Source organism: Perissodus microlepis, chromosome 10, assembly GCF_051167445.1.
Source record: "Perissodus microlepis isolate ML-2025 ecotype Zambia chromosome 10, ASM5116744v1, whole genome shotgun sequence".
In the NCBI taxonomy this organism is placed as follows: Eukaryota; Metazoa; Chordata; class Actinopteri; order Cichliformes; family Cichlidae; genus Perissodus; species Perissodus microlepis.
The window spans coordinates 18182906-18326599 of record NC_140470.1 but is presented as its reverse complement, the minus strand read 5'-3'; the positions used below and the strand labels follow the sequence as shown (position 1 = coordinate 18326599).

Sequence of the window (143694 nt, the reverse complement as noted above, 5' to 3'; positions counted from 1 at the left end):
CTATTATTTATCACGCTTCAAGTGTAGGAAGAGTTTGGAGAAGAGAGAGAAGAAAAAAAGCAATCAACAGACATAACAGATGCCGTTAAAGTCAATCAGAGGAATGGAAGGAGGAAATTAAAGAAGAGAAGGATGCATGGGGGGAAAAGAGAAAACGTTCAGAGACAGATGTATGCAAGCTTCATGATCAAACAGTAGAACAGCTCATCCACTAGTTCAGTCCCTAAGCTGAGGATCTAAAATAGCCGCATGTGAATATTTATATATATTCCATCGGCAAAGAGGCCAGGCAAAATTGATTTCTCTGTGTGAATCCCCGAAGAGTTGAGACTCAGCAAAAGAAAAGCAGCAAAGAGCAAGGGAGAGTAAAGCGAAAGAAATAAAGCTATTCTAGAAAGAATAGAGGCGGATTTTTGTGAAATGAGTCGAAAACGAAGAAATGAGAGACACCTTCGGCTAAACGCAAGTGTACAACTGCACCACACTGATGCAAATGTTCGTCTCGCATACAATCTATACCAGTAAGACTGAATATAATTCACACTATCTTACTTGATTTTCATTCCCATCACCATCCAAGTGCATTGCATCTCTCGCGCACCAGCTCACATGCCTTACAGTTGCTGGCTGTAAGCACCATTTAACACCAGCCATGGTCATAACCATCAGGCTACATTACTCTCATTATCGGCAAATATATGGTTCTAATTAGAGAGAAGGTCAAAGTATTGAACTGTGACTGAGCTAGAGGAAACTGTGAGCCTGTACATTTCTAGATGTGAAACTTTTTCAAGTTTCAAGTTTGAAGTTAACACTTGCATGGCACTTACTTGCTGATGGCCAGTGTAATCCTCCTGTACTGGGTTGCTTCTTTATGAAGTGCGTCTACATATTATTGCCACTTGACAAGCCTTAATGTCATAAAAAGGCAATAAAAGTTCATGTGCATATGAAAAATCAGCAAGACTCACACACAGTTTGAGGCGTTTTCAGCCTTTTAGCAGCAGAGACTTACACAAGGAAATGTGAGAAATGACATTTGAAAATGCAGCTGAAGTTTTCATTACCTCTTGTAAATGTGTTATAAATCAAACATATGTCAGAGTGATTTCCTAAATTTTAGAGTCTTGCTGCAGTTTTATTAAATGTTTCATCATCCTGGATTTATGTTATAAATAAGTAAAATCTGTATCTGTGCCATAACGTGGCAGCATATGCACTCGCAGAAACAATATTAGTGTTATCTACATTTTTAATGCACTGTTCTTTTTTTTTACTAAGCAATCTGGAAACTGAGGTCAAAATTAATTGAAACACATCGGAAAGGAAGAGACAGTAGGCAGGCGTTTTTGTCACCATGCTAGTTCCCATCTGAGAAATTAATTTCCCTGACAAAGCATGGCTGCACAAGAGTATAGCTTAGAAACTATTTGTGGGCATGAATAATAAATGCTGTGGAGAGCAAAACAATCCAAGAGTTGGGCAAAATGTGTTTTGGATACCTTAACTAGAGCCTGTAGCTACAGTCCGGTGAGACCCACTTCAGCACATTGTATGTATGTAGGTATCCTAATATGCTGTCACTTAAAGTTCGCCACAATTGGTATCTCAGTGTGCAACAGTGTGAAAGAATATCTGAGAACTTGTATTATGTAACATAATACAAGTTCTCAGATATTCTTACAGTTTTGAGCGCTTTTTAAGCGAAGCTTATGCATGTTTGTTTAGGAGGGTCTATATTCACTCATCTGCCTGCATTCCTGGGTGTTTAGCCTGCTGGTCAAACTTAAATCTGTCATCATCACTCTGGCCCAATCAGCTTTCTTGCCCGCCTTCAGCCTCTGTCTCACCTGCTTTAAATTGCACTGCTCTTCTGTCATTTTGCCTTTCATTCATGTGAAACACCTCCACTTCCTTCTGTGCCACCACTATTTTTCCTACATTATAGGCTCCAATCAGAGTCTAATCGTAAAAATAGTTTAATGTTTAGTTATTTTCAATGATCTCTGATTATTAAAAGGTTATTTTTGTTAAGGAGAGGCTGTGTTGTGTTGGCAGACAAAGAATAAACTTAAAAGCAGCTTTATAGTTGAACACTCACTGAATACAAAACAAAACAAGACCTAATATTTCACAACAAGAATCTTCCAGGAAAAAAAATACACACTATGAGGAAGGCAGAACGAAGACAGAGACCAAAGGGAGACCGACAATAAATACAAACCCATGATAATAAGCAGATTTGAAACAGGTGGGAATGCAGCCATGAAACACAAGAGACTAAAGACTACCAAAGTAAAACAGGAAGTGAGATAAGACAGACTAACAGCATACAAATTTTCACATAAGTAAAAACCAGAAGAAAAGGCCGAGCGAACAGAACAGGAACACAAGAGGAGATCAACCTAAGGATGTCAGAGGCAAAGAAAAAATAATGAACAAGAAATAGGAGAGAGTTAAAACTAACCAATACACACAACAGAAGTATAAAACAAAAATAACCAAAGATTCAAAATCAGAAAATCTCCAAAGATCCCAAAACTCAAAACGACCACTAATTATTTAAATATTTCAGTGTGGACCAAAGCAGTTGGCTGAGTGACAAAGTGACAGACTGACATTGCCATCCTCCAGCAATGCCACTACTCTAAGTAAACATATGGCTGAATGTCAGTCTTTTTCAATGTTCAAATGTCAAAGTCCTGTGTTGTTTGGATCATTAAATGCTAGTTTGTCAGGTGCTTTCTATTTGATTCTGTTTGCTAATAGTGTACACTTTTTCATCCTCATCTGTGTTCTTTAACATTTTGAACCTTTTGCTATTAGTTACAGTTTTGTTTGTATTAAAGCTAAAATGTTCCCTCAGGGTCTCCTGTGTTAAGTTTATTCCTGTGTCTGTGCTTCCGCGTTTAGTTATTAACTGTCGTTTCCTGTTTTGTTTTGGTAGTTATTTGTCTCCTGTGTTTTGCGTTTAATTTTACTTCCCCTCCCAGCTCATTGTCTTTGATTACATTACCTGTGTCTCCTTACTCTCCTCTGTCCAATTCCCTGATTACCCTTTGGTGTATAAATAGTGCTGTCTTCCCCTCAGTCTTAATTTCTGTCTGTTACCCTTACTTATGTGTTCCCTGCCTGGATACGGTTTTGTGCTGTCATTTGGGTTTTTGTGTTGGCTTTTCCACTGGTTGAATTAAAGGTGTATTTTCAGTTCGTCCAGTTTGCCTCAAGAGCCTGCATTTGGATCCCTTAGCTGGCAATTTATGGCACTTATATTGTTTGGGTAAATATTTGTGTTCAACATATGTAAACAGGGTCAGCCAGAGCATAAGGACTGGATGGGAGCCAACTTGAATGCAATGGAGAGGTGGGTGTCCACGAAACAGAAATTATTACACAGTGGGAAACCGGGCAATTTAGATGTAAAATGTAGAGACACTCATAATTAACAGATTTATGCAGTTGGCATATTTACAGGCTACACAACAAATTCCTGGATGAACAAAATGTACATTAAACCTTGTTAAGAACCAGTGTGTATAATTGTGCACATACTGCATACTGAGAAATGTGGACACATTTACAAAAGTGTACGTAATACATCGCTAAGACAACATAGTAAGCAATGCAGGAGAAATGTTTTTATCAAGGTGCACAAGCTGTGTAGTGCACCCACAATGCATTAGGACAGCTAGAGTTGGCCACTGTGACTGCATAATCTTCTCAAAGTTTTTGTTTTGCAATTTTCAGATCACATCGTTCTTAAAAGACAGCTGCGTAGGTTTAATGGCCTGTTTTTAGTTCCACAGAGATGTGATTGGTACTTCTGTCCATCCTCTCCAGAATCACTGGGTTCTTCACTTCTTAACCTCTATTGCTCCAGATGTTGTGTGGCTATTAAAGACGTTTAGTTATTGCAAATGTGGGAAGTTGACTCTTTATTACTGTTTCATTTTTGCACTGATCATCACCTGCACACATGTATATATTAATCTGCTTAGCACTTTTAATTCTTATTTTTATGTTTATTTAAGTTTTGTCTTACAGTATGTTTTGCACTAAGTACTGCAGCAATTTCCTAATGTTGTAAACCTGCTCAACATTTGGCAATAAAACCCTTTCTGATTCTCGTTCTGATTCTAATTTATATGGCTCGATTTTACTTATAGTTGTAAATGTATGTCAGGGCCCATAGCCCTAACATGCGCTCATCTCCTACCCATGCAAAGTCCTTTTCAATGTGAAGCCATGTCACTTTCTTAGTTTTTCCTGGAAGTTAGGGAAAATTCTTCGACTCTACTTTTTTCCAACAAAAAAAAAGTTAGGAACATCACCAAGACCTCCATTACTAATGTGGTCCTATGTATTATTTCTGAGGGCTCTGCTGTACTGGGTGGTTTGAAACCACTTCTGGTGGAGACAGATGTCACTTTTAGTCCTCTACCTGTCATCTAGATGCTGTCCCAAATTAATTCCTATGCCACAAGTCCTTCTAAATGATTAATTATTTGCCTTTTTTTGGCAGTGAGCCATTCTCTTTTTAGTCCCAGACACTCGGGATTACCCCCTACATCGATAAAAGCTTGTCTTGGGTTTTGATCTCATCCCAGTGTCCTGGCTTCTGAACTCACATCCCTTTCAAACCACCACACTTGGCTTTTGCAGTTTGGGGACATTTTACCATCGAGAGTATTTCTTATATTCTCTCGGTAAGCCTGAAGGTAAAAGGCTCAACTATCTCAACTGCTTGAAGTTACCAGAATTCTTTTAAGAGTTGTTACTTATCAATTTATGAACCTGTAAATCTATCCATTCGTGTGAACTATGCGACTCATTCTGGGTGAGTCTGAACTAAGAATTTGAGTTTTTACAATCATTTTGTTTTTCAAGGTCACCCATGTATCGAGCTAAATGCTTGCAGTTAGTTTACTTACTTCGAAAGATTCTATTTTAGACATACTTTCTTACTTTTGATCACTAAAAGACCTTTTCTTTTTAAGCTGTGGCATTTCAAATGTACAATACACATGAAGATCTACAGAGCTGAGACTTTGCAAGACTTTATCTTTTTCAGTAACCTCACAGTCTCAGCAGTGATGATAAACTTCCTCCAAAATTAGATACAGAGCCCAACACAAGCTATATACATGTGTCTATCCACCAACACGGAAACTCCAAGCAGTGCAGGGAACTGATGTTTAGTGAACTGATACAGATAAGGCATAACCCAGCAAGTCACCTGAAATAAAGCATCAGTCTAAGCCACCTTTGATGCACATAAATGTATCCTTCACTTCAGATGAGAACACTATCACTGTCACTCTGATAATTTGATCAGACAGGGATAACAACCAGATGCTCGGATATACTGTAATGTTAGGCACAGAATCATACATAATGCTCACAATGAGCATTAAGATCTAATTATGACACAGTAAACAGCAAAGACAGAGAAACACATTTTGTTCAAATCATTTACATGAATAGAAAAAACCCATAGTATTCCCTTATAGTTTGGGAGCATCTGTGTCATCTCCAACACCAGTTCCAGTTTCTAGCCTTTAAAGTTTATCAATCATTTTTCATTTCAGCAAATGGGTGAGTGACCTCTCTGTAACTCAATAGTCACTTTGTGCAACCTCAGTTTTGAGAGACTGCAGAGAGAGACAATCTGCAGATTTGCACCATGTGCACGCCACCGTTACTGACACGCCTGCAAGAACGGCACCTCCGCTTGTATTTCGGGTTAAAAGGTGTTGCTTTGACTTTGTGTAATAAACGGAAAAAGCGTTTATTTCAATTCCTATCAAACAAGCTAATTCACTGACAGTGAACTTCTCAAAACTCGAAGCTCAGACTTTACTGTGGCACCACAGATCAATACAGGGGCACATGGCACAGTTACAGGGGTCAGCAACACCAATAAATGAGGCGGATAAAGACAAATAAAAAAGAAAGTTCTGCTTTATATGTCTAAATAGGGGGATTTATTTTGACAGGCATGAACCAATAATCACCTAAACTGGCCGCAGACACTGTCTCTGACCTTGAGAGATACAGATTTTGATTTTAAAGCTGTTCACACATTCACCTAACAAATCTCTTTGGCGAGGCAATCCTTCTCAATGCATAGAAATCTACCAAATCAGACTACCCGCTAGTAGTTTGATTTGATAGGGGTTGCCACAGCTACCTAGTGTGGCAACCCCTTGTGAATGAGGGAGCAGCCAAATGTAGCTTATTTTTGGATTAGTGAAGACTTCCTAGACTCCAGACTTAAAAGCAGAGGTGGTAGAGCCTTTTCAGTGGTGGCTCCTAATCTCTGGAATAACCTACATTTTCACAAAAGAGATGCAGATTCTCTAAATCATTTTAAAACACTGTTAAACACCTATTCATTTTCACTTGCTTTTAGTTTTAGTTGAGAAGGGTACCCTGCCCTTTGTTATTCAAACATAGTGTTATTCATTTTTCTTTCATTAGATGATTTATAATGTATGTTTATTGTTGATTTAGTGATTGCTATGTATAGTCTATCTTTTGTATAACATATCACTTTGGTCATCTTAGGTTGTTTAAGATTTGCTATAGAAATACATTTTGACTTGACTTACACTGGCAAATGTAATTCTGGAGGTGATTCTGAACGACCTCAAACACAATTTGTGGCTTTTCTGTAACAGTAGTTTTTGTAACTTAAAGGCCAGCATGCAGTTTTGTTAAATAAACTGACAAATATCCTGTGTGCCCTGCTTCCAGCCAAAGCACTTTACAAGTGACCCTTCACTCACCTCTACTCACACAAAACACCCCTTGGAGGTAAGCTACCACACAATACACTAACTAGTCATCAAGAGCTATTAGGTTTCAGGTTGTTGGTCATGAATATCTGGGGCAAGGAATCCATCTGCCAAACCTTCGATTAGTCCATGATGAATGTATAGAGCTGTACAATGCAATTTTGGGCCATGAAACACAGTTTCATAGGCAGAGGATTCTTGTCACTGTACAGTGAATGAATTATTACATGCCTAGTGCCTGATAACAGCAGTGCAGAACAGTGGACCCGCAGACTGAGAAAAGTTAACATGACCAAGATGAGGTATAGCACTTACAACAACATGATTGCATTGCTAGTGGGATAGCTCCCATGCTATATAGAGCAGAGTTTGGCACCAACAACAGAGAAAGACTAAATAGTAGACAGTGTCCATTTTCTGGTCTCTGTTTTCTCATTTCAAAATCCACCTGCTGCAAAAAAAATACTCCAATACCACTAGAACAGAAACAACCATAGTGACAGTTTCTGTGTAAAAAGAAAAAAAAAAAAAGAAATCCTGGCAAAAAGTTATCTGGTTAAATATTTTTTTCACATCCCAAAAATCGAACTCTCGAAATTATGCAGAGCAGCAGAGCTGTCACTGCATTTATTTATTAATGAAATCATGCATGGACCTCAGTTTATCATCACTGTCATTAGGTTGACAAATACAATATGTTGTATTATATGCTTTCAATAAAATGCCATAAAATGAATAATGTGATTAACATTAAAAACACATGGTCTTAGTCATTGAGCATGAGTAAAAATCTTTTACAGGCACGGGTTTGTTAATGTTTTTCGAGTTTTCTGTTTCTCTCCTCACTTTGCAGCAGTAGAACCACTGACATTATTATATTTTCAAGTTGACACAGTAAACCTGATCACAAGCAGTTTCTTGGCTATTTACTTAGACAAATGTTTTGGAAAGTATTATCATTGATTTGGAGTTGTGTTTTTGACCATCTGGTGGGCGTAACCTAAACCCTGTACTCACTCTCCTTTACTTCTGTTTTTGGTCTCTACATCTGCCAAGTGCTCCATGTGTTCAGTGGTTAGTTACTCTGCTGTGTGTTGTTCATCAGGTAAAAGTGGGTTTTTAAGCTAAAATATTTGATGGCTATAAAAATAGTTCAGTAAGAGCCAAGAGAGTGACTCAAAACAATAAAAGGACAGATAGACAGCTAAACAATGAAATGAGACTAGTTATAAAGCCCCATAAATCATTCCTTTAACACTATCACATTTGACACTTTTATTTGTTATAGTATTATTACGAATGTACTATAGCTGGCTTAAGTGAAAGCGGGAGCACCATTAAGTAAAAAAATGGACATTAGGAAATATGTAACATTTTACCCACGTAAAAGTGCACAAGAGCGATTAGTATTAAAAGTGTCAGTACATTAAAATGCATTCAAACATTACTGCATATTGCTCTGTAATGCAGGGAAATATAATTCACCTATTGCCAATCCATCCAAATGTTCATCAACACATAAAAAACAATGACATTTTATAGTTGGTGGTGATGGAGCAGGTTTTAACAGCTGTACATGTTGCCGGTGATTATAGTTTTTCTTTTCAGTTTTTAAAATAATAATAATAAACTACAGTTGAGACATAAAGATAGTGGAGCAAAAAGAACAGTATAGGCTATCGCTCTGAACTAGGTTTTTTTTAACAACAACAACAAAAAAAAGTCTTCATTTTGTGCTCTGAAACCTAAACGCGTGAAAAAGCCTTATGTTCAATGATGAGTCCAGAATCTGCCTGTAGCAGCTGGATCGTGTGTTGAAAACGTGGAGCACACTGATTGCTGCATCAGTAGGGTAACAGCTTTTGGTGGAGGCAGTATGATGAAGTGGCCCGGCATCTCCCTTACTTGAAAAACAAGGCTTGTCATCACTGAAAGCAATCTCAATGGAGAAAGACATCAAGATGAGATTCTGCAATCCCTGTCTGCAGACCTGACCTGAATCCCATTGAACACTTGTGGGATGAGCTTGGGCGTGCTGTTTATGCCAGTGTGACCGACACAACCACATTGATTGACTTGTAACATATCCTGGTTAATGAATGGGATGCCATCTCACAGTAGTGTGTGACCAAATTGGAGACCAGCATGATGAAGAGGTGCAAGGGTATTGTAGTTATATATGGTTCTTCCACATGCTACCAAGGCCCCTGTTTGTTAAATTATTAAACTGTTAAATTGCCAATATGTCTTGTTTCCTCAGACTCCAATCACCCAATCCAATAAACAACACCAAACAAGTGTCAATAGCAGAATAAGCTGTTTGGGACTGACAGAGAAGATTTGAAGTTTTCCATGGGTATAACCTATACGCTCAAGTCTGTTGCTCGACCCACGATTGATTTTCCTTTAAAATGTGATATAGAATTATTGCCAAGGAGCACAGCTGAAACAGAGAAATAATCAACCAAGCAGAATTTTTCTTAGAAGCATGAGTGTAGGTAGAAACAGCAGCTATGATCCTACAGGTGTCTGTTCGTGACTGTTTTGTTACCTGTTTATGATCAAGCTCTGACTGCCTGGCTGGAGTCGGCATAGTGATGGCATGCCAACAAAAGTGATCATCTGCCAAAAAGTGATTTCTACTATTTGCCCCGAAAAATATTTAAACTGTTCGAATCCCTTGCTGACCTATAACCTCGCAAATACATCTCTCATGTATGCTATAAAGCCATTTTGTACCCAAAAATGTCAGCACACACTGGGCTCTTCATTAGCTTTGTGTTAGCATGCTATCTGTGCAGATGGTTGCAAAGAGTTGACATTGTGTTAGGGCATGTGTTGTCCCCTGACCCCCAACCGGTCGTGGCAGATGGCTGCCGCCCCTGGCGTCTTCCTGTTAAAAGGGAGTTTGTCCTTTCCACTGTCGCCAAGTGCTCAAAAGGGGGTTGTTTTGATTGTTGGGGTTTTCTTTCTATTATTGTACAGTAGGATCTTTACTGTAAAATATAAAGTGCCTTGAGGTGACTGTTGTTGTGAGTTGGTGCTATAGAAATGACTGAATTAAACTGCACTGTTAACAGTATAATGCAGTTGTTACTTTCCTAGATAAGATTTGCACTTTATCATCACACATCTTTCATTTAAAAAAAAATTATACATAATGTTCTTTTCAGGATGAAAACTATATGTTTAATTTTAAATTCTTTCTTTCTACCCATTAGCAACTGAAGAACGTTTGTAACCCAAAAAATTGACTTTAGTACTGTGACAATCCATCTTGTGTCATATTATAAAGCAAAGCAAAATGTAATAGCATAACAAATTACTTTCTGCAGGGACCGATTTAATAACACAATGCATCTTTAAGTTACGAGTAATGTGTAACACACTGACAAATCCAATAATATTAATTTCTGCACGTCCAGTACAAGTTCTACTAAGTTACAGATAAAGCCATGTAAGCCATCGGCTACTTGTTTTGAGGAAGTATTGCAGATTCATCAAAGTGCTTATCAGGTAAAAGGGAAAATAAAAACTTCTTAAAACCAAGTTCACCTAAATCAGACTTCATTCACACAGCAGCTTCACAGCAAGGAGAACAGCAGAGAGTGGAGTAACTGTAGAAGCCCAGTTGTCGTACACTAAGTGGCCAACGTGACCACATCCTCCTCCAAAAAATAAGATTATGAACATTAGTCAGCAGACCCCAGGCAGACACCAGTTATCTCCTTAATCACGATGGCAAGTGTCGAACTGCTTCCATAACAATATTACAGAGAAAATGACTACATTATAGTGGAACAAACACAATGACAACAAAGATTTTTAGTCCAGCTAATGCAGGATCTGATCTTTGGCACATCTGTTACTCAGAGCACACAATACTGAGACTGTCCTTCTTAAGGTCAAAAATGACTTTTGTCTGGCCGTGGACAGCAGATGATGCTCAGCTGTAATCCTCTTAGCCTGGAGTGCAGGTTTTAACTCTGTGCTGCTTCATTTTGATCAGTTGCCTCAGAAACTGCCTCTGACAATGCTTACACAGCTTCTCTCAGCAACTTATTGTGTCATGGAAATCAATGATTGAGGCATTTTATTTTCATCGTGACATAAATTTTGTAGTTTGTAATGTATGGCTGACCACTGGCAAGACTTTTATATAATTATCTTTTGATGAGTAAAGTCAGAGCAGTTTAGAGAGAGGTAATCTGCTTCTACAACTACAGCCCTCTCTAACATGAGTGACATTTTTAATATCAGTGCCTGCGCAGATTCAGGATCTGAGTGAGTATTCATGATGAAAGAATTCACTAGCACGGGCGTGAGGCTTTGGTTGGGCATTATGCTGTTGAGAGGGAGAAATTGGGGCAGTCCTCCGGAGTAGTAGTTGGTATTCTCAGGAATGCTTTCAATTAAAGGCTTCTCTGTTTTCCTTATTAATTAAAGCCTAAGTATTTGGAAAATTAAAACCGCACAGAGAGAGAGAGCAAGGAAGAAAGAACAATGACTTAAGTGTAGGTGGCTTGTGCCTTGAGCTGTGTGTGTGTGTCTGTCGGTGTGTATGCACGCATTTTTGTTCACATTATGGCTGGCAAAACTGTCAGGATGAGGAAGAAAACAGGCCACATGGGGGAAAAAATTAAAGGGGAAACACAAGAGCTTCTTGCTATTCTTGTCCTTATCTTCTTCTCCTTTTCATAACCTCACTGTGTTTATCTGACTTCTGCTGCTGATTCCCTGATCCATCATGGTTTAATGTGTTTTTATGAGTCTGCCTAAGCTTTGCTTGTGTGCGTGTGTGTGTGTGTCGGTCTGTCTGTCTGTGCATAGCAGGTGGCTGGTTACAACAAAGAATGCTGTGTATTTGGGTGTCATCGATTCCGAGTCACAAGAATATTCACTATATCCTTAGAGAGCGGGGCTGATGCAGCGCTAATGTAAATCTTTGAGGCAGGAATTCAACTGACAACATGTTGCCATGGTATTTATTGACAAATCTTTCGCAGGGAGGGTCTCCGCAGTATTTATTATCATTACAGATACGGATTTTGTCCAGTGGGCAGCTTGTAGGCCAGAAGAAAAAGCTTCAGAGACTACTGGATGTAAGAAATCAGAGAGATCATGACTGGCTCCAGCATTTACTCTATATGGATTAGATCTGTAAAGAAAAACAACTTTTCATGTGTTGCAGAGCAAAGCTGATTGGGCACACAACACAGATAGGTCCACAGGTTTTTGGAAAGTGAGCTTTTGTATATATTTAATCTCTCCACCACAATTTTAAATTCAGCTGTGACTGAAATGCAGATTTTTAGCTTTATCTTGAGAGGATTAAAAAGTGTTATTACATAAAGTATTTATGATTTACAGCCATTTGTTTTAAATTTTCACAAATCTAAATATGAAGAATGTTTTTAACACTTTAATGAAAATATTTTGCATTTAATAACTACCTGAAGTGTGAAACACATGGACGACTCTTCCAGGCCTTTGCTGCAGCCACTTTCAGTGGTTGCTTGTTTGTCGGTCTTCCTACTTACAATTTGTCTTCATTAAGTCAAGAGCATGCTTTGTTGGGTTGAGATCAGATAACTAATTTGGCTGATATTGAAAAATATCCAATTTCTTTGCTTTGAGAACTGTTGCAGTTTGCTTTGGGTCATTATCCCTTTGCACTGTGAAGCGCTGTCTGATCAGTTTTGCAGCATTTGGCTGTATCTTAACAGACAGTGTAGCCCTGCATGCTACACAGTTCATCCCGCTACTGCACAACCTGCTTTTCTAAGTAGGTTCTTTCTATCTAACATTCACACTCTGATGGATGCTACTTGGGGTTATTATCTTGCCCAAGGATATTTGGCATGCAGAATAGGAGCAGGCAGGGATCGAACCACCGATTAGAAGATGACCTGCTCTACCTCCCGAGCTACAGGCAACCCCATTTCCATTCATTATAATGTCTCTTGACTCGAGACCTTTACAGTGATACTTCTGCTGCTTACAGAGTGTTTTGACTTGGTTAGATAAAACCCACATTTTAAACACAAATTCAGTGCTTAATGCCAGATTGGCTTAAATTGGCCACAAAACTGTTCATCTGTTAATTGTCCAAAAACTTTTAATACTCTGAAAATGTTCATTGTAGTGACTAACACAGGCAAAAAAGTATGGGTCATTGTCCAAAAGCTGCAGTTCACACAAAACTTTATGGTTATATAATTTTTCAGGCAATTAAATTGAGACTCAGTCGCTTTTGGTGGAGACATTTAGAGAAGAAAGTAATTCTTAAAAAGTGATCGACTCTAAGAATATTAGGGTCTTGTGTACTTTTCCAGGTCAAGGGAACAGTGTATTTATCCACTTTAATCTAACTATACACATAGTTCACACCTCATAAAGCAGAGCATTTATTTTTTAATATAACAAATATTATAGATTATAGTAATAATCAAGGAGAAAACTAATCAGTGAGTGAAAACAAAGTAAAAAACAAATAAAGAAACTATTAGCTCACACAATATTACATTAATTTTAACCAGTGTTTACAATCAGTTTCCCACCAGTAATTAATGTTGTGCATTTTTAAACTATGCAGAGTATTTAATTTAGGTTAACACAAATAGTTTCTATTATTTAACACAATCCTTTTACTCCATAACTGTTTTTTTGTTTGTTTGTTTGTTTGTTTGTTTTGTTTGTTGGTGTGTAGGTGTGAAACGTTATGCAACACTCACAAGATTCACACTTGGCTCATCAACTGTTTCTCCCAGCCATTAGTGTTTGTTCATAAATGACAAAAAGAGTAAAATATAAATTGCACAAGAACAACAATAAGAAGAATTGCAATAATATTATAGAAACAATATTTAAATAGACTGAAATGTAATTCTATTCATAGAAATCATATAAATACGTATAAAATATTTATAGAAAATAACTTATATGCATGCGTTGTCCTTTTGAGTGAATATCTTTTTTTAATTAAAATTAATTTATTTAAACAGGACAATGCGGTTTAACATATTTCCAATACAGAGCATGGAAATATGCTGCACACTGAGATTATAGCTGTTACTAATTTCCATCCCTTTCGCTTTCTTTGCTTTTACATTCACACTGGACAAACAAACTTTACAACATTCGATCACATAAAATCATAATACACTATAAATACAAAACTACAACATGTACACTTGGTGTAAAATATATTGTAAGGATGACAGAGAAAGACTCAGATAGAGAAATTAAAACCAAATTAAAATTCTTTCTGTCTCTGATGTAAGACTGTGAGTGAGGCTGCTGCTTCCTGCATTGAAGACCAAGCTTTCAAGGAGCTGAGGAGGAAATAAAAGCATAACAAGTTTGAACTTTGCCTTTAGTGGAGCATAAACCAAATATAGCACATAAAGCCCCAGAAGTGATGAACAGTGACTGAATCTTAAGCATACAGAGTTCAGTCTTGACCTTGGTATCGGCACGTGACTAATCTCAACCTTTGGTCTTATTTTGTGTTTTCATTATTTCCCCAGCTAGTAAGTGCATTGTGAGTCGGGATTATTTTGTCACACAGCCAACTGATTAGTTGTTGTGAGAGTGATTTATGACGGCTTGGAAGACAGCTAAAAGGGAGATGACATCTGGAAATGCTCCAACGAAGCATTTTCAGAACAGTGACAAATTATCCATTTTGTCAGTTGACATCTGCACACTGAAAAGCACAGGGTCAAAACCAACTGGGTGGTTGGTTCGATAGAGCAATTCAGACACAAAAATGGGTTAACTTGTTTCCAGCCTTGACAGCTCATCATCTGAGTCTGCGTGTGTGTGTTTGTCACGGCAAAATTTGGTCTACTGGCGTGTGAAGTACCACAAAGGTGGTTTATAGGAGTCTGGCAGGTGTTTAAATGACTGTGAACAGATTTTGTCAGCTGCTGGTGGCACAACTGTGCAAGATGCTGTGACAGAAATTCAGGTGTGCAGCTAACATCCAAATGAAAGCTGAGCTCAAATCTGGGAGCAGTCCAACAACTCACTGGCATCTCAGGTGCTGTGATCTCGTCACAAGGCGGTCTAGTTTGACCTTTTGGTAAAACAGGATTATTCTGTCTTGTTTTCTGCAAATGATAAACATTACATCAGCAGGAACCATGGAAAATTACACTGCATCATACAGTCCATTGCAATGGTTTGTTTCTCTCTTGGTAAATATGCCCTGTAATATTAAGACAAATATTATGCATGACAAAACTAGTACTTAAAATCTGTATGAACTCATATTAGTTAATGGTCATTATGTTAACAAAACATTAAGTTCTAAATGAAGCTGAACTTGAGTTCAACCTTCATTCAAACAGTTATGCTCCCAGCAACAGCACATTCAAGGGGAACCTCATAGTTTAAGCTCCCCCGTGCTCCTTCTGTATGAATTTAAATATGAGTCATGCACAATTACATTCTTCCTGTACTGTGAGCAAAAGACTGACTTAATCACAGAGAAAGAATTTTTCCAAAAATAGCAGGAATTGCTCCATAACTTTCTTGTATATCATCAGAAACAAATGGAAGCTGTAAAGTGCTCTTAAAAACTCCCCCCTCCAAAAAAAGGCATCCAGTGTTGATTGTCACTGTTTCTTTCTAAAAACTGCTTCCAGCCCTTGAATATCTGAGGAGGGGAATAGAAATGAATTTTTTCCCTTTTTTTCCTCCACTGGACAGAGAAGCTGTCAGGAAATTATGTGGGAGGACAGCGAGTTGACAAGATTTGTCAGTTTTCACTCTTTTTCTCCCTCCCCCTCCTCTTGCTCGCTTTCTGTCTCTCACACACACACAAACACATACGCACGCTCGCTCCCACACAAGCAGGGGAAGCCTACTTCACTTAGAAGCGCTAACCGAATGCATAAAAAAGCCATGAAGGAAGACATAAGGATAAACATACTTATTTGCATGTATTACACTCTATTTACTTCTCGGTCCTTCCCCATCATCCCCACTCAATTGTGGCTTTTTGCTCTCTCCATCAAAGTGTCTCTGCTCCTCAGTTTCTCCATCATTCTGTCTACTTTTGTCTTACTCATCCTCTCTCCAACTCTGTCACATCTCCTTATGTCTCACGTCTCAGTCTCCACCTCCCTCTCCTTTTCTGCCAGATGCCTATGATTCACATTCGAAGTGTTTATACCTCCTGCTGCTCCTCTTTTTCCTCCCACCTTCACACTTGCACCTCATTCTCATGGTTTTTCCTTCTCTTTCAGTCATTTATGTCTTCTTCTTCTTCTTCTTCTCCCACTGTTTTTCTGCCTCCCCCTGTGCCTCTTAGATAACTGTCTTCGCTGTTGACACTTTCATCACTCTGAGACCAATAGAAATGGAGGAGGGTGCAACACCCATCCATGTCACCCTGCCAGTCCTTCTTCATCCCTCCTTGTGGATTCCCCCCATATTTTCTTCCACAGAGCAGCTTTCTGAGATCCATCACTTCCCCCATCCTTGTCAAGTTAATCACCTCCTCCCCTCCCTGTTACTTTGTGAGACTTTTTCTTTGTTCTGCTGGGACAAAGTCACTATAAAATAGTCTCAAGTTGCTAGGTACCAATGTGATTATAAATAGCATGCTACTTCAGGCACATGCCATGTCTAAACATTTTAAATCTTTGTGTGTCATTTTATGGAGTTAAAAGTCTTGAAACACCCCTCATTTTTTATATTTTGCTTCAGAGGAGCCAAACTTGTACATTTTTGAAGTCCTTTTGAGCAAACATTTTTCAGGTGTTCTGAGGCTCTTTCAAAGTTTTTCTTTGGACATTGGCTGCTTTTTCTCTCATTTCAGTTCAGCGCATGTACCTGACCATTTTCAGTAGAATAAAATTCACTGTCATGAATTATTCAAGCTTTTTCATGTGTTTGCAGGTAAAAGTTAACTTGGCAAAGAACCCATTTTAAATTGTTTCTTCAGGCACTTTTTGCTAGTTTGCTGTGGCAAAAGCATATAATTTAGTATTTAATATAGTTTAAAAAAAATTCTACGACAAATAACAAAACTAATGGTAATAGTATTTTAGCACTTGACTTGAAAAGGTGGTATAGCTTGGCATGGTGCCCTGCAAAAAAGAAGTGGCAGGACTAAAAAACTGCCTACAGCAGATGAACAGTATCTGAAAGTCATATCCTTAAGAAAGAGGAAATAACCACGCAAAGATCTGACAGAGGCCTGCAGCTGGCCCTAAAGTTGATCCATTTAGCGTTCACTGAAGCCTCACCAGAAAGGGTCTCAGTGGAAGGATGGCTAAGAGGACATCAGCAGAGAGGTACAACAGTGAGTGTCTGCAGCCAACTGTGAAACACAGTGGAGGCTCTGTCATGATTTGGGACTGCATTTCAGTCAGTGGTTTTGGAAATATTGTTAAAGCTGAGTTTATCTAGACAAACCTTTCCACAAACATGATCACACATACACTATCAATTAACATCAATATTTTTTAAAACTAAAACTCACAATTTTTTATATTTTCATATTCATCATCATCCCCTTGCAGATTCAATGTTACATTCTCCATTTGGGTATGTTTCACATGTCACGTCATATATAACAGACACCAAAATTTGTATGTAGAATGGATAATTTAAAAACATGCCCTATGGTCAGATTTTGCTGGTATAAAGAAATGAAGAGTGGCTCAAGACTTTTGCACACACATTGTATTCGATATGAAATGATTCGATTTGAAAGGTTAGGCAGCCAACTCTTCAACTTTTATTTTGCAAAATGTCTTCATTTTGAATTATCAACCCACAGTTGGCGCTTCTCTTCTTTTGCACTTCTGTTCAAGATTTGACAAAAAGAAATCAAGAAACCTTTTCCTAAAAGAAAAAAAAAAACTTTCATGTTTGAGGTTTTATTCAAGTACAATTTCCAGCTGCTAATAGTATGACTTTCCCATGGATGTTTTAGATTAAAATTGAGGCTCATATAATCAGTCTACCAGTATTGTGAAGTAAGGGAACACAATGAGCTTTTAGGAAACATGGGTCCATAATGACTACAAGAGAAAGCCACTTTCTGTGATTTGTGCTCTACTTTTTCTCCCATCCTCTGAAACCTCCCCTGATTTATTACCTTCATGGTTATGAACAGATGCTGAGTACGACGCTGAGGTCTGTGTATTTGTCACTGATTTAAATTTTTTTAAAAGAAGGTATCTTTAATTTTATGATTTTTTGATACCAGTTGTTGCCTTGCATCATGTCGTGGACTAATGGTAATTTATTTTGTATTGTTTACATTGAGTACTAAGGGTTATCAGCCATTTTTTCCCCACCCTAAAACTCAAACCAACCAAATACCGTCTTTTAACACAATCTCTTCTCTTTCGAATGATTCTTTTCAGAGTAAAAATAGTTGTTCTCGCTAACAGTCTTTGTTTTTAAGCTCTTCAGTCTGATGTAATGTTTGGCCTCACAGCAGGCAACGTATTACAGCATCCAACAGCCGCATTCAGAGTCTCCACAATCGCTTCATTCTATGCGACTGTGGTGTGGCTTTAGCTCACATTTTACAGAGAGCTTGCTTTTCATACAATTTCCTGCAATTCACAGTGAGTTCAGGCTTAAGTCACACAAACGAGCACACACAAGCACACATACACACACTTGGGTGACTCAGACAATGTGCTCTGGTGATACCAGATTGGAGGGTTTACAGCAGACAAATACAGCTGGCCATGCTTGCACACTCCACTAAACCATTTGTTCTGCAAGCACACACGTCAGTGCTGCAGACACAAAAACAAAGGCACACATCCACACATGCCCACATGCACGTGAAGATGCTCACATAGGACCAAGTTTTCTCAAAAACAAAAAAATACAGCCGGGTCACAATCAGTTGCATAACATCTTTCAAGGGTATTAGAATGTTTTGGGGCTTTTTTTTTAACTTCATATTAGATAAGAGCTAAAATAGAGTCAAGGTCAGACAGGTATTTGAATCGACAGCCCTTTGTTATTCTTTTTTTTTTTTTTTTTTTTTTTTAAACTTTTTTTTCTGTCAAGAGTGATAAACCTGCCAAAATGACCAGGTGCAAAGCTGTCCCTTTGTGCTGGCTGCTAAACCATCCCTTTGCAAAGATATTCTGTTGTTCCAGATCAGCATTTTTAGCACTAATGAAAGTCCTCTATTTTGGGCATAAGGGACAACTGAGGAAAAACTGACCCAAAGCCCTCAGTTTTTTTCTTTCACATTACAAAAAGCTGTCTATTAGAAAGTCGACCAGAATCATGCTGTGTGAAGTGAAGCTCCATCTGGCTCCATCTTCAGTCCTCATTATTTTTGCCTGCCCACTGGCCCAGTACCACACAGGCAGCTATTTACTGATGACAACTAACTTACTGCACATGCTTGCAAACTGGCTTGTGTTTTCTCTTCTGGGTAGCAGGGCCACACACATACATCCACATATATGCCTCAGAAGGACTACTCTTTAGGTTATGCACACACACAAATAGAAATACACACAAATGCAGACATTGTCTCTGGTGAGTTGTTCGAGACAGATAGTCCTGCTGCCTCATAAATGCTAACCTACATTATTTGTGCATCCTACTTCTTCATGATAGTCTGTATAACTCCCTGCTACCACCACCCACCTAAATAACACACAGAAAATAATACTGTACTTCTAACTTTTGGATATAAAACATGTAACATTGCAAATCCCTGGTGCCAGTAACCTATTTTTTACTTTCAATTTTATTTATAAATCACAAAGACAAAGTATTTGTGCACTCAGTTTAAATTCATTACAGATAAAACATCACAGCTAAGTTAAACTGGACCTATCATGCTTTTTCTCATTTTCTGTCATATATATGCTGTTATAGAGGGTGCTGCTCTTATTAACCATGGCCAAAGATTCAAATAAGGAAGTCAGCATATCTGCAGATAGTCTTAGTGCATTTTCACACCTATAGTGCATTTACTCTGATCCAAATCAGTCGATAAGTTTGATAACTTGTAGCTTTTCCCTGTGTTTTGGTTTGTTTTCACCAAAGAAAACAAGTGAGGTCTAATCGAATCAATCACTACAAACTACATATGACTAGTCAGTGTGCAGACTGACCAAATGTGTCTGGGGTGCAAGTAACAAAAGTAAATACAGGTAGAGGGTGCTGTTATCTGGTCTTTTTGAGAAAGCATTTATGCTCATTTCACATCTAGGTGCTAGCTCTTACAGACCTTTGCACATCTATAATACCTTACTTCACTCTAGAATACAAAGCATACATTGCTACAGGACGTTTTTTTTTTTTAGCTCAAACTAACAAGCATACCTGGTGTTTGGGTGGGATTGAGGTTGGTTCACATTCACACCACAGACGAGCCGCTCTGGAGTTTTGTTCCGCACCCGGGTGGGTTTGCTGTGTTCTCATCTGCATAAACAAACCGCACCAAACAGGAAATCAAACTAGAGTTCGATTTAAATGCACTAAAGTCAGCAGGTGTGAAAACACCCTTAGTCACGTGAAAAAGAAAGTTTCAAGCATACAGTTTGTGAAAAAGTACACTCGTGCTGGTTCCATAGGAATCAAGAAAAGAAGTAGGTGCCAAGTGCTGCTAATCAAATGCATTTGATTAAATGATCATCAGTCTGCGATCTATTAAAGACGTTTTGAGCATTCTGGTGTGTGTTAACACAATGCAGCAAGTATCAGTGAGAAACAATTATTATTGCTCATTAATCTGTAAAAGTTGTAAGGACATTTCCAAACTATTTGAAGTCCATCATTCTGCAGTGAGAAAGCTTATTCACAAATGGAAAACAGTCAAGGCAATCTTCCCAGAATGGTCTTCCTGCAAATCCACTGAAAGGTCAGACTGTGCAATGCTCAGAGAAACTGTGAAATACCCAAAAGATATGTCTCAGAGTCTACAGGCATCAGTTAGCATGTTAAATGTTAAAGTTCATGACAGTACGTTTAGAAAAAAGACGGAACAAGTACGCCTTTGTTGGAAGAGTTGTCAAAAGAAATCCTTGTTTCTCTAAAAACACAGACAGACAGCATAGCTTAAGTTTGGAAAGTTCCAACTGGACAAACTACAAGACTTCTGGAACAAATTTCTTTGCACAGATGAGACCAGAGTGGAGATATTTGGCCATAATTCACAGTGCTGAATTTGGAGAAACCCAGACAAACCCCCCCATAGCGAATGTCAACATGGAATAGTTCTTATATGGCACTTTAATCCTCTACTCAAGCATTCACACGACTTTTTTACCATATTCACCCGAGCACTCTTCTAGCTAACACACTATTTAATTCATACGCCAGTGAATGCATTGGAGAGGGTTCAGTTGCCCGAGGATATTTGGCACACAGACTGGAGCAGCCAGTGATCGGACCACCATCCTTCCGATTAGTTGACTTTACCCCTACTTTACCCCCTGAGCTACAGCCACTCCATAAATAGTGATTTAGGCATGTTTTGCAGCCATAGCACCTGGGCACTTTGTAGTCATTGGTAAATGATAAATGGACTGGTTCTTCTATAGTGCTTTTAAAATCTACTTAAGCACTCAAAATACTTTATACAACATGCCTCATTCACCCATTCATACAAGCACTTTTTTCTCCTAACAGACACACACTCTATCAGAAAGCAACTTGGGATTTAGTATCTTGCCCAAAGATACTCTGGTGTGCAAACTGGGGCAGGGATTGAACCACCGGTCTTTAACTCATCAACTCAAGTTGACTATGAACTGACTATTTTAGCCCTCGTGTGGCATTTGGGTTTTAAGTGTTTACCAAAAGGAAAACTTCTGGGATTTATTATTATTTCAACTGAAGCCTTCTTGCCTATATGGCCCGTTTTCTTTGAAGAACATAAGAAACACACATTTACACATTTGTTGTTTGTGTCTTGTGTGTCATAAAACTGTGAACGTGCTATGTCCCTCACCTCCATCCTCCTCCAATGTAGCCTGCTGTCAGTGTGTTTCTGTGTTCCTGTATATATGTGTCAGTCGGAGTGTATTTTGTCTTTTTGCGCCTGTTTTTTCCCACACAAGGTTCAGACATCATTACACTTCAAGCACCTACACCTGGCTGTTCCCTCATTCCTTCACATTATAACCACTGACTTTCAGGAACTACTCTGTATTTTCTCATACTTTAGCCTAGCTGAAAATCAGGGGTGGAACACAACAAATAAATAGCTTTGCCTTTCTCGCTCCTTCTCGATCAATATGGTGAAATTCTCTGCTCAGAGAACCTTAGTGCTTTTTGAAGAGAGACAAGACATGGGAGATGATGAATAGGAATAGTTTCAGAAAATTAGGGCTTTCCCCTTCATTGGATAGGAGGGCAGGGGAAGAGTGAGGAGGAATGACACACAGCAAACTGTCTGGGTCACACTCAGACCCTCGCAGCGTGCACTCTGGCCTTCAACACATGGGTCACCTGCTCAGCCAGGTGAGCTATAGCACCATCATCAATTCAGACTCTGACAGTGAGTTTGAAGATCAGGCAGCTCCAAAACAAGCTCATCAGCAGCCAGCAAGAGCCAAAATATGGATGTGAAAAAATTATGAAATTCTTGCCCAAAGAACAAGTCACCCCACATGGCTGTCAGCGTGGCACTTCTTCATATCAGGAGAAGTTCCCTGATCTAGTAGCAACAAAAAGAAGAGCTGGAATGTGTGTGGATCCAAGACGGCCAAGAAGACACAAAATACATCCCTAGGTTGTAGTTCTTGTAACAGGTGCAAGAAATTCATATGCAACACAGCAAAAATGCCCCTAGTATATTGAATAGACAGGCATGAATAGGCTTTTTGGTCAGTGGGACTGCTGTGTAGCATATGTTCAACTTCTAATTAAATTCAAAGAAGTAAATATTAGCAGTGATCAAAAACTTTGCTTTATTTATATTCTGTGATAGATTTATCTGTTTTGTAACAAAAAAAAAGCAATATGGACTTTTATTTATATGTAAATAGCTTCTAACAGAGGTAAAATATTATCCAAATATTAACCATACATGTGCTCCGTATTACTTTGAATTGTTATGTACTTAGCAGCTGGTAAGTATTTTTTACATAACTTGTGGGTGTATTGATTTAATGAGCACATAATGCAGTGGGTTCTCCAGACCCACCAGCATTGGCAGAGTAACAAAAATATGAACACCACACAAAGGCTAAATGTGTGTATCTGACACTGACCATAATAGATCCCCTTTAATTCACAGATAAAAGGTAGACTACAATAAATTCTGTGTTGGACTCCACATGAAGCAAAACACATCAAGATTGATATTTATTTCATATTTATGGAGAATATAACTGTGAACATAATTCCCATCAATCCATCAGGTCACCAGGTTTGTGTTCTCTTCCCAGAAGCGAACCTGAACATTTCTGGAGCCAATAGTACAGAAAAGAGGATATAGGCTTTACTTTGTTACCACATTTATTAAAGTCAGTGTGGGAATATTATTAATACATTATTAATGTCTTGGGTGTCTTGCTACAGCACTTCAATTTCATTTATTCTTCTGTTTAATCTGTCTCAATCAAATTTGCTGGGTTTTTTTGTTCTGCTTTTTTAATAAACCCAATTGATTTGTGATTGTTTTATTTTTAAAAATAATAAGAAGAAAAATAATACATTTCTTTGAAGAAAATGGATAGATGGCATAAAAACCCCAATCAATTTGTTTTTTAAAGGAAGACGGAAAAATGAATGAAATCATGTTTGACTTCTGTGTGGTAGATATAAACATGTTGATCTCAAAGCAGGACTTGAACTTCACATTCATACATGTTTAATGAGTGTCTTGCAGAAATAAGGCATATAGTTTTAAACCCCGCATTTTATGGAGTATTTATTTTTCATTGTAAATGTACAGTAAGAAGGAGCTACTTTCAGCTGCACCCTTATTCACAGAAGGTAGCTAAAGATGTGATGTCCTTCCTGGTGCAAACCCAAAGATTCATGTCTCTTCCCAGGATCAAATTGGGGAGGTTGATGTACAGTATTATTTTCTGTCTTAAGAGTGGGCTCAAACGCTGGTGACACTGCAGAGCAGATTTACATGCTGACAACCTTTAGTCAATCAAAACATTGCCTCAGATTTTTTAACGAAGCGCTCGCACTTATTCAAACAGCCCACTCAACGTTAAGATCAATTGTAAACCAGAAACTGCATATCTCTACTGTTTTGTGCGTAACCTGGCACTCAGTGAACTCTTCATAATCACTCGATGTTAAGTAGTATCAGCGTCTGACTCTCCACAAATTTCCAAATGTGTTGCATACTCCACAAATGATTCACATTTAGCTGATGGCTCCTATTGAGATGACGAATTGATTCACTTAAGACTGAAGCTACCACTCCAATGCTGTGCAAGACATTTAAAAAAAAAAAGGGGGGCATACTTTAGCAAAATAGATGATCAGTAAACGCTGCATGTTGACCTTATTTTTGAGTTTCTTGTTTATAAATAAAGAATTAGGGTAGTGGAGTACATCTTCCTCTGTCTGCTACATTGAATAAACATCTGGTTCTTATTCTTCACCTTTCTGTATTTTACAAACCCACATTTAGGAAAGGGATTTTGTGCCCCAGTAAAGCATATTCGCAACATGTTGCCCCCGGAGTCAATGTATTTGGAAACCCAACAGAGTCATAAAGTAGCCCATCATTTGACCTCCTGAATGCAGTACATAAAATGCATTATGTATGGTATGACCTCCACCTGCGCTCTCTGGGTCTCTTTTCCTCAGGAATGTGGTTGAAGGGATGGAGGGAAGAAACGATATCATTTGTGAACAATGTCCACCCGTAGTCTTAAGACAACACAATAAGTCGCTATTCCCTTGAACATCCTCACTGCAAGACTTTCTGTAATGAAATATGTTATTCTACTGTGTAACAGCTCTTTCAGCTTGCTATCCACAGCATGATAACCTTCCATCCAATTATGTCCAGAAACATGCTGGGAACAGAGAGTTCTTTGTGTTGAGGTAATACACTACGACTCTTGAACAGGCACAGAGACAGCTGTACTTTTTTTTTAAGAGAAAGAGGGAGATGCAGAGTGAGAATTTTTTTAAAAATGAAAACTCCTTGTGAATGATCTCAACATTTCATTAGTTTCTAAGTGAAATGGAATGCCTGATTACTTCGAACTCATTAGCAGAAGGTGCAGGATAAATGGGAAGGCATAGAACTGAGGAGAGAGTGATTCTAATTAGACTGAAGACAAAACAACCAGAGAGAATTTCTGTTATGTTATTACAAAGAAGGCTAAATTTAAAAAGGAGAAAAAAGAAAAAAGATGCTCACTTGTGGAAAATTAAGAACGCCGGTAGAGTTAGTGGGTAAATCCTCTCATTGAAGCAAATCCAAAGCTACTTTTACCTTTTAGAATAAGTGTTGACATCTAATTTTGTGGGAGACATTTTATGGCAAAAATAATGTTGCCACTTTTTAGCACAAGTTTTGATTAAATTGGTTTTGTGAGGTTTTTAAAGCAAAAAATGTCTCGGATAACAAAAAAAGTTGTTTTGTTTTGTTTTTTTCAATTTTTATAGCATTAAATCACAACTGTTGCCTCAAAGTGCTTTGTAAAGTAAAGACTCTAAAATATTAGAAAGAAGCACCAACAATCAAGCAACTCCCTATGAGAAAGAACTTGGTGACTGTGGGAAGGAAAAACCTCCTTTTAACAGGAAGAAACCTTCAGCACCAAGGTCAGCCATATAGGGGCCACTAAAAATATTGGGGTGGCACCCCAAAAGCAGAATTTCCAGTTTTATTATGCTGTTGTAAAATGTGGATTACTTGAAAGAGAGTGCTAAGAAGAGAGAAAGAAAAGAAAAGAATTATATGCCTAGTTAATTTGCAGCTATTAAAGTTTATATCACTGTAATTTAATTACATATGAAAACCAAATAAGATTTTGAAATCCATAATAATCTGTTTTAAATTCACAAGTTCACGTTTCAGCTCACTGAAGGGTGTCTTCCTCTCTCTTGTGCTCATATTTATTAAAATTATTACCAACACAGGACAAATTTTTATTTATTTATCTTTTTTTATTTAGTTATCCCTTGGTGGTGCCCCTGTCAGGCAGAACCCATTGACAGTCAATGGCAGAACCAGACTCAGGGAGGGGCACCTACTTTAATAGGAAACAAGTGTACTGTAGCCAATGTTCTCTCTAAGCTGCGCGCATGCGCAATTGCGCACTGCTGGCACGGTCTCTGCGCACAGAAAATCTGTGTTGCACACAAAAAAAAAATCTAACCTGAATTGAAATAAAAATAAATACGTTAACGATTCATTCTGTTTTGCAGTGTGAGTCAGTAAGTGACCGGTGACTGGCTGCTCCAGTCAATGATGCGATTCACATTCGTATGTACGCAACTAATCAACGGCAGGCGTTGACAGGCCATGACAGCGTCCTTATGTGCCGACACCGGTGTTTTAGCTAGCAAAGCGGCGTGGCTGATATGGAGTGAAGCCACGTTAATGACAACGTGTACAACCATTGGAGATGTGAGCAGGACAGACAGAACAATTGACGAAAAAAGTGTTGACTTTATACCAGTTTTTATACCATTGTGTTGATAGACCACGTAAAACCAGAGTTATGATAAAAAATATATATGCAATGTTTGTTTGTTTTCCTGAATACTATCGTTGTTTATATTTACTGCGGGAAGAAAGGGCGTTTTATAAGGAAAACGCTTGAAAGCACTCTCCGCCTATGAGCAAAAACAAAACCAAAAACAACCCCACTCTTTCCTATAGGTGGAAAAATGTACCATGTCGACCAATCAAAAAATGATATGGCAACATGGCATTTAGTTGTTTAGGAAGGGGGATGTTTTTGGAGTGACGGCGGTGTTTTGAGATGCGAGAGATTTGCAACGTTTAGCACAAATCTTGTGTAGTTAGTGTGTAGTGTAGTCAATAGTTTTGTTGTGTGTGTCAGAACAATGAGGCGACTGCTGAATGTTACAGGTGTTACAGCAGTGATACATCTCCTGCTGTCAGGCCTGCAGGTATCAGGCAAATTTGATGCAGAACAGCTGATTGTTCTGTAAATAGTTTGAAATGTTTATTTTAAAAAAAACGCCTTGGCTGCATTTTTAGGTAAACAGCTGCAAAAAACTTTGTTGTTTGCAAAACTCAGTAACTTTTTTTGAAGAAGTAACTATAATTAATTGCCCAACATTGGTCACTACATACTGTATTTTGCAGATCACCTACTGAGAGAGACAGATTTAGGATGCAGAGCATATGACATAAGGATGTTGGGAACATGTGCTTATAAAATGACTTAAGCGCTGGTCTGAACCACAGTAGGGCTCCATTGATAATGCTGCATGTAACACTTGACTTGCAATAAAAAAAAAAGTATTTTTTCCATAATGAAGGGTGCAGATAAACAGCACAGGAAGGAAAATGCATTTTTCTTAGAGGGGATATCACAGTCCTACAGCTTGTGTATACACAACAGATTGTTCAGCCAAATTTTCATGCATATCATTATGTGTGTGCCATAAATAGCACTATATATGAATTTTTGGATTTTAAAAACTGCAAGTTGTGTTAAATAGACTCATTTCAAAGCAACAGATGTGGTTCTTTCTAAAATCCTTGAGCCATTCCTTACAACCATTATGCACAACATCTTTCTAATTTGTGCCTTCTTCAGAAGGATCACGCCTTGTTGCATTTAATTACAAGAAATACAAACAGAAAAGATTCAAGTCTTCAGCAGTACAAGGTTGCAAAACTAGAGTTGATATATAAAATACTTTTTCATCGCTGTATTCTTTATTAATACTGCCAGGATATCATGAAAAAAAAACAGTTATATAGGTCCATATTATATAGGTCTGGTTCATATATAACACCAAGATAATAGCACTACCTGTGGGAAGAGGGAAAGAGCAGAAAGACAGTCACAGTCTAATGGAGCTGAAGCTGTTAAGCCGAGGAAATTACTGTTAATATGCAGCTTCATACAGAAAAGTGAGATTCCAGACCTCGTCAGTACAAACACCCGTGCGCCAGCCTACGAGTTTGGAAGAGGAGGAGGTGACAAGAAGATAGATGAACATCCATTTGTCATTTACAGGGCTTAATCATATAATTTAGTCAACATGCCATCATAACACATTACATAATAATAATACAGGTTTACTTTATTTGGAGTTCAGCAATAAAGCTAAGCTAAAGCTTTATTTATACAGCTTGAGGTATGGCATCTGGAGGCACCTACAGGATAGATAGCTAGCTAGCTAGCTAGCTAGCTAGCTAGGTAGATAGATAGATAGATAGATAGATAGATAGATAGATAGATAGATAGATAGATAGATAGATAGATAGATAGACTGTATGTAAATGGTTTCTTCTAAATGGGTTTGTGTCAACAGGTTTTCATATTCTCAGGAATCTTTGCACAATCCTTGTGCTGTGCCCAGTTTTTGTTTGCTGTTTGAAGTGAAACCAATACCACCATTGATGAGAAATGATAAGGTTTATAAAACACGTTTCTCTCCTTTATGTCACACTTGTCACACATGTGACATACACTTGTTGTCTGTGTGAGTGTTTGCAAGTATTTCCCTCTTCACACCACAGAGTTTGTCCTCTGTGCCAACTGTGGATCAGCTGTGGATCATGCCACCACATGACATATGGACGCATTCAGTATGCTCATACGGCCTCTTGTATGTGCGCGCATGTGTGTGTGTGTGTGTTGTGTGAATAACTGTTCCTTAACTATTCAAGACTGATGGTGGTGATTTATGGCCTCACAGTGCCTTAGTTTTAACCTTTAAAGTAGCTGCAGCTGTCAAAATACTGTACTTGAGGAAGAAAACTTTAAGAAAGGAGACTCGATGTGTCCTTCAGTAAAGGTGACACTTTTTTTCCCCTCTTCTTACAATATTGGGACGGTCAGCAGGATGGAGGGGCAGACTTAAGGATGTAGGGGACAAAGAAAAGAGAGTAGTACTGTGACATGACATACCCATCTGTCTTTTTCCTTCTCTCTCTGTTGCATTGGTTTGAGCAACACGTTGCTGTAACCTATTTTCGCATGAGCTCTGTAATTGTTTTTCTATGACACAGACCAAATTTCCCCACAGAGACAATTGCATTTGCTCTCCTCGCCTCTTTAACGTGAGCTGAAAGGTTCGGCTCGAGCACTCTCAAACACAAAGAAGCGATTTTACACTTTACGTGCGGTGATGACGGCATTTTAATCTGAGCTAACAGGTTTAATTCTAATTCGATCACTCACTGTTGTTCCAGTTTCTATTTCTGTTGTCACTTATGTTTGTGTTTTTTGTGAAATTCATAAATGCCTCAGCACACACAAGACTTATAAATAATAATAATAGTTGAGCTGTTGAATAACAGATGGCTACATGTGTGAGCAAATACATTTGTTGGCAAAATTCATATCGATATAACAGAAGACAAGCATAAGATCATTTTTACATATTAACTCCACTCTGACAGCCTTTGCTCTCCAACCCCCTATTTAATAACAGCTTTCTGCTTTTTTTCCCCTCTTTAAAATCTAATTTAATAGAAGGTTGCAAAATCTTTCAGCTATCACCACCTCCTGAGGATGTGTGTTTAGGAACTGGGTCTGCAGCACTGTTTCTGGCTACCTCCTGCACTGATAATCGGGCTAAATAACTGAGCTTCAGACATGTGGTGCATCTGTGATTAGCTATTTCCCTCTGGGAGGGAGATTTATGAGCTTCAAGCTGCATTGTTTTATTCTAAGTCAGATACGAAGAATTAGAAGCTCACTAGAAAGGCAGCTGTGTTGTGTTATTTTGGCCTTTCAAAAGCCTCTTTTCTTTTTTTAATAATCCTGTTTTAAAGGGTATTTGACTGCTTAATTAAATATTAAACTGGGCAGAAAGCTTTAAGAGGATCCTCCCAACAACAATCCACTGATGTACCTGTGACGAATCCACAGATACGCACACACACTCACACACATGCATAGAGTACAGAGCTTCCACCCCACTTCCTTGAGTTCAGTGTGCACCACATACTCAACGTGTAACTTCTCATAGGGGTATAATTATGTTTGTGGTGTAAACTGGGTAATTAGCGGCATCACCACTTAGAGCAAGAAAAGCAGCAGACAGAAACATCACATCTGCTGACTCTGATTCTGCAGCAAGTTAATGCAGTTCCTAAACAAATCATTCACAACCACATGCCAGTGCAATGAAAATTATTCATATGTTTTCATGTTTTGAAACATCCTCTGAGAAACCCAGTGTTGTCTACTGAACAGTGACTGTATAAAACAGGGGTGTTAAATTCACTTTACATAGCGGGCCACATATACAGTGGGGCAAAAAAGTATTTAGTCAGCCACCGATTGTGCAAGTTCCCCCACTTAAAATGATGACAGAGGTCAGTAATTTGCACCAGAGGTACACTCCAACTGTGAGAGACAGAATGTGAAAAAAAAATCCATGAATCCACATGGTAGGATTTGTAAAGAATCCTACCAACCTCTGTCATCATTTTAGGTGGGGGAACTTGCACAATCGGTGGCTGACTAAATACTTTTTTGCCCCACTGTAGTACAGCCCAGTTTAGTCTTCAGTTTGCCAGGCCAGTGAAACTTTTTCTTTCAATGTCAAGACATTTAAGTATACTTATGCGTCATAAGAGTCTAAAGAGGAAGAAGTGCAGTTTCAGAAATACTCTACATGTTTTTCTCCGTTATAAAGAAATGCTGTAAGTTGTAGAAAATCGAAGAACATTGCCAGCATTGCTCTCTGGGCTTACTTTTATGCAGTTTTCTTTACGTTAAATAGGGAAAAAACATCCAACAAACTGATGCATTCTCATATAAACGCGTAATTCATGTATTAAATACATAGGAGGGAGTTTGCGGTTTATGGAAGCCGCAATGTTCTTTAAGCATATTTGAACATCTCAATACATCTCATTACTGCAGAGGCAGTAATGGTGTACTACTACGTATGTAGCAAGAGACTCCATATGTACTATGTCAGAGATGTCGAAGAGAACTGACGGGTGTTTGCCTGATGTGGAGATCATCACTATTTTTATGAAGCGCCTTGAGGCGACTTTTGTTGTGATTTGGCGCTATATAAATAAAATTGAATTGAATTGAATTGAATTTTTTATCATCAGAGAAGGGGTCCCATTCACCAAAGAAATTAAAACATGAAGGGAAAGAGACAGCACCACTGGCATCTTAATAAAATATCTTCTTCCTCCTTGAGCCTCATCTCCTGAGTAAAGTCGGGGTTCTAACACATGAAAGCGTGCATAAAGGTGCTCATTTATTCACGATGGTGTCGCAATTATTATTGCAATCAGATTGGGCATGTGACCCTCCTGTCTCTGGAGAGCCAGCTAAACAACAGCAATGACTGCTTAGAACCTAGCATTATGCCAGCTCCTCTGATAAACAGTTTTATTACATTGTCAAATCATATGTGAGTTTATTAAGTTTGAGGCACACAACAAAACTAACAAAGTTAAATCAACTTCAAAGATAGTTTCACTAATCCCTGCAAATAGCAGCTAACAGAGGTTAACAGTAGCTAACAGCTAACTCAACTCAGTACCTGGAGTAGCTGTCATTCGTCAGAAGTGTGCTTCTCTGACTCATTGACCTGTATCGAAGACCTTTCACAAAGTTTTACAGCCTCTTCCAGAGTAAATAAAAGTGGATGTTTCTCACCCGGCATTGACAGCTGCGGTAAACTGGGGACTGACAGCCGCACAGATAGAGAAAAACTCGGGATCTGGATCTGTTCCAGTGAGTAGTAGAAAAACACAATGTGGCTGCAGCCATTATGGGGTAGAGTCTAAATGTCATGGTTTTAACCTCTCTCCTGATGAATACATATTTGTCACATAGCAGACACTATAGCTAGGATTATGCACTTGCATTAGGAGGGGCAAGAAAATAAACCTCAGTTGACTGCAGTCCAGGGGCGATTCTAGGATCAGAGCTTTGGGGGTGCTGAGCACCCAGAGAGCTGCCCAGCCAGCCAACATACACTTTACTCGTCACAATGAGACTTCTTCCCTGTCTCTGTCAGTCCCTGCATCCTCCCTGTCCTCGTCGTGTGTTGTCTTCGTCTCCGTTATCAGGCATCATAATTTTACCATCTCTGTGCAAGTCTGCAAATTTCTTTATTAAATCATAAGATTCTTAAATTCATCAAGTCTCTCTGTGCCTGGGTCCTCGTCACAAAACATGACATCACTGTTTTGTGCATTTTAACGCAATTTAACCCCCACATTTGTGAAAGAAAAGCAAAACACTTTTTTGAAAAGTCTGTAACAAAACCATCAAATCTGATAAAGGTTATTTAAATGCTGCAAAAGAAGAATGGATTGGAATAAAAAAAATACATATAGTTCCTTAATTACTGGGGGAAAATTATGAATGATGCTCATAGTGAGTGAAAGGCAAACTGAGTGCATTTTTTGGACAGAGATTCACTTTTAATGTGTATGTATAATATAATACAGATGCATAAAAAACACTCCCAAAACAGAATAAATGATTACAAATAAATTATTACAAAATATTTTAAAAAATATATAAAAATGGAGGCAACTTTGCCTGTGGTAGAATGTATACCATGCATGAAAAAATCTTTACTGCAGATGTTAATTTTACTAATTTAATAATACTAATTTTGTGTTGTAAGAGTTATGAGTTTCATGCTTTCATAGTGGTACTTAGGAGAGCTTAACATTTTTTATCAGGTGGTACACACTGTAAAAGGTTTGAGAAACACTGATAAGGTAAGTGTATGTGTGCTTTTGGAAAACATTTAAAGCTGCTGTACAGAATCTTTGAAACAAGCTAACTTAAAACATTTTTAGAATATAAACAGAGCACTCTGCTTCTCTTTACAGCTCCTCACTCCACCAGGGCACCGTTTGGCACTTTCTGATAGTGTGCAAATGTGATGTATGTACTGCGGCAGTCATACAGACAACTGAATGGTCCAAAAGTTAGCCTACCTATTACTGGCTGAGGTTTTAGTAGAGTTGTGGCTAAACTACATAAAAATATATAATTAATTTTAATCTCCCCAATCAATTATAATGTTATGTTGGAATGTTGTTAAAGAGGGTCAAAAATGTTTCAACCCAGTTTGTTTAGCAGATTCTGTATAGCAGCTTTAATATAGGGAGGACACAACTTCCTGATTGTGTGAGTAAAATCAGGTTTTTCTCTTTGTCAGTTTAACAGTTTCTGTTTTGCCTGTCACTGTTCCCTGTCTGTTTTCTTACCTGGTTCTTCCTGGCCTTGTACTTTCTCCTCACGTTCCCCTCTTTCCTCTCTCCCTCTTTGGACTGACAATCATACACAAATAGATTGTATTCAATTAGATGAAAAATTACATTAATATGAAAAAAATACTATCAAGATCACTAACAAAAAGTCCTCTCTCAGTGTACTTTCAACCAAAAGGCAAATAACCAAACCACATGAACATCTAATAAAAGATAAATATTGAAACACTCATCCAACATTATTCTTGATTGACGGATCATTTGATTTTACACTTTTACCTGAATGTGGCTCCTTTTTTTGAAAAAAACTTCCTTATATCCATTATGAACCTGGCTGTCTCTCTGTACACAAACACACACACACACACAACAGGAGTTATAAGGTTAATGGGCATCCAGTCAGTTAGTTAGTATCCATTTAAAACACAAAGACAGTGGTAAAAACAGTAGGCTACGGACAATTTTAAGTTTTAGATTTTAAATAGGCTGTATACATTTCAATGGGAGCAACAGGACGGTCAAATGTTGCTGATTTTACTACAGAGCAGGACGGATTGTAGGGTAGCAAATATTGACGGAAAACACGTTTTCAACACTGCAGGTTACCTGGGTGTAATGTTTTCATGGTCTGACTCCTACCTAACTATATAAAGAGTAACTGGAGGTTAAATGTAGCTAGTATGTCCTGTTTTAAGCCAGGCACTTACACCTCCGCTCGGCTGAGCCACCATCGCTCTAGCAGCAACGGCGCTAGAGCCAGAGTAGGGGAGAGGCGAGCTGGAACAAACCATTATGGGGGGGGTATCTATACTTTTGTTGTTAAAATGTTACGTCTCAACCAAGTACTGTATGCTTTTTATATTTTTAGTAGTGTTTCACACAAACAGCAAATATTGTCAAAAAAGTATTGTCACCCCCAAAAATGGGCTAAAATCGCCCCTGCTGCAGTCTGCAATGTACTCATATCTAGTGGTGACAAAAATTACACACTGTAACTTTAAGAAATAAATATGTTTCACTGCAGAAAATTCAGCTCTTTCTGTGGACTTTTATAACATTACATTGTTTTGTTAATTCACATAGCATGTCTTATTTATTTATTTTACTGGGAAACAACAGAAATTCATATAATAAATAGTGAGAAACAGAAATGTTTCCATTATAATGCCATTTTTTTAATCACTTATTTACTTCGATGATGTCTTTCTATGTAATAAGGCTATAAAATTGAGAGAAATACAATTAAAAGTCTAAATTTGTAAACTCTAAATTTCACATTTTCTAAAGCCATCCTGTGGACCTTATTGGACCCTTTGGAGGACCTGTCTAACAAATCTAGTCTAAACTATTTACATATGAGGCAAGTACCTTGTATTTCACTTCTGTATCTTGTAATATTGTTAACATTCAGGACGATTTTGAGTGTTAACTGATATAAACAGTTAACACTATGCACCAGTAGGCAGACAACATTTGAAAAGCATTTTCAGCAGCGGTAGTGCTCATGGGCTGTTTAGAATGGTAACAGCAGAGGGCACAAGGGATTCAAGGAGTTGTAGTTATGGTTATGCACTCATCTTATAGGTCCTGGAGGTGCAGCTGGTTGTTTCCAAAGGTCTTGCTGACATTCTTGATCACATAGGTCAGCTTATTTTTGTGCTTACATACCAGAAAACAGTGTTAAGAAAACTGAAAACACATCCTGAACATCATTTTTGGTTGTGTTGAAGCTTCTACTTTTCCTAAGGAGAAAGAAAAGATGGCCAGGTTTTCTTTTAAATTCAGTGCAGTCTGCATTGATCTTAAAGGTGTGTTTATTGTCAAGGATTTTTCCCAAATACTTAAATTGAGTGATCGGGCTGACTTGCTGCTCTTTTAGGATAACTGGTTTGCAGACAGCTCCTTTGCTGCTTGCTCCTATCCTCCCTCCCAGCCTCAGCTCGTTGCTACCTGCTGACACTAAGTTCAAGGAAGCTGCTGTCAAACCAGGTGACAAGGTGGATGATGTGCTAGGAGTAGGAAGGGCGGGTGACACTCACAGACTGGCAGCTAGGGCCATTTCCTCCACATACTTTATGAGAAGGTAGTCTTGGTGTTACATTTTATCTCATCTTTATATATATGGAGTACAAATGGGGAGATGAAACACAGCCCTGTGGATCACCGGTGTTCAGGCCAAGGCAGCTGGAAGTATTATTGATACACGCCTGTGTGATTGTCTCTCTTAGCAAATTTGTGGTCTACTAATGACATTCATGTCACAGGCACCTTGGAAAAAGATGGGGCTCGAAGAAAATTAAAAGCAGGGAAGAACATAATAAAAAAAAGTTCAAAGTCATATATATTGGCCTTGTCCAAATATGCATAATCCCCAAGGAGCAATTAATGTTCTCCATATGTGTGGTAGGCAAACTGCATGAAATCATTAGTTTAACTTTGAACTTTTTATGCATTTTTTGAGAAGACTTGTGTGAGTGATGGGTCTATAATCATTATTTTTAAATTTTATGATTTTTGATTTTCTAGCCCTGGAGGACAATACTGGTGTTGGAAACCATCTGGAACAGCTGGGGAAAGGTATACACTTTCCAGACGCATCCTTGAGAACATGTCAGCAGGGAGCTCTGTGGAGCTGACTTGCTGCAAGAACAAAACAACTTCCTTTTCCTTTAAGGACAGGTGCCACTCCTGCAGAGACTTGCATATGTCACAGAAATCAATCGTATCTAGAGCTAAATCTTGAGTAAAGAAAAGGTTGTTGCATTTGGGCGCTGTTGTATTATTTTCCCCAGTGGGTTTAGCATTGTTAGCTGTTTGACAAGCATGCAGTATTCTCATGACTCTTGCTTCACATATGTTTTACTATCAGATGAAGGCTATTTGAGCCGTGGAAAACATGCTGCTCATTTATGAATTTATTATAAGATAAATGACAGCCATTTGTTGAGATATCGCAGAAAAGGCTCTCTCTTTTCTTCTTCTCTCCACCTAGTAATGGAAAACTAGAGCTTCCCAAGTAGGTGGATTTAATCCTGTAGATAAGCAAAACAAACAACTGGGAGTTATCCATATCGTATCTCAGTGATCAGATTTGAGGGTATGAAGATAGAGGCTTAAGACAGTTATCTACTGGCTCATCCAGCAGCACTACAGGCACACATGGATGGCAGCCCCACCTGATGGGTGACTCAGCAGAGAAGAATAGAGAATAAATGTAAATTTGAAAAACATATTAAATGAAAATCTTCATCTTGTACCATTGTCTCCTACATTGTTGAACAGAGTGGGGTATTAAAATTTTTGGTGTGGTTTGTTTTCCTAGCAGTAATCACAGAATAAAGAACAATCCAATGGAAACCTGACACCAGGAACCTTCATATAGAATACAAATCAGATGGTAGGTTGTAGTGGATGAGCAAACATGGACAAGTCAGGGTGGACAATGAAAAATACCTGCAACTGATATATAATATAATATAATATATATATATATATATATATATATATATATATATATATATATATATATATATATACATATATATATATAATATTATATATACATACAACCAGTTATATATAAATAATAGAGAGGGAGAGACAGAGAGAGATAGAGAGCTATAGAGCCTATACATATATACAGAGAGAGTGAGAGATACACATAGTAAAATGAAGTGCAAAAGGTGAGACATGCTGCAGGTCACATGCACTGAGGCTCTTTAAACAGGGCTGCAGAGTCAGAACCACAAAGGAAGAGCCTGGTGGACAGGTGAGGAATCACATGTGAGAATAGTACAGCAAAGGCTTATCCAGATTATTAAAATAAATGAAATATATCCTCATATAGTACCTACCTAGATTATTTGTATAAACCTACAGGCTATGGTTCCACACACCAACATAAAACCATATCCTCATGAGGACATACATAGGATCTATCATTTAGGTTACACATATAAACACAAAGCCGACAACACAATGTTTAAAACAAACCTAAACAGACGTAAGCAATCACCAGAGTGATTCTACTGTAGAAACATAAGCAGGTAGAAACCTACAGTGGCCCCTAGAGACAAAGCATGTACAAACTCCAAAACACTTACAAATTCCAAATAGCACGCACAAACTCCAAAACACGTACAAAATCCAAAACACATGCAAACTCCAAAACACATACAAAATCCAAAACACATGCAAAATCCAAAACACTTACAAAATCCAAAACACTTACAAAATCCAAAACACGTACAAAATCCAAAACATGTACAAAATCCAAAACACATGCAAACTCCAAAACACGTACAAAATCCCAAACACATGCAAACTCCAAAACACATGCAAAATCCAAAACACGTACAAAATCCAAAACACATGCAAACTCCAAAACACGTACAAAATCCAAAACACATGCAAACTCCAAAACACATGCAAAATCCAAAACACGTACAAAATCCAAAACACATGCAAACTCCAAAACACGTACAAACCCCAAAACACATGCAAACTCCAAATCACAACGGAAGTGCTCCAGGACGCTAGGGGCAGTGTTGAGCTCGATTTGCAAAATAAACGGCAAGTTTGTTGCAAACACATGGGCTGTATGGGACAGTCTAGTCTCCGAAGCGCTGCCCAGGTTGCCTAGCAACCATGATACTAACCGCTGGAAACGTGTCATACAACTTTGTTTGACAGAAATGAAGGAGAACATATTTTGTTCATTTGTTTGTTTGTTTCTACAAGAGCTTTGTGTGATTTGATAAGTATCTGAGGCTGAGACCACAGGACAGTAAAACATGATTTTTGGGCTTCATTTCTGTACTGAACGGTCATTTTAAGATTAGCTAGTAAATAACAATTAGCTAATGTTGTTCATGAGACTAAAGTCATATCACTTTGGTAATGTAAATATAATATGGCCAATATTATAGTTATTATATCAATCATTATTAGCTATTACAGCACTGAACATGAACTCTGTGTCAAATACTGAGCCTCAGTACAGATTCAAGTTGCAGTTATTTATATGTCTTATCACCTTAAATCTTCACTCAAAGACAAGTATCTTTGACAGTGCATATATAGGTGTATCATATATAAGAGACAAATGTTGTTCCTTCAGTATGTTGGCATTACTAAATTTGGCTCATTGCTTACATATATTTATAAAAAGAAAATGTACAAGCTGTGAAAACTGTGTCTGATAGAATAAAGAGTAGACTGATATATTAAATATTCCTTTATTGGGTGAGAAAATCATACCACGTCATAACTGCTTTAAGTCATACAGAATAGATATCAGAGCCTTAAACAGGCTGACTTCTGCTAAATGGGTCAAACTGGGCAGAAAGTATACAAACACATAACATCCTTATAGAATATGATGTAACACTATAGATCAACTTACCTCAGAATATATAAAGCATTAGTGATGTGCGGATCGATCCTGAAATATCGATTCCTCCGATACCAATCATTTATGTTCTAGAATCGATTCTCACATTAAAATATCGATATTTTAGTAATTTAGGGTAAATTTGTAGTTTATCATTAACAGGAACACAGTGGAAAGAAACTATAACATTCGGATTGTCTACATTCAAAGGAACTACTTCCTCTTCCGCCTTTCATAGTCATGTGCAAAATACGGCTGTAAAATAACTCGCAGCCCCTTGGCGTGCGCACTCACAACAATGGCTGAGCGTAACTGTGCGGACGTATTTTATCTCCACAAACAGCTGAGACGTGGTTTGCGATACATGTGGCAAAAAAGTGAGGTGTTGTGGCCATACTTGCCAACCTTGACACCTCAGAATTAGGGAGACATTCAAAACGGCTGTTGGTAAATGGTAAATGGCCTGCATTTGTATAGCGCTTTTCTAGTCCTTAAGGACCCCAAAGCGCTTTACACTACATTCAGTCATTCACCCATTCACACACACATTCACACACTGGCGATAGCAAGCTACATTGTAGCCACAGCTGCCCTGGGGCGCACTGACAGAGGCGAGGCTGCCGAACACAGGCGCCACCGGGCCCTCTGACCACCACCAGTAGGCAAACATGGGGTTAGTATCTTGCCCAAGGATATTTGGCATGCAGCCAGGAGGCAGCCTGGGATCGAACCACCGACCTTCTGATTGGGGGGGGGGGGTGATAAATACATTTTACAGTGTTTATTTATCGGATAAAATACGTTAAATGTCACCGTTATTATTGGCCGGCCCGGAAACAGCGGGGGTGTCCAAATTCAGAGGCTGCTTCCACCTGAAGGACCCGGCCTTTGCGGTCTAAAGAAAGCCGTGTAGTATGTTACGAGCTCCCTCGGTGGAGTGAAACTCTGCCGTCTGCTCCTTGCTATCTAAAATATAACCGGGCGCTGGCGTAAACTCTCGACCGTCTCACACTTTGTTTAATTAGTTTTCTGTTTAACGTTTATTCAACTGTGTGAAAACTCCGGAGGAACCCTCCCGAGGGATTAATAAAGTTTAATTTAATTTAATCTAATCTAATCTAATAACTTTATTCTCAGCCAAACCGATTTACTCACGAACAAATAAAACACTGAAAAAGCCAAACAATAACATTTTTAAGTAATCAAAGTGACTTATATATCATGTTTAACCCGAGTAGTGAAAGACCGCGGGGGTTTGAAGACGATGTGTCGGTCAGCTCATATATTTGAAGTTTACACAGCTACATTCTCACCTGAAAATATGTTAAAAGTTTTTTTTGCAACCCAGAAAGAGAAATAAGAGTAATATTAAAACTAAGTGGCTGCCGCCATTGTTGGAAACTGGAATTGGCTGGGCTGCGCTATGAATTCTGCGATATGGTTTTTCAATTTTGTTGCCTGGGTGGAAAATCGGGAGAAATTCGGGAGAATGGTGGCTCCGGGAGATTTTCAGGAGGGGCACTGAAATTCAGGATTCTCCCGGAAAAATCAGGAGGGTTGGCATGTATGGTTGTGGCAACATCACTAACCTTGTCAAACACCTCAGAGTAAATCATATCACAGAATATGACGAGCGTATGTTGAGGTGAACTGAAGAGGAGGAGAGGGACAGGTGCTGCTAGGGCGAGACAGACGTCTCTCACGGAGTCCTTTAGTGCTGCAGGCAGGCAACGTGTTCAAATAGCGCACAACTTAAGTTTTTTTATTTCTACATGATAATTCTGCATTATTAAGTGATAAGAATAAGTAATCTGATATCCTGTAATCATTATGATGCTATAATTTGAGATACAATAAATAAAATAAGTTTTTGTACAAAGTATCGGTATCGGATCAGTATCGTCGATACCACCCTGAATATTAATTGGTATCGGATCGGAAAGGAAATCAGTGGTATCACACATCACTATAAAGCATATAAACAATTACAGCAATATGATGCAACAAACACAGCAGTACTACTAATCCAAAATACTCAAAGCTTCATAGAAGTGAAACAAACATTTATTTTAGGTCCATTCTGCTGCTGATACATACTTTAGGTTTCTGAATATTAAACTTGTTGCTGCCTTTCATAGTGTTTAACTTGAAGGCCCTGAGTACTTTCTCCCACACTGAAAACACTGGAATGATAAGATTATTTGAACATTACCTAATAAGACTGATTCAGGACAGACAATTAGTTATGTTAAACTTTTCTAGCAGTCCTTCACAAACAGGGAACAGTCTGTCTATTCTCTCCATCTGTCAGCTGCTGCTGGCTCTTCCTCCTCCTCTTCCTCACACACTGCTGAGTTTGTCGTGGTGGATCATCGGGGGTGCAAAGCCTCACAGATGATGTGCAGCAGTGGGTCCCTCAGTCTGTCCTCACTCTGGACACTTGCAGTTGTCACACATGGAAATCAAATGTGTAATAAGCTGCAGGATTCAAACACAAGTGTAACTTATAAATACATGTTCATACTTTTATTACACAATCAGAGAGAAAGAAAAAGAGAGAGAGTGCAGGACAGACAGACAGGTGACAGTCTCAGGTGTATACACTGCTACAAAACAGCACAAGAGAAGGAGGATTTAGTGTTTGTGTTATTACGAGTGCTAAACAAGAAGAGTTCCCAGATGGTACAGTGGACACATGTGTGACTCCTGTGATTAAAGCATCTTTCTTTCAGCTTAACGAGTGAACCGTCAGCTCGTTCAAACACACGTTAAAGTCCGTTTGGCTCGACACCACCGAACAGAGGCAGCAATATATAGCTAACATTAACAGTGCAGTGAATCCTGCTTGTGCCGTGATATTCAGGACTGCAAACCGAGCAGCATTCACTGACTTTCAGCTTGTTGTGTTTGTGGATATATGACTGACTTTAATTATCCATAAAATCATCACATTCTCTGTAAGATTAAAGTCAACTATTGAACGGCGTATATTTTGAAGTAAAGGCTTTAAAACCAAGTTAGTACAAACATCGCTAATGTCACATAACTTTCCCGACATGTGGCCAACAGTAATGTTTTAATGTTCTTCATTATTAAACATTGCGCATAAATAAGGAACATAATATTCAGTACTTACTTTTGAAAGTTTACTCTTCGGCTGCTCCGCTTCCGCCGTTTTTTTTTGGCAAAATTATCCACACCCACCGCCGCGCTATGAAGTCTGGGATATGTTGGGCCATGAAGGCTACACCGACCCATCCTTAAAATTCAGGGAAATGAAGGACGCATTTGAGGGCCGCATTTCGAGCAGCCTTTGAATTGGGCCTTTAAGGCTGCAGACCCTGAATTGGGATACAGCCCAAATCCGGTCATTGGTACTTCCTGGCTTGTGTAGTTACTAGGTAACAAAAGCTCAACACTGCCCCTAGCGTCCTGGAGCACTTCCGTTGTGTTTTGGAATTTGCATGTGTTTTGGGGTTTGTACGTTTTTTGGAGTTTGCATGTGTTTTGGAGTTTGTAAGTGTTTTGGAGTTTGTAAGTGTTTTGGATTTTTTAAGTGTTTTGGAGTTTGCAAGTGTTTTGGATTTCGTAAGTGTTTTGGAGTTTGCATGTGTTTTGGATTTTGCATGTGTTTTGGAGTTTGCATATGTTTTGGATTATGTAAGTGTTTTGGATTTTGTACGTGTTTTGGATTTTGCACGTGTTTTGGATTTTGCATGTGTTTTGGAGTTTGCATATGTTTTGGATTATGTAAGTGTTTTGGATTTTGTACGTGTTTTGGAGTTTGTACGCGTTTTGGAGTTTGCATGTGTTTTGGAGTTTGTAAGTGTTTTGGAGTTTGTAAGTGTTTTGGAGTTTGTAAGTGTTTTGGATTTTTTAAGTGTTTTGGAGTTTGCAAGTGTTTTGGATTTCGTAAGTGTTTTGGATTTTGTACGTGTTTTGGATTTTGCACGTGTTTTGGATTTTGCATGTGTTTTGGAGTTTGCATATGTTTTGGATTATGTAAGTGTTTTGGATTTTGTACATGTTTTGGAGTTTGTACGCGTTTTGGAGTTTGCATGTGTTTTGGATTTTGTAAGTGTTTTGGATTTTTTAAGTGTTTTGGAGTTTGCATGTGTTTTGGAGGTTGTACGTGCTTTGTCTCTAGGGGCCACCGTAGAAACCAAGTCTATAATGCTGCAAGCCTGACTGGTCATCACTGCCTTTGTTACCGGTTGAAGTTCATGCTCTGGCTGTGGACACCCAGCTTTACCATCACTCTTGGTTCTTCAGTAGCTCTCTGTTAGCATGCTGTCTGTGCAAATGGTGGCAGAAAGTGTTAGCAGCATTATGGAATAAAAATAAAAGTAATGTCCATATTGCCTCTCCACAAACGCTGTAGACTGCCTGGCACACAAACTGATATCAGCTGATTGAGTGCGGGGGAAGAAGAAGGTATGTTTGTTTGAATTTTTTTTGTATCTTCCCAGCCTCCAGATAACCAAAGAATCGCTGTGATGCAAGTAAGGACGTATTATAATTATCATGTAATTACTGAATTTAGAACAATAACACGTTACATTACTGCATTTTTAAAAAGTGCAACGTGATTACAGTAACATGGAACACAGTAGCCACAGTGCTAGCCTAAAAGCATTTTTTTGTACCAGGCATTAAACATGTCTGTTTCTTCTGAAGAGTTGGACAAGTTGTTAGTATTGACTTGTTTTTAGAGTCAACCTGAAGTTTAGAAATAGAAATCACGGACATGCTTCAGTGGAACTTAGCACTCTTACAGGCCCCGAAGTGGAGGGAACATCTGCATTAGTGTTTCCAGGATGAAGGGCACAACCTGTCAAACATCTCCTGGAGGTATTCGTCTGAATTCAGGCATGGTGATAAAAGTCATAGGTCATAAAGGTCATAGGAGTCACCTAATTTTCATACCCCTGTATTATTATTTAGTAAGATAACACAGTGTTCACTCCTTGGTGCACTGGTATTCTGCACTGCTTAATGGTAGGTGTAAATCAGCAGAGCACATTTCTGATCAAATGCATTCTGTGTCAAAATGTAGTCAAAATTTAAACTGAAACTCTGAACTCTGAAACCTTTCAATTTAATTATTAGGACTATTTAAGCCTTAATCCAACAAAGAACAAACAAACAAACAAACCTTGTGTTTCTTAGTTTGTTTGTCAGTCAGAATGTTTAAGCTTAACTGACTGAATGATGCCTGTGCCCACATATCCATATTCACTCTCGAGGATTGTAACGGTCCAATGTCTAACTTAAACGTGTGAACAGCTCCAGACCATGTATACTAATGACTGATATTTCATGAAAAGAATTAGTGAAAAGAAATGTGCATTTTACGTTTTATATCATACACTTTTAAAAGCATTAGCTGTTGAATAAACATATGAACCAATGTGTTATTCAAAAGAAGAATATTTTACTGTGTCTTCAAAAAAAAAAAACCCTCGAGGGGATGTTTAATTTTTCAGGACTGAAAAGCAAAATGGCACACAAATTTTTCCAGAGAGATTGCTTATTTGTTTTGCATCTAAACTAAATGGCTCTTTAATAAATAACTAGCAGTTTGTTGGTACATTAACCCTATAAGGTAAAAACTGGCTTTTCTTTTATTATTTTTTCTTCTGTAACACTTTATAATAATTCATAATTTATAAAGCATTCCTCCTCCTTAGTATAAAATTTATATTTAATTCTTGATTAATAAGCTCATTTATAACATGTTCATGGTATAATTTATAAAGTTTAAGTAGGTAATTAAAACAGTATTTAGTTGCATATTTATTTATGTAATGAGCTTATTGATCGTGAGTGTGTTAATAGATATTTTATAATTACTTATTTCATAGCAAATTTTAATTCGATAATACTTACAGGTGCACACTGCTGTCGTTCTCTCAGGGCCTCTGCATAACTTATTTTTCCTTATTTGCACCACATCACTCCTATGTTGTTTTGCTATTTTCAGATTCCCTCATGATCATTCAAAGACCAGCATGTGCCTGTCCTTGCAGGAACCTGGCCAAATGTGGTAGGAGCACAGACAGGTCTCATGACAGTGTCAAAGTCCCCCTTGAACTCACCACTGTCCCATAAAAAATACACACAGACCTGTCATGTATAGCTTCACAGTTTCAAGATTCCTCAAAATCCCACTTTTTCTTGGTTTGATGGATCTAAAATCCATCAGTCAACAGATGTGGGTCTAATTTGACCCAGAACAACCTACTGTATAAAAAGTTGTAGCATCTGTACAATAGTGTAAAACTTTAAGATATTTGAGTTTTTGTGTTTTGGGTCACTTTACAAAAATAATCAAATTTCAGCCCAAAAGAATGCCATTTAGGGTATTTATACTGCCATCAAGTTTCACAACAGATCAAAAATGGACAAAAAACAGTATGAGAGGGTTTAATCATGCACCCCACTGAAGCTTGCTCTGTGGGCGCAGTGCACTCAACTCCACCACAGTAACTCAGGGAACTTATTTGTAATGGACATCCATCTGCCATAAGTGCTCTGTCCTGTGGTCCTAGCACATTGCTAAGTGAAAAGGTTATCTGCAAACAGTGCTGGCGTAACAATTAACCCACCTGACACTGCTCCCTGAATGGCTGCCCCACCTCTCCACCTGCACTGTGCACTGTTAAAAAACTGGGCTAGGGTAAAGGATCACTTATAATCAGAGTACAGCATCAAGTCAGTTAAATTTCTGGTATATTGATCTGGTCAGTTAAGTAGCAGAGATGGTTGTTAATCACTTTCAACTCTTTTGGTTATAATGAAATTAAAAACAGGTGCACTGGGGTAGGGTCAGTGTCACTACTGGCAGCACGAGGCGATACCTGGATCCCACAGAGCTTGCACAGACAGTCCAACTCCTTCTGAATGGTACATCATTACGTGCCATTGCTGGAAGGCATCCAGGCGCAATAATTCTTCCAGTTTTTGCCAGTCACATATGCAATGTTGACAACATCATGAGTTAACCATTGGAGCGTGTTTTTGATCTTCCAAAAATCTCAAATATCATGAGACATCTTCTTAAAAGAGATATTCAGGAATAGAACATTTTTATATTTTCTAAGCTAATTAAATTTAATGTGTCGCATATTCACTCACAGCAGTTCTGCACCTCCCACACAAGCACATCAGTCTCCTCTTGAGAGAAACTTTTGCTGTGAATCCACTCCTGACTGTTCTTTGTGCCACAGACTTGAGCTCCATGAAGCAGAGACCAGTCCTCTAGAAATGAAAGGCAAAAGGCAAATTTGATTGACTGAAGTGAGTCTCTATCACATCCTGATAATCACACCCTGTTTCCAACTGTACTTCAATGGTACCACATGCCTCCAGCAATAAAATATCAAAAAAGTCCACCACCACAGCATGAATGCAGCACTCTGCACCACTGACTCTTTCGAAAAGGGAGCCCAGAGACACCAATTTGTCCGTCAACAGCAGCCACGATAGACCAAACTACAATGCAGTGTTTTGAGTAATGTGTACCATTCACACATTTTTCTTATTCTGCTACACATAAATTTCTAATTCTTCTGCTCTCCCTCTCTTTCTCTCTCCCCTGCTGTCATTGCTCTTCTTCTACATAAAAAAGTGCAACAGCTTGTCAAGTCTGAAGGGTTCTAAAATGTATTCATTACACTGTTAACCAAAAAGGAAGCGGTCTACATTCAGTTATATAAACTATAACTCTATAACACTCTATAACAGTACTGCTGAGCAGGTTGTTGGCAATAATTTCAGTAAGAAAGATTGTATTTTGTCATGTTCTACTGTCACTGCGCTGCTATGTAAAATGTGTGAAAAAGCACAAAAAGTCCTTCAGACTAAATTTGATTGGCTCATTCAATCCACAACATGTAAGCATTTCTAATAAAAGAAATACGTATTGTTGCTTTAGTTAGCCCTCATCACAAAACAATTAATGCTAGTTTTGGGGATTCTTTTGCCTTATTTTTGCAGTAGTAAAAGTCTTGCCTTCTGTTAACAAAGTAAACTGAGGTTATTTTATTCAGCCCTAAGAATGTTAGAAACGTGGTGGCTAACCAGATATTAACATGGTATTAACTTGACCTCCAGTGATGTGAGAAAAATTTTGGAGTCATTTTGTCCTTCAGTGTGGATATTAAGTAAATATGTAGGACTTTTCTTGCATTTGCGCAATATCTTTTAAATTAGAAACATCCTGTTTTAGAGTGATGCTGATAAGATAGTTCATGCATTTATTACTTCTAGGCTGGACTGTGTAATTCATTATTATCAGGTTGTTCCTAAACCTCCTTGTAAAGTCTTTAGTTGACCCAGAATGCTGCAGCAACCATATTTCTCCAAAATTAGCTTCTCTTCATTGTTTCCACGTTAAATTTAAAACTAAATTTAAAATCCTGCTCACATAAAAGGTCTTGACATATCAGTAATGTTCTTGGTCTTATAACACAAATGGGAAAGTAAATTGCTCTCCCATTTGAACATATGTCCAGTATACATTATGTACTGCTCACAAAAAGTTAGGCAAGACTGGGATAACACATCAGATCTGGATGAATAAAATATTCAACTTCTTTAATGAATTAAATGTTGTAATTTATTGAAAATAAAGTCACATAACAATGAGAAATGTAAACTAAAATTATCAACCCTCTGAGGCCTGGATGGTAGTTTACACAGAGGCTACAATTCACAGATGATGATCATCATTAATATACTGTCATGATCCTGGGTCCTTTTGACCCAGCGTTTGGTGTTTTCTGTTCTTCCTCTGTTAGTGTTTACTCTGTTCTGCCCGTGTGTTCTTGTATCTAGTCCGCATTTCTTAGTTTGTGTCCTTTCATGCGTAGTTCCTGTTTTATTGTGAAGGTCTGCGTCTTATGTGAGTGTTTTCAGTTTGCCTCCCTAGTCTCGTCACGTTAATCACTCCCAGCTGTGTTCCCCACCTGTGTAAATTCCCTGTGTTCTCTGAGTGTATTTAAGTTGTGTTTTCTGTCTTAATAGTTGCTGGTTCGTCTGTGTGGTTTCCCCTCGGTCTCCCTGCATCTCTCCATGTGTATTTCCCCGGACCTCCCTGCATCTTCGTTTTTGTTTTGTTTTGTTAGTTTTACCCAGTTTAGGTTTCAGTTTCATGTTCCCAGTGCCTTTGTTGTTTGTTTTTCCCTTCGTTAATAAATACTCACCTGCACCAGAGCTGCCGCGTCCTGGTCCTAAATATTCCACACGGATTGCCCCGGCAAACCGTGACATATACATTGCCTGGTCTGATGAGTCTCGCTGTCTGCAGCAACATTCAGAGGCAGAATCTGGTGTAAAACATGGATCCAGCCTGCTTTGTGTCGACAGTTCAGGTTGGACCGTTTTGTTGGAACGGTTTGGACCCCTTAGTACCAACTGAACACTGTTTAGACACCACAGGCTACATCCCTTTATGACCACACTGTACCCATCTTCTGATGGTTGCTTCCAGCATGGTAAAGCACCATGTCACAAAGCTCAGATCATCTCAAACTGGTTTCTTGAACATAACAATGAGTTTACTGTTGCCTCCACAGTCACCAGATCTCAGTCCAACAGAGCACCTTTGGAATGTGGTGGAACAGGAGAGTCACATCATGGATATGAAGCTGACAAATCTGCATCAATTGTGTGATGCTGTCCTGTCAACATGGACCATCATCTCTGAGGAATGTTTCCAACATCTTGTTGAATCCATGCCACAAAAAATGAAGGCAGTTCTAGCAAGTTGTACTTAATACTGTGTCCAGTGGGTGTGTACACTGAGATGAATGTGCAATGAAACAAATTTATTTCCAAAACAGATCAGAAAGATGAGTCATATAAAGAAAAACATTCTCTAAATCAAAACCAGAATACACCTGATACAGTCATACACATATATTTGCCCTACTCAATTTTTGAAATGCTGTATAAATGCATTATAATTGGATAACAGGTCTCAATGTGACAAGTGCTTGATTTAAAGTTTGTGTCACACCTTATCTGATGTTATCTTATAAATTCCTCAACTGATCAGGTATGCACACCATATAAACATGTCAGTGTCGTTTCAGTTTTTTCTTACCTACTGGAATTAACCAACGATAGGCACCTAAAACTTTATATCATCACTGCACCCAGTGATTTAAGTTATGATCCATCAAATTCCTTGATTAATGTTGTTCACAGAGTCGTAAACATGCTCATGCTGGCAATTTAAAATCTTTCCATCTCTGAAGAGTTACCATGCATAAGTACGGACACACAGTGCTTGCTGGCCTTGGTGTTGATATGGCCTCTGGCTCCTCAAGAGGAGCAGAAAAAAAACATAGATGCCCTCAGGCCAAATCTGTTTATGATAGTGAGAGAGGGCAATAGGCAAGGTTTATTTAAGTGGTGGTGGGTAGGAGAGAAACAAAGACGGGAGAAGATGAGAGGCAGCGCAGAGTGAAAAAAAGAAATCGATGAGGAGCTCAGAGAGAAATGATGATGGTTCTGTAGAAATTGTATAAAAAACAACAGATACTGTAGGTGGACAGGAAGGCAGAAGAAAAGACTGATGAGGAGAATAATGGAATGAGTAGGGAGCTGAAGGGGGATTGAGTAATTTATGTAAAGAGTGGAAGGAGGCATGAAGGGAAGACTGAATAAAACAAAGAATGGCCTCCTACAATAGAAAAAAGCCGACACCGTTAATGAGAAATCTGGACCTACAGCTCCCTTAAACGAACATATAGCATGAATGGTGAGACAGTAGAGCAGAATACCTGTGCCGCTGCCTCTGGAGCTCCATTTGACTGGGATAACTGAGATCATGCATTCATGATTCAACACACACACACACACACACAGAGCAGAGCCTATAAATACCCTCGCGAGCATGAAGTGTCCTTGATAACACTGTGAAATCCTTGAACAGAAACAGGAAGTCAAACTGTCTATTAAAATGTTCTGTAAGCTCTGCAGAGAATTAGTTGGCAAACCAAAGGGAAACGTTCGCAGAGCTTCGGAGGGTGAAAAAAAATCTTCCTGCCAGCGGACGCATGTTGTGGATTAATCAAAGAAATTTTAAGTTATTCACATCAAAGCACAACATGTAGATAGTTGATGGGGTTCTGTGTGCAGGCTGCTTTTATATTCTTTTTTTTTTTTTTAAATCACATAATCAATCAAACATCCATAAACATTCTATGAACCAAGTATGTGAAATTAAAAGTTCATTCTTCTTTTGGCAGAGACAAAGAAATGCCTGGTTCACTCTTATTGTGTCACCACAGCTTTCAGGTACAGACTGTCCAGCTGATTTAAACATAAAGACTTTCATTCTAGAGATAAAAGTGTTCTGATTGTTGACTCGGACACATATTTTACCTGGCATGCTCTGACATTTTGGTTCTGTGTTTTGTAAATACTCTTCATAGAGTGTATATTTTTGTATTTGCAAATGGCAATAAGATATTCACTCAGTTTCAAAGAGACAATGGTACTGCCAGTTACGGGTTAGGAAAGTTATTATTAACCTAACTGGAGACTGGAGGAATCCAGCCATATGCAACTACCATACTAAGCCTCCTAGGTGTATTAGTAATCACTATGTGGTAGCAGCATATATGCCCACAGCAGCACACCATCATTGAAACCAGTGATGGACTGTAACTAAGGTTACTCAAATAAACTGCTGGTCAACCAGAAACACTTGCATACATGCTCTGAGTTTTTCAGTTTTATACCCTAGAGCAGGGGTCCCCAATCCCAGTCCGCGAGGGCCGGTGTCCCTGCAGGTTTTAGATGTGTCCTTGATCCATCACAGCTGATTTAAATGGATAAATTACCTCCTCAACATGTCTTGAAGTTCTCCAGAGGCCTGGTAATGAACTAATCATGTGATTCAGGTGTGTTGACCCAAGGTGAGATCTAAAACCTGCAGGGACACCGGCCCTCGCGGACTGGGATTGGGGTCCCCTGCCCTAGAGGAATATGCAGTTAGACCAATTACTTTAGATTGTTCATGCATAATTCACAAATGTCCAAATTTAATTGATCTGAAGTTTCTGATAAACAGGAAGACTGAGCTCTTGAGGTAGATGTAAAATCCATTGTCAGAGAACAGAAACCAGGGCTGTTATGGAGAGACTTGGTTTCTTTGAGTAGCAATGATACAAATATAGTCTATGTTCATCACACAGATGTTGTATGAGTATAAAATATAATACAACACTGAGGATTAAACTATCCAGTGCTTTAGTAGTTAAACATAGATCGATATATACAGCAGAAACTTCAATATGCATTTTTTGTTTGTTTTGTTTTTTCCTAATGTTGCCTCTGTACACCACTACAATGAATTTTAAACCAAACAGTCAAGATGTGATTGATGTGCAGCGTTTCCGCTTTCATTCAAGGAGATTAATAAAGTTGTTGCATTAACTGTTTGGCCAACGTCCCATTTTTAGGGGCAAAATATGGCTACAAAGACTCCTATAGAGAGATCTGACCCTTCAGGTGCTCCAGCTACTCTTCACTGAGGCCTCATAATAAATGACCTCAGTTTAAGGGTGACTTTGAACAAGAAATTCTTAAGGAAGGGTAACAATGAGGGCATCTGAGGTATACCAAATTACTCAAGAACTATAAAGAAGTCAGGAGAGAGGTACAACAGTGAGTGTCTACAGCCATCTACAAGATACAGTGTAGAAAAGACAGTGCTGGAGACACAGTGTCAAAACTGATGGAGTGATGAACACATAAAAGTACTAACAGGTTTTGAAACATCACGCAGTACCATCTGGAAAGCATCTGATTGGCAGCAGCTTCTTTTTTCATCATGACAATGATCCCAGACACACAAGCAATGCAATGCAAATGTACCTAGGTAGAAAAAGACACAGTCAAACACTGTGAGTCATGGATTGGCTTCCCCAGAGCCCAGACATCAACACTGAAGCATGCTTGGATCATCAGGACAGAGAACAAAACAAAAAACAGCCAATATCCAAAGAAGAGCTTTGAAACTTCATTCATGAAGCCTGGAGAATTATTCCTGAAGTCTATATTACAATGGAGCTCAGGCTGTGTTGAAGAATAAAGATGGTCATAAAAACCTTGACCCTTTTTCCTTTTTTCCTAGCAAAAATATTTTTAAAAATGAGAGGTGTCTCAGGACTTTTGATCAGTATTTACTTTACTTTAACATTTAAGAACAGTCCATTATTTACCTTAATAAGTTCTTAGGTTACTTTCCTGGAATGTTTTGCATCACCGTCTGTCTGCAATGCAACATTCGTCCTTGACTGAAGCAAAAAATATCTCTGTACACAACAGAATTCATCCCTGCTACTTTAGTCAGCTTTCACACTGTCAAAAAACACCAGTGACACATTCGACTGGTCCCAGTTAATTAGCTGATTTTAGAGGTTGTTCTTTTGTTTTAGTAATTATGCAAGTTTTTGATGTACTTCATTGTAAAGGGTTACTCGTACAATATTTGGTATTCAGCCCAGTAATAAAAAATAATTTGTTAAACACTTGTTCTGCAACGTAGACAAATAGGTAAACATGTCTCGCTACAGAAAAGGGAAACAAAGGAGGAGGAGGCTGGAGCAAACACAGTTAGAGGTGCATTATTGAATGATGGGTTGTAAGAAAATTAAAGCACAATATACTTGAACTGATCAGATTAGAGGGCTTCATTCCAGTTCCTGTTTTTATATTGCAAGATAGACTGCTGTAGAATGAATGACAATTGTGTTGCATGATCTAGCCGTGTCAAGGTTCAACTATTAAACCTTTACTACTGTGAATTTCATGAATCCAACGATATTTGAAAATCTTGTCACACAAGTCCCAAAGAGTTTTCCTTTAGGCATCAGATGAACCTGAAGAAGACAGGGGGAATTCTGAGTTTTCTTTAAGGATGTCGGACTAACAAACATGTTGTGTCACTTCACATTTACTGTATCAAATTGTGGCTAATTGACAGCAAATTCCAGGGCTGCTTTTGTTGTTGTTGTTGTTTTGTTTTTCCAAAATTGGAGTCCTGTCTATCTCTGCATGTGTCTATGTGTGTATACACGCACACTCAGATTCATAAGGAGAGAACTAAGCCAACACGCTTTCATTTACTGTGGCTGGTAATTGCTGCTGTCATTCTGTCTGTCTTATTAAAATGACAAGAAACTGTGCCTTGAGTTTAACACATACACTCGTACAGACTGCACACAGAGCTTTGGTTGACTTGTTTTTACAAGACATGATAACATAGCTGGTATTTTTTCACCTTGTGTGTCTGTGTGTATGTGTGTGTGTGTGTGTGTGTGTGTGTTTGTGTTTGTGTTTGTGTGTTTTGGAAAAATTGTCATCTAGGAGATGCCTACAGCATGCCAACACAAAGGAGGCTTTGAGTACTGTGGACAGATTTGTCTATATAATAGAGTCACAACAGCACAGATAGATACAGTCATGAACATCCAGAGGTGTGTAAGGTGAAATCAAAATGATAGGTGGGTGTGGTCCAAGTAATGAGAACTCCTGTAATTGTTTAATTGTCATTTAGTTATCTCTACATAGTAATCATGGGTTGGAAGCCACAGGTTTACAGGTATCAGTGATGTGATCTTGATGTGTTCGTCTTCGTGAAATTAGTTGTTCTTTTTTTTCTAGCTAGCTAGATGTTCCTCTCAGCAGGTATCTATATCTCAAGAGCTGTCCACTTCCAATTTCAGCCCCACGAGCCTGCTCAGTGTTTGTTGACGTGCTTAATCCCCATTATTTTTATTATCAGTAGTCCATGCTACAGTATTGTTTGGCCTGTTTATGCTGTTGGCAAACTGTTCTTAATCATACTGAGAAAAGTAAAAACAAATAAAAAATAAAAATAGGAGTGGTGGATGTTTATATGCTTAAAATAGGTCATTTCAGCCTGTTGCTAGGTAGTTGCTAGGCATGTGAAATTCAACTTTAATGGATATAAATGAGGTATTATTGTTGTGAAATTAAAATGGCAGGATGACTTCATGAGGTGGTAGAGGTGCATAAAGGCTAAAACCAAGTCATTTTATCCTGTTGCCAGGCAACGTGATAGCGTCATAATACATCATGTGTAATACTAATTTTGTGGATATAAATGAGATGCTGTTGGGATAGGATGTTTTTATAAGGTGTTACAAGTGCCTAAATGCTAAATATTGTCATTTTAGCCCATTGCTATTTGGTTGCAAGGCAACATGGTGACATCATATTATCTCATTTAGTGGAGGGTTTTCAAGGGTCTAAGTTGTACCAAAGCCATTGAATGGAAGAGTTGCGTCTTTTTCACGGCAATGGCCGCTCATGGAGCCTCACAATAGATCCCAAAGGAAGCGTCATAAACTAAGTGTGCCATAGAGATATAGCAGCACAGTCTGAGATTCATTTTAAAAATATAGGAAGTTAAAAAACAAGTCTGTATGTTCTCAGCACACATTTCAACTGCCCTTTAAGCAGTTGGAAGAACTATTTGAAGGCTACATGACCCACATTATGACCCCAAATTGGGAACCCCCACTGATAGGACTCCGACTTATTCAAGGACTCTGAATTGTACATGTGTGCTCAGCTCCTGGTGGTTTAGAAGGAGTTGGAGGACAAAGACACAAACAAACATGCAGATGGAGATAGTAAGATTACTGCTATTAAACCAATAAGTATATTTGTTATTATGGTCGTCATCATCAGTATGGCAACCAGTTTGACACCTTTTGAATTGAAAGCTGTTCCAGGTGTCTCCCAGATCCTAATATATTCTCTCTTTGCTATTCTTTTCCATCCAGCCATTCAAGGCAGACAGCTGCTTATCCTGGATCTGGTTGTCTTGGAGGTTTCCTTTCAGTACAAAGAGCTTTACTCCTCAAGGATGAACTGCCGGCTTTCTCTCTTGGTACTGTAAGGTGTTGACCTCTGTTTGTAAAGTGCATTGAGATGAAAAACTGCATGTCATGATTTGAAGAAAAACTAAAGTGAACAAGCTGCAGAAATAAGGAATTGTTTTTCAATGACATCTGTGGCTCATACCAAAGGTCTTCATGTTGTAACAACGAACACTAATAAAGAGAAAAGTTTAGCCCACAACAGCTGAATGAATAGCTTTTTTCAAATGCCACAAGTACAGTATTATAGACAAGCATGTGATGTAGAATATGTAGATGCACATGAAATATTCATGTGCAAATATTCCCCATTCTAACACCCCACCTTCCCTCCCCACTTCACACACATATCCGCACAGACAGGATGGCCTGCGGACAGATTGACTGTGATTAGGACTTTGACCTCCGTGATAACCGCAGCTCATTTCCATTTGCTGTCCTTGTTGCCTCACACACCTCGCGCAGATAGAGAGACGGACTGTGTATTCACCGGACTGAAACTCCCACATTCCCACAAAGAAGATATGCCAGCCTCACTGGCAATTCAGTTCACTACTTCTTCACACGTCACATTCAGATAAAGTTCTCAAAGGATAATAAAAATTCTCCTAATCTCTTCGCTGTGTCCTCCTCTGTCCCACAATGCCTTGGGGCTGGCTAAGACTGCAGATTGACATGTCTCCATCTTAAGTCTCAATCATCAGCAAGGCTTTAAGTTGGAAATGACTTTCTGATCTCATGGACTCCTTTTTAGATTTACTGAGCAGAACAGAGGGTTACACTTACTCTACCGACTTAATCTAGCAAATAATAAAATACTTTAAAAAAAAAAGAAAAAAGTCTTGATTTGATTTGACCTGGAAGAGTTTGGGAGTAAAGTGAACCTCGAAAGCTGGAGTCACTTCCGCTGTAAGTGGTTTGGCCAGCATGGGACTATTTATGTTTGTTAAAAAAGTAGTATGACTCAAAGTCAACCTTTAATCACTCACGTAATTCCCTTCACACTTTGGCTTTAAAATGCTTTCTGTGTTAGTAAATGTCACTACATTCAATGTACGCTGTCTAATTTTTATGTCTTTAGAAAGTGATTGTTAGAGAGTGACGCATCAGAGCACTGAACAAAAACAACAAAAAACTCATACAGAGATAATGGAATAAGTTGGGCAAGAGTTGACACATGGATAAAAAGATTACTGTGTGCATTATAATCTCCCAAATCTCCACACATGGCAGGCAGCAGGCAGGAGATGTTACTGCTGGTGCTTGGGAGAGGAGGGAGCAGGCAGCTTGCTGCCAACATAAATCAGTGTCATGGCCTTGAGCCACACCTTACTGGAGGAATGCCACTGAAGCACTTCCCTTGCTTTCTAGTGTCTTAATGCATACTCAGTGAGCAAAAAGGACTCTCTAATATTGATAGAGACATTTAATTTGAAAGTAATTTCGAACTGAAATGCCTGATTTATCAGTGAACCGAGTGTGACTTTTAATCACTACATTCACCCACCTGTCTCATGGCCACGCCAGTCACAGTATGAGAGTATTTTTCCTAGACTGTGAGGCAAACTATTGTATATACATATATAATATTTCCAGTGCCCTTTTTGTTTCTTGAGATAAAACACCACAGAAAAATGTCCGTCAGCCTTTAGCTCAGTTGACTGCTGACAAGCAAAAGAAAACTTTTATTTTCATGTATATTGGATCAGTTTTTACGTCTCCTTCCAAAAACTTTTAGCTTTCAATTTGATTATTTACAAAGCACGCCAGCTGCCTCAGGCCACCTTATCCTGTGAGGTGAAAACCTTACAATATTTCAGAAAGAAATCCAGGTGTTTAATATCTCTAAAAAATATAATATTTTCTGATCTCCCAGCAAATGCAATTTTCCGTTTTGTAAGCCTACCTGTTTAGACAACACAGATAAAGACAAAGACACTTTCTATTTTAATGTCCTTTTAATGCCTGTTTTTTTCTTGTCTGACATTTCTTGGAAGCACAAAAGGAAACCAAACACAAACGCGTGCACATGCACACACACCCAAGTTATCTTTTAAGAACAAGGCGCACGCTGTGAACGCAGCTTAAACACGTGCATCCCCCACGCATTTTTTCCAAGACTCTGTTTGAAGAAAAAAACCCCCCAAAAAACAAAGATTAAATAAATGTGACTCATCTACGTCTTACTCAACTAACACTGAGCATCACCAGTACAAAACCGAAGAAATAAGTCACGTTGATGAAGAAAAAAGAAAACACTACGATCATAGTATTTACATGATGCGTAAGACGTGAAAATGTAAGCAGGACACGGTAAAAATTCTTTAAACTGAAAACACAGTTAAATTGCCATTAAAATAAAGCTAGAAGTCACTTCCATCAGATCTTTTTTCCTTTTTTCCCTCCGCTCTGTGAAGGAAGTCATCTGCTAAATATCAGTCTTTTGTTTGGCTGCCATTTAGATGAATCACTGGCCGCCCCCTCTCCTGTCTCAGCCTGATATGCTGTTATCTTGCAGGTGGGAAAAAGTCGGACACTGGTTGCAGAATGGCGAAAGATGCGTTTAATGACCAGACAGACATTTGAATGGGTGGGACTAAGTTCATCTAGCCAATTTGTAGATGTTTTGCAGGAGTCTCCGGCTGTATTCTCTGTGGTCAACCGGCTGGACTTCCATTACAGTTACCTTCACTCGACTCTCATCCTGTGGAGGAAACAGAGAGTTTGAGTTCAGTGCACAGCATCGGGTAAAGAAACAACAACTTTAACCTCTGTGATCAGCACGATTCAAGACTGCACATAATCATTAATCTACTGAACCAATTAAGACCCAACCGGTCGAAAGTCTGCTTTAGGACTGAAACTTCCTGCTACTGACAGAGCTTTGCTGTCAGCTCAGACTTGTACCAACAACCTTCTTCTCAAAATCTATGCAAAAAGCCGCAAGGCCAATAGATTTTATTGTATGGTCTAATTTCAGATCCTTTGGCAAGCGTGAGCCATGATGTCGTTAGTCATCTCGAGCTGAGATGCATAATTTACATGGTATTTAATATGTTGATTTTAATTTGCATTGCCTGCTTCTTCTGTTTTGATACGTTGGAAAATCTCACAAATGTAAGAAAACGAGAGCGGCTTTTTCCCCCCATGATGTAAGCGAATCTTGTCATCAAAGCACTCTCTTTGGGAACCAGACACCTCTGATGATGAATTTAAGCATTTCACCTCAAACGGTGAAAATTCAGCAAGTCAGACTGAGTCCTGACTGTCGCAAGACTAAAAAAAATAAATAAATAAAAGGCTTCCAACATAAACAAGAACACAAACATTGGCTATTGCACGATCACAGACTTCAGCAATATTTAGCAAAAACTCGTGTGATTATAAAGTGACCCTATGTGGCCCCAAGGCAGGAAGCAGAGCAGGAAAGGTGACACTTTCCATGTCATTTACAAAAGTAAGCAAAAAGAAGGATGTTGCACCTGTTCCCTTCATATTAATAAAAATGATATCAATAAAAACATATTCTAATCTGCCATATTATACAGTGCTACAGTGTTTAGTGCCTCGTAGCTTGAGGCTTCCTGGATCCACAGGCCAGCTTCTGTGTGAAGTTTGCATGTTCTCGGTGTGCCTGCGTGGGTTTCCTCCTCCCACAGATCAAAGACATGCTGGTTAGGTTAACTGGAGATTCTAAATGACCCATCGGTGTGAATGCGTGTTTGTACTTTCACAAACACAACAACAATTGAGATCGATAATTGTGTACGCAGATGTAAGCTGTCTCAACTGTTTGCAGTAAGAGTCACCATCAGTAAGTCAGATTCTGTACCATCAAACAATGGCATGATTTCCAGTGAAAGCATAAATTCAAAAGCTCTTTTCTATCATAATCAGTGACAATTATTAAAGGGATTAATCCAGAGAGAATTAGCAATTCACTTAGGATAACCAGCATCAAGGATTGAACATTTGTTCACATGTTGATTCCACACTTCTACTCGTATTTTCAATTTGCATCTACCTCAGGCAAATTAAACAATACGTGGGGGGAGGGGGGGTTTGAATTGGAGGTTCCACTTGACAAAAGGTGACAACTTATTTAAAAATAATGGTTTTCCAAATGGTAGGGTACTGAGAGAAAGAAGGCTTGGTAATTTAATATGCGCAGACTAATACTGCAATCGCATCTGGAGAAAACAATTACTTTGTAGCCAAACATTCACCCCTGTTCTCTAACTCAATTTCAGGCAGTGCGCTGAAGTGGGGTTCTTCCCTGAAAGAATAAATACCAGCACTTCTGGATGTGTAGATAAAAAGAAAAAAACAGAACACACACACATGCAAAAGTACAGCACACAACTAGCCAATAAACATTTACACTTACTGATGCCACATCTTCAGAGAGAATAATTAACATGCTGTACTGTACTGAGCAAAAAAATAACCCAAAACTACCTGCAGAGAAATATTATTCATTAACAATCCAGCACTTAGGTCAAGACTGAAATATCTTAACACATTCACACAATAGGTTTTATGGAACTGAAATGAATAGGATAAATCCTACTACCATTTTTTTTCCATATATCCAGTAAAATGTATATGCAAGGCAACCTTGATGAAGGATTCTTAAAACTTGTCTGAAAGTGAATTAAGCCTCTGATAAGGTCACCAACCACCTTCTGTTAAATTCTACTGTAGGACTTTTGGGTCAAAAGGACTATTTTGGCCTATTTGTGAGAAAACACTGGAAAACTATTGCCCAGGAAAACAAGTATCTAGAAAAGCTGGCTTCTTGAAAACAATCTCTCTCTCTCTCTCTCTCTCTTTCAGAATTTTCTGAAACCTTTTTCCACACTCAAGGACAGGGAAAAGGTCTGAGTGTAATGTGGTGTGAATGCTGCGTTAAGAGTGTACTTGGCTCTGAATGGCCTGTCTGTTAAAACAGGGAAAGAAAAACAGATCCCCTATGACACTAATAGATTCAATGAGACACAATCAATGTATTCACTTCAGACTGATGCACTTGGACTCTGACACAAGCACAGATATATGTGCATTAATACAGCAACACATATTTAAGATGAATAATCAGCCAGCCTGGAACAGATTCAAAGACTAAGACTTGAACTTAATTATCATATCTGAGTACTGGTTTGAAATCAGATACACATTTCTTTGGATTGTCTTTTAAACAAATGCAAATTAAAAGATTATGTGTAAACAGCGCTCTTTAGTGCTCCGTAAATCCAATTCACCATGTTGTGAATTGTGTGTGTGTAGGAGAGGAAGATGAGCCTTTACTGCACTCAGTTCTGGAGCACTTAGTTTCTGATTCACTGCACATGCTCCTGCCTTTGTAAGGCACCACCTTAATGAAACTCGGCAGACAGTTAAGACAGAACTTTATTTAAATACAGCATTTACATTTTTATTTACGTCTGTTGCCAGCTGCGTTGGACTTTTTCATCGTGTGAAGGATTTGTAAATTTGTTTACCTGGTTGTGAATATAGACCAGATGTTGTGATGATAAATGCACATTTATCATCACAACATCTGTATAAGAGTCTCCCATTTTTATACCTGTCGGAAAGTATAAAAGCAGGCCAATTTTATCAGTTACTGCTTAGCTTCTTGTACTTTCTGCTTTCAGAGCTCACTTGAGCAAAGTAATCTATTCTTAATATAATATTTGTTAAATGCCAAATGTGAAAAACCTGGCAAACTCCAAAGCTTTCAGAGACTACACCCCCCAACAGAGGGGTAGTCAAGTTGCCTTAAGCAATTTCTGCAATTTTCAAAAAAAACAAAACAAAATGTCAATCACATCTTCCTCATGTAGAGATTAGCCAGGTGAGAAGGGGGACAGAGGGAGTCTGACCTTCATTCTTAAACTCTCAATTATCATTCTTCACACAGCTGTCACCTTTAAAGCAGGGCTAAAAGAGACTGATGCTCTTCAGCACCGTCATCACCATATTTAAACAATTATTGTGGCTTCTCTGTAATTCTCATTAATCACAAAAAAACTTACATATACATAAGTTAGCAATTGGAATGCTTATGTGTGAATAATATTTGTTTACTTACAAAAACATATACATTACGGTCCTGGGATTAAAGAGTCAGTTTGCTGGATTTGAAAATCAGAGCACTTTGGCCACATTGTGACGGCTGCCACAGCCCTAAAACTAACCTTACCCATCGTCACGCAACAAAAGAAGCCTTAAACAAACTGAAAGGAGGTCATCTGGTCTGATGAGTCCTGTTTTCCTTTAAATCCCTCGTGTGCTATTTACTTTGGGAAATAACGTCAGTGCTGGTGTTTGCTTTTGGTGAGTGCGCTGCTCTGGCGAATGCTCTGAGCATCCCACATGGGTCCATAACACTGCTATAGACCAGGTACAACTCAGTGATTTCCCCCATCAGGAAAAACGGGCTATGCCACACTGCCCGTTGTTCAAGAACTGATTGAAGAACACGATGGACTCAAGGTTCTTTGAAACGTTACCTTCAATTTCCTCAAATCTCTAGAAAAAGTAGACACAACTACACAAATTATAGGCCTTCAGAGGTTGATAATGTTAGGGTGACTTATATGCTTAAGAAATCTGATATTAAAACATATCAAACATTTTTTTCTTCCACACGAAATAAACAGATTTAGCTAAGATCTCTTATGTGTAGCTATTTATTTACATGCTTACATTCTTCAGGACTGCCCCCTGGTGGTCAAACTAAGTACAGCCAAGACTCATGAGATGGTTTTAATGGTCTCCTTTTTACTTCTAGATCTCATTTCTTGGCCAATATATATGCTTTTACTGGCCGGGCCCTTTTTTAAAATAGTATTTTCCTAAAATAGGTGATTATATAATATGAATTACCTTTGTGAGAGAAAGAAAAGAATTTATCATAACCTTGTCTAAACAGGATAATGGTCTAAATAGGAAGAGTGACTGATAGACAGATAGTACACTGGTAGAGTTGATGACTGAACAAAAAAAACATGTGCTTGTTAAGTCAAAAACCTGGTAGTTTGTCATCTCGCTTCTGTTCCTAAAAATAAGACAAACCTTAAAATATGATCCTAAGCCAGGTCGTTCTCTCTCTGTGTGTCTCTGTTATGACAAGTGACAAAGCACACACTTTACAACTTCATTAATCTTATTAGGTTCTGACATTTCATTGCGTTGTTCTATTTTTGTGAAAACAATGCGGTAGGACTTTTTGCCTTGTGTCACACAAGTGTGTAAGAATGAAGGCTTCGGTAGAAAGACAAAGTGAATAGCTCGTGTTTTGAATCGCAGGCTGTGCCAAATGCAGACGGAAAAAATGTCTGAATACAGTGATAAGCCTTATGTAGAACACGTTTCTATTCTGAGCTCATTATATCTACTTTGTTGAAAACTGAAACGATCAAAAAAGTGCTCCTATTTGTCTCGAACTCTTCCTGACACATCCTGCAATAGAAAAATAAATATTTACCTAAAAAGTAAAAAAAAAAAAAACTTGATTTGGATGCATTTGTGGTCTTGAAAAAACATGTTGTGAAAATGCTCTATGTCTCTCCACAGTATCACCTTTGATGCATAATTAACAGGTGATCAATGATTTTCTTTTTATTAAGTGCAAACTGCAATTCATTTATTTTTAATATTGTTGAATTAACTGAATAACCAGAGCACTGAATTACATGAATAAATCTGTATCAGTCTCTGCCTCAAACACAGACATGCATGGCAAAATAGTGCCTGTAATGACAAGCGCTTACTGTGCCTGCATTTGCGTTCAGGGTTCAGGCTCAGTTAGCTTTTCTGAAAGCTGCTTAGTTGTTCAGTAGATCATTTAAACTGTGTCTAAAACACATGTTTTCAATTTTTCATTTCCATTTGCTGCCAGCCAGGGCCCTTTGAACTGCAATGACTCCCCTTTTCTCTGTCTCACAATTTGAGCCCAGATTACCTTGAAATTTCCTTTGGACATTGATGGTTCTCAGTGGATAATTTACACAAAATGTTCATACTCCCAAGGTGAAGTAGTGTTTGTTTTGAAAAACTATGACTCCTTCTGTAATGCAGCCCTGAGGACGGCATTTTAAGCCCCACCGGTGGTAAGGCTGTAAGAAAAGCAAAATCATCAAAATGCCATTTGTTCTGTCCAAAGTGTCTGCATTGTTCAATATAATGGAAACTGCAGCCTCCAGCATTTGCTCCTCTAACTTCAGGCTGGCAAGTAGACGTGATATGCTGACATTTAGCGTAAACAGTTTCCTCCGCTTTCTACATAAAGATCACTCTTTGCTGAAATAAACATTATTGTTGGTGAAGTTAGACTTTCCTCACTTTATGGTTTATGAACTCTGCATAGTTTTCCTTGTAGATTTTCTCGAGGTCAGGACACAGACCATTCAGAGCTCATCCTACATCTCAATCATTCCACTCAGACTCTCGGTATGTGCCCCCAGCAGCAAATTAGACTCTGAATAATTACGCTAATTAGGCTTAGAAAGACAATAGCTAAATGCTAATTAGCGACTAATTAAGAGAAATGAATTCACAGCTGTATTTGTTTTCTGTTATCCAAAGTGCACTGGCTATAAAACAACTCCCCTGTCACTCTTATACTAATTGAAATGAGTTCGGATTCATGTTATGTGACTGACAGCATGTCGTGATTATACTGCTGTGGTGGGGCGTGGTCTGCGGTGCCGTGCAGGGAGGGCGGACGCACCTGCACGGCATCCTTAATCACGGCCGCCTAGTTAAAAACACGGGGACTCAGGGGTTGGTGGGTGTTGTGGTGTGACAAATATTGAATAAAATGGCTCAAACCTATGATCCCTGGACCTGCCGTGTCTCATTCACACCACAACTGCATATGTAGCCTTACATGCTTGGGTCTGCAGTGCAACCGACTGGAAGACAATATCTGATGATGAGTGCTTTAACAAACTCATGAATGGCATGCAGATCATTCATTAATGCACTGCAATAGGTTATTATTGACAAAAATAATGCATGTTCCCTTAATCTAAGAAGAAATATTTTTTCTGTTATATGTCTTTACATTAATGAGAATTTGAAAATTTGTTCATTTCTACGTGACTTCATAAAGAAAAGTGCCAATTATGCTTGGGTAAATGAAGCCTCTGTTAACACAGCTGGTTAAATTGTGGTTTATGTCAGCACTAACACTTCATATCCCCTCTTTTAATTTCATCCTTAAGGATCCTGCTGATCAGTAAATACCTTCCATTGCTAAAACTACAAGCTTTTCCTTATATCATTTTTTAACAATTAGGCTTTATACAAGTATCGAAGCACCAAAGACACTTCGACATGCAGACTGGAGGGGTTTGGATTCAAACAAAAGGCCTCCTGATTAGTATGAGACCTGTAAGGGAGCGCTGGGATCTAACAAAGAGACTTAGCTGTGGCTACAACTGTAGCTTGCCTCCACCAGTGTGTGAATGTGAGAGTGAATGAATAGTGGAATTGTACAGCGCTTTGAGGTTCTCGAAAAGCGCTATATAAATGCAATCCATTATTATTATTATTATCATCATATCACCGCCTTTACCCAGGGGATGCCATACCCTGCATCTACGGACTTCCTAAAATCCACAAGGAAGCTGTCCCACTCAGACCCATAGTCAGTAGCATAAACTCCACTTATAACATTGCTAAACACCTTGCTACCATCCTTGCTCCTCTTGTGGGGAACACCCCACACCACATCAAGAACTCCACCGACTTCACTGACAAGGTCCAGAAACTTACCCTGGATCCAGATGAAACCATGGTGTCCTTTGATGTAGTCTCTCTCTTCACTTGCATACCCACCACGGAGGCCGTAGAGACTGTCAGAAAACGACTACAAGAAGACAGCTCCTTGGAGGACAGGACCAACTTCACACCCGATCAGATTTGCACACTGTTAGACCTCTGCCTCACCACTACATATTTCAAATACAACGAAGGCTTTTACAGACAAAAACATGGCTGTGCCATGGGCTCCCCCGTGTCACCTATTGTAGCCAACCTTTACATGGAGGAAGTGGAAAGGAAGGCTCTTGGCTCTTTCAAAGGAAGAGTACCCAGCCACTGGTACAGATATGTGGACGACACCTGGGTCAAAATCAAGACACAAGAAGTGGATTCCTTCACTGCGCACATTAACGCTGTGGATAAAAACATCAAGTTCACCAGGGAAGACACAAAGGACAACTGTTTGCCTTTCCTGGACTGCGCTGTGCACATTGAAGAGAACGGCAAACTCAACATCGAAGTTTACCGGAAGCCCACACACACGGACCAGTACCTCCTCTTTGACTCCCATCACCCTTTGGAACACAAACTTGGAGTAATTAGGACCCTACACCACCGGGCAGAACATGTTCCCTCTAAGCCTGAAGGAAAAAAGAAGGAACACACACATGTAAAGGAAGCACTCAAAACGTGCGGCTATCCTAAATGGGCGTTCTTAAAGTCAGCAAAGAGGCACAGAAAAGAAGACCAGACACCAGCGAGGGAGGATAAGAAGGACAGACGCAACAACATTGTCATCCCCTATGTAGCCGGTGTATCAGAAAAACTTAGGAGAGTTTTCTCCAAGCATGACATCCCGGTGCATTTCAGACCCAGCAACACGCTCAGACACAAACTGGTTCACCCGAAAGACAAAACGCCAAAACACAGACTTAACAATGTGGTGTATGCTGTACAGTGCAGCGAGGAATGCCCAGACCTCTACATTGGAGAGACCAAACAGCCACTTCACAAGCGCATGGCACAACACAGAAGAGCCACCTCCACAGGACAAGACTCAGCAGTCCATCTGCATCTTAAGGATAAAGGACACTCTTTCGAGGATGCCAATGTTCACATTTTGGACAGAGAGGACAGATGGTTTGAAAGAGGAGTGAAAGAAGCCATCTATGTCCACTGTGAGCGACCATCTTTGAACAGAGGCGGGGGTTTACGACACCAACTCTCTGCCATCTATAATCCAGTTTTGAGATCCCTTCCCAGACGCCTTAACGCCCACTCACATCCTGGGCCATCTGACCTCAGGAATTCGCATGATAAGGTGGGGCCAGGTTTCACAATGAACACACCCGAAACTCTGGCTGATTGGGACCCACACCCAGTTTCACACCTTGGCTCAGGCGATTAGAGGATCATCAGGGGGTCCTTTTGTCCCTCTGTGGGGGGATACTCCCACTAGGTTTATATCTGGGACTCTCCACCATTTGACCTTAGAACTGAAGAAGCTTCTCAGATGAGAGGTGAAACGTCTTCAAGTAACTTAAAGAAGTCCAGACGCTTTTCTTTGCAAGCTCCTTTGACTACGATGACCTGGATGACTGAGAACCTTCACAGACAGCAAATGTTGTAATTTCCCAAAACAATTACATAATTGTAATTGGTTGATGTCATATAAAAGAAACAGCTCGCACAAACACATCTGTGTATTGTAGCTGCTTTTTATTGTGAAACTGACCCCGAATTAAACCATTTACTGACTTCTACAACAATGTGACTTGTGTGCAAACCTTTTGTGTATTTTGAAAGCCTATTATTGCTGTATTGGGGAAATAAGATGCTTGCTGGTGTATTTGTTGAATATAGCGATAATACGGCTGTTTGTGACACGAGCCAATCAGGGTTGAATATTCCTCCAGGATCACTGAAAGAATGCTTGTAGGACAATGATGAGCACTAGTGTGTACCAGTATATTCTGCTCTGCTGCTAAATTGTATTGCACTGTACCACCTTATATTGCACAGCAGTTTTTAGCCACTTACGTTGTAGGTCTCTAGCTTGACTTTGTTTTTAAAGATGTGAGTTGTGAAGTTGGCTTTCTGGAAGACTTCATCGAAGGCAGCTTCATCCTTAGAAACAAAAAACAAGGGACATACAACATCAAGATGCACAGGAAGTAGTCTTTTACAGTTAGACCTTCTGGCAAAATTGCAAAGGCAATTTTCTTGTCCGCCTATGTGTCTTACTGTGTCTCTGAGATGTCCGAGAGTTTCTGCGCTGTGACCCAACAGGGCCTCAGCTGTCTCCTGGAAGCACGTCACCCACTGGTTATCCCCGAAGTCAGCTAAGTTGGCCTGAGAGAGGAACAGGCCGAGATGATGAGTGGGCGAGAGATTATTTATATGTGTATGTGTGGTCATGCATATTCATGTAGGTTACAATAATTCTCATCACAATATGTATAACAACCACTATTGATGTGCACTGTGCACACTTACAGAAAGTAAGAGTCTGTATTTGAAGTTGGGGAACTCTTTGTTACACTTTTCGCAGCGGTACAGCCCGTTCTGCTGGTCGATGACCTTCTTGTTGCAGTCTGCAGATGGACAAGCTTGGTACAGACAATTCTCCTTACGAATGTACAGCACTGTCGCCACGCAGCTGAAATACTGTGCCTGTATAAAATGGAACACAAAAACATATTTATCTTATTACAGGGGTTGAGCTCGATTGCTATAAACACCAAATCATATTGCTGCAATCGGATTGTCTCGGAAGCTGCAGTTAATCTGAAGGTGCTGTGCTAACCAGCAGCAGTTTAATTGCATTTTGTCTATTATATTTTTCAGTCTATTACTCTTCCATATTAAATATGAATGTGGCAAATCAACCAAATCACCCGAGACTTGTTTTAAGAACTTTGCATTTAATGTGCAATTTTTGCAACAGTCAAACTATTCCTGCTGGAACCGGGAGACAATCTAGCATTGTTTCACCAGCTAATTAACACCAGTCCTCAAAAGCATAATTTAAGTCGGTGTCAGTAAAAATATGGCAAATTGACAGCATACAGCTGGAGGAGAAAGGAACTCATGGCAGAATAATAGTCAGTGCCAGTGTTATGGATCATTTAGTTTTCCTCTTTAACTGGCAGCTTTCTCCTTTGAATGTTTGCAGAGCTGGCAGATGTTAAAACAAGAAATTAACTGTAGCCGTCCTTGTAGCTGGCTCATATTTGCCATCTGATTGCTTTTTTTTTTTTTTTTGGAGTTCTAGAGTTGAATAAAATTGTTACACCATCTTGTAGACTCTTGAGCCAAGATTAAAGTTAAAGGTATGCGTATGAACACTGAAAAAAAAAACAGTTCTGTACAAAAGTTTGAAACAAAAGTCTAAACAAATAATTGTAAATATAAATGCACTGTTCTTTCATAAAGTTATAAAAATAGTCCTGACTCAACAGGACTTATAAGAGGGGTCAACAATAATCATTACAAACTGACAGCTGATGACATTTCCAGTGCTTTGTCATTCTATAATTCATAATTGTCATTCTATAATTACATTTTGTGGTAGCAATTAACAACTGCAGGCTGCTTTAAGGCAGCTGACAAAAGATCTAAAACTGAAGCTAACCACAAAAGACAAACAAACCTCCCATATCACTACAAAAGAGCTTGAGGAAGGTTTAGCTGACAGAGAAGAGGTGGTGCACCTTTCCCTTGTGCAGTGTTGATGCGTAAACAAGACTTACACAAAACAAGTTATCAGTAGGAAACATGGACTGCTACCTCATTCGGGAACTGAACATGTAATCTTTCAATAAAAAAGGAGCAGCATTTAAAAAACAACGACAAACAAACAAAAAACAACAGAACACAGGAGTGGAATAATTCAGCAAATACCAAAATCTGTATGCAAATATCACACAGTCAATCAAGAGAGTGAAGCTAAAAAGAAGTTAGCTTCTATAAAGCAGCACTGATGCACAATCACTTTTACTGTTTGTGACTTTTAAATTGATAAAGAAAAAAGGAGTGCACTAATATTAATATTGAGCAGCACATTAAAAGAAACATTCATCAGCGCTCCAGGTGAATAACCCTCAGTGGATGTGTTGTTTTCATCTAAATATTGTAAGTATTCTTTTGGTATTTTCTTGTAATTTAAGCTGCCTTTTAAAATCATGACTTAAAAGTGATGAAATTAAACGATAAAATCCAAAAGAAATGTGAGATCAAGAGGAATAAAAGTGGACCTTTCAGAGCGGACAGTTTTAAAGAGGGTGAAAGAGAAATACTAAATAAAATAAAAATAAACTCAGATCAAATTTGGCATCAACTGTAAAACTGTTGCCAACAAGTTGGCCCAGCTGGTAGATGCATGCTGTTTACACATCTCTATTTGACTTCCAAACAATCTTGGAACTGTTTAAAAAGAGAGCAGAGGGAGTTTGAGAATTCTTTGCATAATAAATGCAAGATGAGACGGATCTCTTTCTCTCTTCCTCTCTAGTTTTGAAATAGTGCTAATGTGCTAATGTATGCGCGCGGACAAGCACGCTGACATATACACACGGCTGCGGTGCAAGGTTATATGCAAAGACCCAAACTTGTGCATTTGCAATACACATACAATGAGCTGAACTTCTTTCTGTTAGGAATTTAAATTAAAGTGTACACAGTCAAACAGCATCAAATTAAAATGCAGCGATATTGCTGTAATTTAAACAGATATTAGCTCCTTAGGCGGCAGAACTCACACTGGTAAAATCAACAGCTAAAAAGGAAAGAAATGCTAATTCTATGGGGGGAAAAGGCTATTCTCTCATCCTGTGGAGACGCTCGGCATTTGATTTCCATAAATATAAATATAAAGAATGCACACAGCACAGGAACTGCATCTCGTTGGGAAAAGGCACGCACGTGGACGTGCCTGCATGCAAACATTAAGCACGGGGTGATGAATGTGATATACCTGCACATGCTTGGAAAAACCACAGAAAAATTTATTTTCCTCGATTCACCAGAGGGTATTTCTTCTATCAGGAGAACAGGTCTTAAACAAGATGTTGGAATTGAAGCCAGAATTTAAAATGAAATGCTTTAAAATGCATTCTAAACAACAACTACAAGCTAGAGCTGGGCCAGACTCATTACTAATGTTGGCCTAAATGAGTCTATCAAAGACTCTTTCTAGGATGCCGGCCAAATTTGCGCACGCACGCACACACACACACACACACACACACACACACACACACACACACACACACACACACACACACACACACACACACGCTGACAGAGCAATGCTGTTCCTTCGTTATACAGCCCACACTCGCTGTAAAGTGTTTAGTAAGAGCATGGAATGTGAAAAGGCCGTTGTGTTCACAGCGTCGCTCATGAGAGGGTTGATGATGTCCTCTGTCCTCATGACCTCTACAGATACTGCCAGTCAGACTTAGAGCTCTTTGACACTTTTTCCCCCTCTAGCTAACACTAACTCACAGCCTCATAATCTGTCCACCCATCCATCTACCCAGTACACATGCCACACAGCAAGAACCCCTCTTGAACACTTAGTAAGGCTTTTTTTTTTTTTTTAATTAGGAGAATTCCTCCCGTTAGCAACAGCGCTCTCCCCCTCAACACTCCACTCCCATTTTCCGCCTGCCTCATCACGTTTTGCAGACTTGGGCAGATTGGAGCGCTGGAAGGCTGGAGATGTGGGAAGGCGATGGGTGGGGAAGGTGGTAGAAGGGTGGACGTAACAAGAGAAAAGAAAACAGGATACTTTTTGAGAGCACGGGGTTGTTGAGGACTCCTAATGTTGGCAGATGCTACAGACAATGAGCGGATAGAGGTCATCGCGATCTGAACCATAGTGATTCCCACAAAACTAGACCACTCTAAATAAATCCCACTGCATTTGTCATCATCTTTCCGGTTCTCCCTTTGTGTTTTATTCTCTCCCTCAGTATTCCAGTGTATACACAAAAGCCTTGGGGCAAAGTCTTAACCTTAAGCACACTGAGGAGCGCCTGGAAGAGTAGCATGACTAACGCTGCACATAAAAACAGACACACTACAATGCAAAAATATGTGTGCACACTTACCTAAAGATTCAGAAACATTAACACACACACACACATAGCTCTGAAAATAGTTTTCATTCTTATCACACCAAATCCCTGTGTCACCTTCTGGCACCTGAATGCAATTAAAATTTGTATGTGGAAGGGCAACCAAGTGAAAATCTACTTCACATAATTGACGTGGCTGCACATGCCAACTTTAATGCTTGTCCCCAAACCCCAACACACACATTGCTACATTAATTAGAAATAGCTTGTATGCTTGCATCCGTGTGCGCGCACACACACGCAAACAGTCACACACTTACATGGAGGAAAACAGGTAGAATGTCAAATTAGATTCCTTCAAACTATAAGCTAATGATTTGAATTCCATTATTATAACCAAAGCCGCAGCCTCAGAGTGCGCGAGAGACAAGCTTCTTAAAGCCTTTCAATTACAGAAACAGTAGGTGGTACGCAGGGCAGACAGCTAAGAAGACAGAAAAGAGGACAGAGGATAAGAAGAGGGGAAAAAATAAGAAAAACAAGAAAAAGAGGGATTTCTCACCATTCAACCCTCATCCTGACTTTACCTTTTCTTAATAACCCTTGTCACTTCTATCCAGTCCACTCTTCACTACTTTCTTTACACCTTCTTCTGTAGCCTTGGTCCCCGCCCTCCCCCGAGAAAAAAAACATCCCTCAGTGCAGCTTTGTAAGTGACATGTAGCTTGAGTGGCTCTGCCTGCCTTTTTCCACTCATCAGCTCTCAGTCTCCCACATTTTCTATCTGCGCCACTTCCCTTCTGGTAATGTTATGCCCTATAGGCTTCCCACACCTCCAAAAACATAATTAGAAATTTTTATTAGAAGCGACATTGATCTTGAAGCTACCCGTAAGTGGCTTCCAATTAAATGCGAGGAATGAGGCAGACTAGTCTGAACTAAATCTCATTAATTAGAAATTTTAGGAGTGGCGCATCACATTTAGATGCACTCTGCTTTTGGTCAAAAGGTTGATAATTCTGTACAATGACACCTCTTAAAATGGCACACATTCAATTTGAAGGTTCTTGCGTGCTCATCCAATGGCGTTTGGCTTTACTGCTAATACGTAAGCATCGCTATCTCCCTCCCCACAGCTAAAACAAGAGAAGCATGACTCTAATCCATGAAGTCATAGCAAGGCACAGCCTACAGCTGCTCTGTTTACAATGAATGGAAGACTGACTGTGGATTTGTGTTTGTCTAAATGCTTACATTTAAATGAGGCTGAGCAGCAGTCAGGTCTAAAAATCACTGGAACCATGTCTGTTTACAGAAAATCTTCTTTGATAGTTTTTAATAAGAAGCCTTCAATCACATTATGATCCTGTGATGTTTAGCAGTAAGGATTGCTTTCATCGTGCATTTTGTGGGTTCAGTTCAGTGATAATGGCTTTACTGGCATGACCATATTCAGACTCAGTCGTGCTGTGTATGAATTCTGACATGAATTTAAAAGAAATTCTGGTTATTTTCTTGCAGGACAGGGAAAAAAAATACAGCCTTTTTGTTCGTAGAATTAAATTTAACTTTTCTTTTCTAACTCCCTGTCAGTTATTTGCACTTTGTGAGTTCCTGATTTTTCAGCAATTTCCCTTTCATATAGTGTATTACATTGCATATTAATTACATACAAAGTGAAATATTTCAAGCCTTTTTTTAATTTAATGTTGAAGATGATGGCTTGCAGCTCTTAATGCTCAGAAATCCAGTATCTCAGATTAAATTTCCACAATTAGATAAAAAATTTTGGGGCTCCTTTTACTGCATCGGAGTGGCGCTTGTGGCAAAGCTGAGGTGTTACTAAAGTCCAGATCGCTTGCTGCCTTCAGCTCATCTGGATTTTGGGATTTTCCTCATCTTCCTCTTGAAAATACCCCATAGATTCTCTGTGTGGTTCAGGTCAGGCGAGTTGGCTGGTCAGTGAAGCACAGTAATAACATGGTCAGCAAAGCTTTTGGCAAAGTATGACGTACTACTACTCCTGTTTTACGCCCGTATTGACTTTGGACTTTGATTGAACACACCTGACCAACCTCCACCAAAACCAGCAGATGACACGGCACCCAAATCATCACAGACTGTGGAAACTTCACACTGGACTTCAAACACCTTGGACTCTGTGCTTCCTTACTCTTCAAGTAGACTCTTTGACCTTGATTTACAAATGAAATGCAAAATGTACTTTCATCTAAAAAGAGGACTTTGGACCACTCCAGTTCCTTTTCCTTAGTACAGTAAGACCCTTCTGACGCCATCTCTGGTTTAGTAGTGGCTTTACATCACTGACATTAGCAATGCAACAGTTGTACCTCCTTTCTTGAAGACATCTGCGTGGTGAGTAGGGCTGCCACAAACGATTATTTTGATAGTCGACTGGTCACTGATTATTTTTGCGATTAGTCAGCTAATCAGATCATGCATCCATTGGACGTAAAACGTACAGCTTATTGCACCAGCATGCATCTGCTCTTATATAACTATCATTAGCTTACAGCTTTAAGTGTTTAAGGTATGTGCTAACTAAAAATAAAGACAAGATGATAGTTTATTAAAGTTTAATTAAATTTGCAGATTGTTTCGGTGAAGTTTAATAAACTCCTTGCTATCTAAAATATAACGGGACACCGGAGTATATTCTCGAGCATCTCACACTTCTGATAACCAGTTGTCTGCTTGACATTTATTCAGCTGTGTAAAAACTATAACTTTAATCTCAGCCAAACCGATTTACTCAGGAACAAATAAAATACTAAAAAAAGCCAAACAATAACATTTTTAAGTTAGCTAAGTGACTTATATATATTTAACCTGAGTAGCGAAAGACAGCGGTGGGTTTGAAAACGATTTGCCGGGAGTCCGGTGTTCTCACGGCTCTAGTGAGCCTTGCCCCCGGCTAACTATCGAGCTAGTGGGTAACAGACGTCTCCAAAAACGTCTGAGCGCTTTTGAAAATATGTGGTGTCTTGATAAACTGAGCAGATATTTTAGATTTATACAGTTACATTCTCGCCTGAAAATATGTTAAACGTTTATTTTGTGACCCAGAAAGAATAATAAGAGTAATATTAAAACTAACTAGCTACCGCCATTGTTATAAACTGAGCTGGGCTGCGCTATGAATTCTGGGACAGAGCTACTTCTTCTTCGGGGTTTAACGGCAGCTGGCATCCTTGTACATGCAGTGCTGCCATCTTCTGTTTCAGTCCGTTATTACACTCTTAAATCCTACTACTTATTCCTGCGTCTTTTGTGATCTTACAAAGCTTCAAACGACGCGTCGACTATTAAATCAGTCGTTGACGATTTTGATAGTCGACGTAATCGTGACTAGTCGACTAATCGTGGCAGCCCTAGTGGTGAGACTGACACCAGCCTGAGACTACTCTTTGTGACTATTCATGAAGGCTATGGTCATCCCTGCTGCTTGCACACCGTTCCTAACACAGTTTCCCTTGAAGTGAACTTTTCACTAATACGGTTTGGTGCACCACTCTGCAAACAGCCAGCTTTTTCAGCAGTAACCTTATGTAGCTTACTCTCTTTGTGGAGGGTCAAGCATTGTCATCCGGAAAACTGCTAAGTCAGCAGTCTTCCAAGTGACTGCAGTTGAATGTACTGCACTACACCAAATGATACACTTTCTGTAATGCTGCATTTTGGATTTTCGTGACCTAAAAACTGTAATCGCCTAAATAAACATATCACTATATTTATTTCAATTCATGTGTAATGAATACAGAATATATGAAACAAAACACAATCTTTTTTGCAATATTCTAATTTCTCCAGACGCAGCTGTATACGCAATTCAAGAAAGCCCAATCCACACTGTGAAGGTAACAAGAGCAAGCAAGTTAAAGTTAAGAAATAAAAAATGTAAAAACAGCATTACACTCCTGACGTCAAAGTCCGTCAACATGATGGATTTGTCCCCGTGTGACTGGAAACTTTCAAAGCATTAAAGCTTTAACTCTTTGATTTTTTGGGGCTGGTGCCAAAACTCAATGTTTACAGTGCTTGTCTTACAACGCTGGAATGATTTTCTGTTATCAACCTTGGCTGTACTGTAGCTATGCTGATGTTACATCATCTGCACAGGGTCTCTTTCATTCCTCTTCAAACAGTAGCCAGCTGCCTGAGTGAGAGAAGGATTTTCTGACTCACATATCAATCTGCTTCCTACCAAGATTTTCATAAAGAACTGACTCAGAAATCAAACTAAAACTGCAACACAAACAACAAGATTTACCCTTTTGCTGTTTAACACCTTGTGGTTCAATTTTGATCAGATTCACTGCAGATCTCACACTGTGCATTCAATGTAGCAAGCACTGTAGCTGCTTGTGGTTCATAAAACAATTAATAAAACATAAAACAATCAAAGACTGAAAAAAAAGTCACCTAATCCTAACTGCAAAGAACATTTTAATGGCGTCCATGGATCTTACTTTAGTCTCGTCCACCCCATTCCTGAAATTTATTCTGATATTTGCTGCTATTTGGGTAAAGTAAACCTTCAGTGATCTTTATTTTATTTCCCTTTTAAATCTAAATGCATGTAATGATAATGTCTTTGGAAATAAGGTAATGCAATGTGTATGTAAGTATGTTTGCATGTGTTGACGTCACCTTCTCTCCATGGCCCATGTCTTCATTCTTAATGTCGCTCAGTGTTTTCCAGTTCATGTTTAATCCTGTGCCTGCTGACCTGGTTTCTGTCAGCGACTGGCTGTTGACTGCAAAGCCTTCCCGGTCATACCTATAGAGATGACACATACATGAATAAATATGCGTCGATTAGGCATAGCATTATAAGCACTGACAGGTGAAGTGAATAATACTGATTCTCTCTTCATCATGGCGTCTGTTAGTGGGCTGGATATATTAGGGAGCGATTGAATATTTTGTCCTCAAAGTTGATGCATTAGAAGCAGGATAAATGGACATGTTTAAGGATTTGAGTGAGTTTGACGAGGGCCAAATTATGATGGCTAGATGACTGGGTCAGCGGGGTGTTCACAGTCACAATCTATTAATAGCTGCCCAAGGAAGGAACACTGGTGAACCAGTGACAGGGTCATTATCGGCCAAGGTTCACTAATGCATGTGGAGAGCGAATGGATGAGCTACTGTAGCTCAAATTGCCGAAAACGTTTATGCGAATTTCTGATTTAAAAGTGTCCGAATACACAGTGCATCACAGTTTCTTGTGTACGGGGCTGTATAGCTGCAAAACAGTCAGGGTGATTATGGCCCCTCTTCACCACTGAAAGTGAGGATCAGAACTGGAGCAGAGAGCAATGGAAGAAGGTGGCCTGGTCTGATGAGTCACATTTTCTTTCACAACATGTGGATGGTCAACTTTGTGTGCATTGATTACCCACAAAACACCTGGCACCAGGATGCACTATGAGAATAAGGTGAGTCGGCAGTGGCAGGGTGATGCTTTGGGCAATGTTCTGCTGGGAAACCTTGGATCCATCCATGTGGATGTTACTTTTACATGTAGCAGCTACCTAGACACTGTTGCAGACCATGTACACCCTTTCAGTGAAATGGCATTCCTTGAGCTCTCTTTCCGCAGGACAATGCACCCTGCCACAAAGTGAAAATGGTTCAGGAATGGTGCATGAGGTATTTACTTGGTCTCCAAATTTCAAAGCCCTCAATCCAATCAACCATTTGTGGGATGTGCTGGACAAACAAGCCTGATCCATGGAGGCTAATATCTTGGTCCAGATACCACAGCATACCTTCAGGGATCCAGTGGAATCCATGACAAGTCAGGGCTACATGGCAGCAAAAAGGGTCCCAACACAATATTAAACAGGTGGTCATAATGTTATGCCTGATGGGTGTATGTCCAGGCATGCCTATGAACCAAAACACATTGGTATATTCTTTTTAAATTGTCATGCACATTATACAGAGAGCAGGGAAAAGAAATACAGATTTGATAAGTCAAAAGAAAGCACACCGTATGCTTGAGGACACAAGTAAAGATCCCTGGATACTGAAAATATTAAACTGCACTAGATGTTCCATAAACACTGGACCTGAATATGTTCAGCAGTGTATCTATTTGTGAAAAAGAAAGTGTCAAAGCAAATGTGTGTATATTTTTTTACATGTTTGTTCTATGGCATTTTCTTGAGGAGTAACTAAACTCAATCACTAACTGCACTGTATCAATTATAATCCAAATAAGCATCTTCAGACATGTCTGAATCGCTCTTGTAACTGATTTCCAGACACAACATCCTGCAATATATCTGATCTGACATATGGCTGCCAAATGCATTAACAGACCATTTATCATTTTTTCTCTGCATACATTAGCATCCACATACACAGTTCATTCACCAAGTGAAAAATACAAATAAATAAAACCTCTCGAGTATTGTCTATGCATGCCTTTTATTAATTTATCTACCTTTTTAATATACCATCTAAAATCTTCATGGATCAGTGTGACTCCTGCTCAGCAGTCTAACTAAGCAGTGCAATCTAATCAACTCATCATCCAAATTCATCAGCTTCCTTGAATTATGCAAAGAAGTCTGGTCCAAACAATCCCACATAGCACTGCATCGCCACAGGAAGTAGAGTCAGACAGACCTCCTTTGTCTTTCTAAAGCACAGACCTAAATATAAAAAACAAAGTGGATAACTGTGTGGTACTTGACTAACTTCATTGTCATTCATTGACTGCTGCCAGCATGTAAACTTGAATAAGCACCAAACAGCAGCTGAGATCGAGAGGAAAAGCTGCGGATTAGAGGAGAATGGAAGGAGTGATGAAAGGAAGGAGGGTGCTGTTCTTTTACTTATTTAGCCCTTTAAATATCAACACCAGAGACCAATAAGACCAAGATTAAAGCTAGAGCAATGCAGCCTACCCCTTCACTTTCTCCTGCACACATAAGTAACTGGCATAACTAATATAATGTACCTGTAAAAGTGGCCAAAATGATCAATCATGGAACAATTAGCAGAATTCATAATGCAGTCATTAACAATTTAAAAGTGTGAACAGAACCATGCCTTCGGGAACACGCCTGAAATTACTGTATTTACACTTTGAAGGTATGAGTGCTGTTTGACGCAATTTAGTGCCTACGAATAGATTTCAAGAGTAGCACACAGGCAATCATATGCACACAGAAGGATTGTTATGTACACACAAACACACACACATAGAGGGAGGAAAAAGGAAAAAGCGTTTTTTCTTTCAACAGTGTCCAGACTTGGGAACAGCCTTAATGAGTGAATGAGTCATAATTCAAAATCCCTCCACAGGAGCTGCTAATAAGAATCCAGTTTGATGCTGCTCACCACGTTCCTATCTTTGTGAGCAAGTACAAAAGCAGTTAGGAGCTGGAAAACACAAATACTTGTGCTTTGTTTCTGTGGTGCTCCCTCCTTCCGCCCTTCTGTCTACAACCTGTCTCGAGTCCTGCTGGGACTGAGGGGGCACATGCCACCAGTCTCCAGCCAAGTAATCACTGGGGCTTTGCATTTATATTTATGTGTGAGACGCCTGGTGGAATTTACCATACTTCATTTCATTTGTATGAGCAATGAAGTAGGGTATTTTTTTTTTTTACAAAGAACTTCTTGATGTGATTATTGGTGCAAGTGTATAATTGTTGGTGTATGGCTGCACATCAGAGTGACTCACCAGGCTCTCAGTCTAAAGGCCTGTGGTATATCTGGGTTGACCATGACTGTTGAACTGAACAATGCAGAGAGAGATCTTCCCCCAAAATCAGACAATCGAGCTCCTTTGATGGCAACCACTGGCTGTGTAGAGCCATCAAAATTTTCTGCCTGGAGAAAGAAAAAAAAGTGTCTAAGAAAGTAATTCAGGAGACAGAATGCGAGGCTGCAAAAGCAGTTGTATTATTGTCTCTTACTTGTTTAGTCTGTGTCTGCAGCTTGAAGACACCAGAAAGTAATATTTGGTATGGTGTGCTTTCATAATTGGACAACCTACAAGTTAATTTGAAAGTCATTTTTGGATTTCTGCAAAGAGGAGGGGATTAGCTCTTGCAGATCGAATGAGCTTAGAGAAGAATAGTGCTATTTCATGCACATTCGAGAGTTATTTAGCCTTCTGTCTCAAATAGGAGACTCTCATTCAAAACATCCCTGAAGGTCACAGGAATGATTTGACCGATCCAAATTTTACAGCCCAGAAAACCTAATCAGAGTGTTTTTGTACTCGAGAGCACCCAAAGAGAGATGTGTGACTACACATGCATGGCTGTATGCACACATACATACATGGGCACCTACATAAACACGTTCAATTAAAGAGTGCTCAACACTTTTTAATGTCAAATTGGAAATCAATCCATGGATACAAAAAGACAGAGTGAGAGAGAGATTACAGTTATTACCTCTTCGCCCCACAGTGTGACTGTCACGACTTTGCCTGTTTCGTCGATTATGCTGAGAGCCCTCTTGGAGACTTCTCTGCTGTTCTTAGTGGTGATACGGGATACATCCTCAGCACTCTTACATATTCCAATCACATCTAGAGGTAGAGAAAATCATTTTACAACTCCATCTCTTGATAACAGGAAGACAATATCCTTACAGTTGGGTATGAAAAAGGGCGTTATGTGAAGAGCACCTCCTGAGATGTCTCTACGCAGTGTAGAATTTAAAAATGCCCCCTGGATATACTCTACATAATGTGAAGTGTTATCACATCATAAGCAGTAAAGGCCCAACAGAGCACAGAGCTGACACCCCTCTGATATTGCCAAGTTACAGCAGAGTGACATAAATGTCATACCAGGCTGGCTAACACCCAGCACCACTTTCCAAATGACAACAAACACACTCATCCCTCTTTCAAGTTTCTTGTCATGTCAAGGCCTAAACACTTCATTCAGGATTACTGCACTGAGGAGCAATGAGGAGCTCTAAGATAATAAAGAAAAAATGATAAAAACAAAATATTCAAATACAGATTTCAGTTCGACTTGAGTCAACAATTGCTTTGTTCCTTTACAAGGTGGAATCAAAATGGCATGACTCCACCCATAAAAAGCATAAAGAAAACATGACTGAATATGGCAGATTTCTCCATCTAGGTAGTCTTCTTCAGAAGCTCATCACAATTTCCTCCTGCTATAACTGGATCACTCCCTGTAAGCTGTCTGTTTCAAAGTGCTGTAAACAGCCACATGATGGCATTCACCGTGGCATTCAGATCATTTGTTCCCTCAGATGCATCAGAAAATGACAGAATTGTGCACTGATAGTCTAACCATGGAGGACAAACTGGTAGTGCACAAACATACTCCTGCTAATACACCTGAAGTTAAATCTGAAGTACCTGTACCTGAAGTGTACCATTTTCTGGTTGTGGCTAATAAAGCTGTTTGGCTCCTGGGTCAAAACCCAGCTCTCATCAACATGTAAATCAGGTACTATTTTGTGTTTTGCGGTCATTGTCTCCAGCAGTGTATTTCATAAAGTAATTATCGTCTCACTGTGAAGAAACTGCTTGGTACCAGCATCTGCTGAGGTGTGTAGTCTGCTACATGTGCTGCAAACAGTACTGTAGTATTATAAAAATACTGTGATGACACCACTGATAAATGACCCCAAATATCTTTTCCATGCATTAAATTCTGTAAAAACAACAAGCTGTCATATTAACAAAATCAGACATTTACATCATATCTCTGATGGGTGATTATAGGTATCAGACAGGCGTTGACTACCTGTCATAAGAAAACACAAATATTTATTTATTAAGCAAATAACAAACTAAATAAATGTTTTATACCAAAATCTAGACAAGTCAGAAATTAATCAAGTATGACATCCATCCATTTAAACTATTTTTCTATCCAGGAATGCAAGGAAATAACAGTCATTTGGCATTTTAATCAAAAAATAATCATGTGTACAATGGTTTTTTTGTTTTTTATAAAAAAGCAAACGTGAAAATGCACGGATAACAACAATAATTATATTTTAGTATTAAAAACAACATTTGAATTAAAATGTTTTTGCATAAAGGTGGATTAACCATTACTGAAAGATAAGAAATGAGTTTTGGTACAAAATACTGTTACAAATACTTTTTTTACTATTTTACTATTACTATTTTGAATATTGCCATCTCTGAAAAGCCTCATTGCGGGTGACTGTTGCCATTTCACTTGAGATAAATGATGTTTATAACATTATTTATCTCCTTGTGTACGTGAAATAAAACACAAAAAAATCTACCGGGGGGGGGGGGATCTGTAGCACGTTTCATGGTGTCCTGAGGATTTACACATTGGTGTTCATGTATTTAACAAAATAACTAGACTGAATAACAACACCTTTTTTCAGATCACTCATCTGGCCTTTCTGCCTTCTCTGCTAGCCTTTTTCTAAACTCTCCCCTTCCTACCCATCCTCCCGGTATTTCTGTCAGTGCTCTCTCAGCCCTCCTTAATTCCATTATGATTGAGACGTCATCCACCTCTGAACTCCATTATCACCACAGGAACAGGCTGACAGTTCTCATTACCATGTTATAATCCCCTATTTAACAAAGGAGTAGAGTGAGAGGCAGTCGAGGGAGAGAGCGAATAGAGAGTCAACAGATGACACACAGGACATGTAACACTGCCCCTCTGTGACCAACGCAAACACACTCCTACAGCTAAACTGCTCAGTGCATCTCTAAACTATTTAGTGTGGTGCTGTGCTGGTAGTTTGCAATAATGTAACCATGTAATATAACTGTTCAGGATGTAAACCTACATGGAGCTTTCAATTGGTAGGGTACAGCCAGTTGCTTATATTTCTTTCTGACCATTAATTTCTTTTATAGTGTGTCCAGCACTTAAAAGATTCAACATGCCTGCTTCTGTGCTATCAGTTTTCTTACTTGCTCTGTTAGCCCATAACGCTACAACACTGGATTACTGTGCAATGCAAAAATCAAATCTCACACAGCGCACAGCTCTAGCATAAGACAAACGCAACAGACCTGAACTTTTCAACCCACAGAGGCCAGCAGAATAGGTTTCATCCAAACAGGATTTAGTGTAAAATTCCTCTTTAATCTTGTTTTAAAAAGCTGTTTGTTTTTAGCTTGCACAAAAAATGTATTGGAATAAATAAAGAACAACTAAGCAACAAAAACAACATATTCCTGTGAGAATTACATCAAAAATCACAAACTAAAGTGAAGTCAGGCCAATAAAAATCAAAAGAGAAAACTGATTTAAATTTGACAAATCTCCCCTTCGAGGTAGTGTCCTTGCACGTTTCTGGACTCCTTCCAGTCTGACTGCTATTTTGTTTTATTGTTAACTGAAGGCCCTTGTTTGTACTTGTGCAGACTATAAACATCAATTTCTGTGACGCTTTCACATTCAGAGCTCAGTCTCATTGTACAATTCGCAGATTAAACAAATGTTATGCATTGGGTTTTTTTTATAGTTATTAGTCTAGAGGGCATTCAGAGAAAATAAAGCCTGGAAAACAGTATATTTGTGTGTATATATATATATATATATATATATATATAGAGAGAGAGAGAGAGAGAGAGAGAGAGAGAGAGAGATTTTTTTTCTCCCTTTATGGGTGGAGATGCAGATCTCTAAAACTGCAGGATGTAACGTGCATACCGCCTAGGAAAAGTTTTTTTTTTTTTTTAATCTCTATTACCCTAACTATAAAAATGTCACTCATACCTGTACATCGTCTCACTAATAAAAAGGAAAACACTACCAAATTACTGTCTCTCAAACCTAATCTTCATTTGGATCATCCCAATTTATCTGCCATGAAGATAAAACTTACCTGTCACGCACACTGTGTCCAGGAGCCACAACAAAACTTAATAAAAACAGCAGAATAAACGTAATCGTCTTCCTATGACTTCTCTTACAGTATGCCTGAATTAACCTTGATTTTGATCCTGCCATAACAAATTTTCCCAGAAAATCTGGCTTACAACTGACACGACCGTGCCTGTCAAATAGATTCGTTTTTTGTAGCATCTACACCTATGGCCTAATTGCCTAAACAGTAGAAGCAGAAAATCATGTCTTGTCATGTCAACAACAGCCCATTTCTAAAAACCATAAACCATTCTAATTTCACAAGTAATTTAAATTCACTTGTGACATACAGCAATTTCTCTTTCAAATTAAAAGTATAAACAAAATGGCTGGGCCAGACCAGTTTAAATTGCAATCAGACAGTATGATACTCCATGGGCAAAAAAAACACTAACTGAACCAAAGTCATAAAGCCTTTATCTAAATGATTTTTGATTTTAAAGACAAAAAAATGAATCCTAATTAAATGAGTAATATTCATAAGGTTTTCCTGTTAATGGAGTCAATCGAATGTGGTCTACAAGATAACATCACAGAGAAAAAAAAGGTAACAGATATTTTGTTTTAGGTAAAAATATTCTTTCATGGTTGAGAAATGTGTTGTATTCTTTGCCTGGACTGACTCACACAACAGTCACTGGTATGTTTTTTGTTTTTTGTTTTGGCTTCTGATTTGTAAAACATACACACGCACAACACAGTTGCTGAATCACACTAAAGTTTCTATCTTTAACGCTCTGTTTAAGCAGTTGTTCCACAAAGTTTGAAGAGGCTGTGAGTCAGGTCATCATCAGAACACTCACTGCAGTCTGCCGATTGGTGTGACAAATTCCCATCTGGATGAGTTCATTAGTAATGTTTCTGAGCTGTGATTGCAAAAACTGAGCTTGTCAGATGCAGTTTGGTTTTGTGAGGCTTAAAAAAAAGAAAAAAAAGCAAGTAGCCACGTCTCCTGCTTTTGCCTTTTTTCTAACCATCCTTGACACTGAAGCTCTACCTGCTCACTCACTGTTAAGTTTTTCTTTTATCTGTTAAATTGGAGAAATGTATAAATAAAGTGTGATGAATGTTGTCTCCTACCAATGATAGCATCTTTGTCTCGATTTTCCAGCTCTGCGATGGGCACAAAGTCACAGTGCACTGTGGGGATGCTCTGATTGTCATCACATGGCACGATGGATGAGTGAGCGTGGAGGGTCATCTCGTAGTCGTTCTTCAGCGTGGTGTACTGTTTGTTGGCCAGCTTGAGTGTAGCCTTGGAGATGTAGTACACCTACCGAGAACATTAGATCAAAGTTGTTGACATCATAAAAATTTGACTTGAAAATCTGCAGTTTCCTGTACATTTAATGCGATTGATTGAGTGGGTCACCAATTTATTGATCGTGTAAAAGGAAATAATTATTAAAAGGCTGCTTGTGTTCAACCAAAACCTAATAAGAGTTGAAAACCTTCAGGTCCAACTAAAATGTGGTGTCATATCAGCCCCATCAGTCCTCTAATTCACCAGAAAATGAGAAGCAGCTGAGAGCGAGGCTGCTAAACAGCATAATTTAAACTCAATCTGCGAGGCTCACTTCTTCATTTACTCTCCCAAGTCTCCGATATCCCCCCTCTCTTTCCGCCTCCCAGTTTGTCTCTGTGACTCTCTTCTTTTTCCTTCATTCTTCCCCCTCTGATTTACCCCACACAGAGATGGGAGCATGAAACCAATGCGATAAGCATTCTGGCTGCTCAGAGCCAGTCACACCCACTCACTGCTCTGTCAATACCCAGATCACGAAGAGACGATGGATTCGTTCCTTTATCTTTGGAGGGCAGAGGACACAAATTGGATATGAGCCTGTGTTGGGAGTCACTGCCAGTGGCTGATACCTGAGCCAATGTGACTACCAAAATGATAGCGAGGGTTAATTGAGTTATTAAGCTCTGTGGGCGGGACTAAAATACGCAAGCGCTTTACCATGTGTTCTACCTGTCAGGTAATCGGACAGGTAGATAAGACAGGAACAGGTGGCTGAGATGATTTCAACTGGTGTTTACTTAATCTTTCTAGAAAAAAATTATTGTCAGTGATTATAGAAAGAAGGAATCTATGTGCAGCAGATTTATTTTTACTTGATTAAAAATGTACTCAGTTCTTTGAGGTTTCTTCTAAAAAACAAAAAACTAAATTATATTTATATTACTTGCCAAAATGATTTGTATTCTTGAGACAGAATGAATGTCTTCAATTATTTTTTTTACCCACAAAACATTTACAGGGCTGACATTTTTCTTTTTCGAAAGCGCAAAAATGTTTCCTTCTGTATTAAGTAGTAGGTTAAACAAAATTTTGTTGCAGATAAAATTCTTGGTGACTCCTATGTTCTGTAACGTACACTGAACGTCATAAATCAAACCACGCAAACGGAGGAGGTAACATCACATTTGCAGAGTGGTGATACAATGAATATAATATATACATGGAAATCAAAAGAATTAGGATTTATAATATGCTACGATCATTATAGAAGGATTTATCATTACAATGCAGCTGACACGTTTAACAGGACAAGGAAATCATTCACAGGTGGAGATAAACATCAAAATATCCAAAAACTGGTACACAGATTCCTATAAGTGCTTTTTTGATAAAGCCCATTGGTTATTTGAAAACTCAAGATGGTAGACAATTTTATGTTAGCTGTCAAAAAAGGCAAGAAAACATAATAATTTTCCAAAGTAAACTAGAAATCCAAGAATGTGTCACGGTTCGGGGTCATGTTGACCCAGCTTTCTGTTTCTCATGTTTTGGTGTTTTTCTAGATTATGATTTATGATTTGATTAATCAGTGATACTGTTTTGATTATGATTATTATTTAGTAGGTATTGGTCAGTGTCAAGTCTGTCTCTCTCTGTCTAGTCCGTGTCTTGCTTCCTGTTTTACTTTGAAGGTTCTTGTTCCTGTCTGATGTCAGTGTTCCAGCTTTGCTCTCCCTGTCTCGTTAGGCCTTATTCCTCCCAGCTGTGTTCCCCTTCTGTCTCTAATTCCTTGATGACTCCCTCAGTGTATTTAAGCCCAGTGTGTCTTTGTGTCAGTGTCGCGTCGTTAACGTCTTCTACTCTCATGTTAACTGTGTGTTCTGTCTGCTCGCCTGCCTGCCTGCCTGCCTGCCTGCCTGCCTGCCTAGCTAGTTCGGTTTTTGTATTCCCAGTTTAGTGAGGTTCCTGTTCTGTTGCTATCAGCAATAAAGCTGAGTCTTTTGAGTTTATGTCTGCCTCCGAGTCCTGCATTTTGGGTCCTTTTTCTCCGTCTGCCTGCACACGGCCATGACAGAATGATCTTGATGTCAAATCATACACGACTGAACACATAAAAGTCAACTATAGAAGGCTGAAATTACTCAGAATTGTTTTTTTTTGTTTGTTTGTTTTAAATTTGCAAATATGGGTGTAGTAATAAACATCTCCTGCATGGACCTTTACACTCCTCACTGGTTACTCAATTCTCACCTACTACTAGGGCTGTTCGATATAACGATATAACGAAATCGTTTGTTTCGTGGTGTCGCAAAATAAACTGTTTACGGCAATATTTTTTCATTGTTTTGATGGTCACTGTAGTGGCTATATTATAAGTTCTCTCTTTCTCTTATATTTTATATAACCACACTACGGACGGAGAAGCGCCTGTTTTTATGGGGTTGTGGTTAGCAACAACGACGTTAACAGTATCGCGTGTCCGCTTGTTTATGTTCCACATAAATCTTTCACAATAAAGCTCAAGATCCTGTTGAGACTTTTCAAAAATAAACTGAATCACGTGAAAGAGCAGATTATTTACGGATGAGAAGTAAAAAAGAGCCGCCAGGTGCTAAAAAATAAACCTTAGAGTCAAACGTTAGAACAGGCTTTTCCCCACAGCACGCCGTGTAATAAATACTCACACAGAAAACGGCGGCCGTTACAACTTATGTCTAAAAATGTATAGTTTCATGCATCGGTTAAAACACTCGACTCCAGCTACATGACGCGCAGCTGGAAACACTTCCCGCAAGTCGAGCTGCCCGAGATTCACAGAATTTACAGAAAATGTTACATTTTTGTGATTTATAATAAGATAGAGAATGGATTGGTATATCCTTACCCATCCATTCTGGATTGCACGTGAGTGTTAAAAATGTGTCTGTAGGTGCATATTTAAAAGTGCTTGGGTGCTAGGTGAGTGTAATCTACAGTCATTCCCCATGAACTAAACTAGGAGACATTAGAAGATGAACTAACATTAAATCTTGACAGTGTATTTTAACTACTTACATTAGTTAACCAAAGAAACAAACAGCTAGGCAGCACAGTGTTACATTAGTTGCCTCACAGTAAGGTTTTAGGTTTGAATCTATCCAAAGAGCTGTAGTTCACTGAAAGTGGCTTTTGGTGTGATGGTAAAAGGTTATCTCTGTGTTAGCATGTTACAAAATAAATGATTAAGAAAATTGACGGCAGGGTGTATGAGCATGAGAGCTGAGCAAAGGGTAAAGAAGCCTTCATGCATTGAACACATGAAATTCATTGAATCATAAATTAAGAATAAATCAAGAACACATTGGCACCGGATGACTGTTAAATGTCTGAACCTAGTCGTAAGCATGCTATCAAAGAGGTAAAAGGGTAATCCCTCTGCTTGCACAGCACAGTGCAATTTTTATTGGCCCACTGGAGCTTCACTGTCAATGTCTCATTGCAATTATTTTGTTTAACATTTGACAAAAAAAGGCCTGAAGAAGTTTTTTAAGTATAGTGAAGTACAGAGCTTATAAATCAAGACTAAAACCTCAGAAATGTATTGGCTGAAATTGTGTAGTAATAGTAATAGAAATAGCCAAACTGGAAATGTTTAAAATTCGTAAAATTGAAGTGGCTAATGGGATTTCTCAGATTAATGGCTGCATAGAGACAAACATGCAAATTTTGGCATTTGTATCCACTTTTGAAAGATTGTTTTACTTATCTGCAGCACTATTACATGAATCTGTCTCACTGATTGTGTTTTTATGAATGTAGCCACTTGAAAGCAAGATGCAATGATTTAATAAAATTCTTATAATTAATAAATAATTATTCCTTAGTATCATTTGGAATTTTTATAACCATACTTAAATTTGATCAAATATCTTGTTTGATTTGCAGCCCTGCAGTAAGCCCAAGGATCAGTGGCTTTGTCAGTTATGTGAGTGCAGCTGGAGCTTGTAGGCGTAGCATTTCTTTCTAATATGGATGCTTTCTGACACGGGATTTGAACCAGGGCCCTCTGGTCAAAAGATGATCCTATTACCACATGATATTTCCAAGATTCTTTAAGACCATCTGGTTTGGCAGAGACACACATAAGCATCAGTGCTCGACTTTCTAGTATTCAATCATACATGCCCATTTGAATATTGAGGGGGGTTACTGGTCATTTTAATCATGCTCACCCTCTAAACTTGAAGCGAAAAGAGACATTGCTTGTAGTGCAATGAAACTCAGTGTGACGAAAGCCTCTTTTATACCTAAATTACCACAGGATTTATCCACTAGACTGAATCTTTAAATAAAGGGTAAACCTTTGGGTATGTATTCGAGTAACTGTAGCCAAGTCAGTTTTTCAGAAGCATGGATGAATAAGACAAAAGACTACACAAATCGTAAGCAACATAGGAGCAAATAGATAAAGAAACATCTAGCAATTCATCCCGTAAAAATATTAAAATATTATATTTGTGTACATTTACCTGCAGATTCTGCAGGTAAATGTACACAAATATTTAGCAGCCCATAAGATTTTCTTGAAATATGTCCGCTTCATGGGTATCTTTCGTATATTTATAGTATTCATGGGAGACAGACAACACTGACAATAAAGCTATATCTGATTATTAGAAAAGAGATACAGAGATAAATTGAAGAATGCTGATCAATCATATTAGCTTTTCACCAAAATAAATCCTGTTTTACTCCCAGTGTCGTACAGTCGTACTCTCTTTATAAGAAAAGAAATAATGATTATGGTCACCAACAAAATTCCTGTACTAATACAGGCATTTAGGTACTGTATAAAGATGGATAAAAATTCATACCAGTCCTTTAATAATTTACAAGAACACACTTAAATCTGTAATGCCTGTATCAATTCCTTAAGCTCTGAGTGACAGACACTGATGTCAGCCTTAAGGCCTCTGGCTAAGAACATCAACAACAAGGCTAGCAGTTATTTCTGACACAATAATGGTAATAAGACACCCGAACCACAGCCAAACAATATCACAATGTCGCATTTTAAATTTTCTTACAAACATTTCCAGCCTTACATATCCACATTGCTCAATATGTCTCAAACACACAGGTATATATTTTAGCAAAAATGACTTAATGAGTCTCCCCTATAAAATCGAAAAGTCCTCCAGACATGAGAAGATTTTACAGAAGGATTTTATTAGGCAGTATTTCACCGATGTTGTTTGAGGACCTGTGTGTGCATACAAAATAAATACCTGAGACTTAAGCCACAAGCAGTGTGTAAATTTTTACAGCCTTTAAGATCGTCTTTCTTTTGTCAAAATGAGTATTCAGTCAGATTTATTGGCTCGAATGCAAGCGCAAACCTTTCTTTACACTCTTGAGTCATAAAACTCAGTGTAAACACATGTAAAACGTATAATTTTTGCCTGAAATTTCCAAGGAAGCACTTATCGCTTCAAGTGTGGATACAGATGACTGGGATCTGCTCACCTTGCCTTGCTCCACTAGAGAGAAAAACTTGTCCACTTCCTTGTTGAAAGCAGTGATCCTGATTTCACCCTGTTGACAAGCACGTTTCCATTTAACACCTTTTCATTGCACATAGAAGGCAAAAATCAGCCACGTGTGACCATGTTAAGATGCAACAGTCAGATTTAATAAGACCTCTCTACTCCTCTACTTACACTCTCATCCACTATCTCAAAGGAGAAGAGCTTGCCCTCTCCTTTGGAGTTACTCCACGTGCGAATGCTCGACTTGTTGGTGACTCTGGCTCTGATAGTCCACCTATGGAAAAAAAAAAAAAAAAGAATCTGTATTAATCAGCGACTGATAAATCACTAATCATTCAAGACCTCCTAGAGCAATTTTGTTCTGACTATAAAACAATTAACACTATTGTATATTATAAAAAGACTGATTGCTAGATAATTTTGTCTTTGGCAGTGATTGTATTAAAGCCCATTCGTCCATCCATCCAATTCTGAGTCACTGGGGGGCTGGAGCCTGTCATAGCTCACATAGTGCGAGCGGCAGGGTACACCCTGGACAGGAAGACAGTCGTATGTCAAAAATATATCCTCTTAACACTACATCAAAGTTATTTTAGATGACAAACCATAAAAAACTGACTTGTTGAGAACTCACTGGCCTTGGCACACTAACTACTTACCAAAGTATTGTCAATTGTTTGGTCAATATGCTCTCATCTGGCCTGATAATTGGTCACTAAATCACCGGTGCTACTTTCATAAGGCAAAAAAGCATCTATACCATACAGAGCTGATCCATTTAAGTTAAGCTACTGTAACTAGCCTGCATTATGATGTTCCACCAACTTTAATCTTTGATGCTTTAGGCTACAGCTACAGCTTCACTGGCTCCAGTGTCTGCTGGTAGCAGTAGGTTCACCTAGACCAAGCTCGATGTGAAACTTCCTCTTTTGTATGAATGGAAAAATTGCTCAGTCTGCTGGTATGATTTCACTTTAAAAAAAGAAGCACTCTTGTTTTAAGCACACAAACCTCCACCAAGGTAGCTCACTTTCTGGGCAGTATTTACTTTTAAGGGAAGAGTGTTGTAAGTTGCTCCTAATGCACTCATTAGACTGTGAATGTTAGATAGAAAGCACTTGTATAAAAAGTGCTTGTATGAATGAATGAGACGTTATAAGTGGTGAATTTTTGTCAAATAAAAATCCTTGGTTCATTAAAGCCCTGCACCTTGTAAATACACGAATTCCTTCCACCGTGTTCCATCATCAGATATTCATTATGCAAATGCAAACAGGACATTTAATATAAATACTTTGTTAAAAATAACAAATTACTGCAAATAAGTTGTCTTTAACAGCACAGCTGTGTGAAACTTAACTAAAGGAATAAGTCTAAAGGTCAAACAGTAAATAATACTGCAGACTAGGGCTGTGCGATATGACCAAAATCTCATATCCCAATATAAAACCTCTATCGTCCCGATAACGATATAAATCACAAAAAATTTAATATTTTCTGTAAATTCTGTGAATCTCGGGTAGGTGAAGTGTTTCCAGCTGGGCGTCGTGTACCTGCAGTCGAGTGTTTTAACCGATGCATGAAACTACACATTTTTAGACATAAGTTGTAACGGCTGCCGTTTTCTTTGTGAGTATTTAATACACGGCGTGCTGCGGGGAAAAGCCTGTTCTAACGTTTGAGTCTAAGGTTGATTTTTTTAGCACCTGACGGCTCTTTTTTTGCTTCTCATCCGTCAATACTCTGCATACTTTTTCACGTGATTCAGTTTATTTTGAAAAGTCTCAACAGGATCTTGAGCTTTATTGTGAAAGGTTTATGAGGAAAATAAACAAGCGGACATGCGATGGTTTTACCATCGTTGTTGCTAACGACAACCCATAAAAACAGGTGCTTGTCCGTCCGTAGTGTGGTTATATTAAATATAGAGAAAGAGAGAACTTTAAGAAATTAATATAGCCACTACAGTGACCATCAAAACCATGAAAAAAATATTGCCGTAAACAGTTTATTTTGCGACACCACGAAACAAACGATAGCGTAAAATAAAATGATAGAAGTTTTTATATCGTCATCCGATATATATTGTTATATCGAACAGCCCTACTGCAGACACTTTAAAAAGCCTCCTTTTTTGTTAATGAGCATTCCAGCTCAGCACACATCAGTCACCAATGTGTAACACAACTGCACAAAAAGAACAATTTCCTAGGAAACTGAATGAGTGTCTCACAGTCTTTTTAAAGTTCAGTGAAAGGGAAAAATAAAGCATATCACAACTTTCTTTTCAAAGAGTGAACTGGTTGTTGTACATCTGCCAAGTCCTGGATGTGCTTCTTGTTCTGTTTTTAACAACAGCCAGCGATGCTCTGTGCTTTATGAAGCAGGATTCTTTTTGACTGCATTGATAATTTTGCAGTGGAGGATATTCTTACTATAACTTTGCCTGCAATTAAATCCCCTATCATAAGAGCAGCTGCTGGCCTCGAGTGAACCCTATTTCCTGCTCAGTATGGATAAGACTGCTACACCAAGGTTTATGACAGTCAAAAGCCAATTATAGTCTGCTCTAGATGCTTTTACTTAACAACACCAGAATGGGATGGGGAAAGCCATGCGAACAACCATAAAAGACCTTGCACATATAGAAAGCATCACTATATAATCCACTGCATGTAACACTGTGTCACACAACGACAACAAACCTCCACTTTTAATCTCACCCAAATGTTCATAGAAGGACTACAGCTGCTGAAGTCATCTGTTTTACTCACTGTAGGTACTCCCCAACTTCAAAGTAGGAACAGTCATCAGTTTATTACAACACCTAGAGGCACAGTTATCTTTACAGCCTGCAATTTCAAACAGTGCTACGTTATCAGTGCCCAAACACAGAGAGAGTTGACAGGGTGCCTTCACTACAACTAGAGGTTGTTATGCTGTGCTCTTGTCTTTTTGTAGCTAACTTTAAGGTCAGAGACAGAGACTTATGCCTAATGAAACGATAAGAAACATGAGGGTGGGGGGGGGAGGGTGCAGTAAAAGGGAACCCTGGAGGTGAAACTGTAAGAGGGAAGGAAAAGGGAAAAAACGTGGTTAGCCAAATCCCCACCGGGCCAAATAACAAAATCAAAACCTCAGCAGCAGACCATAAAGACCCAGCAGTACCTGCTGCAAAAGTGTCCGTTTCCAAGGCAATATCGGTCATTTCATTTCCATGCAAATGGGTTGTATAACATATGCACACTCAAGTTCACACAGCCACACACATTGTGAGCGAAAAAAATGAATGCTCATACATGCATGTGTCAACACATGCCCCAAAGTGCTACCAAGAAATGGTAGCAAGCGGGGAAGCAGAGTCACAGCGTGAGAGAAAGTAGTTTAGCTGATGAGCAGAAAAGCAACAAAATCAAAGTGAAATCATAAACATATACAGCTTAAAGTTTGTTTGGATATTAGGAAGAAATATGGACAAGTCAGATTCAACTTCACAACTTTACAATGATCTGCTACAGAACTTAACTCACACACAGTACATGCATGTGAAGGGTGTCTAATGTAAGGCACAAGACGCCACTAAAAGGTCCAATCCTGCCCACAGCAAAATGTCCAAATTGTTCATTTTTTTACCCAGATGTTTGATTTATCTGTTTTATATTCTTCTGAGATACGACAACACTATCTACCGCCCGCCATAATACACCAAAGTAAGATGGTTAAGCTACAGAGACATGTCAGCACGTCTCTTCGTTCCAACAGTTCTGTTTCTTTGTAATGACACACGACTGAATGTGGAAATAAATACAAAACTGGACAGTTAAAATTGAATGCCTCACAATCTAAGGGTTCGTCTTTACACTAAAATAATTAGAAAACATTTGGTTGTCTTTATTTTTTTATAGTCACTGTCTCCTAGGTCTGAACAACTTAAAATACATTTGAGCTGCATGCTAAAATGAGTCTTAGACCCCTGATGTATATAAAAGTGAGCAAATTTAGACCGAGATCACTTGCACTTACTTGCTTTGGTAGGGGTTGAGGCTTGCAATAGGATTCACTTTTGCTGAAGAACCTGGAGAAGCGCTGTTGGCCTTCATGGGCGAAGCTTTCATGGGTGAAACCTTCATAGTTAAGCCCTTACTGGGTGATGCTTTCATAGCTGAGGCCTTCATGGGAGAAGCTTTCATGGGTGTTTTTCCCGTAAAACTTCCTCCTCTGCCTCTGGGAGCTGAAACACAAAGAAGATACTTAAAAGAGTGTTGCACATTAACAACATGGTAATTTAATATTGCTGAAAGAGATCATCAACAATCTTGAAAATGGATTCACCACAAAAGCCATTTTCAAACTGAAATGGCAAACACTGGCTGATTCAAACTTCTGAAATGAGAAGACTTGCTGATTTTCTCAGTGTTATTTTACTGTTGATTTATAGGTTTGAGACTTGGACTATTAACGTATGTAGCACGATCCCACATCCGGTGAGACTACCAAACATTAGTTTCCATTCTATTTAATACCTGCATAAGTTATGTCTCTTATGTTGCAAAAGTAGCTCGTTAATAGTTTTTCATTAACTCTATCGAAGCTCCAACCACTGTGAGGTATTTATTAGCCCAACTACAGTGGTAGAGCACCTGCCAGTTTGCTATTAGGCAATACAATCTGAAACACGCTGACAAAAATTTCAGCTGGTATTAAACATTAGTGGTAGTATTATCATCTGATCTGTGAGCAGCTGCCAAAATAATAAAACGCCTGAAAAAGTTAAATTCTCCCAACAGAGATGCATGCTCAGAGTTACTTAATTCCCTGTTAACATCGGTTTGTGCCAATTAATAAAATGTTTTTCTTCTTCGGGTAAGGCTGCCAATCAATTATTCATTTCATAATTACTATATCTGTACGTGGCTTTCAGTCACAGGAGAAAGTTAGTTATCAGACTATCGGTCTCATGGCCAAGAAAGCAAACATACTTGCCTTAATTATGTTCATGCGCCATAACTATTTTTTAACTTAGACTGAGTCAAAGACAGAGCAGTTATTCTAGATCAGTAGGAGAGAATATGGGAGGTTAATAATCAATGATTGCATATTTCTCGTCCTGTGTAATGCTCAACAGAACATAAAATGTATCTACTTCAACCATTAAATGCTAAAATTGTCAGAAAATATCAATATGAAGGCTAATGTGTAATTACTCAAGCTGAGAGTGATTCAATAGCATAATATGTAATTTATGGAATTTAATTTTGCAGTGTTGATCTTATTTCTGTCTTTGTTAGGTGCATACTCAACTCAGGACTAATTTAACTACCTCACATAGAAATAAATCAACACAACTGTATTTTTTTAAGTTAAGACGAAGTTTTCTTTGTATAAAATAAAAAAAAAAAAAACTCCACAAGTTTTGTGTTCTTCTTTGCAAGATACAACAGTTTGGACCAACCCACAGACTCATAAGGTGCTATCTCACCTCCCACAATGAAGTAGCATCAGCCCCATCAGTATGATTCAACCCAAACACTTATCTGCTGACACAATATTTTTTATGCAATTGCTTCTTTTGGCAGGAATAACATGCCATATTGAGCAGCAGTATTTTTTGGAAAGAAGGGTGTGCGGGGATTTTCAGGGATAAAGCGAATCAGGTCCACCGAGACCACTCCCTCTGATTTAAGCTCCGGTTGTAAAGCACAACAAATATGCACCTCGATGATACCCTCCTTTCTGTGTGTGTGTGCACCTCATGATCAAATTCCTTGGGGAAATTCACAGATTGAACAGCTATTTTCAGCCGAGGGGTAATTAACATCAATATTCATACACACGCTATCTGGATGGAGAGTTAGGAAGAGGGAACTGGAGGTGAAAGAGAAGATGAGGAGATGATAGGTGGTGGGAATCGGGAATGGACTGAAAAACAGCAAAGAGGGGGCAGAGCTTTATCAAGGATGCTCGTTTTCTGTGGCTTAGATCAATGCAGGCTTCTAATATGTATGCCAATACCATATTCGACAGCTCCTGTTGTTAAAGAGCGGACTGTGATGAGTATACACTAAGAGGGGAATATACAGTATGGATGAAAAGGAAATAATAATAACAAAAAAAGAGAACGTGAATGAGAAAGAATGAAAACATGTGTGTGTGTTCATCAGAGTGAGGGCAAAAGGGAAAGAGTTGTGTGGGGGAAAAAAGAAACCTACAGAGAATGGTTAGTGATGAATTATGGATATTATTTTAACCGCACTTTAGTGAGTGCAGATATCTTTTTGGAATTTAAATATCATCTACGAAGCAGTTTGAGAAGACTCTATTTCAAGAGATAGCTGCTGATGAATATTTAAATGGGAACACAGAACTACCTGTGACAACTGTGTCGTGGCCTCTGACTTCACACCTACTGCTGGTTTTTTTTGGTTTTTTTTCTGTTCTGTTCTGTTTAAGTGAGAGAGGACTGCGAACCTAAGAGGTGCTCTCAAACAACTAGACGCTCAAAACACTTAAAATAAATGCCACAAAATCTTCAACAGGAAAAGTCTTTCTAACAGCATCCTCCTACTCCCAAGGTGTCAAAGGTCAGGAGTCTCTACAGAGCACAATGCCTACAGCAGCTTTCCATTCAGCCAATTACTGTACGCTTCCTCCAGTTTCTCACTCCTCTGTCCTCTCTGTCCTCTGGTCTGTGATTTTAGAACTGATCTTAGGTTTGCATCATCAAATATGTTCCAGTTCTTAAATGGATAACATGTATGTTAAGTTTTTGTATTTGGGCTCATTCAGGAGAAATTATGTCGTATAAAGCTGCACAGTGAATTATTGTTTGGCCCAACCATTAATAAACTTCACTGCGACATCCTTTTCTATTGTTTTAGTAATGGGTTTTGTTTCATTATGCACTAATACAGTGGTGTCAAACGTAAGGCCTGGGGGCCAGAATTGTCAGACCAAAGACTTCATTCTGGCCCACATGAAAGGTGTCCTCTATCAACTAAAGAAATTTCCTTTTTTTTAGTGGGTCCACAGTAAAGACATTTTCTGAGAATTAAGAAAACCAGTCTAGGCATGGAGCTACTAGAACTTTTTCTGTAATTTTAACAATTTATCATGTCGTTTCACTGGTTAAGTGTTCAAAGTGTTGTGTATGTGGCCCATAATGTAAAGAGAGTCTGACATCCCTGCTCTAATGTATGAATATATCTACATATATATCTACATAAAGCACCGGAGCAGCAGTCGTAGAGTTAATACCTCTAAAATGTTTAATATTTCTTAACCTTACGTCTACATGGGTGATAGCCATCTCATGAAAATGGTGTAAGAGTTAAAGAGGATGTGCTGTTTGGTAAATACATATCCTACATCTTTGTGTCTCTTCCCTGCATCTTGGGCTTCTCTGCCAATAGGATCCCTGCTGCACGGAGCTACAGTACAAGAAAGAGACATAATTGAAAGAAGTAATGAGCCAAGTTAGCCAAATGGAGGCACCCAGGGAGTCAGTATGTTGCTCAAAGACTGGGACGTCTGCACAGAGGTTTGAATCAAAACCCTCAAATACAACAACAGCCTCCTGAGCCATTACAAAACCCAAAGCTCAATGGAAATGCTTGATTTGTGGCATTTAGCAGTCTTGGAAAAGATCAAAAATGCATTGACTTAGTAAGAATGCAATTTAGAAAAATAATGAAACAATCAATCACTAAGTCGCATTCAAAAGGAGAAAAGGCTTGAGACTTTATGCACAAGACCCCTTCATCAACAGAACAATTAAATAGAGGAGCAGTTTTCATCTATCAGGTTGAATCTCTGAAGCAACACAGATCAAAGGATGTAATGAGGAAAGGAGTCTGATAAACTAGTTAATGCGGAGCCTCGTCTTTGCTGAGTCAAATTAGTTGACTTCTCTCTCAACCCCCCCGCGCCGATTCTCCGTGTGCACCGCTACAACAGGATTCAGTCCACAACACAATATTCATGAAGCCATGAACTGGAGGAGCCACCGGCCCACACAAGCTCCCTCAGTCACAACACGAGCACACAGACACACACCTACACATGCACAAACACGCGCAATATACTAAGCACTCATTATCCACCCACATGCCTACATCCTCCACCGAGGAGGACTATCGGGTATGTTTCTGCCACATAACAAAATCAATGTCAATGCTAAGCGTAGTTGGTGGTGGTATAAAACAACTGAGTGAAACAAAGGCTAAGCTAATAAAAGCAGATCCAATAAAACGCAGACTACTTTAGGCATGATACATGGCAACAGCTACTGTGGCAGGAAAGCGAGTATCATTTGGGGCTCCTAAAATGTTACAAAACTGTGGTTGGTGGTAAAATAGAGGAAGAAGTGAGTTATGGACTCCCCCAGTGGCCAGTGGGCAACAAGATAGTTTGCCGCTCTGATGGCTGAGCTGTAAATATGATTTAAGTACCCAACGTGTTATGAAAAAAGGTACTTAGACTAAGGCGACTTCAGTCTACCTTTCATTTAGCATTTCCTGTGGCTACCACAGTGTGCCTTATGATCCTGCTTTATCTAGTTCTTAACCCACCCCCAGACTACAGCCCTTGAACACTGAACTGCTATGAATATCAAAGGGATGGACATCAGGATGTACTGTTTGGTTAGCAATGTCTTTCCAAGTCTCTGTTCTCCACCAAATTATAGCTGCAGTTTGGGGTGAAAACAGTGAGAAGACTGCAAATCAACTGTCAGCAGCATTTGCTTAAAGGGTGCTTGGCTCCCTCTGTTGGCAAGATTAGGTTTTATTAAGAAATAATATTCTAATTGTCCCTGAAATAACTGGACCAAATATTGTATGTTTAAGCTAAAACAAAACCCTCCTTTGTTCTCTGTTAATATTATACACACATGATTAGGTGCTCTATACCACTACAATATATGAATTGTAGATGACAAAAATGATTTGTAGCTCATTAAAGACCTTGTGGTAAGTACGGCTAAATGAGGACTTGTTTTAAATCAGTGAGGTAATTAAATACTGTAATCTGCAAAGCAAGTAATGATATCCATAATCCAAGAGCAGGAAAACCTCAGGCCTTGGCACACTTTGACACCACCTACATATATAATGTTAGAGACCAAGCATAATCCCTCTTATGGCAGTGGCCTCCTCCAGCCAGACAATGCACCCCACTGCTTGGTACTGACACCAGGGACACTGAAAAGGGCCTAAGGCATTAACCAATCATGTTGAGCAATTGCTGGATTCACCAGAACAAGCCCAAACCACAAAGGCCCCAAACCACAACCCAGTGGTGTCCTGCCAAACACCACATGATGCCACCAGAGCTTTTTACACAGCATGACGGGATCATACACTATATATAGCAGGCCGTCTTAATGTTGCGGCTTGTTGGATCATGTTTTTGGCCTTACTATTAATAGCTTCATCCTGATCATTCTGAAAGCAAAGCTTTTACTGCTGTTGTTTCCCGAATGTGTGAGCAGTACACACACACAGCAGATCGAGTCACTTTGAGGGAAGAAATAGATAGCAAATAGCGATGAAGTTAAACATGGCTGTACAGTACTGTGCAAAAGTCTTGAGTCACTCCTCATTTCTTTATATTCTGCTAGAAAAATGGGACATAGCTGCAGCAAATTTTTTGAAAGATGTGCAAACTCACTTAATTCTGTTTTTTCGAGAGTTAACAGACAGAGTTCTCACATCTTTTAAAACATGTTAAATCTTTGGCAAGTTTTCTCATAATTCCTTCAAGAAGTCTTCAGGAATAGTTCTCCAGGCTTCTTAAAGGAATATTCAAAGGACTCCTTTGGATGACAGAGCCTCCATCGTGTTTTACAGATGGCTGAAGACACTCTCTGTTGTACCTTTCTTCTAACCTCTTCCATAAATATTGATGACTTAACCAAAAATGTCCCATTTGTATTCCATAAGATCTGTTGGCATACATTTTCAGTCCAGTTCTTATTTAATTTAGCACACCTCAGCCTATTCTCCCTGTTTACCTTCCTTAAGAATGGCTTCTTGACAGCCACCCTTCCACTGAGACCATTTCTGATGAGGCTTCAGTGAATAGTAGATGGCTCAAATGAAGGGCCAGATGCAACTTTTGGATCCTGCGTCTACTGATGCAAAACTACCACTTTATGCATCTCAAATTTTGGCTTGTTTTTTGGGGGGATTCAACTACAAATACTAATTAAAATTATTTCTTTGCTAAGTTGCGTGTCATGTGCAGATGCAAAACTGGTTCATATATTGAGCTAAGTTGCTGTTTTATGCATGAATGATCGATAGGTCTGTGTAAGTGGCTCAAAAAAAACCATTCCTCTGAAAATGCTCAGCTACAAGGACTGACTGAAAAATTAGAGAAAATGCAGACAACACCCAAAGGAAAAAAAACACGAGAACTATTGCTCAAGACCACTTTAAAAACCTAAAAGAAAATCTGGCTGCTTGGAGGCTAAATATGAAGAGATGAGGGGTTCCTCAAAGCATCTGCACAGTGCTGCATATCATATAATTAATGGCACATATTGTAAATGAATAAGTACACTCACTTTTTCTTCAGGTTCTCAAAAGCCATTGTTTTGCACTATAAGCAATTTATTCTGATACAGTGAGATATAAAGTAGTGTTGATGTCAACACAATGAAAAGGTGCTTCTGCCACACAAGTGACTAAATAACAAGCAGGAAATGGCAGCAGTATTATCTTATATTACCATGATTCATATACAAAGTGTTTGACAAAAAAACTCACAGCTGTAGTTCCTATAGGAGGGTCCAGGCACGGCAGCAGACGGAGGGGACTCTGGAACATAGGTACTTGATGACACCTTCTGTGGAGATGAAGTCTTACCTAAAAGTGGAACAAACACCATGAGGGGCTTCCAGAGGCTTTTTATTACAGTTTCTTACCTTCATCCATGCACACTTTAAAAGTACTATACCATCTGTATTATAAGGAGTGGGATTTCCAATCTTCCCCCCAGTTTCCTTTGCTGACTTTAATATATCCATGTCCATAACAACAACCACACGCCTGGAACAAAAAAAGGAGCAAAGTGAAAATTATACCAAATGGGAAAACATGAGTAAACAAAAGAAGAAAGGAAATAAAGAGTCAACACATACCTGCCATCAGCCAAAGTGTTGTTGATGGTCTTTTTCAACAAGCACACACAGTTTGGTACCAGGAGGTTCTCTTCAGATAAATAGTTTAACTGGGTAGCAAGCAGGCAAGCTAGACACAAAAATACACAGAAACATTCATATATAATTTCTAGAAAAAGAAATATCACAGTTTAACTGGCTATATCTCAGTATTTAAGACCTGCACATTATCTTTGACTTTTATTTCTGGTGTCACTTCCAAATTTAAAAGTTGTTGTACTACTGGAGGACACTCACAAGTCAGAGAGTGCTGGCCATCACTCATCATAAGTCGGAACCTGGGTGGGCTTGAGGCATTACTGATCTGACGGATGTTCTGACAAACAGAGAGGGAAGGAAAGATGTCAAAATCAAAACAACAAAAGGTTCCAAGATATATTAATAGAAATCATTAAACCGCTCTGTTTACACATGACAGCAAAGAAGCAATAAAATCAATTATAACAAGCAGGCATTTATTTACACAGCCCTTTCCCTCGAACATCTCCACAGAGATAGCAGATGAGTCAGGACCTAAGGGTGCCGTTGCCTCATCTGTAAGCTCTGAGTGGTAAAGAAGGGAAATGTTTAACTAGCTAGCCTAGCTGAGAAGTTATCAAACGTTCTAATCACAAAACAGGTACAGTGGACACCTGTGTTTGATGTGCATTTTGCATTTGCATTTGCAAAAAAATGCATTTTGTCTGCATGTGCTGACTGTGCTTTTTTAGTGAGTAGGAGAGGTGAGAGGAGGAGAGAATAGGAGAGAGCAGAGAACAGATGAGATGCTAAATGATCTGCTGTAAAGGTGAGGAAGAGGAAATTATCACATGAGACAGAGTTAACACTCTTTGCCTCAGCTCAAAATGAGCCCGTCATACAATGAGATCAGAAGATGAGATGCAAGCTCATTCATTTTACAAATTTAACAAAGAATTGAAAAAATACAGAGCGTAACAAAAAGAATCATCTGATTTTTAAAGGTTATCTTTTATAAAATAATGAAAATAGAAGCTTGCAGTAACTAAAAAAAACATGGCTGTACATAAAATTTTGCATACAAAACTTTCACTATTGACAAGTTCTCAATGTGTCCCCCTCTATATGTAACATGTCCATAAAACATATTCCTTGCCGAGTTAAACTTGTCTCATACTTTTGTGAGCATGTCTGTAGTCACTGCTACCTACCAGCAACCACATGAAACTCACAAATCTTCTCTTTCTAACAGTATGTGGCTGTGGAATTAAAGCACTTTGAAATCAGATGGTTCTTGTTGATACATCGTGTACAATCTCTATTATGTCTCCATCTGCAATGGCAAAGCTGTTTCAAGTTCACAATGACATCACTGAATCATTCCATCTCCAAACACCGTGAGCCTTCTGCTTGACTGTGTCAGATTTGCATAAAGATTTTATGATCTGACATTTGGAAATTTATAATGATTAAAGAGATATTTTACCTTCAAATACTTTTCAAGATAATGAAAATGGTCTGTCGATCCATTTGCAGCATGCATTTTGGCAACTGAGTAAATGTTTGAACATGAAGATCTCAACAACTATTAAAGATAAACCCACAAAATTTTCACTGGCATACTCGCCATAAAACTGGATCAGACTAATCTTGTTGTAATTTGGTGCTATATAAATGACATTTAATTGAACTGAATAAATCATGAAATGTCCGACTATTGGCTTGTTAATATAAAAAAGAAATTTAAAAAATCCCACACACTAACAAGAAATGTTTGCATTGAAAAGACAACTAGTGACAATTTCTGAATGATATATAGTTGTATTTAACCATAATGCAAAATAATACACGTAGAATACTTAACATTAAACCTTTACTCACAAAATTGAAAAAAAAAAAAATGCTGTCTTTATTCTGTGCTTGTGCTTGAATGTTAAGTCAAGTTGCACTGCAAAAAGAAAAATATAAGTAGTCTAAAACTAGAACTAAATTCTTTAGTTTCCAGATGGTATTGTAATTATAACTCATATATACTCACATATACTCTGTACTTATGCTATAATAGAGCCTTCTATGCATATCATGTAATCTGAAATACAAGTAGGTTTCCACAGAGCCACTCACCAGCAGCTGCAGCACGGGCTTGTCCACATCTAAGCCTTTGCAGAGGGCCTAGACATCAATAATAACACACATAGTCGTCGTTAGTTACAACTGCCTGTTTGTCCTCATTACATATTACAGTGTTGCTAAGGCAAAGTTACAGTGTAACAACCATTGGACAAACTGCCATCTATTCTGTTTCTCATGTGGATGGTGACAAACACTTTCTCTAGACGTCAAATATTATCGAAAAACTGTCGAGAGGTAAAATGTCATTATAGCCCAAAAATAGATTGTTCTGTTGACCCAGCCTGATTGTTTTTGCTCTTCATCCCAAATATTGCTCTTAGAGCTTTTTTTTAATCAACCGGTAACAAAGTTTATTTTTAACTGATCTGGTAATGCTACAGCTGATGAACCATTAGGACCAAAGGTAAACATTAGCGCACAGTGCTAGCAGCCTGAAGTTACACCACACCACAATCAAGCTTGAGACACGGAGTCAAAAAGAAAACAGCAGCTCAGTCAGTTTAAGGTTTATGCTTACTTCAACCGCCCCTTTTGTAAGAGGTACGCTCATGTCTCTCGTGTGAAGCTTATCTCAAAGCTTGCAGAGTTTAGCTTTTCTGGTACGTAGCTCCAAAAAAAGCCATGACACTTATCGCGATAAGAGAGAGGCAAACGATACTTTGCCGAGACGTTAAAAGACCGGAAATGTCACATTTACGCCTTCAAAATAAACGATATGCTAGGCTACTGCACGACATTGACTATTTTGCCAATCTGTTACATTATATTAATTTGACAGTTTCAGTCTGCAGCTACTGCACTGGTCTAAAAACTAAACATACTACATACATACTACTACATCTGCAGCATTTACCCAAATTGCATTTAAATAATATTGCATAATAACAACGCAACACCCCTTTTACTAAAAATACTTAGATAAATAAAACCTATTATTTGTATTTATACAACAAACAGATTCAACAAAGCTGTGACCACCACTATGTGTGTATTTGTATAATAGCCAGAAATGAATAAAACAAAACTTAAAAGGCGAGGGGCAACAAAACTGAATAACACCAAAGGTAATCCAACTTGTATGGAGAGTTGTGTTACTACTTTTAAACAGATGTTTCCAAAACTTACTTATTTAAATACTGCCCTCACACAGAATTGCTACAAATATAAAAAGCATTTGAATATTGTTTCATATGGCACATCAGATTCCGGTGCAAAATGTGAAAAGCGCCTTGAAAATAGTCACGAAAAGCAATTTTATAACCTCTAAAATGAAACCTAGCTTCAGAATTATTTTTGGATACTACTTGTTTTACGACAATGTGATTAGTTTGAATTGTGTCATTAACCTAATAAGGAGAATATTTTTCAATTTTCACATACAGGATGGTCTTTGCACAGCCACGGGTTTGCAGTTTTGATTTTATTGTGAAAGATATTGCCGGGAACTGTAGTTTGGTCCACTCTAACGTGACAGCTGTGCTGAGAGCGCTGAGAGCTCATGTGAAACTGATTCAAAACAAACCCAAACTACCCTCCGGTCCTGCGGTCCTGTCAGCAGGGTGACGCGGTTCTGTTGTAATCCATAATGGATCTGCCGTGCGTTCAGTGGCAAGATCACGTGGCACAGAAGTGGCGCGCTCTCGAGCCCAAACTAAAGGAACAGTTTACGTCCCTGCTTGAAATAGATGACGTTTTCAGATGTGGTCTAAGTCTCGTGAGGTAAGCACCCAGTTCAGCTCATGTAGTACCAATGGATTTAAGAGTACGAACCTATTTTATTAACCTTACACTGACTGCTAGTTCTGGGGCAGCTGCAACAGCTTGGACCACTTGAACTGGACTTTAGTCCAGGAAAAGTTTTTGAACAGTGCTCTGCACCTATTTTGTGTTTCTGTGTATTATTAAAGGGTTCTTTTTGCTTTTGCAGACAAGATGATCTGGACTTCTTGCAGCAAGAATCTGCAGTATATTCAGTACAGAAGGATGCAGAGCTAGCAGCCAAATGCAGGGTGAGGGGAAACTCCAGCTTCAAGACTAAAAACTACACTGCAGCTGCTCTGCACTATTCAAAGGTAAATTTGAAACAATATTATATCTTACTCTGGGACTGTAGGCACCCTAGATACTTTAATTCAGTTAAAAAAAAATCCTTTCTTTTAGCAGGAAGAAACATCCGGCAGAACCAAGCTCAGTAAGAGAGTGGCTATATGCTGCAATGGGTTGGAGTGATTGGGGGGAAGACAGGACAAAAGACACACTGTGGAATAAAGCCAGAGATTAATAATAACCAATGATTAAATGCAGAGTGGTGTGTAAACACTGAGAGAGTGAAACAATGTGAAATACTAGCTCTGATGTAAGTTAAGTAAGAAATACTACACTGGTGACTATCGCTGTTACATCTGAGGTGTATATGGATTTTATTTTGACTCTAAAAGTGTAAGCATGCCTTTGATATTAAGCACCTTAAACATGAAAACACTGCCCACCATAAACCCCTACCTCCACTGTCTCCTGTTGTTACAGGGCATCTGTTTTGCTCCCAGTACTTCGGAGCAGCTGTCTCTGTGCTACGCCAACCGCTCTGCTACGCTCTACCATCTGCAGCACTACCAGGTGAGTCTGTGCCACCTTCACCATTAAAACCAGCTGTGCTCAGTGGTTGGCTAGTGTTGTCATGGTGTGATCTACAATTGCCTCTAGGAAGCTTGCAGAGAAAAACGTGCTGGTTCAAATCCTCATGCAAATGGTTGATGATCTGCACACAAGACTGCATAAGTGTTCTTTTTTTAACAATGCTGAAGACTTTCTTGCTGTGGCCAACAGGAAGGATACCCATGTCCCTCACATCACGCCCGTTTCCATCACAGAAGCTTTACCTGGAACCATTTATAAGTCACTGTACCTCTGCGGGTGCTTTGCAACCAGGAGCTCATCTTCTATAATGATTTTTTTATGATTCATTAAATAAAAAAATATCGGGCATTATAATATTTTTTTAATATCCTATTTCTCAAACTTGTGCCAGGCACTAGGATTAAATCAAAACTGTACAGGGCATTCATTTATCCCACTTACTTTTGAAGCTGTTATAAAACACCTTTGACTGCTAATTCCACATTGTTCTCCCCTCACAAGTCAGGTAAGAGTTTTGAAGCACCAGCTGAGTCCACAGTAACAACCCCGCTCTCCATTACTTGATGTATAATAAGCCTGTATGGTTAGGAAGTGTCTGTGGGAGGACATTAATCTGCCAAAAAACAGGAATAAAAAGATTTTTAAAAAGTTCAACTGAGCGAAGTTAAAAAGCAGTAATTCCTGCAGTTTCTCATGTTTAAGCCTAACATGTCAAATAAGTTATTATCAGTTTATTAAATTTTTAACACCTTCAAATGGGAAGCGTGAATTAGATATTCTAGTTTATGAAGTTGTGCATGTTTAGCAAAATCTTGATAACTGTCTAAACCTAACCCCATCTGGTTTGGCTTTAACTCTTTTCTCTAATAAAGATGACATTTAACAACCTCCCCGGTATCCTTAATGAGGAGTTTTGACACCTCTGTATATGTCAATAAAGACGTGGTTTGGCGACTATTAGAATAGTTTTCAGGTTTTTCCAAGCGTAGCTCTATAAGCAGAGACCACCCTCACTAATATCTGATGCAAACAAAGTCATTTTGTTCTATAAGCAGACCTGACATATGAGAGGAACCACTCAGTTCAGAAAGGGTCCTCCTAATGGATTAAGAAAGAGTTAAAACAAAACTAGTTAATTATCCTAACCATAATCACTGGGATTATAGGTCTAAACCCGCCGTGGTTTTTAACATTTGTGCCATGAGTCAACAGTAAACCTATCCAACAAGGAAAGAATGCACTACTGCATATTTCATTCATCTAAGGTTCAGATCGCAGAACAAAATGAACTCTTTTGTTTTTTTTCTTTAACTTCTCTTCTTGGAATCATAGCAGATTCTTTTTCTTCTCCTTCCTCTGTTTCTACTCCTCCTTCCTTTAGGGGTTGCTACAGCAGATCATCTGTCTCCATCTCAGCCTTTCCCTGACATCCTTTTTCTATCACACCAACCCTCTAAACATCCTTCTTCAGTGCAGTCCATGAATCTTCTCTGTGGTCTTCCACCTTTTTCCTTCTGCGTGCACCATCTTAAACATCCTTATTCCAGTATACGTACACTATCTCTCCGATATATACTCGGTCCCTTGACTAAACAAACTATTTTTGAATCACATTGACTGTCAATCTCGGGTTTAAGTGTGTGGTACAAACTCTCAACATCAGACTTAAAGCAAATCCTAATCACAACCACCACACCAACTCAAATGCTGTCCTCACACTAAAATTCTCTCAAATTCATGTTGGCCTAAATCTAAACTGCTCTTTTCCGAGTCCTCTACATAGACAACAACAGGTTTGATGAGAATAGAGAGCTGTGAATGATGTGTGTGTCAGTGCATTGACTAGACCTTCTTTGACCCCCCTAATTCAGCTGCCTATTCGACAGACAGTGCACAGACCATCATTATGATAGCTAGGCTACCTAACCATAGCCAGAGCTGTAACTGGCAGAATCATACTTCATATGTAAAACCTTGCAACAGCTTAGCAGGCGTGTGAAATGGGTCAGAATGATAAAAGTGCTTATTTGTGTACAATCTGTATGTAGCATTCACAGCACTGCTTACTGTCCTTAAAAATGCCTCCAGTATTCCTTTTCTCAGTCTTCTTATGACAGGTTTCTAAGCCTTACCCCTCCGGTTCAGTGCAGAATTCATGAGTTAGTAAAAAGTCTGTCATCTCTATGTTTTGCTCACAGTCTTTGATTTTGTGATTGTTTACGCTCCAGCTTTTCTGTTTTTACTCAGGAATGCCTTGATGACACTGACAGAGCTGTGAAGAATGGCTATCCCTCTCATCTTTTACACAAACTGGAGGACCGCCGCACTCTGTGCTTTAAACATCTCTCTGTACATGAAAAGGGAAGGGAGGATGATCAAAACCCTGCCTCAAACGACTGTAAAGGTTCAGACACAGCAAATTCACCATCTGTTGGGCCTCTCACAGTTGGGATTTGTCCTCAAGTTGTTGTTGACTCCACTGTGGAGAAAGGTCGACACCTGGTGGCTGTAAATAGAATAGCAGCCGGGGAGGTGATTCTCACTGACAGGCCGTACAGCTGTGTCCTCCTACCAGGAATGGAGGAGGTGAAAGGGAAGGTGGGACGGTACGGCAGAGAGAGAGAAGTGTTGTTTGGAGTGGAGGACAGGCGTTGCCATAGGTGTTTGACTGAAACGCTGATTCTTGTACCATGTGACAGGTGTAGCTACAGCCGATACTGTTCAACTGGTTGTCAGCAGGAAGCCTGGGAAGAACATCATCGCTGGGAGTGTGCGCTGGGAGCAGATCTGATGGCGATGGGCGTTATGTCACAGCTCGCCCTGAGGGTAGCTCTCAAGGCAGGGTTAAAAAACTTTCTACTAGCAAGGGAGCCAATCAGAGACAAGCACAAAGAGTGTTTTAATAATCACTCGAGTGATCCTTCTACGTCATCCTATGGGGGCTCTTACCTGAATGTGTATAACTTGCTGCACCACCTGAATCACCACAGCCCTGCTCTGCGTTTCATGTGTGCGGTCACCACAGCAACACTCTACCTGAAGCTCAGCAAGGCAGGACCACCACCTGTATCGTGGAGCCATACCCCACAGGGACCAAACAAGGAGGGAGGAGACGCTGATTGGAATGCAGAGCTATGGATGCTTGGAAGTGCAGTTCTACAGCACATCCTACAGCTGAGGTGTAATGCCCAGGCAATAGTCGTGCTGCAAGACACAGGTGACTGCAGGTGCAAAATGTGTTGTTAAGTTGGCTCAGATTGAGTGTAGTTAGAATAAACAGCTGCAGCTGCGTGTCAGAGGCAGAAAAATGAGAAAGAAAATCGTGTTCCCTCTTTGATGAAATTGATGGATGACACAACTAAAAACGATTCCACTGGCATAAAAGTCATTTTTTAGCTGCTTCAGGTGTGCCGGCACAGCAGATGCTTTCAGAGGAAGATTTACAGTGCGCTCACTTTGCTTCTTTTTCTAACTCAGTGGAACAAAAACAGTAATAAAAAATGTGGGTGAGAATGAAGTTAAAGAGGAACTCAATTTAAACATGCTTGGATGATGGGACATGTTTACACTGCTTGTTGGGTCAAAAATTCAGTTTCAGGTTATCATAGAAGACCACAGAGGTTTACTTTTAGGATGTCACAACCAGAAAATTTAGGAGAGTTTTGCTTCAAAAGGATTTTAAGGATATATAAAACTTTTCTTATTGATTTTTGCAACTGTGAATACTCTGTAGTGTCGACTACGCACGAGGTCCCTTTTTATAATTGCATTTTGTTTTGGCTTTTTGCATCTCACAGGAGCAACAAACTCACCGGTGCAGTCCAACAGGGAAATTCGCATTGCTACTGCAGTATTCCCGACTCTTAGTCTTCTCAATCACTCTTGCTGCCCCAACACCAGCCTGGTGTTCAGCACTGGAGGCATTATTGAGCCTTCTGGTTCAGCTCTGTCTGCAGACTTCAGTGGGGGTGAAGCTGAATGGAGGCACAAGGCGCAGGGAGTCACTGTAACAGTCAGAGCAGCCAAACTCATCACTCCTGGACAAGAGATCCTGCACTGCTATGGTATGATGTACGATGGAACATTTAGATAGATTAGAATCAATATGGTATCATAACCTTGTGTATAAAAGCAATTTTTCACCATTCATTTTATTTTCCCTTCAGGTCCTCATAGCAGCAGGATGGTGACCCAGGAACGCCGTCGTCTTCTGCAAGAGCAGTACTACTTCTTGTGTCAGTGTGAGGCCTGTAGCCAACAGCAGCAGGACGTGGAGGAGCCCAGACAGCAGGAGCCAGGCGCTGAGGGCAGAGGTCTTGGACTCCTGTGCATCAAGTGCAAAGGATCTCTCAAAGTATGAGATCATTATTTACTTTTTTCAGGATTAATGGGGGGCACAGTGTTGCAATTGAAAACATGCTGGTTAGCTAATTGTTAATTCTAATTCTCGACGTACGTTTAAATGTCAGATTGTGTGGTTGTGTGTCTCTCTGTGTTAGCCCTGTGATGGACTGGCAACCTGTCTAGGGTGCACCCCTTCTTTCATCCTATGAAAGCTTGAATAGACTCCAGCCCCCTCTGTGACCCTAAATTCAATAAGTGCAGTGTTTTGCCTCACAGCTCACAGGGGTTTGAATCCACTTGCCGACTGGAGGCTTTTTGTGTGGCATGTCCTTGTGGGTCTTCTCTGGGCACTCTGAATTGCTCCCACAGTCCAAAAACATGTACGGGGTTATTTTGATTTGTGATGTTAAATTGACCATAGGTGTGAATGTGAGTGTGAATTGTTGTCTATTTCTCCCCTGTGAACAAATGACGACTTGTCCAGCGTATGCCAAGCCTCTCGCCTTATGACTGCTGATATCCAGCCCTCCATGAGCCTGAATTAGATACGAGGGGGGAAAAAATGAAAGAATTTTAAAGGAAACCGATCCGTCAATTCTTCTGGCCATTTGCCCAATGTCTGTTGACATTTCCATGTTAATCATTTAAAAATACTGTAAATACTTTTCAGAAAAGGAGTGAGGACAGAGAAGCCGGATTTGTATGTTCACGCTCATCCTGCAGTCATTGTATGTCCTTATCTGACGTGAACAACAGTCTGCAGGAGATCAGGGTTAACCTGGAGAAGGCTGTGGAACTCATGGAGACAGACAGGCCAGGTGCTTGTAAAAAAAATAAATAAAAAAATAAACATCCAAATCTAGTCAAATATAGAAATACATCACTGTCATGTGATTCTTCTCTTCTACCCTCCTCCAGGTGAGGCCCTAAGACTGCTAAAAAAGACTCTGTGTCAGTCTGGTCTCATCCTTGCAGAGGCACACCCACTACAGGGGGAGCTAGCTGATGCCACAGCCAGAGCTTATGCTTCTATGGGTACGCATAATAATGATGTGGAGTATTTGCATATGAGCTGTGTGGTTAATGGTGTTTGTGTTTTTAACACCCTGAGGAGTTAAAAAAAACCTCCAAAAAGCATCTGTGCATATTCTTTGCAGTCTTCTTACTGCTTTGTTTGTGTTCTGCTGTTTCTGTAGGTGACTGGAATAGTGCAGCATCCCATCTGGAGCGAAGCGCTGTAGCCATTGCCTCCCAGTTTGGAAAAGAAAGCGTCGAACTGGGTCGACAACTCTTCAAATTAGCACAGCTACACTTCAATGGGTGAGAAAAGTTATGCAGAGAGTGGGCAGAAAAAAATTTCGGGTTGCTTTCCTTCTTTTTTAGTGTCTAGTGCTAAATGTGCAGTCACACTGCAGCTGTCAGAGTAATTGCCTAAACTTAGAATACTTGGTTTAATAAGACGACAAACCGTACCTGAGCCAAGTGCCTAAAGCTTCACAGTCTCATAACTTCTACTACGTTCTGTTTTTGACTGTCTTTATTTGTAGAAATAACAACCTTTGCGTCATTTTCCTCTCCTTCTCCCAGTGGTTCCCGAGGGGCGGCTCTCTCCGTCATCCCCAAGGTCAGGCGACTTCTCTGCCTTCACTGCGGTCCACACTGCCATGAATTACAGGAGCTGAAGGCCATGGAGCACTGCTTACAAGGGTAGTTTTCAAAAAAAAGCAAACTATAATTAGTTTTGTACTTTGTGAAGCTCATTAAAATATGAGAAATTTCACGATTGCAGGCATTGTTTGTTTTGTGTCTTTAAAAAGCTGTTACATTACAGGTAACATATAGTCTTTTTATAAGTTCTTGTTTTTACAAGAAGAAATTATATTATAGCACTGTAGTGCTGCACATACCCTCAGCTATGCTATAAATATAGGTAACCGTCTGACCTTTAGATGGCAGCAATTGTCCAGTGACTAATTCAATTTCATGCTTGAATGACTGGAAAGTAAGATGTAGCTTCTACTCCTGAACCTACAGTACATGGCCCATGTCCTCCAAGACCTTCAGCTTAAAAGTCTTTATAGGACCATTAAGGCGTGATGTTCAGGTGTTGGAGCATTTTTCCTCTTTCAGTCAGTAATCAATTAAAAGCCTTGCATGTAAGTGATGAAGTACAAAGACTAGTGTACCACAACAGTGAAGAAATAAGGGTTCAGGTCACAGTAAGCTCTGATGTAAAGGTTCATTAGGTTTTAGAAAGGAGCGGAAGCTCATGTTGGGCAAAGACAATAAAATCATGATCACAGCTGGAAGTCCCGAGGCATGTGCCAGTTAAAACCTCACAAGTGTCTGGAGGGCAGCCAATCTGACAGATGTGAAGATGTGCGTACAAGTCAAGGTCAAGACAAAACTTTGGTGAGGCAGCTGGTGAAAGAAGCTGAGGAGCAGTGACTCCTCAGTGAACTCAGAATGGTCCATGGGGCAGATTCCTGCTGATGATTGTGGAAAGAAGGTTGAAAGTTAAGTCTGAATAACGTCTTCATTCAGGTCAACTTTTAATTCTCTCTAAAAACTGTAGAAAACTGAGACTGTAGATGAAATTCTTTTCAACATCTATTAATGTGCTGATTTAAAAAAAAAAAATCAGATCTGTATTCTATAACACATTAGAAAGTGGTTAGAAATTTCTTATCACAATATTCCAGAATGAAAAATGTCCATCAGGATATCACAGAGCACAAAGTAACATAAATAATATTGAGCTGTCCAAATCCACTAGATGTTTAATTTACTGGAAAGTAAACCAAAAAGTCTGACAACCATCAGAAACGTCAGTGACTAAAGCTTGTGACTTCCTGAAAGGAGCCGAAAGATTCACTCTACTTATTAAATTCAAATATACTGGTCAACAGAAAATCAGTGTTGCAAACAGAAAGCGATGTCTGCAAAATCAATTTTGATGGCTTTCCTTATTTTTTTCTTATAAATGATGTCACACAGCAGCCAATCTGAAAGATGTTATCATACAACAGAAGTCTAGACTGCCTGGCCTTAATGAGTGAATGAAATATTAAACCACATCTATACAGTGCCCTTATGTGAACCAAAATTTCAGGAGCGGGACCACGTCTCCAAACATGCTCCTTCCGGTTCTTATCTATATATGTTCCCCCAGTTCTACAAGCTGTTCATTCTGGTTTACGTGCCCCAGCCACCTTCCCCTTTCCAATTCTTTAACTTCTTCACTTCAATTTAGTACATGGGAATCTGCTAGGCCTGGGAGCCGCCGCCAGTCCCTTTGGAGGCCTTCCCCAAACCGCAGCTTAATTCATGTCATTCATTATCTACTAAAATGCTGTCAAACCTAAAATGAGGACGTGGGCCCAGCTAGCATGAACTAAAATCTAATTGAGATGCTTTGGCATGACCTTAAATCTGCAAAAAAATACTTTTGACATTACTGTGTGGGTGTTATGCCAGTCACATCTATACATCTATCCACATCTATACTAAACAGTCAAAAACATTTGGTGATGTATGTTCTATAAGAAGAAACCTTTTGACAAAATAATCATGAGAGTTTTCAGATCTTTAGTCATGCTAAATTTCAGTGTTTAGCCAATCAAGCGGCAATTATTTTAATCGCTTGTTTTTAAATGAAATTAGTTTAGTATTCTCACTCTTTGGTCAAATGTCTCAAAAAACATGTCTCTTTGTATGTTTTGTCCTCTTATAAGCTAATGTAAACTGAGATATTGTTAAAAGGCAAATATGCAAGTGATTGTAGCTTTAACACAGCTTATAGGCTTGAGAAAAGAAGCTGATGGAGTGCATAATAGGAGATTTACACTAATGCAGCTTGAAATCCCCTACATCAGAGATAACAGAGTTTCCATAATAATCCTACATATAATTCAGCTATGCATCTTGAATAGTAAAATCTAGAGATAGTATTCTTTGTTACCCAAAGAAAGACGTATCAAAAGAGCCAAATTTGTCTTATTTGTAACTAATCATCAAATACCTCAGGTCCCCATTGTTGCATCTGTGTTTACATTTCCAAATGGGAAATTCTTCGAATTTGTTTGCTTCTTCTTCTGCATTTGTAAGATAAGTTGTGTGTACATCACTCTCAATAGGAGCTGAGAGAGACATGCAAGCCCATGTCCAAAACGAATCACATGAGCTAGGTAAATATTTTTGAGGTAGGGGGTGAAAAGGAGCACAAGAAAGACAAACACAATCAGCATGAAAAGGTCTGCAGATGTCTGCCGGCTGTTGCAGTATCAGATAGTGGATTTGTTATTTTCACTGTGCAGTGCCATTTGAGCCCATTTCCACAGGCTGCGATCTTATCAGATGTTTTCCTACATAATGCAATCAAAAACGGACAGACCACAGACAAAAAGCTGTGGTGTGCATATTCGGTGATATCTCTAACAGTCTGACAGAGCCACTACCAGCTGAGACGCCTGACTCATCTCTCCAAATTACAACCATGCAGCTTTACAGTTGTAGGCAGAGGTTTACATACACTCACATGTAGATCAACCACTCTTCTTGGAAGAATAAAGTAGTTGGTTTCCTGGCATGGACCTGGCTATTAAGCATAATCCACAAATTTTCAATACAGTTGATGTCAAGGCTTTGGGAAAACCATTCCATAAGTTTAATGCTAGACTGATTTATTCATTCCAAAATCAGTTTTGATTAACATGTTTGTGATCATTTCCTGTTTGAACACTCAACTCTGTACCTGTTTTAACTGTGTAGCTGTTCAGTTGAGATTAATTTGAAGAGATTGTAATCCTCCTCCTTCATTGTTCCATCTACTGTGAGCAATGTAGTAGTACCACTGACAGCAAGACAGACCCAGAACATGATGCTACCACCACCACCGTGCTTGACAGCTGGTACCGTGTTTTTAGGTTTGAAATCGTCACCTTTACGCTTCTAAACATACATCTTGGCATTAGGGCAGATAGCTTAATCTTTGTCCTGCTGGACCATAAAACTTGTCTCTGGAAGGAATTGGCTTTTCCACGTTCATCGCTGCAAATGTCTGTGAGCTTGAAGGTGTTGATTTTGGAGCAAAAGCTATTTTTTTCGTCTGTACCCTCTCAGTGCATGGCAATGTAAAACTCTCTTCACTGTGGACAGTGACGCTGGTGTTCCAGCAGTTTCCAGTTTATGACAGACTTGAACCCTGGTAGTTCCTGGGTTGTTTTTTAACATCCGTATAAATTTCCTCTTATCGGAGGGTTGCTGTTTGATCTAATGATCTTGGAATCTGCAGTTGTTAAGAAATGCCTCTAAGAGACTTTTTAAGAGATCTGTCTCTTTCTCCTGTCAGGTTTACTGTTTTCCCCCTCATAAAATCCAGCAATTGGTATGATCACAAGCCAGACAGCAAGCTAATGCAACTGCCCAAGCATACAAAGAGCACAATAGACTGGGACAATGCTCAAAATCATAGGAGCAGGAGTATTTCAGCAGTTTTATATATTCCATAAATTATCATAAAAAGAGTATGTAATAGTCTAAAACCATTGGAGCACTGTAGTGATTTGAATTACAGTGTGGGAAAGCAGAAGCACCAAAAACAAAAATCACATGCAGGCCCACGAGTGAACTTGACGCTTCATTCTCAGCTTCAGTCTCTGGGGTTATTTTTTCAGACATTACGTAGCCTCCCCTGAACCGTAGCAAATGCTCTAATTTGAGTTTGCAGTGTTTACCCTTCCAAAAGCAGGGCCGATGCCCAATAAAATCCCATTAATCCAGCCAATGTCAGCCTATCCCAACAGACACCGGATGAGAGGTGGGGCACTTTCTGGACAGATAGGCATTCCATTACAGAGTCAGTACTTAAATATTTTTGAGTTGGTTTGAAGTTTGTGATCATTATGGATGTGAATAATCCAATCAACCCACTTATTCATCAGCCTTCAGTTTTAACCTGCTGATGCTGGCCCCTTTGGAGAGGCTGATGTTCAAACTGTCACATCCTGACACGAGCCCCTCACTCTGAAACTCCGAACCTCTCCAGTGTCTCTGTCTGCCTTTAAGCTGGTTTGTTCCTTCAGTCTTCAATGCTCCATCTATCATCCTCTCTCTACAGCAGAGGAAATTTGAATCATGATGCAGATGATGGTAATTTGGCTGGGCTCATGTAAAAATAAAATTTCCATCACTCTCTCAAGGTTATTATCAACTAATATGAAAATCGCTGACAGTAAATCATAGTCTCGATCAAGACTGAATGTTAAGTACAATGATGATGCATTGGAACCAGTTCTGTTGGGCCAAAAATAGAAACATTCATTAGTTATTGCTTGTTTTGCAGGCTACCATCTCAGCATCCAAATCATTGTTAGATGTAGAGCGAGAGCGAGCGCTTGTGGGCTGAATAAGAATCACGAGTTGTGGATAGAGGAGAGGCTAAATTTGGCACATGTGCATTAGAGGTGTTCACACTACAGGACAAGGTGAAGGTGAGCTTAGCCAGCAGACCCACCGGCAATCGCTCTCCCAAACAGCCTGTTCACCTTGCCGGAACTCAGTCACACACTTATGAGTAAGCAGCTCGACACATACAAAGTTAGGTTTTGATTGACACTTCAATCTGCAGGCTGTATGACTCTGGGGATGTCAGTGTTGGTCTGTAAATGAACTGCTTTGGTCCTGCTTAAGATCACCATTATTAAACTGTTATCATAATATCATTGCTCCAAGCACAGCCTCACAGAGCTGCACACATGGATGAAGACTCTTGTCACTGCTTCTTATTTTCAACATTTCTGGAAGTAAAATGTACCTTCTGGCTGCTTCTGAGTTCCTAAACAGGTGATAATCTAATATTTACACCTGTAAAGTATTATTTAGTACAATTTGGGTTTCACTGCCATCACATTATCCTAATAAGAGGAGCTGCTGTTGACGAACTTCATGATTGAAGGCTTTTTTCCCGTCCCCCGACTGCTGTCTGCTCTCTTGTTATGATGTTCCCAGATATGAAAGCTGAATATTGCTGACATTATTCATCCACCTCCAGGGAACAATAAGCCGTGCGACATACTTCGAACCTCAAAAAGCAAATAAAAAATATTGAGGCGAAAGTTGCCCTTGGGGAAATTTATTTATTTACTTAGTTTATATTCTGTGGTGTCAGCATACTCCTCTGCCACCTGGGGCTCTAAATATGTTAAGTGAAAAATATAGGGCCATCAACTCTTTTTTTTCTCCCCCTGATTTTTTTTTATAACTGCCATAAAAGTATAGTCATCTGACAAGCCAAGAAGGTTTATTTCTCTTTTGCGTGTGTTTGATGAAACTGAAGTTTGGCAGAGTCAGCTTGATGTTCTGAAACTTTCTCACATAAAACTGTAATCTATCTTGTCATAGGGGTAAAAAGCTAAGAATAGGTCCCCTCTCTCTTCTCGCCAGATAAAAGTAATGACCTCTCCTTTTTAATTTGCCTCACTATAATAAATGTAAAATAATCTCCCCCTCCCCCTTGTCAGCCTCCTTTTTTTTCTTTCTTGTGAACGTCCCGCTCTGTTCCCGGCTGTAATGGCATGAGTATTTTCAGCACTGTGGAGGAGCATGAATGGATGATGAAGCCATTTACCTCAGTGACTGCTCATGCTCCTCATTCATCAGTCTACCCTTCTTGTAATGTAAAGCGATCTGTTATTGCGCTTGATAGGGAAATTTCCTTTCCATTTTTCTCCCTTCACAAGATGAGAATGGGGTCAGAGAAGGTAGAAATTTGGTGTCATGTTCAAGGGCACCCAACTTCAGAGGGAAAAATATAACTGGTCACTATGCTGTAATTATTCCTAAATTAACCCCCCTCCCCCCTCCCAAAAAAAACCCAACAACAACAACAAAAAAACAAAAGAAAAAACAGATTTCATTGCTTGACTGATTAAATACCAAGGAAACAGTGTTGTCCAGTAAAATGCTTTGATTCAGAGAGAAAGCACAAAGTGTACTCAAAATATCAAGAAACTTTAAGCAGCTGGACACAGTGGTTATTGCAACTTAATCAACATTGGGCAAGTCGACTTCTAAGGGGACACAAGCCCTTAAATCAGTGTCTTGATGATAGGGTAGAAAGAGTGCGGCATGATATATAGCAATGTGGAAAACTTTTGAGTCTCCCACTGAAGGCAAAACAAATTTTGTGCAATTCTAAGCCAAGCCTGAAACTTAATATTTGATATGACAACCTTTATTCTTCAACATAGCCTGAACTTTCTTAGTTAATCTTTCTTGTAATTTATTTAAGTAGTCTTTAGGAATAGTTTTTCAGGCTTCCTTGACAGAGCCTCCACTGTGAGCCTTCACAGATGGCTGTAGATGCTCACTGTTGTACCTCTCTCATGACCTCCTCTATACATATTGAGAACAATTTGAACCAAAAACATCAAATCTAGATTCATCACTCTTTTTATGGTTGAATGCTTCATAGGTAAGTGTGGCTTAACAATGAGAGATGACTCAAGAGTTTTTACTGTTCATCTTTCTTTAAAATGAAACTTGAGTGAAACAAAACCACAAAAAGATAAGTCCTCTGCAGAATATTAAGTGGCATAAAATATAAATAAATAATGTCTCCCTGAATGTACAGTATTTGAATAAATGTCCTTTTGTGTCTATTAACTTTTGCTGAACACCACACCCTCACCATCCAGGAGACCTCATGTCTCACTACCTATACGAACATTAATTATTGAATAAATGAGAGGCCAGAGCGCTGGCGGTGATCCTGCTGTCCAGAGTGCACAGCAGCACAGCAGCTATTTGTCCCTGGAAAGTTCGCCATGACTGTGGACAGAAGTGATGAGCAGCACTGCTGATGGATTGAGGGTACTGTGAGTGTGACTGAACAGTCCTGCCAAGCATAAATATTGTCTCTGACTTTGCCCATTGAGGACAGCCCAATGACAGGAATTATTTTATCGAGAGATGTTGAAAGAGCGATGCCAGCCCACACTCACTACATAAACTTGCACTCTAAATGACAGCTCTAGTAGCTCTTTATTAGTTAGCGCATTTTACCACATTTGGAAAACCCAGTGTAAGTATGTAAAGATGAAGTAATGAACACATGTCGCTCGATTGACCAATAACCTTTGAGAAGTCTAGACACTTGAACTCTTAACTTTAACCAAACCCTCACCTTGTTAATCCTGACCTCAAGGATTAAAGATAAACTCGTTTAACATTTAATACTGTGTTGGATAATCTCAGAGGAACAGCCCCATGGCTACAAGTTGACAAGTTGCACTATTGTATCTGAAATAGGAAGAGAAAAAAATGAATGAACGTAGAACACAGAAGAATAAAAACACAAAGTAAAGCTCAGCATTGTTCTGAAACAGGATCAACAAGCACTTTGACTGATTAACCCCGTCTAACAAGACTGGCAGCACCCTGGTGTCATGCCCTGACTCGGGCAGCTCATTCACTTTCCAAGGTGTCCTGATACACTTCACCCCTCAGGAGGAGTGTCTGAATTGCCTCAAGGGCCTCAGTATCATCGTTCAACAGCCAGAAGGACAAACAGCGGTCACCTGAACATCAGATATCAAGCGTTTTGTAATTCAATCTAAACAGAGGCAATGCAAGCAAAGTATCCATATCATTTGTTTGTTATGTGATCTTGGGAAACTCATTGTTCATTATGGACCAGGAAGATGTGTAAACTAATCCTAATCCCAACCAGGTGCTGACGAAGTTATTATTCTGTAATCATTTTTGAATGATTTTGGGTTGAACATATAAAAGAGCATTATGAAAGTTACAGATGATTTATTACTTCATATAACACCAGATAACCTGCTGCTATTTTTGTTTTTTGCATTCAGGGCCACAGACATTGTGTAATGTCATAATAACCCCATAGGGCTCTTGGGTGTCTCTAATGAACTTTGCAATTTAATCTTAATATGTTCTTGAGAGGTCAAGTATCTGCATCAGTTGTTACTTGATCGTTGAGAAATCAGTGTTCGTGAGCTTGAAAGAGTCTGATCGTAGGCACTCCCTGTTTAATTTCCAGATCATATTGCCTTCACACTTCAAATCTTGAAGTGCAGAGTTAATGTGATACCTCACATGAAAGTAAATACTTTCAGAGAGTACAGTGATGTGAGCTTTATTAAGATTCTTTACATGCAAACTTGAAATGGAATAATTCACCTTTCACTCTAAATATCTGTTGAGATAGTAATGTTGTAAATTAAATATAATGTCTTCTGAAAAAAATAGTGCCCTATGGCAGCTGGGATAGGCTCTAACCACCTCGTGACCCTGAATTGGATTAGCAGAAGAGAATGGATTCAAATATTGCATCATGTAATTCAAGTAAAAAACAAATAAATAAACCAAATTACAAGTGTCATTACCATCACATTTATCTAACTTTTAATATTATACCTTACATTGTTTTTCATTTTTTCTCACTATTAGTGTGTTTACCTTCCCAAGATGAATGTTTTTATGCTCCTTTCATGAACCCCTTTCATTTTCTGCTGCTTTTATGTTGCCCTGTATTATTCTAAGCGTAAAGTAATACTGTTCTCATATAAATGACCCTACATACTTTACTTAATGTATTCGTAAAGTCCCATAAATCAACAAAGAGACCCTGTCTGTATGTATTATACATATCTAATATGAACTTAGTGTTCATTGTATTTTCCCACTTTGGACACGCAGTGTTATCACCACCCACAGCTCACTCCTCAGCCCAAGTGACTAACTTTGTTTGGCCGATTGTGCCTGTCTGGCTACAGCTCGCTCCATTACAAGTCTAAATGACTAATTAATGGTCCTGGGACAGGTGACACCAGCTCCTCAAGATCCATTTACACTCCCATCGCCTCAGGGTTCTCACTGGATGCCGCTGCACTTCTTCGCTTCTCCCTTCCATCCATCTTCTCCTCCTCCCCCCAAGCCCTCTGCTCATCTCTTATTCATCCAGAGGTGGAGTACTGTTTAAGGAGCAGGTCTGCGGAGAGACTGATGGACAGATTAAGAGGCAGGTGGAACGCACAAAGAGAGGTGCAGACTCCATGTGAGATGGGAGGGAGAGCGAGATAGAAAGAAAAAAAGCGAGGTGGGTGATATGTGACTATCTTCACAGGAGGGGAGATAGATTAACCCTGAACTCCACCTGCCTCCGGGCGCAGCAGAGTTTTGTGTTGGGTCAGACAGATAGTATAAAACCCTGTGTGTGAGTTTAAACTGCATTATTCACAGTTGCTACAAAGTCCTTCAACTTCTTACCCCAGCTGCTTTTTAAAGTGATGGACAATATCAAGCGTCCACGCTACAGGGCAAGGACAAAGATTAAATAAGATTTTAAATGGAACTGCCATCACCCAGGAGCATTGCAGTTGTACCACAGTACATAATCTGGCACCCGCATCTGTGGGCAGCAGCAGTGCAAAGCAGTAAATGCTCATAGTCAGTAATGATCTTGTACAGCAGTGTGCAAACCTCCCTGTGCTCCTCACTTTCATAGCTAACAGAGTTAGGCCTATAAGATAAAGGTTGTATATACTGGTTTGTCATTTTCATGCTAACTTACTAATGAACATCCATCAAAGAGAGAAGGAATAAGAAGAGAAGCTGCACACTGTGAAAGAGAAAAGCCATTTAGTGAATAAACAAATGTCTTATTAAAGGTTATAATTTAATAAGATCCTAAAAATGCAACATTAAAGTGGGAGAAGTTGGAAAAGGGGATATTTTGGATAAAATAATTTTTGATGCAACAAAAAGAAATCTAAGAGAGAGCAATGTGATTGTTGTTTTATTAACAAACACATACTAGACAAGACAATGCCTAGACTTTTGTAAGAAATAAGTCAACACAGACAAGGTGACGATTTGGTTTGGATACTCTATGTGGGCTGATTGTATTTACTCTCACAAAGGTCCATTTTGAACCAGGAGATTTTAAGCAACATAATAGTTTTATAGTTGCATCTTCTCACAGTATCCTCTCTCTGTGTGTTGCCAGAGAGATGATCAAGGTGCAGGTAATGTCTCTGATGTGATGAGACGCTGTGTTGAGTCATGATAGGAAATCTAAGCACCTAACACCAACTGACACCCTCAGGCTTAGTGGACTGTTTTTACAGTGCTCACCTGCTTTAGATACACACACTTGTGTCCTTTACTTGGCTTGTTTGGATAATATGTAATTATGAGTAAGTCCAGCATGTGTCAGTCATGTGCCAGCTGGAGGATGAAGGAAAGATCAGGTTGGCTCTTAACTCAAGGTTAATGAATGACGGATGATGCAGGTGGGATGAAGGAGAAATCCAAAATGAGAAAGTAAATGCAGGAACCGTTTGAAGCGAATAAACAGAGCAATTCAAGATCATAAAAAGTTTCCAGTCACCAATGCATGTGATCAAATGTAATTGCAGCATGTGCAATGGTTTGCATAATGCATACACAGGACAGCAGTAAGCTTCTGCAAATTTGGAATGTGTGCCGGGCCTGTCAGAAATAATGACACACCTGAGGATTAGACCAAAACTGGTCATTCACTCTCAAGTTTACAGATACACACACACACACTCTCTCTCTTACTGTAGTCAGGAGATAGGGATGGGCAGCCTTGAGAAAATCAATTACGAGGTTCAGTGTCAAATTAAAGAGCATGGTGAGGGCACCGTATCCCAGCAGCAGCCTGTGAACAGCAGCCACCACTAAATCAGCTCTCAGCTCTGGCAGATGGAGTGGACACCCAGGTTGTGGAGGAAGCAAAGAGGTCTTGAGGGGATAAGAGGAGGATTGAACAGATGTCCTTGTGTGTTTGGAGGAAATACTGTCTGCTATGTTTTAAAAAAACAACCTGACATTAATTTCTGCTTATCAGCAGCAACAGCAGTAAGACCATTTCCCAACATTTGTTATCTCATTGTGCCCTGTTGTTTCTGTGTCTCGGTTTCTTGTTCTCCCTCTCCCTCTGTCTATATTTACATCCCCACCATAACCAGTTGTGTCCATTTGTTGCTGATGGAGTGCTCTTGAGAATGACAGCGCACTGCAATCAGCTCCAGACTCCTCCCGGTGCTGTGGTCTCTGTGATAAGCACCAGTCTTCCAACTGTCCTTAAATGAATAATTTGTAATTTAGTGAAATCACAAATTGAGAATCTAATTTTCTTGCCAGGTTGGAGGAAAGATCAATACCAATATTATACTGAATTTTATTTACTAAGGGGGAAAAAATCAATCATAATCAATAGATTGTATTTACACTAACACAATTTCTATGCAGATGCTTTTGCTCAGATAATCTGATTTACTTTTAAACTGGAGTTTGTTTGTTTTTTTCATGAGTTGGTACTCTTATTTCCATTTTATGTAAAGTTCTATATCAAAGTGCATAGTGTTGTTTTGGGCAAGAGTGTGGTTTCAACTATGCGTCAGTTTGGAGAAAGAGTCAAACCAAGTCCACGAAGAACTGGCTTTCTAAGACTGGTGTGAAAGATTCTAGTCATGTATAGCCCTGCTGTCAGTCTCATCCAGTGGCTTGAGATGAACTGATGAGCAGTGAACACACATCACCGCAGCCAGAGTCCAAATGTTAGGATAAGACTACAATCAAAATGAGATTACAGATACATGTTTTGCTGTATAAGAACAGAAACACACACAAAGAAGAAAAAGAAAGCCAAAGTTTGATTTAAACTTTTATGTTGATGATAGGCCGTTGTTGTAAATTTGTGACGGATGTAATGAACATTAGAAACAGCAGCAGGTGGGAGAGTGAATGCTACTAGAGTTTCTTTCTTTCTCTGCCCTAGTTTGTCATTTTTCTGTTTCTTTTGCTCTCCAGTTCTTTCTTCTTCTTCTTTTTTTCCTGCCCTCACTTTCCTTCTTTGTTTGTGCCCACAGAACTTACTGCAGTGCTCTGCCGTATGGAGGCATCCATGCTACTGACCCCTGGGCAGTCTCTGACTTTCCCCTTTTCCTCATCTTTAGATCTTTAGTTTCTTAACATTTAAAATGGAATAAACCTCTTTCCTCCTCTGTTCTCTCCTTCCTTTGATCATTTCAACTTAGGCTACTTCCTTTTGAACACAGAACAACACAATATCCCTTAGAGTCAAGTATAGCTCTGTGGAGCTGTCCAGGGTGCTGAAGCTGTAGTTTGTTTATTAACTAACCTTTTGACCAACACATAATTATGACTGAAGAATAAATACTCCTGGCACAGTTGCACAGTTTCTGCTTAATATAGAAGCTACATTGAACAATGTACTCTGCCATGGTACCCTAGGACTAATGTTTCCAGATTCCTTACTGCGTAATTAGAGTATAATTCACTTCATCCTCATTAGTCCCAGAAATAAATGTAAACATCAGTTTGTTTCATCCTCTGGTTTCTGGGTAAGTAATGAGACAAAATGACCGATCAGTCCCGCATGCCACTCCAGCATCACAGGCCAATGCAAAACTCAGATTTTGGAGCTGCTTATTTATTCAGGCTTATTGATTTGTTTGCCAACTCTGTACTGTAGACGTGGGGAGCGTGACCAACTCTCCAAAAGTGAGTTTTCTTTTTGTGGAAAATTGATTAATTGGAAGGAACTGACCAACGCCCCATTAAACATTCTGCACTACCCAGGCATAATTACAGCAACTCATTTGCAATGAACGCAAAATATAATTCAAGCCTATAATAATGTAATAATGGAAACAGCATGAATGGGGAGGGGAAAATAACCAATAGCCTTGGAGATAAATGACTGTACAGCTATCCAGTAATGGTAAACAGTGTCCCATTTAAAATTTGTAGAATGAGCTTCATGGATTCAATGAACAGTTCTGATTATTACTGTTATGAACATTAATATTTTGTTTTTGGTATTGAGGATTTTTCACTGGTGAGCATTTAAGAGAGTATTTCTTCAGGAAGAAAAGCTAACATTAACATTAAAGTCCATCCTTCCAATGATTCCAACCATTTTCAGGGACTCATGTGATCTATTCTTCTTCATATTCCCTTTTTAGCAAAACAATGAATTCTGAAGGAAGAGGGCTCAGAAGAACATTAAGCTTGCCGTGCATCTCTTCTCTCTCTCTCTCTCTCTCCCCCTCTACCCCCCCCCCCCCCCTTCCTCTCTGTGACAGACGTCAAAAATACCACCAAGGGAGCGCGGATCAGAAGCTTTCCACGCAGCCACACTTCACACTTGGCCGTCTTCAGCCGTTCTCATGCGTGCAAATCTCAAACAAAACTCATCTTTACTGCAGAAAAACACGACTCCAAGGTGACAATGAAGAAAGCCGTTTATTTCTATCCCGTCTGCTCCAAGTAAAGGCAATACGTCGGACTGACACGACTTTACACGCCTGTGAGAGGATCGGTCACCTTCTTTGCAACACCCATCGGCATATTCCTGCTTTGAGAGGAGGGGGGGGTAAAGAGGGAGAAGATGTGGATCTTTTACAGTTCGGACGATTCAAAGTGTATCTTTTCTATTTGGAACCAGTGGTGTTTGTATTACGCAGCAGTGATGTGTTTGTTGTTTTCGCCCGTAAGGATGGACGACGCGTGCCCGTCGTCCTGCATCTGTACCAGGGGCTTGAGGACTGTGACCTGCCGTGACGGGGACTACACCGAGGTACCCAGAGACATGCCAAAGTGGACGTCCACCTTGACACTTACGGGGAGTAACATCTCAACTTTACAGCGTGATGCGTTCATGACCAACGGCACGGAATTGGAAATGACAACACTCTCTCTGTCCTATAACGGGATACAGGCTATTGAACCTTACGCCTTCTTGGGGCTTTCCCGGTTACATTCGTTGGATCTTAGCCACAATCAGCTGGAGTTTATCTCATCCAGGGCTTTCCATGGATTACCCGAGCTGCGCTCTCTTAACCTGAATTACTCCGTTTCTCCTGCGGCCACCGCGCAGCTCTCAGATGCGCTCAACACACAAAGTTTGCGCAACCTGCACAGACTGGAGTTGGCGGGAAACAAGCTGACGTCTATCCCCCTCGAGAGATTAGATGTCTTTAACCTCCACGAGTTGGTGCTGATTAATAACTCAATAGAGATCATCGGGGAGGAAAATGTAACCAGTTTGTACCAGCAAAGGCGCATACGCGTCTACTTGTCTTTAAATCCGTTTCGGTGCAGCTGTGAACTGGAGGCGTTTTACTACTGGCTGAAGAACTCGTCCCAGTGCCTGGATGCAGGGCGTCTCCTGTGCAGCGAGCCAGAGGCTAAGAGGGGGATTCCCGTGGAAAAGCTCCGGGGAGAGGAGGTTGATTGTATGAACGAGAACCTGGAGGCGGTGTCATATGTTTTCCTAGGTATAGTGTTGGCTCTCATCGGGGTGGTGTTCCTGATGGTGCTCTACCTCAACCGGGGAGGCATCAAACGGTGGCTCAACAACATCAGAGAGGCCTGCCGTGACCAGATGGAGGTATATCATTACCGCTATGAGCAGGACTCTGACCCCAGACTGGCCAACGTGGCTGTTTAACCAGTCAAAACATCAATCCAGTGCTACATAGTGTGAGGACAGACGATATCACCAGGAGAACTTATTTATCAAAGACTGTGGCCTTGACCTGTCACAACTACAACTGATGGTTTTTTAAAACTAGTTTCATCACGTTCAGCCCATGAATTCACTCTGGGATATGCACAGAGCCAAAGGCAGTTAAATATAAGTAACTGTTCATCCAGCACAACTAAATACTTCAATCTTCTCAGCAGTGTTGTACATATTGTATATAAGTATCTCCTCATAGCAGAAATGCTTTCCATCCATCGTGTTATCTTACACAGCCCCACTTGTTTAGTATTTACCCTCAGTAACCGTCCAAAGCGCACAGTAAAGGTCCATCAAATTTCCAATTTGAAAAGCTGGGTCAGCGTTATTACCCAAAGCTGCGGCCCCTTCTTAATATTTTACATTCAGGAGAACCTGCACAGAGAACAAGACTGCTTTTAATCTACCAGGGAGTGCATATTGTCAGAAAACTGTCAGAGAAGGAAACTCATTTGGCATTTTTTTAATGGAGTGCCATGTTTGTGGAATATGTTACACACCATGTTTTCACGAAGACCCTTTTATCTCAGAGAAGAACGTGTGTCATTTGACACCAGATCAGCTTATCAGTAAAACTGTGGAAAAAGTGAAAGAGAGACCAATTTTAACCGTGCATGTGATTCCTGTAGGCATAGAAAACCAACCAAAACATTAATAAAAAGCCAAACAAAAAAAAGAAAAATCATGAGTTTGCAGTGTGTCTGTACATTTTATCATCACTGTCAGGGAATGTAGACTTCATGCAGCACTATGTCAGACATTAAATGTATTTTTTTCTGCTGTGTTTCTGAATGAGTGTACAAGCTCCTGGTGAAATTTGCAGAACGTGTGACTTCACAAACTAAAGTGAGGTGTCACATTGTCATCGGGGTTCAAGGACTAGAGGGAAAGACTGGAGAGATATGACATAAAAGTGCAGTTGTGTTAATCACATCAGGACTGTGACTAATAACCTGTAAAGACTGATCATGGTAGTCGGTATCTTTACGGCTCACGGCTGATCGACCTTCTTAGCTAAAGGTCTCCATTACAGTCAAGGTCAATTACTAAAGAAAAACAAGCTAGAGGGAGGGCCCAGGTGGATCACTGTGTGTATATGAAATGAAAACAAACTGTAGCTATGGATTTCTAAACAAGCAGTAGGTTATTTTCCGTTGTCAGATCATTAGTGGAAGATTAGAGAGTGAGTAAATCAATGTACTGGGCATACCAACTAACCAAGGAATCAGTGTAGCAGCTGTTCCTCCCTCATAAATCATAACAAATGTGATTAATACACCTGATTAAAGACAATGAGGCGAGAAAATTAGAATCATCCACACCGCACTGGATGAACAGTTCTAACAAAAGGAGCGAGATGATGATTAGCACTTTCCGGTGGAGAGAGGGATCAAGCAGTGACAGATCACTGTGATACAGATGGCCCCCTCTCTAGACAAGCTACAGTTATTTATGTCTTCATCTACAGATTAAAATATTACAATATCTGCATGTTTAACTTAAACTTCCAGTTAAGGGATTAGATAATGAATACATGGACAGATTTTTTTTAAAGCCATTTTATTATGTCAGCAGGAGGACACACCTTTACGTAACAAAAGACTGTGACACCGTGCCACTTCGTGACATGCCACTGTACCATACGCTGTCATGTTGCATATGAAGTCTGAGGTGATAAAGCTAATCACCAGGACAGCAGTGTTCAAGGATAAAAGCTTTTGTATGCTGTATATGCATGTTCCACGTCTGCAGCCATGCCAGCAGCTCTGCGAGGCTGCACTGAAACACATTGGCGCTTTGAGCTCAAAGCTACCAACAGTTCACATGTTCACTGTTATGATGCTGATGTCAAGCGCGTATAATTTACAATATTTACAAACCTTAGTTTAGTGCGTTAGCATTTGTCAGAGTTCACGAAAATGAAGATGGTAACCATGTAGATTTGATTGCTTACATGTATATCGAGTCATGAAAGGACAAACTGGACTTATGAACATTTTAAGATCTTTGGCATTAGATAAAAAGTTGGAGGATGGTGACCAAGAATGTTTTATTGCTCTCCAGCATTTCAGTCTGTGGGAAAGTGGTGGGGCAGGCTATCCCCGGAGTAACATTACCACTGTGCCTGAAAATGAAGAATCCAGGCTTAATTCAAAGTGAGCACTGTTGACAAGTAACAACCTATAAAAGTCCATAATTTGAAATGTGTGTTGTTATTCTGTCAAAACCAATTTTTTTAGTTGTTCTTAGAGATTCGGCTTAATCTCATAACAATGTGCTACATAATGAAATGCAAGATTGCTGAAAGCAGACTGTCTGAATTTTTCAGGCCTTTGTGGTGTTACTACGAGGTCCAGAATATGAATAATGGATGTGTGAATTTTAAGCCGTTGTTTACAAATGCAAATAAATGTGAAAAAGCTAATGAAATGCTAAATCATCCCCAGACTAATGGTTCGGGGGGTTGCCTTTGGGCAAACTAATTCTGTTCTTAGACATTAAAGAACACAAAGCATTTGATAACAACAATAATAATAATGAAGAAGGACTGATGGAATATAGGGGATAATGTTATAATGAGACAAAACTGAGTTTCTTAACTTATAGTATGTGCTTCTGGTTTCAGTTTAAATGTTGGGCTTGTGTGCCTTTAAAAATCCAGAAGTACAAACCCACACAAACTTGACTAGAGCCAGTTGGGATCATATATTTCTATGATATTCACAGTTATATCCCCCGTGATCAGTCCTGCTAGTTCATTTAGTCAAAATGTAATCTCCTTTGCAATTAATGTTATTCCAAACTGAAATCAACATAGATCAATGATCTTCCTAATTTCTGTTTAATCCCGACTTTGACTATGTCTCCTTTATCTTTCTTCTGCGTGTTCTCTGCCTCTTTGACCATCACCTTTTTCTATTTTCTGGAGTCCTGGGCCATAAATAAACAGGTGGGAACAACAAACATCTTATTTTGTCTTATTAAAGTATCCAGACTTGCTTCACAGCTCAGCACTCTCAGTTTTCTTTACCTGTCATTTCTCCTCTTTTTGGTTTCTTCATTTTTCTACATTCTGCTTACAATATCAGACCTCCTCTGTACCCTTGCACCCCCACCCTTCCCCGCTCTGCCTATTCGCTCCCTCCGCTCCTCTTCATTCAGGTAAATGACTTTATCCAGTTGAGTGACTTTGTAAGGATGCAGAGACAGGGTTTAAGCTGAGCCCAGCAAAAGGAAGGGACAGAAGAAGAAAGATAAAGAAAAGGGAACAGAGAAAAGATTCATTAGAGTTCTACTGTCCAGGCTACAAATGCCCTTGCCTTATGCAAAACGATGACTCATCGCCTTGCTCTATATATGAATGTCTGGGAAGCCAAACACAACTGCTGTCTACGAGAGACCAAACAGCAAAAATGTTATCTTTGAATATTATTTAACTCAATCATGAGCACCTAAACCTTTTTAAATGACCTCTGTCATTCTTTCATAGGAGCATTCGGATGTCTCACTTTGCATATGCATCACTAGATGTGACAAAATCAAGATGCAATGAGTCACAATCAAATAAGATGTTTGCACCCTGTCTCTGTAAAACTGGTTTCCTGGTCTGCTGAGTGTGTATGGAGATGAGTCTGCCAGTTTGTATTCTGTTGATTACTGGTTATTGATTGCTTCTGTTTGAATATAAGAGAAACAGTTTGGCTTTGTAGGATTGTAGGATATGGGAAGGAGCAATGTTGCTGCAGGCTGGGGTAGACTGTAAACACAAGTGAGTTGAACTTATTATAATGTCCAGCAGCTAAAGGGGGTTTTCAGTGGTAATGTGTTTAATGAGCGCTGAATGGCAGTTGTCGTCATGTGGAATACTGACTGAACAGAAAAAAATGACATGCTGTTACCTGTTTCTGAGTTTTATACATGCTATCTACTCAAACCCATAGGTAGCGTTTTTTAGTACACCCAGGCTTTGTTCACTTTGTCTTTAGAATGACCGTAATTCCCGGTGGCAGAAATTCAACAAGATGTCTGAAATATTCCTCAGAGATTATTGGTCCATATTGACATGATAGCCTCGCACAGTTCCTGCATCCATGATGTGAATCTCCTTTTCAACAACATCCCAAAGGTGTGATATCTGTTGACTGTGGAAGACATTTGAGGATAATGAACGTACTTTCACCCTGAAGACATCATTTTATTTGAGCTTTGTGACATGGCATTGAAATGTGCTCAGTTGATACTAAGGGACCCAAAGTGTGCAAAGAAAATTTCCCCACACCATTGTTACACCATTGCCACCAACATGAACCACTGACAGATCCATCATGGTGGGATGGAGCCATGCTTTAATGTTGTTCATGTCAAATCTGACCCTGCCATCCAAACGTTGTGACAGAAATTGAGTCTCTTCAGACAAGACAACATTTTTCCAATCTATTAAATTTTTGTGACCCCGTGTGAATTGTAGCTTCCACATTTTATGGCCACAAGTGATTAACCTCAAATTGTTTCTTCAATTTGAGAGTCATAACTTTGATTTAGTAGGATTTCAGAAATTTTTATTTTAGTCCCTCTGTTTTGTATTGAACAGCAGGACTTACTGTTTCACTTTTTCAACCATGTCCATACTGCAGGAATCAGAGGACAGGATGAGGCAGAAAGGATTTTCCACCAAACTATGGAAGGGGAGTGAATTTTACTGCTGTCTGGGGGTGAGGTGGAGGAAGGTCAAACATCAGAACAGGAAAGTGAAAACTCTGAGCAGGGACAGTGTGACACACATAATGGTCATACACACACACACACACACACACACACACACACACCAGCTAAAAGTTTGATTTCTTCTTTTATCCTTTCAATTTATTTAATTGATAATATATATGCTAAAAATGCATTAAACTGTACAACTCTCTCTTTTTCAGGCCATTATCTGTAAATTCTAGAGATGCTTGTGAGAAAAAAATCCCAGTAGTAGTAGTTTCTGCAAAGCCACTTCACCTTTCATCCCACACTACACATTTCTCCCTCGTTCTGATGCTCAGTTTGAGCTTCATGCTTATGCCCACGTTTACATGGCTAAATGTACTGGGTTACTGCCATGTTATTGGGTGATAACATTAAAAGTTTGCAAGAACAAGCAGGTGAATAGTTTTATCTAAAGAAGTGGTTGGTAAGTGTATATCTTAATTCATGTGATGCAATTAAGTTGTATGGAAATACCTGACTGACTGATAGCATGTCACTTCAGTCAGGTATACTTTGGGGGTCAATATCTGCTGCATTTTTTCAGCATTAATGATAATGACATGCACAAGGTTTAGGATTAGAACAACAGCAAAGCACAGATGTGCTGTGACAACAGGCATAATTCAAATGAGGAGATTACTCAATATTCTCGTGCCATACTGGTGCTTGATGAATCTGTTACATTTCATTGTTAGCAGAATTGGTTAAAGATTAGTCATCAGCCTCTAATCAACCTAGTTTGGGATACCTGAACTGTAATTTTATGCTGTTAATTCCACTGTAAGATACATAAACCATATGTGCTTTTTTAGCAAGAAGGTAAAATTCATTAAATTTTGCTCAAAAAATAGAACAATGTTGCACATTTTATTCTGTTTTTTAAATAAATACAAATCAAACACATTAATTTAGGATGTTTTTTGTTCTTTCTTTCTTTTAGACAAACATCTGCTTAATGCCTTTTAACAGGACTGAGACTGCCATATCTTCTTGATCCTAGTGTGGAAAGCTTTTATTTCACTCGGTATTCAGCGGTAGAAAAGATGTAGCAAAAGGTTTCATTATTCACTCAGAGCAAGTGTGCGCTTCTATCTGTCATCTCTTTTAGTTTTTCAAGGTCCACATGAAATGTGACTCCAGATTTTAGAGTAACATACAGTTTTAATATGTATAATTAGCCTTTTAAAAATGGCTATGCTTACTTTAAATGACCACTTTTTAATGACACATCATTAGTGGCCTTCCCAAATATTTCCTCCCAGTTTTAATTGTTAGAGAGCAGGTTTGGGAATCCTAACAGGTTCTTATGAGATTAATTAGGGCAAAGTTTAGACAGCAAAAGGTTTGTTTGTTACAGGCAAGGTCATTAGGCAGCATCCCGTAGTAATGTCATCACAAATGGAGCTCATTAGGGAAAATCCCAGGAGTCAGAGAAGCAGAAGTGATTTTTTTTGTCCAGGGTCACTGTGTCCTGTTTGATTTTTTTATGCACTCACAGGGAATTCAGTGCATCTCGTACCCCATTGAATTACTTACTTTGTATATATAAACCTAATGTACAGTAAAATGTGATTAGTATGAGACACAATTAATATGCATACAGTATATCTCAGATAATTATTAAACAATCCAATAATCCCACCTTAAACACACCACAGCTATCTTTTTTAAATTTCCTGAACACACTGCATTATATTTACAAACCATTGGAAACACTTAGGTGAGATAAAGGTCGACTGGTGTTTGACCAAGAGAACAAATTCTTTCTTAACAAGCTGTACAGCTGTCAGATCTTTACACCAGTTAAGACCATACATCTTTGATACTTACTTAATATTTAACAATAAATAGCCAGCAATGTAGGCACCACAATGGTTAGCACAATTGATTTGCAGCAAGAAATCCTTGATTTCTCCTTTTATCCTTCCAAATTTCAGTCCTGGCTTTAAAAAAAAGCAAGCACGGGGAATTTCTGTGTGCTTTTTGAATGTGTCCCCCAGCTTCTCTCTGTGAGCTCTAGCTTCCTACCACAGTCCAAAGACATGCGTGGGTTAAGGTTTATTGGTGATTCTAAATTTGCTGTTGATGGGAACAGTTGTCTGTCTCATAAGCTCTGTGACACACTGGCAACCTGTCCAGGGTCTACCTTGCCTTTTGCCCAATGACATCCAGCCCCCCTGCAACCCTGAATTGGATAAGTGAAAAAAATGGATTGGATGTATTGAGTGAGCTCAGGAGGAAAGGTTTTGACCTTACTGTAGGGCAAACCTTAATTCCTCAGATTTCACGCTTTAATTTCAATCAATTTCTTTCCAGCGGGGGCACAGGTGGTCACTTCAGAGTCAATAATTTGGTTAACAAGGACCACCAACATCTTTCACAATTTAAAAATGGTGGAAAATGCTCTAGTCACCACTAGAGCTTAAAAAATGGGTGGTTCACATAAAAATTATGCTTAAAAAATAAAACTCCCAATTCAGATTATATAGAAATCACATAGTTTTCAGTTATGCCATTGATTGCTTAGTAGAATTTTTTTTTGCAGTGCCAGCTCATCAAGAACCTTTTGAGTTCGAATCTACCAGCTGACTTTTTGTGTGGAGTTTGCACATTCTCCTTGTCCCTGCATGGGTCCTCTCTAGCACTCTCCCACAGTCCAGTGACATAGTTGTGAGTTAATTAGTGTTTCTAAACTGGCTGTAGGTGTGAATAGTGTGTCACTGTGTGTCGTAGCTGTGATAGACTGCCTTTCACCTTCACATGACCCTCAATAGGACAAATAGTTAAAGGCCTTCTTAAAAGGCCCACACATTTAGTGAAATTCACTAGTTACGTAAGCTTCACCGTGATGTAAAAAAATAAAAAATAACAATTTTGTGTAAAGTCCTGACTTCATCAGACAAACAACTTGATGTATTTTTTTAATTCTCCTGCTTAATGTGGCAGAATTCACCATTGTGGCTTTGGTTTAATTTCAGCAAGTCACAATAATATTTATGTTTTTCATCAGTGAGGCACTGAAAAGAAAGCATTTAACTCGTACTATATAAAAAATTATTCATCCTAATTACTTGGAAGTGAGTGCTGATCGCTCATTAAATTGCATTTCAATTCATCACACAAGCATCTACAGTAGCTCTGCTAATTAGCTGTCAGTGTACGTGTGTGTGCGCATATGTGTGTGTGTTTCTTATTCAAATGCTTGCGTAAAAGAAAAAAAAAGCAGTCTCAGCAGTGTGAATATTTCATGCTGTCCTTCACTCAGGAGAAGCTGCTGATCCTCTGACCAGTCATAACGGTGCGTGGTGCGTTAGCGGACAGACTGAGACTGCATCGGCTCTGACAGCCTGTCAAACAAGGTTTTTGATGTATTAAAGAAAGCTCTTTGATCTCAGTAGAGGCTCAACCCAACTATCACATCATGAATTTCAGCTACAACCACAGTACATGCCTTTACAGTATAATGGATTTGTATGCATTTACATATTCAAAAAAAATTATAAAAAATGAAAGTTGTGCAAGTTAAGAGCCAGTTTCATTCAAGTAGCCTTGGGCAAACACTGAATGCTAAATATTGTGTGTTTCAACAATAACAACACACTGGTCATTCAGAATCTTATAATACAGTCACAAAAAGCATTTAGGACTGCAACGATCTGTCTCGATCCTTCAGACTCAGCAGTCCCTTTCTTCAGACATTAAACTGTTAATTAGCATCCTCATGTGGCCAGCTGGACAAAATGCACCTGCACAAAGTCAAATGTAATGCTTAAAATATCGTAAAGTTCAAACATTTAAAGATGCGAAGGAGAGATTTAAGGAAGAAATATGTCTTGCTATAAACTTCTTCAGTCGAGATAAGAAGCTATAGCTTAATTTAACTAGCTATGTGTTAACCACTAACAGCTACATCCCACCAATGCTCTACAGAAGAAACTGGACTAAAATTAAGATTTATTTTCTTAACATCAAAGAAAATATAAAGAATGATTCTCATAACTTTATTGTATTTGGTTAATTGTGAATAGCCCACCGCTTTTTCTTTTCTTTGCGCTTGACTCTTGGTTACATGTGGAAAAATGTCTATATGTGTGGTACTCGTCAGTGATATAGTCCAAGTTTCTACCCTTCATTTCCCAAACAATGCATTGAAGTAAACTTTTGTTGTAAGTGTTGATTTCAGCAGAGTTAGAAGGAATGTGTGGGCCTAATACGGGTGAGTTACACCTGGGCTGACTGTTATCCCCCCAAGTGAAAGTTAATTATTTTTGAGCTTCATGCTTCAGTTTCATTTAATCTTTGTGCTCATTTTATATCAGGTCTCCTGGAGTGAAAAGAATCATAAATCAACGTCAGGATTAGAGAAATTAGAGAAGTGTCTGCCATAAATCATAGATGATGCTAGTTAGAACCACAAAAGATGAAAAATACTTACTTTATAATACTTAAGCTAGTGATAGCGTTTTAAACTTTTTTGACATTAGTATGTCTTTCATTTTGACAACACATGGCCCACGGCCATCTGGCCCGTGTTATTGATTGATCTAAAGCAGGGGTGGACAATCTCAGTCCACGAGGGCCGGTGTCCCTGCAGGTTTTGGATGTGTCCTCGAACCAACACAGCTGATTTAAATGGCTAAATTAGCTCCTCAACATGTCCTGAAGTTCTCCAGAGGCCTGGTAACGAACTAATCATGTGATTCAGGTGTGTTGACCCAAGGTGAGATCTAAAACCTGCAGGACACCGGCCCTCGTGGACTGAGATTGCCCACCCCTGTTCTAAAGTGTTCCCATACACGGGTTGGACCTCTCCTCTGTGGCAGTGTTAATTGGGGAGCAATGTCTCTGATCAGGAGATGTACTCATCTGTTTTTACCAATTAACCTACTTAAATCAAAGCCCAACATCATACGATTGCTTGAATTAGGATTATCCACAGTTTTATTGCATAAATTAGCTAAGGTCAGTTCACTAGTCAAAGACTGAGCTGCCCTGTCTCTGATCCACCTGTGTTTACTTGAGTCTGACACTTTCATAAGATGATCATTTACAACAGAATCATTTCATCATCAGTGATTAAATGAGGAAAAATGAAAAAGGACTGTGTCTCTTTAACTCCTAAGAGTCTTTCTAATGAGTCCCCCTTCTTTTAACATCACTGGGGAATGAAGCTTAAAGGCCTGACTGGAAACAAACACTGTAGTCTAATTAATCTCTTCTGTAGTTCATTAGAAGTGGCAGGGGATATGGGAATGCAAATATTTCAAAGAGACAGACTTGCAAACATCAACACTGTTTAATAAACCCTCGACATTTGAAGGTAATAATTACACCATCCCGTAATAACAGAGTACGAATGATAAACAATACAAAATATAAATAATAGAAATTGTAGTTCGGCACCAATCCTTTACTTATTGTGAGTTTCACATTAGATTTTAGGAAAATTTTAGCATTTTTTTATTTTTCCTGTTGTCAAATACACCTTAATCCTCACCAAACATTTGTGAATCGTCAGTATAAATGATCATCATTATCATTTTTGTGATTATAGAATTTATTTTACTGTCACAATGGGGTTCTCAAATCCCATTAGTCACACCTTTTATTTGTATTTATGTAACTGAAAACTAACTGTTGGTTCACAGCAAGAAGGTCATGAGTTCGACTCTACTTCTGGCCTTTCTGTGTAGAGTTTGTTTTTTTCTTTCTTGGTTGCGCGAGTTTTCTCCAGGTCCTCTAGCTTCCTCCCACAGTTCAAACACATGCAGTTAGCGGGATTAGGTTAATTGATCATTTTAAATTGCCCATAGGTGTGAATGTTTGTCTCTCTGTGTTAGCCCTCCATCAGACTGATGATCTGTCCAGGTTGCACCCTACCTCTCGCCCTATAGTAGCTGGGATAGGCTCCAGCTTCCCCACAACCCTGATAAGGATAAAAGGACGAGGATGGATGGATGGAAAACCAAGTACATATTATTTCATTGGAATTAAGATGATAAGTAGCAGCAAGGAGCTGCTAATCATAGAAGGGTAGGCATTCGAAATCCTCTTTTTTCAAAAAGGCACAAACCATAACACTTCTGGAATGTCCTTTGGACAGATGAGACCAAACAGGAGATGTTTGGCTACAGCACAACATTTGAAAAACCTCAAATACAACATATCAGCACAAACACCTGTTACGACCCTCCCACACTCATTAAAGCCATGGTCTGCTGTTTGGCCAGCATGGCAGCTTTGCTGGCACTGGGTCATGATCTCAGCACAGCAGCAAGTCTACAACAGGATGGCTGAAAAAGAAAAGAATAAAACTGTTGCAATGGTCTGGTCAAAGTCCAGACCTCAGCCTGAAATACTCGACCTTAAGAGCTCAGGATAACTGGATGCTCCCAAACTCCAATGAACTGAAAGAACTGTGCAGCAAAATTCTTCCACAACAAGAGACTGACAAAGTCAAACAGAAAACAACCACTTCAGCTTATTGCTTCTAAAGGTGGCTCTACAAGCCTTGAATCATGGGGTGTACTTTGTTTTTCTGCTGCTTTCACTTATGGGCTCAAAATGTGGTCATAAATATTTTGTACTTGTAAAAAAGATTTGTATGTGTAAAAAAGATTTGTATGTGTAAAAAGAATTTGTGTGTGCGTAAAAAAGATTTGTGTGTGTAAAAAAGATTTGTGTGTGTGTAAAAAAGATTTGTATGTGTAAAAAAGATTTGTATGTGTAAAAAGAATTTGTGTGTGCGTAAAAAAGATTTGTATGTGTAAAAAAGATTTGTGTGTGCGTAAAAAAGATTTGTATGTGTAAAAAAGATTTGTGTGTGCGTAAAAAAGATTTGTGTGTGGACTTAGAAAAAAAACCCCTGCAAGTTACAAGTACGAATTTTGACCCTATTTTTCTTCCTTTCATCTGATTGGTCAATGTCATGTCAATCACAAATATAACAATCCAATCAGAGAACAGATGGGTTTGGCTGTTGGAGGGGCGCTTTTTTTGAACTGCAGGTCTTTGAAGGGAATAAATGCCCTTTTACATGCCAACCCAGCGTTTTCCTTCATCACCACGAAGGAAAACAGTCTGTGGTCGTCCGAGTTTGGTGATTTTTGTGTCACAGGTCTACGTGTTTAATATAGGGACACAGCCTTTTCAACAGCGCTGCGGACCGCGGGGTGGGGGCGGGCAGTGTTTTGGAAATGACAGTCTTCATTACAAAGCTTTCTTCGTTATGAATTAGCATACATGTTTTTATTGAACATTTGAAGAACCAGCAAAAAAAACAGAAACTCTTGTAGAGGACATAAAGTCAGAGATAGAAAAGACAAGGAGCAGGTGCATCTAGTACAGGTAGAGCTGCTGCAAAAACCCACAGAGCCCAGCAGCCAACGCAACAAATTCTGGATCCTTTGCTTTTAGTTAGCAGTTAGCATTAGCAGCACATCCTGCGTCTGATGTGAAAGGACTTTTATGCTGCGCACTGTGACTCACAGCAATGGTCCTGGGTCAGCCCTGACTTTGTGTTAAACTAATCCTAAAGTAATAATGGTATTTCTAACCACTGATATAGCACAACTTTTTCCTTTCAACAGCTACTGAAAGTTAGGGGACCTAGCTGCTATCGGATATTTATATAGAGATCCTCCAGCTTCAAACTGTATCACCCTTCAAGGACCTGCAGTTCAAAAAAGCGCCCCTCCGACAGCCAAACCCATCTGTTCTCTGATTGGATTGTTACATTTGTGATTGACATGACATTGACCAATCAGATGAAAGGAAGAAAAATAGGGTCAAAATTCGTACTTGTAACTTGCAGGGTTTTTTTTTTCTAAGTCCACACACAAATCTTTTTTACGCACACACAAATCTTTTTTACACATACAAATCTTTTTTACGCACACACAAATCTTTTTTACACATACAAATCTTTTTTACGCACACACAAATCTTTTTTACACATACAAATCTTTTTTACGCACACACAAATCTTTTTTACACATACAAATCTTTTTTACACACACACAAATCTTTTTTACGCACACACAAATCTTTTTTACGCACACACAAATTCTTTTTACACATACAAATCTTTTTTTACACATACAAATCTTTTTTACAAGTACAAAATATTTATGACCACATTTTGAGCCCATATTCACTGCTTCTGCATTTTGGCTTAATTTTTGTAACCCATCATTAATGTAAGTTGCTGTTAGTATTTACCTAATTTTAAGAACTGCTAAGGATCAGGTGATATTTTTAATCTAGTGACAGGTAAAACCTAGAATTGAAAGATAGTTTGCTTTCTTTTTCACATGACTGTAATTAATGTCAGTTATATGCAGTGTTGGTCAAGTTACTTGAAAAAAGTAATCAGTAACTAATTACTGATTACTTCCCCAAAAAAGTAATCCCGTTACTTTACTGATTACTTATTTTCAAAAGTAATTAATTACTTAGTTACTTAGTTACTTTTAAAAACACGATTTACAACCTGAATAGGTGATAAAGCGATAGATCTTTCAGCCCAATTGTACTTTTTCTGCATAATCCATCATACAAAATGTAATCAAATGGAAAAGTCTCTTTTTTTTAACTTGTTTTATCAGTTTTAATCTTTTAACTTTATGCATCAAGCAAAAATTTAATTATATGCAACATTCTCTGATTTGAAGAAATTAGTTTAACATTTAAACCTATTTTCTGCGCATTCCAGCACATAAAATAAAATTTTTGTGTTTACACTCAGTCTTTCAAATAGATGCAAGTAAAACACAGCAGAAAATAAATAAAATCAAAGACTCAGCAGTCCTGTTGCTCTATTTTCACCTGTAAAGCAGGAGTAGGGTAGACGGAGGTGTGCTCTGGTGCAGGTGTGCCGCAGCGGTCAGTGGAAGGATACGGCGGATTCTCTGTGAATTTCCCATTACGTGGTAGCGCACTCGGTGCTTGTTTAGGGGTTTTTTTTTCGCTGTAAAAAGAAGTTTTCTTCCCACGCACAACGGACGTTAATGTTTTTGTCACTTTTTATGGAATCAAACTCAAAATAAGGTCAGTACTTCCACGCTTTAAACGCTGCACGCACACACCCTCTCTCCCGCACTCCATATATGATCCATTGTTGATCTGCACACAGCTGTTGTCACGAACGTCACTGTCATGAGACATTGTCGCAAAAAAATCACAGTTTTAGTAACGCAGTAACGCAGCGTTCCTACAGGAAAGTAACGGTAATCTAATTACCGTTTTTGCAATAGTAATCCCTTACTTTACTCGTTACTTGAAAAAAGTAATCAGATTACAGTAACGCCTTACAAGTAACGCGTTACTGCCCATCTCTGGTTATATGTATAATTCTCAAACTTGTAGGGAAATTGGTTTAAAATTGAGGTCCGAGCACACTGAGAATTATAATATTATGTAATTTTTATTTTTGCATAACTAATACAAACACAGTAATTTTGCCCAAATATAAACGTCTGTATGAAATGACTAAATGGCTAAACCTGATAAAACTAACAATGAATGCAGATCCATTAGGACTTGGATTTCTGCACCCACGAGAAACTCTGTCTCAAGACAAAAATGATCCTCTCCAGCCTCCTCGACTCCTGGGAGCCCCACTAATGAGTCCTTATTTGTGATGTCATTTCCAGAGGATGCTGGCTAATGACCTTGCCTGTAACAAACAAAGCTTTTACTGTTCAAGCTTAGGCCTAATTAATCTCATCTGCATCCATTAGAAGGTTTTGCTCTCATGTAATTAAAGCTGCAGTGTAATGGGAAAGGATGTAGAGTGATATTAATGACTCGTTAGTGTTCTTGAAAAGCTCAAGTAAACCTCTAATTGTCTAATAGTCATCTCGTCTTTGAAGAGCTGTAGAAGATAAGCCTGTAATCTCAGTTGCTGCACACAATGACCCGCTTTCTCAAGTCACACTTTTTATAATGTCTTTATAATGACTGTGAAAAATAATAGGTGCAAAAGATTACATTGTGCTCACACTTACTTGCTGTGGTGGCAATTGGCATAAATCATGTGCTGCAGACAGAATTTACAAGAAAGTGATAACTTCGCTAGAAATTTGAGGGTTTTTTTTTGTTTTTCATAATTTGAGGGCAGATCAGAAAATTCACAATTTTATAATCACTCATAAAATGTTATATGCTATCAGGAAATGTACCATCCAATCCTGGAGTACAGTAATGTACAGAACTCTGTCCATTACTGTCAAACTAAGTACACCTGATGAGTCAGTAACTTCAATATAACCACGTTTAGAAGCAATAACTTAAAGTAATCATTTTTTGTGTGATTTTATCAGTTCATGGTCAACTCCTCTGTGTACCCAGAGACAAAACAAGACCAAATCATTACCCCTTCACCACCATGCTGATAGTTAGTATGAGGTTGTTTGTGCTAATATGCTGTGTTTTGTTTTGGTTTTTTTTGCTGAGATGTTCACTCCTTGGAAGTTTGTGGGTTGTGTTAACACACAGACCAGGCCTGAAAGCTGCCAAGATGTCTGCTTTTATAGAGGTGCTCGCACTTCCTGACGACCAGTTTTTCAAGTCTATTTTAGCAGCTCCTGACTGCTATACCTGCTCTCTTGATTACTTATATGTAATTTGTTTTCCCCTTCCCTGCACAGAGTCATGTGAATACTTTTATTTTGAAATGTCCTTGAGACCACCCCCAAATATTAATACATTATTAATAATATAAAAATATATGATCACAATTTTTTCTAATTATACTGTCATCAGCTTTAAGATTGACATGTTACCTGAGGCCTGTAGAGTCTGCAGTATTGCTCTTTTTTTTTTTTTTTTTTTCATTTTCTTTGACCTCAAGTTGCTGGAACATCCTGGGAGGACTGGTAGCTGTGTTGGATGTTTTCTACTTGAATAATGTCTGTCATTTTAAATGACTCCAAATTGTTTGGAAATGGCCTTATAACCCTTTTCACTTGCTTATCTAGGATCATTGGTGGTTACTGCTCCTCCTTGGCATTATGAACATACCTGAACATTCTTACAAGAATGCTTTTACAAGCATGTCAACCAACAGGCTATAAACTGTTAGGCTTAAAACTTTCCATTTTGACAACACATATAGTTAGGGTTGGCTCAAGTGACCCTGAACCCTCCCTTAGTTATGCTGCAATAGGTCAAGGCTGCTGAGGGCTTCCCATGAGTGTTTCTTATTCACTTGCCATTTCCCCTTGGGGTCTTCTGTGTCTTTCAGACATATCTCAACAATATACATCATCCCTCCAGCATTTGTCTTTTTGTTACACTAATTGGCAACATCATAGCAAACAGGATAACCCTTTTTGCGTTCTCTATCTCCTCCTAGACAAGGGCACTGATCTTGATGAAACTTTGCATAAACATTGCCAACAATTGTACATATCTGTACAGCTGACATTTCAACTAAACGCTGAATGGAATTTCACTTAGAAATGAATTAATGCATCAGTAACATTAATCAATGTATCATTAATTATGCATTTTAATTTGAATTAGAATGGTGTGTCATAATATAATATATCAGCAGTTCTACGCTGACCCTGAAAACAGACCCTTTTTTTTGCATTATCACTAATTATTAGCGATAGAAACCAATGACGTGCACGTTCTCGCTGCTCAGCGGAACCAAAGTCACCAGCGACGGAAGTACTTTACGGATACACTTTCGTCCGTCACTGAAATGTTACCCCTGCAGCGTCCGTGCAGGTTGGTTGTAAAAAGCCTGAAGTTATGAAGATTGGGACAAAAGTGCCTCGATAGAGACATTCGCCGAGAGACAATTAATAGGTAGGTACAAGGGGTAGTTTCTTTATCCTCATAGGTGTTTAACAGGCGTCGTCCAGGAACACGAAACGACGGCACAGCTGTGTTGTAACATCAGGGTAGCTAAACGTCCAGGGTAGCCTGACACTGACGAGTGTCAACGTTGCTTAACTAATTTAAAGTTGGAAGAGTTCAGTGTTATTTCACTCAGGTAAACATTACCAGAAAAAGAGTTATAATCAAAGTTTTGTATTTTGTATTTACTCTTTTTATCTTTCTTTCAAAGTTTGTTTGATGATCTGAAACGTGTGACAAGATGCAAAAATACTTTTTCTCAGCACTGTAAATATTGAATTGATATTTCACAACTGGGGTCAAAACACTGAATTCTGAAACAAGAAAGCATTTGTAAAGGTTACAAAGGACCTTTAGAAAGGGCGGATGTATAAAAGTAACCACAATAATTCTTAAAAATGACAAAAACTAAAAACTATATTATTAGATAAAACTCCTAAGATACAGATCTCTGTTTACTGTCTTCAGCAGATCTCTCACATTACAGATTTTAAGATGCCTACAGGCCTGAGCAGCAGCTCTTTTGTGTTCTCATTATTAATAACAGTCTGTATTCTTGTCAGCAGTGTGACTGAGTCAGGACGTTGTATTCACACAGGATGGCGTCACCTCATGACCGCAGCCGGAAAGATGACGAGGATGACCCTGTTGAACAGATGATATCGCGCACTGGCTGCGCTGAGCTTCACTACGCCATCCAGGAATGCATGGCTGAACATCAGGACTGGCGAGCATGTCAAAGCCAAGTTCAGACGTTCAAAGACTGCATGATGAATTTCCAAAAGGCCCGAAAAGAACAGCTGAGGCAGCATCAGCCGCCCTCCACCAAGTCTGCGGCCAGCTGAATACAGAACATCTTGCAAACACATACAGTGCTGTGTTTGGGACTTGACTGACAACCTTAAATTGCAAAGACTGTACCTAATTTAATCATTAGAATTGAAAATAAAGCTCTAGCAGTATCATAAAATCCCTACTTACAGTCTCAAGTGTGTGATTTAGAGCCTGACTGATAATTGGGATTTAATAGGCAATATGAAATATCACTTAACTTCAGTTAGCTTGTGTTTAAGTGTGTATGTATGTAAAGAAATGCCATACTATGTGATTTGTGAATCAAAGTGCATTTGAAAGTTATCTTTTCAGGTAAAACGCTTTATTTTTGGTCAGTAATGTATTTTCTTTAAATAAAAATGAAAAGATTGTTTTCAGTCTTTT

General features: G+C 39.1%; 4 protein-coding genes across 6 annotated transcripts; 3 read left to right on the top strand and 1 right to left on the bottom strand.

The window, feature by feature from the left end:
* Positions 1-56407: 56407 nt before the first annotated feature.
* On the bottom strand, positions 56408-102932 carry LOC146379247 (replication protein A 70 kDa DNA-binding subunit-like). The gene is made up of 17 exons (XM_084940446.1): positions 102796-102932; positions 102270-102317; positions 100425-100503; positions 100149-100257; positions 99965-100056; positions 99775-99873; positions 93032-93239; positions 89180-89282; positions 88986-89054; positions 83315-83507; positions 78770-78906; positions 78049-78197; positions 74997-75126; positions 66739-66915; positions 66487-66594; positions 66283-66369; positions 56408-57172 (listed from the first exon to the last, which is right to left on the bottom strand). Exons 1-17 carry the CDS (start codon positions 102826-102828, stop codon positions 57071-57073), a joined length of 1923 nt encoding a protein of 640 aa, XP_084796572.1. The 5' UTR covers positions 102829-102932; the 3' UTR covers positions 56408-57070.
* A 784-nt stretch (positions 102933-103716) lies between these two features.
* On the top strand, positions 103717-111039 carry smyd4 (SET and MYND domain containing 4). The gene is made up of 10 exons (XM_084940445.1): positions 103717-103997; positions 104206-104350; positions 104805-104894; positions 107163-108132; positions 108713-108979; positions 109082-109269; positions 109930-110077; positions 110178-110294; positions 110456-110579; positions 110847-111039. Exons 1-10 carry the CDS (start codon positions 103864-103866, stop codon positions 110968-110970), a joined length of 2307 nt encoding a protein of 768 aa, XP_084796571.1. The 5' UTR covers positions 103717-103863; the 3' UTR covers positions 110971-111039.
* A 13384-nt stretch (positions 111040-124423) lies between these two features.
* Positions 124424-126651, top strand: tpbgl (trophoblast glycoprotein like). Its single transcript, XM_084940444.1, has one exon. It carries the CDS (start codon positions 124726-124728, stop codon positions 125785-125787), a length of 1062 nt encoding a protein of 353 aa, XP_084796570.1. The 5' UTR covers positions 124424-124725; the 3' UTR covers positions 125788-126651.
* A 15655-nt stretch (positions 126652-142306) lies between these two features.
* coa4 (cytochrome c oxidase assembly factor 4 homolog) lies at positions 142307-143452 on the top strand. Of its 3 annotated transcripts, none has more exons than XM_084941276.1 (2): positions 142307-142425; positions 143075-143452. In XM_084941276.1, the coding sequence occupies exon 2, from the start codon at positions 143076-143078 to the stop codon at positions 143319-143321; it is 246 nt and encodes an 81-aa protein (XP_084797402.1). In that variant the 5' UTR covers positions 142307-142425; position 143075; the 3' UTR covers positions 143322-143452. The 3 variants fall into 3 exon arrangements, with proteins under 3 accessions (XP_084797402.1, XP_084797403.1, XP_084797401.1); XM_084941277.1 differs by having other exon boundaries at positions 143043-143452; XM_084941275.1 differs by having other exon boundaries at positions 143040-143452.
* Positions 143453-143694: the final 242 nt, after the last annotated feature.

What these genes read in the sequence shown, in the direction of transcription:
- tpbgl (XM_084940444.1), top strand. Translation starts at nt 124,726, where the DNA reads ATGTGGATCTTTTACAGTTCGGACGATTCAAAGTGTATCTTTTCTATT.
- smyd4 (XM_084940445.1), top strand. Translation starts at nt 103,864, where the DNA reads ATGGATCTGCCGTGCGTTCAGTGGCAAGATCACGTGGCACAGAAGTGG. An exon ending in ACCATCTGCAGCACTACCAG is followed by an intron (nt 104,895 to 107,162) that starts GTGAGTCTGTGC and finishes GTTTTTACTCAG; the next exon opens with GAATGCCTTGATGACACTGA. An exon ending in AGAGATCCTGCACTGCTATG is followed by an intron (nt 108,980 to 109,081) that starts GTATGATGTACG and finishes TTTTCCCTTCAG; the next exon opens with GTCCTCATAGCAGCAGGATG.
- coa4 (XM_084941276.1), top strand. Translation starts at nt 143,076, where the DNA reads ATGGCGTCACCTCATGACCGCAGCCGGAAAGATGACGAGGATGACCCT.
- LOC146379247 (XM_084940446.1), bottom strand. Translation starts at nt 102,828, where the DNA reads ATGAGCGTACCTCTTACAAAAGGGGCGGTTGAA. An exon ending in CTCAACCCCTACCAAAGCAA is followed by an intron (nt 89,283 to 93,031) that starts GTAAGTGCAAGT and finishes TTTTTTCCATAG; the next exon opens with GTGGACTATCAGAGCCAGAG. An exon ending in TCGGACATCTCAGAGACACA is followed by an intron (nt 66,370 to 66,486) that starts GTAAGACACATA and finishes TTTGTTTCTAAG; the next exon opens with GATGAAGCTGCCTTCGATGA.